Source organism: Lithobates pipiens, unplaced genomic scaffold, assembly GCF_037356315.1.
Source record: "Lithobates pipiens isolate NorthernLeopardFrog02 unplaced genomic scaffold, aLitPip1_a1.2 Scaffold_16, whole genome shotgun sequence".
Lineage (NCBI taxonomy): Eukaryota > Metazoa > Chordata > Amphibia > Anura > Ranidae > Lithobates > Lithobates pipiens.
The window spans coordinates 345,770,499-345,887,940 of NW_027507748.1; the positions used below are offsets into that span (position 1 = coordinate 345,770,499).

The following is a 117,442-nucleotide window of genomic DNA, read 5'->3' on the forward strand; positions in this document are numbered from 1 at the left end:
GTATAGGACAAGCAGAACACCGGCAATTGGGGTAGCTTTAGTTGTACACTGTGCAGGTGGCACAATACACAGATTGTAATTGCTACAGCTGCCTGTGGTATAGGAGCAGCAGAACATCAGCAATTGGGGTAGCTTTAGCTGTACACTGTGCAGGTGGCACAATACACTGACTGTAATTGCTACAGATGCCTCTGGTATAGGACAAGCAGAACACCAGCAATTGGGGTAGCTTTAGCTGTACACTGTGCAGGTGGCATAATACACCGGCTATAATTGCTACGGCTGCCTGTGGTATAGGAGCAGCAGAACACCAGCAATTGGGGTTGCTTTAGCTGTACACTGTGCAGGTGGCACAATACACCGACTGTAATTGCTACAGCTGCCTGTGGTATAGGACAAGCAGAACACCAGCAATTGGGGTAGCTTTAGCTGTACACTGTGCAGGTGGCATAATACACCGGCTATAATTGCTACGGCTGCCTGTGGTATAGGAGCAGCAGAACACCAGCAATTGGGGTTGCTTTAGCTGTACACTGTGCAGGTGGCACAATACACCGACTGTAATTGCTACAGCTGCCTGTGGTATAGGACCAGAAGAACACTAGAAATTGCGGTAGCTTTAGGTGTACACTGTGCAGGTGGCACAATAAACCAACTGTAATTGCTGCAGCTGCCTGTGGTATAGGACCAGCAGAACACCAGCAATTGCGGTAGCTTTAGGTGTACACTGTGCAGGTGGCACAATACACCAACTGTAATTGCTACAGCTACCTGTGGTATAGGACCAGCAGAACACCAGCAATTGCGGTAGCTTTAGGTGTACACTGTGCAGGTGGCACAATACACAAACTGTAATTGCTGCAGCTGCCTGTGGTATAGGACCAGCAGAACACCAGGAATTGCGGTAGCTTTAGGTGTACACTGTGCAGGTGGCACAATACACCAACTGTAATTGCTGCAGCTGCCTGTGGTATAGGACCAGCAGAACACCAGGAATTGCGGTAGCTTTAGGTGTACACTGTGCAGGTGGCACAATACACCAACTGTAATTGCTGCAGCTGCCTGTGGTATAGGACCAGCAGAACACCAGCAATTGTGGTAGCTTTAGGTGTACACTGTGCAGGTGGCACAATACACCGACTGTAATTGCTACAGCTGCCTGTGGTATAGGACCAGCAGAACACCAGCAATTGGGGTAGCTTTAGGTGTACACATTTTTCAGGTGGCACAATACACCGACTGTAACTGCTACAGCTGCCTGTGGTATAGGACCAGAAGAACACCAAACATTGCGGTAGCTTTAGGTGTACATTGTGCAGGAGGCACAATACACTGATTGTAATTGCATCAGCTTCAAAGGAAATTCAGACACTGTCTCTCCATCTCCCCCCCTCTTAGCCAATGCAACACACTACGCAGGTGGCCTTATATAGTGTGGGGCGTGTACTAAACTCCCTGAGCCATAATTGGCCACAGGCATCCTGCCTGTGGCCAATTATGGCTCTCTTCGCTGACGGTGCTGTGATTGGCCAAGCATGCAGGTCATAGTGTATGCCTGGCCAATCATCAGCCAGCAATGCACTGCGATGCCGCAGTGAATTATGGGCCGTGAGCGCTACTCAAATTTGGCACGAACGGCCCATAATGTTCAGATTTCGCTGAACGGGCGAACATACGATGTTCGAGACGAACATGGGTTTGACTCAAACACGCAGCTCATCCCTACTCCCAATCACAGGGAGCAGTAGATCTCTGTCATGACACAAGGCAGAACAGGGAAATGCCTTGTTTACATAGACATCTCCCCGTTCTACCCCTCCACACCACAATCGTGGGCCGCCGATATTTGCGTGCCCGAAAGGCAGCAAATTTAAAGGGACGTACCTGTACGCTCATTTGCCTGCCTGTGCCATTCTGCTGATGTACATCTGTGTGCGGCAGTCGGCAAGAGGTTAATGTTGCCTATGTGCTCATTAAGTCTAAACTGCAATGGACATATAGTGTGCGTCCAATATACTGAAATCCGCAAGGGCAGGTATGAAGATAAACTACGTTAGGGGTAGAACCTTAGCTGTACTATAAGAACCAAACTGAGCAGTCTTCCTATCAGTAATCCCGTTAATTGAGCATACCAAACATTTATTGCACTTATAAAAACCTGTCATGTTGTGAAAAAACATCAGTTTGGTGGTAGGTGGATCGCACACATTAGGAGCCACCATGTCTTGAAGGGATGAGGCTTCACTAAACACCACCTGTGGTTGTGGTTGATCAGGTAAACTTTTTTCCAAAACACTGTTATTTTTGAATATATGCCATTGTTTACGAGCAAACTTTTTGATTGAATAATGTTGATGGGAATAAGATGTAATAAATGGCATAGAGAAATCGGTCCCTGTGCTCCCATTGTTAGGTCTTTCAGACAGGAGTAGATCTCTGTTCATTACTTGGGTATCTGCCACTGCCCATTATAAAGTGGTAGCAGAGTATCCCTTGTTAATAAATCTTTCAGTTAGTACTGTAACCTGTGCTTCGAAATCTGCAGTTCATCTACAGTTTCATCTTAGACGCATATATTGGCTCTTGGGGACTCAGTTCAACCAAGATTGGTGATGACACCTACCTATCCATAGGGATAAAAGAGTTTCGATCCTTAGGTTTGAAATATGTAGAAGTCGAAAGTTGATCTCCCTCTGCCCAAATTTTGAGGTACAAAAAATTTACTGAACATTGATCAGCCTCATATTTAAAATCTATCCCTCAGCTGTGGGACGTAGAGGTTGAGAGGATGTTCTGGTCTCTGGTCTCCCTGCGTCAAGAGTGCAGATGTGATCTCTGTGGCCTGTGCTTCACTGCCTCAGGTGTCTCTGCTGGTCTAGCCTCTCAGCAGTGTGGTCAGCATGCAACAGATGTGCTCTCATCTGTTCCCTTGGTACCCAGAAGAAGAACCTAGCTGGAAAGTCTCAGAAAAGCAGCTCCACTGCTCCTCCTTGCCCCAGTGTATTTTGGGAATTAAAGTGCAAAGCGTCCATAAGTCCCACAATATGGCTTATTTCCTGGACTTCAAATCCCATTATCATCAGCATTCTGCATAGGATCCCCCGGCTTTTCTCCCTATAGTTCTCCTTCTGCTGACTGTAGGGGATAGTGCAACACAACATTTGGCATTACAGCACAAAGTGAAAGTCCATGCTTCTCCATGCTTCTGTAGTCCAACACCTGGCTACAACCCTGGAACTTGAGAAAGTGAGACATTTTAGGTTGAAAAAGACATGCCGCGCCCATAGTGCACTAGGGCAACTCAGCATGGCTACAATGTGTTAAGTACTGGAAATGGCCGAGGCACATGCTTAACCCCCTCAGCTCTGGAAGGTTTTACTCCCTTTATGACCTGGTGAAGTAACTGATCAATTCAATCTAGTATTACTATTATCAGTTATGTATTCCTTTGTCTAGTCCCTATAGTTTAGCTAGTCTATTACGCCAAGCACATGTTATTGTTAATACCACAATGCTACCACCCTTGGCTATGAAATCAATACACGGTCTAATGTCAATTAAATCTCATTTATTTCCCAAGGAAATAAAAAAACGTGCATCACGTATCAATAGAAGTTACAATAATACATAGCATACAATCAAAGTACAATATAAGCCATACTTATCCGACCTTCGCAGCTACGCCTCATGATGGAATAAAGAGACAGAGGGGGACCTCATGGTTGCAAACCTTTTTTGTTAAACATACCTCAGCCATACCACACCCTACTGCCAGTCCCATTTGGTTTGGACCAATCAGTGTTCACATGACAGCCCTCCTAATATTACTGACTGCCCTGCCATACTTGGCTTTTGTGGCCAGTATGCATCTGATGTGCCCTGGGCCGTCTTCGTCATCAATCTCTTTGAAGCTTTGCGTACACCAGGTGGGCTTGAAGATAACTCCTTTGCTATGCAGATTCTGTCACATTCCTTGCTTTTAAACATGTGAAACTGCCTGGCATCAATAGTGCTGAGTTCGGCTGTACAAACAGCTGTGTAGATGTATAATAATAATTCCTGTCTGATTCCAACATATGCCGCTTTGCGCCTAAAAGGCGCATACCACCCTTCTTCAGACACGGCTCCTTTTGAACAGTCCATAACTGTCTTAACGTGTGTGGTTCCCCAACATGTGCTTCCGAACCAGTACCTGTGGCACAGTCCTTAGCTTGTGTAACGCGTGGTTGTTTCCAACGAGCGCTCCAGAGACATCTCTTATGGAACAGTACACAAGTGTCTTACCACGCTGTGTTTTCAACGTGTGCAGAAACAGGTCCTATGGAGCAGTCCATAGTTGTTTTACCATGTGATGTTTCCCAACACGTGCCGCTTTGCCACTGAGTGACACATCTCCACCACTCTTCAGCGACAGCTTCCATGTCACCATTCTGCATCTTGGGTATCTTCAGGACGGCAGTACAGGCAAGGGGTGCCCATTCATTCACCATTCACCAGTACCCATTCAGAGCAACATATCGCCCAGCTTTCAGACCCAGAGTCTTGAGGAGGGCCTTTCTTGCCCATATTACTAGCCTACAATACCCATAGGTCATACTCTACCACAAACATAAATCAACTTATTACCATAATATATACATATATATATGTATTACGCACCCCGCTCCTAACCTCCTATAACCTTTTACTGTAAATACGGGTCGGGATTAGGCAGGCTTGCTCGCAGCGGCGTTGCAGGGCTCTGACTTGGCAGCAACGTCTCCAGTTTGTACACAGAGAGCTCACCGTCAAATCGTCCCTCAACTTGCATAGACAACTGGGAGACCCTTCTAGATAAATATCGCTTAACTACACATATAAGTTTACAACAATTACCAAACCCACACAATTCCACCCCTGTGTCTGGATTTCAGAGATCATGCCCATTGTATACCATGCACCTCTACCTACGGTTAGGTTCAAGGAACCCTCTAGTTCCATGACTAACTCTACACTGGTATTCTTTAGGACAAAGAAACAAACTCGCCTATGTCCTAAATAATACCCGGGTGCCTTCTTCCCAGCAATGATCTCTCCATCCAGAATACAGAGAGAAATAACTTCCCAACATTATTCGTTCCTCCCCATGTATTGACCTGGCCTACAAAGGACATCATGGTCATGCTTCCGACAAAGGGAAATATCAACCTGCCTCCAGCGTTCATCTTCTCTGATCACATGTGTGATATAGCCTCAAATGCAACAAGATAGAGTCCCCAGTCAGTAAGCCCATTGATGCCACCAAATATACAGACCAAGTCTGCACTTCTGTATATGAGAACATACAGCATAACACCTTTCACAATCCAACTTAGTACCACCCATACAGGCATTCGACCACTACTTTGGATTAGTGTAAGCAACGTGTTTTGGCAAAATCTTACTGAGCGGTGACGCTAACTCATCAGGCCACTGCCCCTCATACAGAGACAGTACAATCAGCTTGATGTTTGCTGATATTTCCACCTGCCACAGAGTGCGCGCCAGAGCCAATGACAGGTTTCTGTCCTCCCTACCAACCTCTCAACATGGTTGACAAAATCCGGAGCCACTCTAACCTGAGTGTTTCTGTGACTTCATTGAATGTTATCAAGGATGCCACCAATCTCCCAGGGTAACAAAGTCACGCTCCTTCTCTGAAGCTATGGCTGTGAGTTTGTTCCTCAGGAGGCCGATGTCCCCTCCATTAATAACACCCATCCCAGCTATTGTTCCCCCCCAATATAGTGCTGAATACATCCCTCCTCTTTCGGGTTACTCCTCAGAAATAAGCATCCTGCATGGACTTCATTCTCATCTCTGGGAGTAAGTCACTGGTACAATAACCGCACCTGATTCAGTGTATACTCAGCACATATAGGGTGATAGGTTTTTGTCAACCACCATGAGATGTTGCAGCACCATGTGGTGAAGTCCTACGGTACCCTGGTAGCCAGCGTTTGTTCCCTTTATTTTAACGGAGCATGCTCCTGTGTGTATTTACTGGCATTATCTGTGCAGGGTTTCAACCTCTCAGGTGAGACACCAACCGGGCGTATCTTCCTCATGTCTAGTTCTGGTGTCCCGCATGTCCTGTAACCGAAAGCTTCTCTCTAGGACCGCTAGGATTGAGACACCACCCCTACGAGGAAGTTTTCACCCCATTGATGTATCACCTGGCACCCTTTAGTCTGACCAACAGCCACCTTATTATGCATAAGCGCCAGTATACCTCCTGGGTACCTGCACCATATTGTCTCCGTTACATCAATACATGTAATACATTAAAACCTTTCTTCTTTCAATTCCTCCTTCCAACAAAAAAAACACATATTTTACATTTTCATGTTTTGACGGATTGGATGTGTCATAACTCTTCCCCAACCTCCAACCCATTGCACATGTATAAATAACATGTTTGCATTCATCAGGAGAGACTTCAGCAAAAATATTTCAAGAGTTCTCTTGCTAGGCACAGTCTTTCAGATTCAGCATTAGCACCAAATTGTCCATACGAAAAAACAGGTATTAATCTGAATCTTTCAGTTTTCCTTCTCTCCTGATGTTTATCGGAACTAATTTGTGGTATGGTGTGGCACAGACAAACTGCCAACCAGATGATCATCTGTTATCCATGTTCCAGAAGCCTCTCCAATTCTCGCTCCACTTGGATTCTGGAAATGAAAAACAAGAGCAGTATCAAATTCTTATCCACAATATCTGATTGCTTACCATGTTTACTTATAGTTCCCTCCTTGGAGCTCAGGACCTCAGTATTCCTGGCTTCTGCAACTCTGACCAAACTATCCAAACAACCATAACCTCTTTAGGCTACACCCACTGTAAAATGGATCCCCATGGTATGATCAAAAAACGTTTAAAACTGAACGTCAGTGTTGCTCCTAAAAAACTTAAAATTTTACAAACTAAAAAAAACAATGCATCTATCTGTATCTTTACGATGTATGCACTACCCCTTTTCAGGTGACTGGTTCTAACTGAGGGCATTGTCAATTCCCCCCCTTTCAGGTGGATTAGACCTACTACTTTTCCACCTGAATAAAAATATAACTAAAATAGAGGACTAAACCAATATCAAAAACAAAAAATTTGAGAAAGAAAAACAAAATTAACTAAAAAAAAAAAAAATGTAAAAAAAACTTAAAAATCTGGCCATGATCACACAAATAACATGACAAGACAACCATCATACGACAAGACAACCATCATACAACAATGACAAACACTGAACTTTTAGTTGACAACATCCATGGACTTTTCTCCTGCAGAGAGTGCTTATTCCAATCTGAAATACAATTAGTTAATGGGGAAAACGAAAAACACAACAAAGCATATGTATCATCACAACATTTTAGCTTCATTTGTAACTCTTTTTAGTACTATTATTTTTCATTGTTTGCAAACAATTACTAACTAATGAGCTCATGGTACCATGTGATAATCGATTATGCATTTACAATAACCTAACCCATGTTCTGCTATATTTTACCACTGTTGTTACTTTGAGAGACCTGCAAACAAATGCAAATGTCCGTATACGAACCAGATTAACTTCTTCCTGGTCTCTGGAAAAAGGAACACACAAGTGATTACACACAATTCTTATGTTAATCAGCAGTATTGGATATTACTCAGGAAAAGTTTACAAAGACTGACAATAAGAGAAGAGTAAGGAAACACAAGATTAAAAAAAACTCATAACAGAAACATCTTTTAACCACACAAAAGAAAAACCACAATACCAATTCAGGGGTTTATCCCTAAAAGTACAAAACAAAAAAAATGTATATCTATATCCAGGTCCTCTATCATATTCTGAACTTGAAACTTACATCAAACCTTTTTCATAGCCGGGAAACATTGACCAGAATATTCTTACCATGCTTGCAGCTCACTAAGTTCTGCTAACATTGTTTCCCCCAGTGCTATATTTGAGTAACCATGCGTCTATCTCCATTTTGACTCTAAGCAACTGTCCTACATATTGCTTTTTAGTTTCTAGACCCCGCATTTGCGTTTTACACGGGAAATGGGTTTGATTACTATGGGTTCCATGCTTTGGATGGCTACCCCACCTTGCTGAATAACACACCTGAAGCCTTGGGGTCGTTTTCGGGTATAATTTCCTTTCGATATCATTATTCGCCGCCCGACAATATTTTGAAATGTGACCCCCCCTTTTACACAAAAAACATTTTAGTTCTGGTTTCCCTGCATAGGCCATTTTTTTAGCATATGGCGCTGGAAACCCACATTGCTGGATAATATTACTGCGATTGGAATGCACAGACTTTACACTTTCGTTGTCTGAGGAATCATCCGAAGTGTCAACTCCTGAGTCAATTTCAAGTGCAGTTATCCCACCTTTATTTGCTTCTTCTACATCGATTCCCATCACATTACTATCATTTGCAGTGATAATAGCATACGGGTTTTCTTCATATTTCACTTCTAGCTTTTCTATACACTGAGCATGTGTGGAGGGTACCTCCACTATTGCACACTTGGAGGATAATTCCATTATGGCTGCTTGTGCCTTAAGCCTTGTGATAACCTGCAAATTCTCAGCCTCCCTTTGATTCAAAGAGGCAATGCAACTTTCTCTTAATTTACACGTTTGTTCTAATTCATCTAATCTCTGTTGCAATACACATTTCTCAGCCACTAATTGTTTAATCCGACTACAAGCATCCGCATCAGCCTTTTCAATCCTCATTGATATATCACTTACCTGTTCCATCACTTTTTCTCTATCAGCAAACCATTCTAATTCTTTTTGTTCCGCAATTTCTTTCATTCTCATTAACATGCATAAGGCATTGGCCATTCTCTGTTTCCTGCCTTTTTTTGATTTATTAAATATGCGACTGTTATGTGTATTACATTGTTTTAAAAGTTAATTAAACTGATATGTTAATTTACCTTTGTGAGTAAGTTGAAATCTAATCCCACCATGCTTGCTAATGAAACCTTCAATGGCTTCCATTGATATGCTAATTAGCCTATCCACACCAGGTTGCTCCACCAGTTGCTTAGACAAAAGAAAACAGATAACAAATGGACAACCCCCCCTACTCCTACCAAAAAACGAAAAACAACAAAAAAAAAAAAAACAGATACGAACGTTTAAATCTACAGTGACTTGTGGTTCTACAGCATACAAGACACAAGGCACACTCTTAATCAATGCCTTGGTTTTATTGGACCAGAGCTATTTCACTCTCACGTGTGTAGAAATAAAAACCTATACTTCCCCCACTTTTTCCTCAAAGATGTATGGTAATTCCTGCCACTCTCTACCCAACACTGTGCATTAGCAATACACTAAACAATCAGATACCAAGCACACAAAGACATAGAGGAAGCTGTTTAGAAGCTAGCTTTGACCTGTAGTCCCACTCCAACTACAGACAAAAAAAAACAGCGGGAAGAAAAAAAAAAAAAAAATAATAATAAAAAAAAATAATAAAAATGCAAAAAGCCAAAAAAAAAAAAAAACAAATACAAATTCGTTTACTCACGAATTTCTTTAGGAGAACACACTCTTATTCAATGTCCTTCTACCCGATAGCAGGTCATAGGGAATTTCTTTTGGGACAGAACGCTTTTTCACAATCACGTGGATATTTCCACTTTTCCCTCAAAATTGTATGATTTATCCTGTCAATCTGCGGTTATATCACATAACCAGGGATGATCAGTCCCTTATCTCGCCGGTGCGCCAATTTGCCCTCTGGTTACAGTTTCTGCAGCAAACACAACAATAATGTACATATATATATATATATCAGTCACAATTCTCACCAGGTTTTACGCGTCCGTTCTACCAGTGGAATATCTCACAGAATCCTCCTGCTCATCCAAGCGTGGTTTCAGAATTCGCGAGCCAGCGCTAATCTTGTCCACACTAGAGATGACTTTCAGTTCTGGGTGTCTTTGAGGATCGTCGCGACTTACAGGGACTCAGAAACAAAAATACATTAGATTTTCGTGGATTCTGTGTAAAAATACGTACTACACGCCTTCTGGGGTGCCAAATGAAGTAACTGATCAATTCAATCTAGTATTACTATTATCAGTTATGTATTCCTTTGTCTAGTCCCTATAGTTTAGCTAGTCTATTACGCCAAGCACATGTTATTGTTAATACCACAATGCTACCACCCTTGGCTATGAAATCAATACACGGTCTAATGTCAATTAAATCTCATTTATTTCCCAAGGAAATAAAAAAACGTGCATCACGTATCAATAGAAGTTACAATAATACATAGCATACAATCAAAGTACAATATAAGCCATACTTATCCGACCTTCGCAGCTACGCCTCATGATGGAATAAAGAGACAGAGGGGGACCTCATGGTTGCAAACCTTTTTTGTTAAACATACCTCAGCCATACCACACCCTACTGCCAGTCCCATTTGGTTTGGACCAATCAGTGTTCACATGACAGCCCTCCTAATATTACTGACTGCCCTGCCATACTTGGCTTTTGTGGCCAGTATGCATCTGATGTGCCCTGGGCCGTCTTCGTCATCAATCTCTTTGAAGCTTTGCGTACACCAGGTGGGCTTGAAGATAACTCCTTTGCTATGCAGATTCTGTCACATTCCTTGCTTTTAAACATGTGAAACTGCCTGGCATCAATAGTGCTGAGTTCGGCTGTACAAACAGCTGTGTAGATGTATAATAATAATTCCTGTCTGATTCCAACACCTGGCCATTTTTTTGCTATTTAGCATTGCGTTACTTTAACTGGTAACTGTGTGGTCATGCAACGCTGTATCCAAACAAAATTGATATAATTTCTTTACACAAATAGATTTTTCTTTTGGTACTATTTGATCACCAATGGGTTTTTTATTATTTATTATATAAACGAGAAAAGAGAAAATTTGGGAATAAAAAAATATTTTACACTTTCTTCTATAAAATATATCCAAGAAATAAATTGAAGAAATCAGATTTCTTAATAAATTTTAGCCAAAATGTGAACTGCTACATGTCTCTGGATTTTATTTATTTATTTTAATATACTGCTAATGGAAGTGATCAGTGACTTATAATGGGAATGTGATAGTGTGGCAAGCAATCTGACACTAACTTACACTAGGTGGAAACTCATTAACTGCCACTGACATCACCAGTGACACTAATACAGTGATCAGTGATAATACTATACACTGTCACTGCCCAAATGACACTGGGTGGGAAGAGGTTAACATCTGGGGTAATCAAGGGGTTTATGTGTGCCTAACAAGTGTTAATTTGTGTAATGTGTGCTGCGTTACTAAAGATATATTTGTTTCTTGTCCCTGAAACAGATAGGAAACAGAGAGATGGTTCCCTCTGTAGCAAGCCCTGTGTTGATTGTCATCACAGGGCTCTGGGCTGTGATTGGACACATTTTGTTTCTGACACTTTATTCACTGCAGCTTAACTTACCTTTCCTTAAATGGATGTCTTTGAATATAGGACCTCTAGGTCCTTTAACACCGAAGGTGTCTTTATAGCTAACTCCACTAATACTGAAGTTAGCGGTCTTTTTCTGAGATTGAAAAATGTGATGGTCTCTGAGGTACATCTTCAGTGGGACATCGCATTTTTAAAACAATACATCAAAGAAAAAATGGTCCCACGAGGACTTTGTTGGGAAGTTCACCCACAACAAGGTGAACTGGATTTTGATGTATGGTTTAATTACTTCAATGAGGTTGGGATAAATCTATTAGGTTTCCTGGTAGAAAGGAAACAAGCGAGATTACCTTTCATTGATAAAGAAATTAAAGATCTGAAAGAAAAATTAACCCCTTAATTGGGTACATCAGAATACACCACATTGTCTACTAACTTAAAAAATCATCTTGAAAAAGAGGAGAAGGAACAGCGTAGTAAGAAACAAAAAAATATATAATCGTGATACTAACGATTATAAAACTAATTTTGTTTTTAACTGGCAGAAAAAAATTGCTACCGAATCTGGTTGCAATTTACCGATAGAAAATATCGAGCTTGAGGTTCCTGATACTGAGAGGAGGTTAATTTATGAACCACCTTTATCCCAACCATTGTCTTCAGGTCCAATTAGAGCTAGCGACTACGTTCATACACCACGAAATGAGGCCCAACATTCCAACTACCAAGGAAATGGTCCCAAACCCCGAAATAGAGGCAGAGGGAGAGGCAATCATAATCGTGGCCGGGATAGACACTATGGTGATACCAATAGCGGTTACCATCATGAAGCCTCTCGGGAGACAACTAGACCATGGCGGGATGATAGATCTAACTACAGGAGGGACAACTATTCCCATAGTACCCCCATACGTACACATAACCGTCATTTACCTCTTAGGGATGAGGGTTCATACGATATTTATCGTGACCCTTACCCTTACATGACTCATGGGGGTGAACCGATCCCTAGGACTCCATATAATCACAACTATAATTATCCTGGACCATCACAACACCAGGAAAATATTGCGTAGTGATAAAATCCTTGGAGGTCTAATTCCTGAGAGAGCAGGGGTCATTTATAGGGGGGCTCGCTCTATTCAGAGCGACATTTCCCCCAATGCGATCGACATTCCCAAACCTATTCATTTCTTCCCACAAAGCAAAGGTTTTTTTTCCTTGTAGAAAATGCAATGTCTGTATGCACAATGCGTTGGGTATACGAAAGAGTGATACTTTCACATCTACGGCCACGCAGCGTGTATATTCCATGAAACATTTTACTACCTGTACAACCAGATTTATAGTTTATCTTATCACATGCCCGTGCAAAAAGCAGTACGTTGGCCATACCATCAGAAATTTTTCCATTAGAGTGAATGAACATCTTGCAGAAATAAAAAAAGGCTGTGACAAACACACAGTCCCTCGACATTTTTTGGAACAACATGGTAGAGACCCAATGGGCACGCATTTTCAAGTTATAGATAAATTTGTCCCCAATTGGAGAGGTGATTCGTGTTTGCGGGGTGTGTCGCGCCTCGAAACGTTTTGGATACACGAATTGAGGTGCTACTCCCCCCACGGCATGAACACCGATTGGGATATTAATTGTTTTATTAATCAAGCATAAATCTGCCATTATATATGGCTGAATAACCCTTAATAGACACACTTGGGCACTATTGGATTATTATTATTTTATGATACTTTATGTGGTGTCTACGAAACTTAGATCCGTAGGTCTCTCATTGTTCATGTAACAATGGATTCTAGTTCCCTAAGAAACCAATACGATTCTGCAATAGACACATAGCACAGTGATTGATATTCGACTCCCCATGGCAGCAATTAGGGAGGAGCTTCGTGTTTGAGTCGAACATACGTTCAACTCAAACATCGGCTGTTCGCCCGTTCGGCGAATTCCGAACGTTATGGGCCGTTCGCGCCAAATTCGTGTGGCGCTCACGGCCCACAATGCACTGCGTCATCGCAGTGCATTGCTGGCTCATGATTGGCCAAGCATGCACTGTGACCCCGCATGCTTGGCCAATCACAGCGCCAGCAGCGAGGAGAGCCATGATTGGCCACAGACAGGATGCCTGTGGCCAATCTTAGCTCAGGCTGTGTAGTACATGCCCCACACTATATAAGGCCGCCAGCGCGGCGGCCTTGTGTAGTGTGTTGGCGTCTGAAGCAGTTAGTGGGTGTTCTGTGTACCTTCAACACAGTACACACCAATCGTTATCGGCCGATTTTCGATCTTGCTCTTCTGTAGTGGTTGTTGTCTGCTTGCCCTGACCGCAGTATACACCGCTATATTCACCTCACCTATATAGCTAGTGATCTATCTTTTATAATAGAGCTTGCAGTCAGTAGTGTTAGGAGCTTGTGCGTGCTGTCTGCGTGCTCTGTACCCAGTACACACCGCTATATCCACCTACATAGCTCTTCTCTATTTGAGCCCACTTGCCATCTGCAGGGGTTATTGGAAGTTGTGTGTGCCTCCAGCACAGCACAGTATACATCTGTATATACCCCTTTATCTCTGGTGTTCTATAATAAAGGCATCTGCAGGAGTTAGTGGGTGTTGTGTGCCTCCAGCACAATACACACCTGTATCTACCATTTATTGCTGTTCTCTAATAGAGCCATCTGCAGGGCTTAGTGGGTGTTGTGTGACTCCATTACAGTATACCCCTTTATCTCTGGTGTTCTATAATAAAGGCATCTGCAGGAGTTAGTGGGTGTTGTGTGCCTCCAGCACAATATACACTACCCAACTGCTGTTTTACCCAACTCCCTTCAGGCCATTACCATGTCTGGAAGGCCAGCAAGGAGAGGCAGACAGGCGCGGGCCGATAAAAGAGGGCAAGCAGGCTCTGTGTCTAGAGACAACAGTGCTGGTCGTGGACGCGGTGCATTGTCATCAGCATGTGGCCATGGGATATGCTTGTCCTTCTTTTCGGCAGCTGGACATGTTGAACCGCAACATGCCAACGACTTGGTAGAGTGGATGACCAAGCCCTCTTCATCCTCCTCATCCTCTCTCACCCAGTCTCAGGGCACTAGCAAAGCAGCTGCCAACGCATCGTCTTCCCTCCTCTCAATGTCATCATCAGTGACTCCTTCCCTAGACCCACCACGTCCTCCTGAGGAGTCTCCTGAACTCTTTGAGCACAGTGTTGGGTACATGCTCCAGGAGGATGCCCAGTGTTTTGTAGGCTCTGATGATGACACTCAGCTAGAGGAAGGCAGTAGCGTGAGCGCAGAGAGAGGGGATGCTCAAGAAGGACAGCAATCTGGCAGTCATGTTCCACAAGCTGCAGCATACTGCCAGGTTTGCTACAGCGATGAAGAGGGAGGGGATGATGAGGGCACTGACTCCACGTGGGTGCCTGGTAGGAGAGAGGAGGAGGAGGAGGCACATGTCCAACGAGGCAGGATGCCCTCCGGGGGCCAGCACACCGACTGAATCACACCGCAGAGCTCCGCCTGTGCAGGGCGCTGCCTCTGCGTGTTATTCTAAAAGTTCTTTGGTGTGGGCCTTTTTTGAGACGAGTGCATCAGATCGCACAGCTGCTATTTGCAACATATGTCTCAAGCGTATCTCACGTGGCCAAAACATCAGCCGCTTGGGCACCACATGCTTGACCAGACATATGTTGACCTGCCATGCAGCTCGTTGGCAAGTGTACCTCAAAGACCCACACCAAAGAACAAAGCGGACCTCTCCTTGCTCCTCATCATCTGGCATCTCCAACCCCACTAGACCGTCAGTCCTCTCTGAAACCTGCTCTGAGAGGAATGAAGGTGTAGAATAAGGTGTGTCACAGCCAAGTGCTTCCAGGCACTCTGCTAGCAGTACACCCACGTCCGATTATAGCAGGCAAATGTCCCTGCCCCAGCTGCTGGACCGGCGAAAGAAGTTCACTCCCAGCCATCCACATGCCCAGCATTTGAATGCTAGCTTGGCTAAATTGCTAGCACTTCAACTGCTGCCTTTTCAGTTGATAGACTCGGCCCCCTTCCGTGAGTTTGTACAATGTGCGGTTCCTCAGTGGCAGGTCCCCAAACGCCACTTTTTCTCACGGAAGGCGATTCCGGCTCTCTACCGGCATGTGGAAGGCAATGTCCTTGCCTCGCTGGACAGGGCGGTCAGCGGTAAGGTGCATATTACCGCTGACTCATGGTCCAGCAGGCATGGACAGGGACGTTACCTGTCTTTCACGGCCCATTGGGTCACTCTTCTGGCAGCTGGGAAGGATGCAGGACAAGGTGCAGTAGTTTTGGAGGTTGTTCCGCCACCACGCCTCCAAAATGCTACTATTGGTTGTGACACACCTCTCTCCTCCACCCCTCCTCTTCTTCTTCCTCCATGGCCTCTTCCAGTGCTCTGTCCTCAGAACCAGCTGTGCTCCGTAGGCGTTCCAGGGGCTACGTAAGTACGCAGGCAAAACGATGCCATGCCGTGCGTGCGCTGGTTTGTTTGGGGGACAGGAGCCACACTGGGGCGAATGTTTTGTCAGCTTTGCAGGGGCAGGCCGAGAGGTGGTTGACGCCACGCCAGCTTAAGCCAGGAATGGTGGTTTGCGACAATGGCACCAACCTCCTCTCTGCCCTCCGACAGGGACAACTGACCCATGTGCCCTGTGTACTCCCGTCCTTAACCTGGTGGTGCAGCGGTTCTTGGGCAGGTACCCGGGCTTACAGGATGTCCTGAAGCAGGCCAAGAAAGTCTGTGTGCATTTCCGCCGATCATTTAATGCCTGTGCTCGGCTGGCTGAGCTCCAAAAGGAGTTGAACCTGCCCAAGAACCGCCTTATATGTGACATGCCCACCAGGTGGAACTCAACGTTGGCCATGCTGCAGCGGCTGCACACGCAGCAGAGGGCCATCAATGAGTACATGTGCGACTATGGCACCAGGACAGGGTCAGGGGAGCTTGGTTTTTTTCTCACCACGCCAGTGGGGCATGATCAGGGATGCATGCACTGTCCTGTCACCGTTTGAGGAGGCCACAAGGATGGTGAGCAGTGACAGTGCATGCATCAGTGACACTGTACCTCTTTTCCACCTCTTGGAGAATACGCTGCGTGGAATAATGGACAGGGCACTTGAGGCAGAACAGAGGCAGGAAGAGGAGGACTTCCTTGCCTCTCAAGGCCCCCTTTATCCAGACAGTGTTCCTGCTGTGCCACCCATCACACAGGAAGAGGATGAGGAGGAGGAAGATGATTGTGTCAGCATGGAGGTGGAGGCTGGCACTCAGCATCAGTCTTGTAGGGATGATTTACAGTCCCAAGAAACCCGTGGACTTGTACGTGGCTGGGAGGAGGTAGCTGCGGATCATGTTGTCCTTAGTGACCCAGAGGACTCTGGACCGAATGCCTCAGCTGCATGGCCTCCCTGATCCTGCAAAGCCTGAGGAGGGACCATTACTGGCTGGCCACTCTCCTTGATCCACGGTACAAGGGTAAGGTTGCCGACCTTATCTTGCCATCGCAGAGGGAGCAGAGGACGAGACATCTCCGGGAGGCCTTGCAGAAAGGTCTGTGCAACGCGTTCCCAGAGACTGGGAGGTTACAAACTCCTGGTCCTGGACAACGTGTTGCTGAGGCATCGGTCAGAAGGAGCGGTGGAGAAGGTGGCCGTCTGACTGATGCTTTCAGACAATTTTTTAGTCCGCAGCCCCAAGGTATGATCGGTTCCAGCAACCATCGCCAGCGTCTGATTTACATGGTGCAGGAATACCTAGGGGCAAGGTCAGACTTGGACACCTTTCCCACCGAAAATCCTCTGGCTTACTGGGTCTTGAGGATGGATCACTGGCCAGAGCTTGCACAGTATGCAATTGAGCTACTGGCCTGTCCTGCATCCAGCGTTCTTTCGGAACGCACCTTCAGTGCTGCTGGTGGCTTTGTTACCGATCACAGGGTGCGCCTGTCCACCGAATCAGTTGATCGACTGACCTTCATCAAGATGAATCAGTCTTGGATAACCCACAGCTACCAATCACCTGAAGCTGATGTAACCGAATTTGTTTGGAAATATCACATCCCTTCAAGACTATGCTGATGCGGAGTGACTGTCCTGTTATGTTGATTGTCTATCCTCTTCCTCCTCCGCTGATATGTTGGAAGAACATTTCTGGTTCTAGGTGATGCCATCAGCCCAATTTTTCTGCCCCTGTTTAAGAGGGGCGTTTAATTACAATTTTTGATGCAATGCTTTGCAGCAGGGCTAATTCCTGCAATAAAACTAGAGTATATGGGAGAGGTTGCAGTGTGGTGGCACCAGCACCAATGCCTAATGCCCAATTTTTCTGCCCCTGTTTAACAGGGGCGTTTAATTACAATTTTTGATGCAATGCTTTGCAGCAGAGCTAATTCCTGCAATAAAACTAGAGTATATGGGAGAGGTTGCAGTGTGGTGGCACCAGCACCAGTGCCTAAGGCCCAATTTTTCTGCCCCTGTTTAACAGGGGCGTTTAATTACAATTTTTGATGCAATGCTTTGCAGCAGAGCTAATTCCTGCAATAAAACTAGAGTATATGGGAGAGGTTGCAGTGTGGTGGCACCAGCACCAGTGCCTAAGGCCCAATTTTTCTGCCCCTGTTTAACAAGGGCGTTTAATTACAATTTTTGATGCAATGCTTTGCAGCAGGGCTAATTTCTGCAATAAAACTAGAGTATATGGGAGAGGTTGCAGTGTCGTGGCACCAGCACCAGTGCGTAAGGCCCAATTTTTCTGCCCCTGTTTAACAGGGGCATTTAATTACAATTTTTGATATAATATTTCACAGGAGGGCCCGTTCCTGTGCCCACCCAGAGTAACTGTGAGGACTTATAGTGTTGTGGCACCAGCACCACAACCACCAAAGGTCAATTTTTCTACCACTGTTCAACAATGGCATGTAATTACAATTCTTGATATAATCGTTCACAGCAGGGCGCTCCAGCGCCCACCAAGAGTCACTTTGAGGGCTTACAATGTTGTGGCAAAACCAACACCTTGTTCCGCCATTTCTGCAGAGCATATAGGGCAGGCCCCTACTTTCAAACATCCAACTTACAAACATCTCCTACTTGCAAACGGAAGGAGACAACAGCAAGTGAGATGAAAAAAGATGTACGACAAAACAAATTATACAGGGGTGATAACCCTTCTCTATGTTTTCCAAAAAGCTTAAAAATAGTTTTTTTGACTGGAGCTACACTTTAAAAATGTACCAGTTGAAAATTACAAACAGATTCAACTTAACACAACAAACCTACACAGTCCCTGTCTTGTTTGCACCGCCTGTATACTGCTGTTCTGAGTATATAGGACCTGGGGGCCACACGCATTTCCTTTTTTTAATATGGGTACGGGGTTCCCCTTAATATGCGTACAAGACCCAAAGGGGCTGGTAATGGGCAGGGAGGGCTACCCATGCCATTTTTCTCAATGATTTTCAACCATATTGCAGGAACCAGATATAACATTAAAACCGCAAGCAGTTTTAAATGATGTTATTTCCGTTTAATGTCATTTTGTGCAGGGACTGTTCTAAACACGGGAAACACGTGGCACTTCACAGGCATACTACAGACACCCCCCAGGCCTGATATTTAAAGGAATATTTCACTTTTTTTTTTCACTTTAATCGTCATTAAAATCAGTGCTCCCGCCAAAACGGCCATTTTTAAAAACATTTTAGGCATTGACCCATGTCCCCTGGGGCAGGAGCCAGGTCCCCAAACCCTTTTTAGGACAGTATCTTGCATATTAGCCGTTAAAATTAGCACTTTTAATTTCGAACGTTCAAGTCCCATAGACTTCAATGGGGTTCTAAAGTTCGTACGAATTTGGGGTCCGTTCGAAAGTTCTGGTGCGAACCAAACCGGGGGGTGTTCGGCTCATCCCTAATCACAGGTGATACAACTTGCAGCTCAGTGATTGCAGTATTTTAGTCTGCATCTCCCCAAAGTAATACATAAAACCTGGCCTGTTAGTGGGCCCTGAGGACAGGGTTGATGACCACTGTAGTATAATACTGCTTAGGAAGGAATTACATGAAGCCCAGTCTGCCATGGAGTTGTCCTCCACCCATGCTCAGTGCTTAGCAAAGATAGGGGCTCTGGAACAACATTTAGAAAAACCAAATGCTAGGGTTGCTGCAAGTGATGTTGCTATGGTGGGAATCAATGTTTCAGATTTAAATGAGCAGTATTTAAATAAAAGTGTGCTAACTGCGCTTGAAATTGATTCAGGAGTTGAAACAGTGGAGACTTCTGATGAGTCCATTGCTAGTGACTCCTCAGACAATAAAAATGTAGTTGATTCCGATCATAGTAATGTTATGCAGTAATGCAAGTCTCCATTGCCATATGCTCAGAGAAGGGCCTATGCAGGGAGACCAGCTCTCAGATGCTTTGTTTGTAAAAAGGGGGGTTGCATAGCTAGGTATTGTTTGGTGGCTTACAATGATATGCAAAGGAAATACCCTAAAACTGCACCAAGGCGTTATAGTTTATTCTGCAAGATGGGATAGAAATCCAAGGCATAGTGGCCTTAGTAATCAAACCTGTTTCCCTTTTAAGACCCAAATGCTGAGACTACAAACCGAAAATAGTCAATTAAGACAGGAAAGGCTTCACTCTGTAGAACAGTTGCAAACTCAAAATGGAGGTAGCCGCATGTTCATTCAAATATAGCACTGGGGGAAAAAATGTTAGCAGCCCTTAGTGAGCTGCATGGATGGTAATAATTTTCTGGTTAATGTTTCTTTGCTATGAATAAGGTTTAGATGTGAGTTTCAGAGATATGCCCTTCATGTCTAGAATATTATAGAGGACCTTGATATATTTTTAGTATTTTCAAGATAAGCCTCTGGATTTATTTATTTTCTGTTATTATTATGTTTTTTTCCCTCCTATTTTTAATTTAAAAAAAAGTGTCTTTTTAAAAAAAAAAAAAAATTCATTTTTGTCATTTGTTTATTCATTTATTTTATTTATTCAGGTGGAAAAATTGTTAAGTTTAGTCCACCTGAAAGTAGGGTCATAGGCTATGCCCTCAATTAGCAGCTGAATACATTTTGTTTAAGACAAGAAGCCATTCTAGCCGCTGGAGTTATTTTTTTTGTCAGTTTTTTTCTTTGATTTTATTTTAATTCAGGTGGAAAAAGTTTGAAAAGGTTTAGGCTTTGTCTACCTGAAAGGGGAGTTAGTGCATAGGTCTTAAGGTACAGATAAATGCATTGTTTTCTTTTAGCGTTTTAATTGAGAATTTTTGAGAGGCAACATTCACGTTCATTTTTTTGCTCTTACCACGGGGATCCATTTTAGAGTGGGTTCAGCCTAAAGAAATCATGGTTGTCATGATAATTTGTTTAGAGTTGCAGGAGCCAGGAATACTAAGTTCCTGGGTTCCAAGGAGAGAACTATAAGTAAGCATAGCAAGCAAGCAGATATTGTGGATAAGAACTTGATTCTGCTCTTCTTTTTCACTTCCAGAGTCCTGGTGGAGCGAGATTGGAGAGGTTTCTGGAACAGATATGAAAGATATTCATCTGGTTGGCAGTTTGTCTGTGCCATAACACACCGCAAATTTGTTCTGATAAACAGTCAGGGGAGAAGGGACAAACAAAAAGATTCAGATTAATACTTGCAATATAAGGTTTCTTTTTCTTATGGACAATTTTGTGCTAAGGCTAAATCTGAAAGACTTTGCCCAGCAACAAGAATGGTGAAACATTTTGCCAGGGTCATATGGTAAGGGGCCAATCTGTGATCAGCCAAGTCTCATTGACTCACTGATCACAGGGGTGCGCATGTGGCGCAGTCTCGAGACAGCGTACATGGATGCCCTCCCGGAAATTAAGGCCTGTGCTGTAGCCATCGTTTTTCGGGAGGTGGTTACGTTTATGGAGTGGCCTGGCCAGTTTCCAGACCTTAATCCTATAGAAAATTTATGGAGGGAGCTGAAACTTTGAGTTGCTAAGCAACAGCTAAGAAACCTTAAAGATTTCGAAAAGATCTATAAAGAAGAGTGTACCAAAATCCCTCCTGAGATGTGTGCATCCGTGGTAAGCAACTGCAAGAAACGTGTTACCTCTATGGCAGGGGTATGCAATTAACAGACCTCCAGCTGTTGCAGAACTACAAGTCCCATGAGACAAGACTGACAGCCACAAGCATCATGGGACTTGTAGTTTTGCAACAGCTGGAGGTCCACTAATTGCATATGCTTGCTATGTTTCTCCACCAAGTCATGTTTTGCTTGGAGATCAAATAATTATTTTACTCACTGAACTGCAACTCAAATTATAACTTTTGTATCATGTCTCTCTATATCATTTAAAATACACCCATCATAAAAATAATAGACCCTTAATTTTTTTGTAAGTGGGCAAACTTACAAAATCTGCATAGGATCAAATAATTATTTTCACCACTGTATATATATCCACGTTCACTATCCCTTATTTTTTTGCATCATGTTATTGATGTGGGTGTTGTACCTAACTTACTACCTCCAGGGTTCCTATCAATCACAAGGTGTGTTAGTGAGTCCTAGGGTCAATTTTGGGTTGGTCACCACTGCAGCAAGACAGAAGAATCTGATTAACCCTTCAGAGTTGATCGCTGCATAGTTATTGAAGAGATAAAGTATAATATTTCCTAATTTTTACTTTACACACTATAAATGAACTTAATTAACACGTGAAGCCAATTAGTGAGCTAATAATAATGTCCAACATTATAGAAACTGTATTAAGGTTAGATAATCACTCAGTCACCCTAAAAAAGAACTCCCATTTAAAGAAAAAAAAATAAAATTTTCTTCTAGTTCCCTTGCAAAGTTTGACAAATACCTGTTGAGACTGTCGGTGATACTGTAATTCTAGGGATATCATTCACAGTAACCTCTAAACTAATAACCTGTAAATTCTTTTAAAGCATACAGTTTTGGTTAGCAACATTTTTTTACCATTTCACGGGTGTCAAGGCTTTACATGTTTTGTATCTATCACGTCTATAATACAAGGGGTCTTCAAAAAGTTCCCACACTTTTTTTTATATTTAATAGAGTTTAAAAAAAGTGCAGAAACTGTTTGAAGAATCCTCATATTTTACCAAAAATGGGTGTTATGTTTGTGTGTGCTAAAATTCATTTTAGTATTTTTTTTCCTGAAAACATGCATTTGATAAACAGTTGCAGAAATATTCTGCAACGAAAGGGAGGAACAGTGTTCAGGATAGAGATCAAGGGGTCGGTAAATACAGCAGGCATGTTAATCAACTTTAATAAAGATTTTAGGAGTACAAAAGTCCTATTTTCCTTCATGCGCATTGAGGAACAAAGGAATTTTTAAAACGCAAGGACATTCAGAAAAGGGCCGACTGAGGTGTGGGCAAAAGCCACTAACAGCAATTACTAGCACACCTGATATCAGAGGCAAGCACCAAAGAGGCATTAATGAAATAGCACTCCGCCAAAGAGCAAGGGGTAGGAATCCTACTACTAGGAATATTCACCTGATAAAAGAAAATTTGAGAGATTTCCTCAGAAGACTGCCGCTCAGTCACCGAAGATCTATCTTCCAGTAATCACACAAAGCAGGGTAACAGTATATGCTGCCTGCTGACCCTCCAGGGGAGTGCAGGACCTTCCAGTGATGGATGGAGGGAGCACACACCTGCAAAGCCAATGATCAAAGTGGAGGTAATCAGAGAGATGACCAGGGTTCTGTTCCAGGACATTATTTTGACTCTAGGAATGTCTGTGGTCATATAGACTCTCTTCAGGGAAGAGCTCCTGAGTGTGACACAATGGATGCCACGAAAAAGTACTAGGGTGGACATGGGGGTTTGTACTGTAAACTAGGTTCAGAACTGCTAGGGGACACTGAAGAAACAGGTCTTTACTAGGAAAGGGTACAGTAGAGACTGATTCTTGTCGACCATGTAGGTCAAAAGGTTCCTCAAGGAGAGGAGCTGGGCTGAGGAGAATAAAGTAGGTGCAGTCCTTCATGATGGAAAAAATTTATTTGTGGGGAGGAGTGCAAATTCAAATGGTATAACATTCCCAATAATTGACGCCTTCTAGAGAAGGAATTTTGCGGTTGGAACCAGAACCAGGGAAAAACCTAGTTTGGTGACAACTAGGGATTTCCCTCACTTCCTGCTTAGGCTTTAAGACAAAGTGAAGGGAAGTCTTCCCACTGGAACACAGATTGCAATAAGAAAACAAGAGTTATACCCACCCTTACTCTTATCAAAAATTAAAAGGTTTTGGCTCTAGTCCTACTTTAGACTAATAGAACTATAGGCACAACAGAAAGTGAAAGGAAATCCCTGCTAATTAAGGGAATCTTTTAGTGACCACCAGCTCACCAGAACTAGTGTCCCCATCAATAAGACCCCACATCTCACCTCTAGGCTGGGAAGCCTGAAATAAAAAAACGATTCTGGCTTTGATCGTATTGGTGAGTCGGTAGAATCACCGTAGGGCGGTGGGACGGGATGTCCCCTCTTGCCTCCTGTAAGAACGATCAAGCAGCAGAACAGCCTCTATGATCGTTCGGCGGGCAGTTAGTGGTTAAAATGCTTTTTTTTTTTTTTTTTTAAACACAAAGTTGTCCATTTATACAATATTTCTAACACATAGCATGTACATACCAAAAATGACACCCCAAAAAAAATTCTCCTACTCCTCCTGAGTATGGCAATAACACGTTTAAAAGACTTCCACAGCCTGGCCACATACAGAGGCCGAGTACAGCCAAGCATGGTCGAGATAGCTGGGTATTGCAGGGTATCACAGAGTATGGCTGAGCATGGCCGGGTATAGCAGGGTATCAGTATTGCAGAGTATGGCTGGGTATTGTAATTTATGGCAGAGTATTGCTGGTAGGGGTGCAACGGATCAAAAAAACTCACGGATTGGATCAGCAAATAATTGAATTTTCAAAAACCTGTGAAAATTCCACCACCATATAGTCCCCACTGTAATATTGGCTGAGTATCGCAGAGTATTGGCGGGTTACGGCAGGGTATGTAGGGATGGCTGTCACAGAGCAGCGCTGCTGCCATCCGATTTCTCCCCTCCATTGTACAGATCAGTACAGAGAGGGGAGAGAGGAACCGGCGTCATGAAATTTGTGATCGCTCCATCATTTGATGGCGCAATCTCATTGTAAACCGTCTAGGTGTAGAAAGATGGCCGCCGTTTCAAAGCTAGGCCGAAGCCGCGGTCTTTCCTAAGGCCAAGACCTCAGACCGGTCCGTGCCGATCCGAGCTGGGTGACCCATTCGGAGACGATCCGTTGCACCCCTAATTGCTGGGTATTGCAGATTATTGCCATGGAATTGCGGGGATAATTGTCGGTGAGCAGCGCTGTGGGCACTGCAGATCCAGCCCACAGCGCTGCTGACACCGATCTCTCCCCTGTCACTGTATCAATCGGTACAGAGGGGGGAAGGGAGGAACCGGCGTCATAACATGACGCTGGTTTGTTTACAAGTGATTGCTCCGACATTTGACAGAGCGATCACATGGTAAATGGCCGCAGCAGCTGGTCACGGATGCTCTCGAGTGCGCGAGAGAGCGGAATTCTGGGAGGACGCACTATAAAGTCATTCCAGAGTTAAGCAACTGCCCTGTAGCCATCATTCCGCTATGGGCCGGTTGTTAAGGGGTTAAAAAGAGGTGCATAAAGCGAGCTCAAGAAAAACACGTCATATGCACATGCAATATGCACATCAAACTGTTCTTTGTGTGTGCACTTGGAATAAAAATAAGTACTTCATTCTTTTTTTTTTTTTTTTTTTTTAGGAAGGCAGCAAGAAATTAAGAGGCCTTTTCCAACATGATCAAACTCCCTTATGCGGACTATACAAACCCAAATAAGGGCAATATTATCTTCATGGGACAACAGTGGCTAAGTGGCTTGCACTTCCAGCTAGCAGCACTAGGTGGAAACCCCAACTATGGCACTACCTGTCTGGAGTTTGCATTTTCTCCTTGTGCCTGTCTGTACTCCGGTTTTCTCCCACATTCCAAAGACATACTGGTAGGGTAAATGGCTCCTGTCTAAATTGGCCCTAGTTTATGTATGAATCCGAGTTAGTGACCTTAGATTGTAAGCGCCTTGAGGGCAGGGACTGATGTGAATATTATATACATACACACAGTATCTCACAAAAGTGGAGGAGTACACCCCTCATTTTTTTAAATATTTATTTTATTATATCTTTTCATATGACAACACTGAAGTAATTATACTTTCCTACAATGTAAAAGTAGTGAGTGTACAGCTTGTATGACAGTGTAAATTTGCTGTCCCCTCAAAATAACTCACACAGCCATTAAGGTCTAAACCGCTGGCAACAAAAGTGAGTACACCCATAAGGGAAAATGTCCAAATTGGGCCCAAAGTGTCCCAGACAGGCTGACCCCCCCACCCCTTCGACCTTTGCAGCAATGCTGACAGCACTCACACATTTATTTCTTAAAGACAACCTCTAGACAGGACGCTGAGCAAGGGCACTCAACTTCTTTGGTCAACCATGGCGAGGCCTGTTCTGAGTGGAACCTGTCCTGTTAAACCACTGTATGGTCTTGGTCACTGTGCTGCAGCTCAGTTTCAGGGTCTTGGCAATCTTCTTCTAGCCTAGGCCAGTGATGGAGCACCCTGGCAACTCAGATGTTTTGGAACTACATTTCCCCATGATGCTCAGGCACTCCACAATGTAGTTGAGCACCATGGGAAATGTGGTTTCAAAACATCTGGGGTGCCAAGGTTCGCCATCACTGGTCCATCTTTACGTAGAGCAACATTTTTTTTTTTCTTTTTCCCCAAAGAGTGCGCCATGAGGTGCCATGTTGAACTTCCAGTAACCAGTAGGAGAGCGATAACACCAAACACACCTGCGACCTTATAACACTAATGAGTCACATGACACCAGGGAGGGAATATGGCTAATTGGGCCCAATTTGGACATTTTCACTTAGGGGTGTACTCACTTTTGTTGCCAGCGGTTTAGACATTAATGGCTGTATCTGGAGTTATTTTGTGGGAACAGAAAATTTACACTGTTATACAAGCTGTACACTCACTACAATGTAAAGTGTAATTTCCTCAGTGTTGTCACATGAAAAGATAATAAAATATTTACAAAAATTTGACTTTTGTGAGATACAGTGTAAATATATAAATTATATACATACACACAAATACATTTTTCTATATCATTGCATAAATTGATGGTGCTACACAAATAACTAATAAATAAAATAAAATACTAAAAAAATTTAAATAAACAAACAAAAGCATATACATAAAAGCCATGCGCCAAGTCCATCGTTAGTGGGTAGGTAGGAGATGCACACTCTGCTCAAGCCAGGGAACTAGCGAAGTTGTTCAAAAGAATCCCTTTAACAGTTCAGCTGAGAAGATAAGCTTGTCATTAGCCATATTTGCTGGAAACCCCAGTTTGAGAAAAGGTTTACACATCACGTCCTGATTTGCTCTCGCATCCTTAAATTGGGTAAATAGAGAAAAAGCTGACAACACACATGCCATTATAGTTTAATGTCAGAAGCTGTAGACAACATTGACAAATAAACTGGGGAAACAAAAACACAAATTTTATTTTTATTTTTTTATTTAGAAACATCAATTACAGAATACTACTGAAAAGCATAAACCAAAAATATATAAGAACCACAATTATGAAGATGTGTTATTTTTTTTTGTTTTTTTTTTTTTTGTTTAGGTAACTTGGACCACCACTAGAGGCCACCAACCGTGCATTTGGACAGAATAAAATATATGGTGAAACCATCAATTTATATATTGTTTAAAGGCAATAACGTGATGGTCTGAATAGTTGAAATACATGCTGCTGGGAAGTAGCAGACACTGCCATGGATAAATATGTTTATCGATAATCCTGGTTATACAGAAAATCAAATATAAAATGCATTCTTTCCACTGTGCTTTCACTCAAACATGAATACCCAGTAAATCAGCTGCTCGTCGGGATAACCAACCATGCAGAGTACGAGAGGTTCATACACAGACAGGGCACAGTTTTGCAATTAACCAGCACAAAAGAGCCTTTGGTAGAGCAAGAGGTGCAAAATAGTGGAATAGAATAGCCTTCATATTAACATATCTGTGGATTAAACTATGTGGAACACAGAATTAACCTGGTAATAACAAGTTGCAGCAAGTGCCGACCTTAAAAAAAAAAAAAAAAATCAAAGTCATACTATTTATAAAGGACTGAACTGAAACAAGATAATTCTGCCCAAGATTGAACGCTCGGTGTTGGTAGTAGTTTGTGAGGCAGATTATTATGTACACCTTTAAACAGGTTGTTTACAGAGTATGCAAAAAAAATTAATAAAATAAAAAATTTACTACCATGTAATGCCATGTAGACCATGGCAGTCTATGCTTGGTCAATTTAGGATATGGTTTTAATGCCAGCTTTAGTGGGGAAAATAATGTGCATTTTTAACCCAGGAGATGCGGCTGTTAAAGCAGGCAGAAAACCACCAAATTGTACCAACCAATTCATTTTCAGAGTTTGAGGGAATTATGCTTAAAGTGATTTTAAGCCTAAAACATGAACTATGAACAAAACATATCCCTCTATACTGTGCACTCTCAATCCAGAGCAATGTCAAGTGTAATTTATTTCGGCTGCTTCGTTCCTCTGCTACTACATGAATCACGTCTGACAAGTTTTTCTGACACTAAGAGAAAAAAGGTGACAAGGGAGGGACCTCCAGCTGATTGACAGCCTCAGCTCTGTTCACGTCTCTCCAATAAGCTATCAGAGCTCTCCTCACTAAGCCATATGTACTTTCTGTGCTCTGTCCCCTTTTTCTGACATCTCAGACAAGCTGTATCATTTCTGGCCTTTGAATGGATGTAGAAAAAAACTGTTTATAAAACAGGTATAACTTATGTAGGAGGATTGGTTTCATCTCTATGTATCAGCCTGTCACTTCACTGGGTGTATGTGAGGGTTTACAACCACTTTAATACAAGGATGGTAGTGTTACTGCAGGTGCAAGAACAAAAGGGGAAAAAAATAAGCACACATTATGCATATTCTATTAAAGAACGGTCCCCATACCCCGATATGATCTGTGAAACTTTAAAGTGAACCTGCACTTCCATTAAGGTGGTTGTAAACCTCAGTCATGGAATCTGAGCAAAGCACGTATCTGTAGCGATTACTTATCTCTCCAAAGCTCTAAGTGTCGTTTCTCTCTGGTGCTTACTTCCTCTTATCAATGAGTCACTACTGAGGTTTTCCGACACTAGATAAACTTGTGTCGGAAGTGGGGGGGCTGGGGGAGAGCTCAGCAGACGGCTTCTCTATTCAGAACACAGTCCTTCTGCTGTGTTGAGAGGGGTACTGCAGGCCTTTCCTCCAATCAGCTCTCACACACTAATTTCAGTCTCTCCACCCCTCCTTTGTGTTCCTGACGAAAGATTTTGACACTTTTGAAGGGGTGTAGAGAGGAGAAGACAGCAGATAAACTAAAGCCTATGTAGGAGGATTTGTATCATCTGAGGCGGTTCACTTCACTGGGTATATGTGCCAGTTTACAAGCACTTTATTTTGCTAAACTGCCAATACAGAGGGGGTCTGTATGTACCTTGGATATCTTTCAAAGTAACACAGGTGCATCAAAAACCCTAGACAGTCAGTCAGTTATACAGGGTTTCTAGTGCCCTGTCGCACTTCTGGTAGAGCTGCACGATTCTGGCTAAAATGAGAATCACATTTTTTTGCTTAGAATAAAGATTCTCTCACTATTCTTGCGGCATAAAATCTTTTCACATTATACAAAAAAACTGGGCTAACTTTACCGATTCTTTTTTTTTTTTATTAATTGAAGTGCATTTTTCTCAAAAAATTGCATTTGAAAGATGGCTGCGCAAATAGAGTGTGGCATAAAATATTGCAACAATCGCCATTTTATTCCCTAGGCTCTCTGCTAAAACATATTGGACATACGAATGCAGATTGCGCATACCTATCTGCTCATACAGAATATTACAGGTCAAGCTATCTAGATCTCCTAAGACAAGGAGTTGAAATAATTAGTGTGATTCATTTACCACTTAATATACCTGTACTCCTACCTGGACGTCTTGTAGAAATGACTGAATTACAGTTTCCAAGAATTGGAATTAGAAGCGCTTGTCCATGTCAATGAAAAAGGGGGACTTTTTAAAAACTAGCATTAGCCATTTCTTTTGTTTACTTTTCTTAATGGTGTTTCAGGCCCCGCTCACACCTTTGCATTTACAGTGCGACACGTTAAAAATTAAAAAATTAACAAAATTACATTTCTTTTAATGCTGAAATTCAGGTGTATAATAAAAAAAAAAACACAAATTAATGCAGCTATGTATTACATAGATTTATTTTTAAATGCAGCTAATGTAACTACCTAAATCAGCTTCTCGTAATCTTATGAACAGCAGGACTCAAAAGCAGTACTAGAAACCAAATCAGGGATGCTTCACAATCTTGCGCAGACAGCATTGTAAGCAGAAAGTAAAGTGTAACGCCACTTTTGTTGAGAAGAAAAAACAAATCCCTTCTTTCTGGGTGACCAGTATACATTGCAAGGATTCTAATGGTCACGGATTCCTATTGGTTTCTGCTCTGAAGGAATAGCGGTTTGTCTAATTTTTGTTCCTTTGGAGATGGATTTTGAAAGGGAGGGACCAATTCATTTTTATCAGCCAAATTACTTTTTGTGTTCAGATGAGAAACATTGCAGTGTCAGCATCCTTTGGAAGTGATCAACCCTTAAGTGTACATTCACACAAGTGCTGCTGCAGAATCATGCATTTCAGTGCGTTTTTGTAGCACATTTTTTATTTTTTTTAGGTTGGGATGACGGTGTTCAACACAAAACCCTTGCAAAAAACACCCTGGCTCCATTGCACACTGGGCTTACAAAAAAATACAAAAAAACAAACAGTTCCCCTGGCAAAAAAAAACAAAAAAAAAAACTCATCGATTTTAGGTGAATTTTGCATTTTTTTCTGCCAAAAAACTCCAATCAGAAATGCAAGCCAGTTGTTCCCCCCCCCCCGGTCCTAAACGTCGAGATTAAAATATACCTGTACTCACCCCAATGTGCATGGACACAGGATAACAGATTTTTCTACAGGCAAAACTACTTTAGTAGCAGCGATTTCTAAGCCAGTGTGCATGGAGCCTAAAAATGCATACACGTGCATTTTACACATGCTCATGTTGAAGTCTATGGGGCCAAAAATGCCCCATGCTGCAACAAAGAAGCACCTTTTAAAAAAATCGCACATGTTGCAAATGTTTCATTGATGTGAGTCGGCTCCACAAAGAATGAGACTTCCATTGTCATGCATGACAGCCCGATGGCAGACGCAGGAGAAAACCCACTAGTGATAACAGGGTCTTAGGGACATTTGTGTTGCAGAGGATGCCTAAAACCTGGTTTGTGTCTTTGTGCAGCATTCTTCACACAAGCAGGAAATTACATTTTTGGGTGGCGTTTTGTGCAACAACAGTATACAGGATACCTCCAGGTTTGCTACATTGCATTACATTTTATAGAAAATATTAGCTGCAACTTGAAAGGGAAAGGTATTTTTAAAACATCAAAATTGTAACATGGCTTGTGCAGCAATTGTATACGCTATATAATTTAATTGCTTTATTCTCCCCCCCCCCCCCCAACAAAAGCAGCATTACCCTTAGACCCCATTCACACTTGAGCATTCTGTAGCTTAAATCTACAAAACGCTGGAGGGGAAAAAAAATCGATTCTATATGGAGATGGTTCACATCTCCAGTCTAAAACGCCTGAAGCTCAAATAAGTTTTGAAGCTTTTTTTTTTTTTTTAAGCAGATTACAGGCATTTTTCTTTTGCTATATTGTGACCATTTGACCCATACAAAAATCACATAAATGTGCGACTTTCTGCCTGAAAACAAAATGCTCAGGTGTGAATGCAAACTTGAGGTGCTGCTCCTTTGCCATCCTATCACTCACTGACTGAGGATCTAGCTTTATTGCAGGAGACAAAAGTCAGGTCACCTGTCAGTGCTGTGTAAATCTCACAACTGGGTGCAAAGAAATACAAATCCTATGGCAGCAAAACAGTCCCATATATGCATTTCCCCTGTATATTTTTAGCAGTCTGCCTGGAGTTCAGCTTTAAGATAAGGTGCAGTTGGGTGCCTTGTTTTAAGCTACTCATTTTGTAAACATCCCAAAATATTAAATTACATCACGCTCTCACCACATAGTTCATAGATCAGTGCAGTCAATTAGCAGCTCACACAAAAATTCTCTTGCACCATAGTTTACTTTTATACAGAATTTAACAATTATGCAAATAAATCATTGACATTTTCTTACGGATAGCAAAACTTTCTTCAATCAGCTGTAAAACACTAAATACTCATTCAACACCGTTATGGCACCATTTTGCTTAATGTGCACTTTATCCCACATCAAAGCTTCAATCCCAATTGAAAAATCTAATAAACTTTCTCAATATATATAGGCACCTGCCAAAAAAAGGCATTTGGAATTAAGCAACTTGTAATAGAATCAGAAATGATATATTTGTCAGCTAGAGTAAAAGCTATTCAGTGAAAAACTACTCATTGATATCCCAGCTGTCATCACAAGTGTCTAAAGAAGGGAATGGCGGAGCTTCCCAAGTTGCCTGCAAGTCTTCTGCTTCTTGAATAGCACTTAGAAGCACTGCAGGATAATGCACTTTCCGCCTCTGTGGAGTCACCTGGCGAATGCCAGTCCCGGACATAAAAGATGAGCACTTGTATCCTTTTTTGGAATGTTTTAGGGTCTTAACGAGGCTGTAATGTGCAAAGCTGAATAACCCCAAATGGGGCATTTGCTTTGGCATACTACCACATGTATCTTGTACGATTTAAAAGGCCAACGATGTGCAAATCAGTCAACTATTTACCAGAGAAGATCTGTGCTAGTCAATACATGGTGCAAATTTTTACATGAGTACTGGCTCGGAGATTTGCGATCCAAACCAAAACGGATACATTTCAAATGGCACACAGTTAAACCATTGAAAGAACTAAGCATAAGGGCATGAACCCCAACGCTTCTAGGATGCGGAAAAGAGCATGATGTAAATCTGCAAAGTTTGTTCCATATGTGGTACCCTGTAATTCTTTCACTGGTCTCGCCTTAGGTGACATATTCCATGTGGCGGGCAGTGTTCTTGGGCTACTGGATTTTGAAGTCTGTAAGTTCAGTCTAGACTGTGTTTGCAGGAGTGCCATTGTGAGTTACTGCATTAAGGTTGGGACTGCTAGCTTGATGGCTGAAGGTCCGATGCGTGGCAGCTCCTACCTCAAATACCTCATGGATGGCTTTTCGAAAGCAGTGAAAATTGTAGTCTATTAAACCTATAAAGAAAGGTAAAAATTAAAGAACAATAACGTGCAGAAAACACACAACTATGAGTTTCTAATAGTTTATCTTAAACTTAATACAGATTACACTTTTGCTTGAAATACAGCACTGTGCAGACATTTTAGGCAGGTGGGAAGAAATGCTGTAAAGTAGGAATACTTTCAAAAACATATATTTAACTTTATTTTTTTTATCAATTTACAAATTGATTTACAAATACAAAATTAACTCAATATTTGGTGTGGCTATGCTTTGGCTTCAAATCAGCATTAATTCTTACACTTGCACATAGTCAGGGATTATTTAGGACTAGTCAGGTGTATGATCAATTATACCAAGCAGGTGCAAATGACCATCAATTCCATATGTAGAGTGAAACAGTCTGGACAGCAGTGGTCTTCATGGAAGAATTGCAGCCAAAATCCATACCTCAGATGTGGAAAAGGGGGCTAAGCGACTCAACTAAGAATGAAAACATAGGAACTGGGGGTGCAATAAATGTCAGCAGGTTCTCTGGACTGATGAGTAAAAATGTAAAATATTTGGCTGGGCTGTAGAAGGGGGCAGTTTGTTAATTGAAAGGTCTGGAGAGTGGTATAGAGAGTCTTTGGGCAACAATGAAGCATGGTGGAGGTTCCTTGCAAGTTTGGGGCTGCATTTCTGCAAATGGAGTTGGGGGAATTGTTCAGAATCAATGGTGTCCTTAATGATGGGAAATACAGGCAGATACTTATTCATCATGCCATACTATCGGGGAGGCATGTGAATGATCCCAAATTCCCACAGAGTTCCTCCAAAAAACTGTGTGCAAGTGCACCTAGAAGAACTGATGCTGTGCTGAAGGCAAAGGATCGTCACACCAAATATTGATTTGATTTAGATCGCTCTTATGTTATTTTACTTCTCTTATTAAAAAAAAAAAAAAAACTAACTATTACAGTTGAGAGTAAAGTATACATATATTTTAGACGGAACAATTTTTTTCCATTTGCCCCACTGGGAAGATTCCTGTCTTGACGTGCCAACTAGGCAAGAAGAAAAAATAAATCTTAACAGCGGGAACATGGCAAAAAAAAAAAAAAACGCCTACCTGGAAGTATGGAAAGCATAACCTGTTGAGGCAACATTTCTTGCTTATGTCCTGAAATACTGCCATTTGACGCCAGACATTTATAATACATGTATAAATAATTATAGTACACACAAAGAATTAATCTGATTGCTAAAATAGCTTTCCCCATATTTTATAAATATGCATATTTCAGAGATTCACTGCCTTAAGTTTTAATTTCCCAAAGTCTGCTGTAGTAATGAAAACCCAAAACAAAAAGTTTATTTCCATCACAAAATGGCCCCTATGCTCACCTTTTCGTTCAAAGCTTTCTTCTCTAAGAATGCAGACGAGTGATAGGAACTTTGTAACTTCTTTTAAATAAAGTACTGTTGTGTTGTTCAGCTTGATAATTGCCATGGACTCCTTGTCATACGCAGTGCCATTACATTCAGCATGCAAACTGTAAACAATAACTTGATTAGTTAATTTAGATGAGACAAGCCCTCTGCCTAAAAAAAGTATCTATGGTACCAAACCTGAATTTATTTCACAAATAGAAATTGCTCACCACCACGAGAGGATACCATACCTGTAGCTGAAGGGGTTGCCCTGCCAGTGTAGGTGAAGTGTCCATCTGACAGGGGAGCCAACAATCAGGTATCCCACTGTCTGAAAACCAGCCCAGACAGGTCATGCCTGCTTGTCTGACACAATCTTGGCTAATCAAACTGTTCAAGCACCAGCTACCAATAACCTACAATGCTATTAAACAGAGAAGGCAATGGCAACTTATTCTGGTTTTCCAGCTTAGAAATACATTGATTGGGATATTAGAAACAAAAACAAAAATTGTAAACTGGCTGCATGTTGAAAGCTAAACATCTCCTCAATGATTAGTAGATATAGAAATGTTTAACACAATCCTACAAGTGAAAAGGTAGTTTCCTTATAGCCAAAGTCAAGCTTCCATTCTCACTATCCACTGCAGGTTTGAATATGATTGCAGGTTTGTTGGCAGCTGTTGAACAGCTCAAAGTGGAACTAAACCCTCCCACCTGCCAAGGACAGTGCCATCTTAGCCTCTATTAAGATCTGCAACTGCCATGGCGTGGCACATGTGACCAGCTGAAAGTTGGTTGAGAGTGGACATAAGCAACCAGACAGTTGTCAGCAGAAGAATGCCTTGATTGTAGCAAATGTGCCAGTATGTAAAATGGGAAACACTGCAGAAAACAATGGTATGTTTAAATTAAGGATTTAGAAAAGATTTAAATAAATGTTTTTAACTTGAACATGTTGGGAGGCAGCTAAATTAATGGGTTAAGTTTAGCTTTAAATAAAAGCTTTCATAAGAAAACGAGTGCTTCCACTGCTATACTCTTTATAGAAGGGTATGTTTCCTGGCTATCGCACAACCTCTGGTTTCAGTACATTTGGAACTACTGCAAGCAGTCCTAACCATTCCCTGCTCAACCCAAAACTTTACATACATTTTATGCTAACAGTCAAACAGCTAGCAGTTTCAGAAATGGAAGTTGCACATATCTGTCACAACAGGTTTTCTTTTAAGTGTAAATCCTGCCCACATTTTTTTAGTTTCGGACTGAGTAGGGAAGAGATACAGAACCTTGGGCAGATTTTACCATAGTCATCGTTTTGTGGAGATTTTCCTTCATTTCCTGACAGATGCAAAACAGGAAAATTAAAAAGGAAATATCCCAGAGTATGGAAAAAAAAAACTCATGAATGAAAAAAAAACACAAGTCCCACCTTCCACTATGTCAGACAGACTTGCTGTTTCAATTAACTGATTATGCTGATCAGCACACTCCTAGTTTATTCATTCTTCTCCTAGCTTTGTTATGGAGATATGGGCACAAAGCTAGAGGAAGACTGTGCAGGAGCCTGACATTGAAATGCTCTAAGACCCCTTTCACACTGGGGCGTTTTTCAGGCGTTTTTCCGGCGCTTTAGCGTTAAAAAAAGCACCTGTAAAGCGCTTGAAAGAAGCCTCATCTGCAGTCCCAATGTGAAAGCCCAAGTGCTTTAAGAGCCCTTTCACAATGTCAGCGCCCGAAAAACGCTCGTAAAGCGCCGCTTAAACTAGTAGCGCTTTACCAGCGTTTTTCAAGCGTTATTTGGGCGTTTTTAACCCCTGCTAGTGGGCAAAGGGTTAAAAGCGCCCACAAAACGCTGCTGCCAATAGCGTTTTTCATGCGTTTTACAGGCGCTTCCCATTGATTTCAATAGGAAGGGGCGCTTTAGGAGCGTTGTATTCACCGCTCCAAAAGCGCTGCAAAGAAGCTGCTTGCAGGACTTTTTTTGACGCCCTGCCAGCGCAGCGCCTCAGTGTGAAAGCACTCGGGCTTTTACATTGGGATTGCAGTTGCGGCTTCTTTCAGGCGTTTTTTTTAACGCTAAAGCGCATGAAAAACGCCTGAAAAACGCCCCAGTGTGAAAGGGGTCTAAAAGCTCCCATAAAAAAATAAAACAATCACTTTAACCACTTCAACTCCGGAAAGTTTTATCCCCCTTTATGAACGACCAGGCCATTTTTTGAGATATGGCATTGCGTTACTTTAACTGACAATTGCATGGTCATGCAACACTGTACCAAAATAAAACTTATTTCCTACAAATTATGGGATATATTTATGGAATTTGTATATATTTTTTTATTTGTTACCTGTAATGGTGGCAATCAGCAACTTATAGCGGGATTGCGATATTGCGGCAGACAAATTGGACACCTAACACTTTTTTGGAACCAGCTACACCAATACAGTGATCAGTGGTAATCATATGCACTGTAACTGTACTAATGACACTGGCAGGTAAGGGGTTAACATCTAGGCAGATCAAGGGGTTAAACGTGTGGCCAACATAGGTTACGGTGTACTGTTTTTAACTAAGCATTGTGCTGATTTTTTACTTCCCGCTTTGCAGAAAGAAAATAAAAAACAGCACATTGCTGCTGTCAGAAGAGCGCCCAGAGTTTGTTTACCTCCACAGGGCTCTCTTCGATAATCTCTGGAGCCGATTGGGTGTCGGCAGCCACTGATTGAAGCTGCAGCCAATTGCACAGCCTGCCGCTCTCTACGTGGATCACGTGCTAGGTATGTTATCCAGTGCATAGCAGCCGCCCTACCGCGGTATATCTACAGTGGGCTGTTCGCAAACAGTTAAAAGGAGGAGACGTGTGGCCAAAGTTTTTTTTTGGCTGTACTTTTCCTATCAATCATAATAGTGCAGTTCGTTCTGCACTCCTGTGATCAGTTTTCAGCCGATAGCGGGCAAAAGTCCACTGACATTACGCAGCCGGTCCAGGCACTGGACCAATCCCAACTTTACAGTTAGGATCCACCCAGATGCCTAAAAGCAACAGTTAGCTAAGCCTCTTGGCGAGCCGCTGGGAGACAGAGTGGGCTGCTTCCGTCCCCTTCACAGCCCGACACCGGAGGGGCATAGCCTGTGACTGAGTCATCTAGGGGTGTATAAATATTTTATTTATTTTTTTGGACACCCCATACACTTTAACCTGCAAAATCATGTGCATTTTTTATTTTTTTTTAAAGTGAATTTAATGTTTAATCTACCCACAAGATCAGCAGGAGCATCACAAAGTGGGAAGAGCACACACAGGGTAACATGAGGGGGTTGATTTACTAAAGCTGGAGAGTGCAAAATCTGGTTTCTATTCAGAAATTAGCCTATCAGCCTGTTCAACTAAGCTTTGGCAGTAAAACCTGAAAGCTGATTGGTTTCCATGCAGAAATGAGCCAGATTTTTCACTCTCCAGCTTTAGTAAATAAATCCCCATATCCCCATTTGATGCATATGGTTTACAGAAAAGTCCCCAAAAAAGGGCCATTAGACAGACTGATCAACCGTAAAAAACAAGACTGCTATACTTTTAACCACTTCTGGACCGCCCACCATCATTCTTGTTGGTAGCTGCTAGCTGCCATAAACAGTATCCTTTTCTTCAGCGGGCGGTCCGGTTTAAGATAAAAGTAGTCTCTGCAGCGGATTCGCCGCAAGATCTCTTTATCTAGTGTCCACCGCCACTGCCAACGGCTCCGGTAAGCAGCAGAGGGCGCTGGATTGCGTCTGTCTCCTGCCTGGGTATGGAGACGAGTGAGGGAAGATGGCCCCACCCGTCTCCATATCACTGCAGGGCAGAAGTGACATCACTTCCACCCATAGCTCTTAAAGGGTTTTTTTATTAAATTTTTTTGTAATTTTGCAATTGCATTTTAATGTAAATATGAGATCTTTTTGACCCCAGATCTCATATTTAAGAGGTCCTGTCATGCTTTTCCTATTACAAGGGATGTTTACTTTCCTTGTAATAGGAATAAAAGTAACTTTTTTATTTTTTAAAGCAGTGTACAAATGTGAAGAAAAAGAAAAAAAAAGAAGAAGAAGGAAGAAGGAAGAAGGTAAAATAAAACATACCCTGTCTCAACGAGCTCGCGTACAGAAGCTAACGCATAGGTGACTAGCGCCCTCATATGAAAGCGGGGTTCAAACCACACATGCGAGGTATCGCCACGATCGGTAGAGAGAGCATTAATTCTAGCCGTAGACCTCCTCTATAAAAAACTTAAAACATGCGACCTGTAGAATTTTTTAAACGTCACCTATGGAGATTTTTAAGGGTAAAAGTTTGTCGCCATTCCACGAGCGGGCGCAATTTTGAAGCGCTACATGTCGGGTATCAATTTACTCGGCGTAACATTATCTATCTTTCAGAATATATAAAAAAAAAATAAAAATTGGTCTTACTTTACTGTGGTCTTATTTTTTAATAAAATAAATAAAAAAAAGTGTATTTTTTTCCCCCAAGAAAAGGGCGCTTGCAAGACCGTTGCGCAAATATGGTGTGGCAGAAAGTATTGCAACGACCACCATTTTATTATCTAGGGTGTTAGGAAAAATAAAATAAAATGTATAATGTTTGGAGGTAATTTTCTAGCAAAAAAAAATAAATAAAAAAAAACCTGTTTAACTTGTAAACAACAAATCTCAGAAAGAGGCTCAGTCCTTAAGTGGTTAAAGCATAATCATTTTAAGAAGAAAATATTCCACAAGTCCTTGATTTACCAAAATTATTGCAAATTACGGGACAGAGCACAAAATACAGTACACAGTCTGGCATGCTTAACATGCCAGAGGAAAGACAAAAACAAGTCCACATTTATATAGTTACCTGTATATACAAGAAACATCTATTACTACATCTATCATATCGCAGCACAGTTCATATGACTGCATGTCTACAGGAGAACTGTCTGTGGCAATGTAGATTTTACTGACCACATCAAATAAGAAGGCTTTTTCGATGCCTGAATTCTGAAAGAGAGAAAGATGAAATAGATTAATAATCTGTTGGAATTTTTAATAAACAAGAGAGGAAATACAATCTGTTGTAGTGGAAGTACACACTTCTGTCCCTGCAGGGCATTGATCGAAAGTTCCTGTGGGAAATTCACTTAAATTGAAGACTGACAACAGAATCTGGTGCAGCTGTGCATAGTGACCAACCAGCTTCTATCTTCAGCATGTTTATTTAAGCTTTGAAAATGAAAGATAAAAGCCGATTGGTTGCCATGCACAGCTGTTCCCAATTCCGCCTGCTCCAGTCTAGGTAAATTCCCCTTCCAGTCTTTTCTACCAGCTGCGTTTTCCCCCCTCTCTTTTTGCAATGGTCAAATACTGCAATGAGTGGTTTGCCTTCACAGCAGTTTGTTTTAAAGACATTATTCATGAGGCAAGCTGTATATAGGGTCAGCAGCCTTTTAAACATATTACCAAAGCCGCTTTTTAACCAGTTCCCAACACACAGAAATACTGCAGAAGAAAGGCTCTCCTGGGCAAAATTCTGTATATATATATATATATATATATATATATATATATATATATATATATATATATATATATATATATACACACCTAGAATAACCACTAGAGAGCGTGCGAGCACCCGCTGCACAGCAGGTGACCCAATGCGCGTGGCTGGCAGGCGCGATCGCGTGCAATAGAGTCAGCACGGGGATATTTGTGTGTAAACACACAAATTCCTGTGCTGTCAGAGGAGAGGAGACAGACTGATTTCCTACGAAGTAGGAACAGCGATCTGTCATCTCATCTAATTAGTCACATCCCCTCACAGTTAGATCACAGTGAGGTAACACACAATTAATCTCTTAACCGCTGCCTAGTGTTAACCCCTTCCCTGCCAGTGACATACAGTATAGTGTCTGATCTGTCTGCTGAGGGGGGGGGTTGGATTGTAGATCACCGCCATTATTAGTAAAAAATAAAAAATTTTATTTATATTATACATACATATACACACACACACACATAAAATACTACATATGCCTTTACCATAGTTTGTAAATGCTATAACTTTTGCGCAAACCAATCAATCTACGCTTATTGCGATTTTTTTTGCCAAACATGTGTAGAAGAATATTGGCCTAAAACTGATGAAGAAAATTTTTAGTATAGCAAAAAGTAAAAAGTTTTTTTATTTTTTTTTCAAAATGTTCACCGTTTCATTGTTTATAGCACAAAAAATTAAAACCGCAGAGGTGATCAAATACCAACAAAGGAAAGTTCTATTTGTGAAAAAAAAAAAAAACATGCAAATTTTGTTTGGGTACAGCATTGCATGAACGTTCAATTGTCGGTTGAAGCGATGCAGTGCCAAATTGTAAAAAGTGCTCTGGTCAGGAAGGGGGTAAAATCTTCCGGGGCTGAAGTAGTTAAAGTTCTGCTTATTTCTCACAAGCCAGGTATCACAAGTGATCTTGAAGTCACATGTCTATGAGAGACATTCCAAGTAATGTGCTTCATAAGCAAGCTTTGCAGATGTTGAAACTCAGAACTTCAGCTTTTTTTTTTTATTTAAACATTTCCCTTAAAAGGTCTTAAAATAAACGAAAATCAATGTTACACAAAGGAAAACTCTAGAATACAGACATGCTACCTAAGATTATAACAGCAAAAACAAAAAAACAAAAAAGAAATGTTTCACACTAGGATGACCCTACATATGCCCTTAGCTGTAAATCCTATATTTTTCAGTATTTTAGATTAGGCCTCATTTTTGTGAAGCTATTTCAAAGTTTCTTACATGGAGATTCTGCCAGTACCAGCACTTCCAGGCTGACAATGGTAACCCATTGCCTCGTAATTAGCATCAGGATTGCCAGCTTTAGTTCTATGAGATAGGCAGCCCAAAGGCCAACTTAAGGAGTGCACCTGGTAGCCGGACAAATGGCCTTTAAAACAGAAGAAGTGGTGTTACTGGCAATATACTTTGACAAAAAAGGATTAGCTTAAAGTGAGCTTAAAAAAAAAAAAAAAAAAAAGTGTCAATGGTTTTGCACAGAGATGCCACTATCCTCTTCTTTTTGGGTCCCTTGCCAGCAATCCTGGCCCCTCCCCCCCCTCCCCAAGTGCCCCCCCCCCCATAGCAAGCCTCTTGCTATGGGGGCTTCAGTCATGATTATGTGAATGGACTTAGTCCAGAGTGCAGCTTGGCCCCACCCCCGATCTCTCCTCATTGGCTCACTGGCTGTGATTGACATCAGCAGGAGCCAATGGCTCCCGCTTCTGTGAGCCAATGAGAAAAGAGAACCAGGAGAACCGCTGCTCTCATGCACATCACTGGATCGAGATGGGGCTCGGGTAAGTATAATCATGGGCTGGGGAGGGTGCTATACTCATAAGGTTGTTTACCTTAAAGCATTGAATGCATAAAAAAATAATAATAAAAAAAAAAATAAAAAATAAAAAGTTAGTATGGGTTTGGGGGTTTTTCCAGATTCATACTTACATAGGTGGATGCAGCATCAGTCCGATGCTGCATCTGCCCCCCTGTCGCCTCTACACTGAGAGCCGAGCAATCCAACATCGCCGATGGCTCAAGCAGAGAGCTGCTGACTGTCAATTGGCTCTCTGCTCTGCTCCCTCCTCGTTTACCGGAGCGTTGGGCTGTGGAGGGGCAAAAAATGGCCATCTCAGGCTCTCAGCAGCTCACTGAGTGGCCGAGACAGGTGTCAGTCCAGGCACCTGGCAGATCCAGACTCCCATTGTCAGGATGATGCAGATATCTGTGACGTCAGCAGAGAATGGACTTCAGTCCACTCTCTGCTGAAAACGAGTCAGAGGAGTGCAAAAGGAACAGCGCTCCTGTGATCCATAGTAGAAGCCCAGCCAAGACGAGCTTTCGCTGGACTTCTCCTTTAAAGAAAGGTTAAAAAAAAAAAAAAATAATAAGCACTTCTGCCTTTAGAACCACTAACTATATACAGTGAGTCATGACGCTAAACATACTGAAAAATAGATTTTGGGTCTACAGAACATTTTAAAAGTGGATTGCTACATTATCTTTGTTCATCTTTCTAAGCTTTTGTCCAATAAAACATTATGCATTTCCTTACTGGCTACAGGGTATAGGGCTACCTGTTGTATAAAATATTTACAGTATTCCTTAATGTATTTTATATTTGTTACTACTGCTTTACTACAGAAGTACAAACTGCTCAGCTGGGAATTCCCATGACCTATTAATATCATTGTCAGTGTGGGGAAGGCAACATTTACCACATACGCTAAACACTTGTAATCTATTGTTTTTGCATTTTTCAGTATCATTACTAAAGTATAGCAAATGAAAAACAGTATTTGTCTCTAACATTTATTTAGGATGGTTGATTAAACATGAAACTTAGTTGGCGCAACAAAACGAACATTTGATTATCATTGAATTTACCCATTACTATTCTAGGTTGCCTTTCGCACACAGCTTTTTTCCACATTTATATTTTTAGTGAATGACCAAATAAAATGTAAACACTGTCTACAGCACATATTTAAAGCCAATTATCAGCACACCCATAAGTGTATTTATATTTTGGGTGGTAAAATGCATCCACAAGATGTATTTATGATGAAATCCAAAGCTTTGTGTTTAAAATGACAGTTTCACCTAATATTCTGTACAAGTCAGTAAGGAAAGGTTTGTGGCCGGTGTATAGCTCTGGTGCCCAACCTGCTGCCCTCTGGTATATGTATGGCCCGCAGACCTAGGCAGTCCGTTGTGGGAACACGGATTCGAGTAATAGCAGTGATATCTACTAGACTCATGTAACCTGTTCCCAGTTTCCCCATGGTCTTCTGCAGTCCATCCCAGGCCAAACCATGTCCACAGTTTCTGATAGACTCAAGCATTGCATATATTAAAGCTGCCACGACGCGTCAACGTAATCGACAATTAGTCGACGTGCGTAAATGGCATCGACGCGTCACGCACGTGTCATCTCGCGGGTAAATGGCGGTAATGGCGGCGGCAGCTGCTGCTCCTGCTCCCGGGAATGGGGAAAAAAGTTCCGGTGCAGCACGAAAATCCAGACCACCACTTTCAAAAGGTATGGGAATTCTTTAAACAGAGGCCAGATAAAATGGTCCTTTGTTCCCTCTGCAAAATCGAACTGGTGTACCACGGCAGCACTACTGCGATGCACGAGCACCTCAGAAGGAAACATCCTGGCGCACTACGGCCTCACAACGGACGAACCATCTTTATAAGTACTTACTAGTATTTTGTTCATTTTGGGAGTAATTTGTGGTCAATATTAATATATTTTATATGCTCATGCTGCTACTTCTAGTAAGTAAGATACATCATTATTAGTGCATGCTCAGGGGCCAGGGGTACATATTTGTTGCTGTGCTGCTTTGCTAATTTCTTTTTTTTTTAGTGGCCATCTCATGTTTTTTTTTTAATGTTTCACATTCACAAGGCACTTTTTGCACTGCAGCCCTCTTGCTGATCTGGGGATCCCTCGGGGCATGGTTTGACAACTTCCTGCAATGTATGAGCTAAGAGAAGAGATGCCATGCTTTTCTTCCAATACACAGAGCAGCAACAATATAATATTAATTTAATTGCAGACAGACATTTACTACACTACCCGTACCCTCTTTTAAATACGCAGTACAAGTACATTATTAGCAGCATTGCTTCCATAAAAAGGATGTCGCTGTTTGCTCACCCCAAATGGCCGTTGCATATACCAATAGCATACTCAACATGATTGTAAAAGATATGAGACCAATTTCCATTGTAGACGGTCAAGGATTTCGTGAGATGATCAACACGTTTTACCCAGGATACACACTTCCCTCCAGGTCCCATTTCACTAAGCTGATGGAGAAGAAATATGAGGAGAATTTTGAAAGATTGAAAGCATCTTTCAAAGATGTAAAAACAAAAATAGCTCTCACCACAGACGCATGGACAAGCATTGCCACAGAGGCATACTTGGGTGTCACATGCCACTTCATCAATGAAGACTGGAATCTTACATCGTACAATCTGACCACTATGCCACTTGAAGATCGGCACACAGCTGAAAACATTGCTAACTGGGTGGAAAAAGCAGCTGAAAAGTTTGAGATATCCATGGCCAATGTAAATGTAGTTGTCCATGATAACGCTGCAAATGTTGTCGCTGCTCTGCGCATTTTGGAAGAAAAGCATGGCATCTCTTCTCTCAGGTGTGCTGGTTATACATTGCAGTTAGTTGTCAACCATGCCCTGAGGGATCCCCAGATCAGCAAGACCCTGAGGGCTGCAAAGTGCCTTGTGGAACATTTAAAAAAAGTGAGCTGGCCACTACAAAGCTTAAAGCAAAGCAGCAACAAATGGGTACTCCTGAGAATGCACCAATAAATGATGTATGCGTAAGATGGAACAGTACTTTACACATGATCAGCCGCCTGCTTGAACAGAGGTGGCCGGTGACTGCAACTCTTTCTGATCCTGATGTCACACCACGAGGGAAGCGCTTCCTAGATTTAAAACATGATCAGTGGAGCTTACTTGAGGAAGTGGAACAAGTCCTGAAGCCATTTGAGTGTGCTACTGTTTTCTTGAGTGGAGAGTCCTATGTGACTGCTTCTGCTTTACCTCCTCTGGTAAAGGGCCTCCAGAAATCCATACAGAGCACAATTTGCGAGACAGCAGCAGTCAAGGCTTTCCAAAGTGTTGCTGCACAGGAGATGACATCAAGATGGGAGCGGGAAACTAAATTCAGAGATGATGGTGGAGAAAATATATGTCTTATTGCAGCAGCCCTGGACCCCAGATTCCACAAACTAAAATTCCTGCCAGCAGAGGACAGTTTAAAAGTTCACCTCAAGGTCCAAGCTCTTGCTCTTGAAGTGAAAAGAAGATACAAGGAAGAGCAAACCCAACATCGATGTGAGGAACAGTCAGCCAGTGCAGACATTACATTTTCTGAGAAGAGGCAAGTGTCTCTGTTAGACACTTTGCTCGGTTCTTCAGATTCAGATGACCACCACAGTAATGGCGAGGATGACACTGGTCACATCCAAGATCAAGAAACCCACAGTGAAGTTGTGCGTGATGAGATACACATGTATTTCAGTGAGCAGGCTATTCTAAAGGAAGAAAATCCGCTGAAATGGTGGAAGGAAAATGAAGAGGTTTCCCATCTTGGCCATGCTGGCAAAGAGTTACTTGTCTGTGCCTGCAACATCAACCCCATCTGAAAGGCTTTTCTCAGTTGCTGGCAACATTGTGACTAAAAAAAGAGCAAGCCTAACATCAGAGCATGTCGATATGCTAACCTTCCTCCATTGCAATGCTAAAATATAGCATTGTAATGGAGGAAGTAACACAGGCCCCCAACCTTTTGCACTTGTCATGACTGTGTTGTGTTCTTGTTGGGCTGTATTAGTGTATTTATGTTGAGATGGCTCATGGCTGCCTTCAGTGTTGTATTGGCCATATTTTTGCACAGCCACAGTGTTGAGCAGTGCTTTTGGTGGGCTTGGTTCCTCCTTGCTTCCTTCCTTGAAAACTGTTACCTCCTCAGGTATGTTTTACATTACAATTAAAGTAACACACCACAAAAATACTGCTCAATCAGCACGCTGACTCTATAATAACACTATATATTCAATCATCAATGATTACAATTACATAGTGTTATTGTATGTTGACCAGCATTTTTGTGGTGTTAAACAACAACACTTTAGGTCAAGATGCCTAACACTTTGCAAAAGATGCATACTGAAGGCATTATGTGTGGTTGAGTAGTAAGGTAACACACAATGCCTTCAGAATGCATCTTTTGCAAAGTGTTAGGCAGAATTTATATGGAATTTTCATGCCTCATGCCCTAAAGCATTACCTTTTTATTTTTGGGCACTTTATTTTGGTATATTATGTCTTTCATGTGTTTTGTACACACTACACAGTGTTGAGCAGTGCAGAGCAGCAGTGCTTTTGTAGCATTTTTATATGGCATTTTTTTTAATGCTTCAGGCTCTGAATTAATGGCAATGGCATAACCATTATTCGTGCCTGATGCTAAAGTGTGGTTTACATTTTATTTTTGGCACTTTTTTATACTGTAAAAACTTTACCACATTGAAGTACTTTTTGGAAAAAATTTAATAAAAGTTGAACCTATCATTTAATTGTAAAGTTATCCAAAGGATTATTATCTAATCACAAAAAGAACACACTAGATTCATTTAAAAAATAAAAAAGATTAATCGGATAGTCGTTGACTAATCGAAAAAATAAATTGATAGATTAGTCGACAGACAAATTAATCGTTAGTTGCAGCTCTAGCATATATTGAACATTATGTTAGGCCTTTTAGTGATGTCAGGAACCACATTTGAGCCGCCCCCCCTCAGCTCATAAGTTGACAACCACTGCTGTACAGAAATACCTGCAAGTAAGAATACTACTGCATTCTTTAGCGATTTAGGGGTTAGAGGGAGGAACCAGAGTGTCCAGTGGGAACCAACAGAAATGGTTACTGAAGCTCTACAAGAGAGCAAAAGCTTAAGATGCATCAGCTTGCAGACATCCTGCAATTGATAAATCAAAGGATCCAGGTAGAAATTTTTTGGCTGACCAAGTAGCTGCATCCAATGCAACAGCCCAGCAGGTAGACTCTTCCATCTGTGCTATACAGCGTGGACGGTGGTATCAGTTATATTTTTCCTGTTAGCCCATAGGCTGAATAAAAGAATCAAATGTGCGGGCAGCTTAAGTATAATGATTAATGGAAATTTGAAGCACAAACACAACACTAAAAATCAGCTTACAGTGAGTAATATGCCAAAAGTTCTGGTTTTGACATCCATTTCAATGGACTGCCAAATGTACTTCAACATATTAAAAAGGAGAGCAGGCCAAGTTCCAGCACAGCCAAGAAAACTGACCACTTTGTGCTCTTATTCCTAGTGTGGACAGTTTTTAGTAGGAAAGCAGAGGAACTGACAGGAACACCAGGAATTTCACACAACGGAAGAAATACAAAGATCAGGATACTTTATCATTCAAGTACATGGTACAGGAGGAACATACCAGGAAATATAATATATATATATATATATATATATATATATATATATATATATATATATATATATATATATATATATATATAATATAATATAATATAATATAATATATATATATATATATATATATATATATATATATATATATATTCTAAAAGCACTGAGAAAAGTCCTGCACTAATGGTGTCCCAGAACAAGAGCTGCACCACCCTGCCATCATTTGACAGTGGATGGGCTGCAAGCAGTTAAAAAGTACAAAAGTAGAGGGAGCACCCTTGGCATTTCAGACGTACAAGGAAAGCAACGAGAAATACTAAGCCCTTGTACACACGGTCGGACATTCCGACGGAATGTGTCCGATCGGACCGTTTTGTCGGATATTCCGACTGTGTGTGGTCTACATCGAACTGTTTCCGTCGGAGTATCCAACGGACAAAGTTTTCCAACTTGTTGGTAAAATTTTCCGACAAAATGCTCCGATCGGACATACTCCGATCATGTGTAGAGAATTCCGATCGGACAAAGTGCCACACATGCTCAGATCAAATTCCTAAACCAAAGATATTGGCTACTAGCGTGAACCTAGTCCCGTCATAACGAAATAACGTAATCACGTGGGATTTTCCGACAACTTTGTCCGACCGTGTGTATGCAAAAGTTTCGGACAAAATCAGACGGATTTGGTTGTCGGAATCTCCGACTGTGTGTACAAGGGCTAAGGAGCAGTCAGGTTGGCTAATATAGAGTATGAGAAACACATTGCTACAGCAGGTATAATATAAAAAAAAAAAAAAAAAAAAAAAAAAAATCGCCCTTTTTCCCCCCCAAAATATACCAGTAGTAAAAAGATTACGAAAGCAGACATATGCACAGATCAGTCACACAATTGCAGGAAATAGGCAGATAAAATACAACTTTTTCTCTTCAGTTTTAACGGATGAAAAAAAATGAGCTTGATAGTCTTAGTAGTATTACCAATGTTTCACCAGAGAGGTACCTCTGGTGATCAAATCCCCATGTCCAGATGGTTTACCTCCGTGAGACCTTGGGGAACCCATTTCTAATTTTTCAAAAGACACCACTCCCAACTGGAATGGTACCAACTGATTGCTGTAGAGCAAATGTGGTACCAGTTTAAAAAAAAAAGTGTATACTGGGAGGCTACAAACAAATCAGCCTAAAATCATTATGTAAGGTATCAAAGAATGGTAAAAAACCCTATACAGAAATTTGTCTGCAATAAAACAGAAGTGACAACCAGTATGGAATTATAAAAGACCTACCTTTTGTGATTTTACAAGGAAGCAAGTGAGAAATTGGATGGTGAAAGTACAATGGATGTAGTTTATCTAGATTTTGCATTAGGCATTTCACACTGTATCTCAAATGTTTCATCTATAAAATAAGGTCTGTGGGAGTTGATGGAATTTTATGTTCCTGGATAGCAAACTACCGGTAGTTACATGAACGGGTCCAGAGTAGTGATAAATGACAAAAGTTGTGAGCAATGTGCAGATGATACCAAATAATGCAGGGTATCACTTTGGCATAGGATATACAGTAGCATAACAGCTAATTGGCAGATGAGGTTCAGCACTGAGAAAAATGCCAAGCCACAGCTAACAAAGCTAGGAAAATACGGTCATGTGTTAAAAAGGGCATATATTCAAGAGATAAAATAATTTTATCCCTTTACAACACCCCGATTCGGCCTCATCCTGAATATGCAGTCCAGTATGGGTCACCAATCCTCAAAAAAGTGGTTGAAGAAACAAAATGAAAAAGGGAGATGGATGACCCAAGTCGGGGCTCAACAAATCCCAGGCTCCAGGTCTTCATGGCAGCAAGAATTATCCTGGCGCCTGGGCTGCTGTCCGAATGGTTCCACACCCCCGTGCATGCACCCCGTTATGTATCCTGGGCTTCACTTGCCCTTCTGCAGGCCCGGGACCGGCATAGCCAGTGCTGCCAGGTAGAGGGGAGGGAGAAGAAGAACGGACACGCGTCTGTTCTCCACCCCTTCTTGTTGCTGAATCCTGATGCTCCACCATCCAGGACCGTAGGGCCAGATGTACTTCTAGGACGTGGATGGGCAGGGTCTGCTCTGTCCCTGACCATTTCCCCTGAGCTCATATTATGCTCTTTTCTAGAGCCTGTAATGAGTGATCTCTGAGCAGGAGGTCGTTCAGATACCCAAGCACCAGGCTCCCTTGGGCCCTTAAGTGACCCAGTATTGGTGCTAGGGCCTTCGCGAACACCCGGGGAGCTGTAGGAAGCCCGAAGGGTGGAGCCACAAACTGAAAATGGCATTCCTCTACTGCAAAAAGTAGGAACCGATGAGGAGGCTGAAAGATAGGCATGTGTAAGTATGCACCCTTTATATCGATGGAGGCTAAAAAGACACCCCTCTGGAGTGAGGTTACTACTGAGCGGACAGACGCCATCCGAAAGGACTGTATCAAAAAGATACTTGTTCAGGGATCTTCGGTCCAAAATGGGCCTTGTGTCCCTGTTTGGTTTCTGAACCATAAATGGGTTCGAGTAAAACCCTGTGCCCCTTTAGGATACTGGAACCTCTACAATCCCTCCTTGATGCACTAGATGTAGTGCCTGAAGCAATAAGTTTCTTTTTGGAGGATCTGAAGGAAAGCTGGATCTTAGAAACCTGAGGGGGCACCCCTCTTAGCTCCAGCTTGTAACTGCAAGATATAATTGAGGTGACCCACTAGTCCTGAATTGTTGTTTTCCAAAATGTCCTTAAAAGTGCAGCAGCCTTCCCCCCACCCAATGGAGTGGGGGCATCCCCTCAAAAGGAGGGCTTGATGCTCGCGTTAGAAGAATTTTGGACCCAGGGCCTTTTCTGGCCCTGGCCTTGCAGTCTAGTGCCCTGTTGGCGGTAGAACTGCCCTGATGTTGATAAATTTGGAAGTAAAGAACTCTTCTCTCCAGAAATCTTTTGGATATATTAGTCCAAGTGATCACCGAATAAACGTTCCCACTGAAATGGGACACCGGCCAATAACTTTTTACAAGGAAGCTCGGCTGACCAGTTCTTAAAGGCATAAAAGTCTGCGCATATGTACAGACAAGAGAGCCAGATGAGAAACCTGCTGTTTTGAATCCATTAAAGCATCAATATTAAAACCACAGCGCTCAAGGAATATCTGTCTTACTTTCAGGCAGATCATCCTCCTAGTTAGGCCTATCAGGCCGCTTGACCTGATCCTTTACGAACTGGCAAATACCAATTGCTGCAACAGCTGGCTGAATAGCTGAACTGTCCAAGAAAAAGGAAGCTATTAATAATAATTCCAATTTCTTGTCAACAGGGTCTTACAAGCCCAGCGAGTTATCTACCGGACCAGTCAAGTTCTTGTTTAAGGAAGAGACTGCTGCATCTTTGACTGCTATGCTTCATTTTTTAACAAACTTTTCATACATGGGATTTAAAAAGGCAAAACCTTTTAGGAGGCGAAAAAGTCCCATCAGGACGTTCCCAATCAGCATACACTGCCTGTTCCAACAGGGGGTGTAGCGGGAGAGTCTGTGCGACCTGAAAAAGGTCTCAGATCCCAAAGAGGACCCGGGGGGGGGGGGGGGGGGGGACATGGTCACCTCTACAAGAGGCAACTTAAAAGGCAGAATGAACCATTTCAGTCAGTCGGGATTAAAAACCTCTGAGAGGCAGACATCGAGTGGATATCTTCTTGGCCAGATTGCCCTGGAGCCTCTTGTCTTTCAGGGGATACAACACTAGGGACATGACTAGATTCATCAGGAACTACTGATGACGTAGGTGTGCCCTTCCCTGTGGTGTTAGTCCCGCTCCTCTTTTTGAAAGACATTCAATGCCTGCAAACAAAGTACTTGGTGTAATTAAAAACGCCTCAGAAGGGAGGCCCTTTAACAGGGCTCACCAAGCCCCTATGTAACAATCCTGTTAAGCACCTTTAGCCTGCCAAGCAACACCTGGTGACTCACGTGACCAGAGTAAGGAAAAACGAACAAGTGTTTTTTCAGAGCCTGCTCTATGTCCCACAGCTGCCTTCTCGAAGCGCCACATGCTTGGCCTGTGCAGCTTAAATAAGCTGGGTATGCGCCAAAACACACATGTGCGCGGTCCCGGCCGAGTGGGCGTGACTGTATGCGACAACGTCAATCTTCATGCGCCCAGATAAAGGCTATGGCGCATGTGCGGGCGAAGCCAAGCGTGCCGTGGCCACCAAAACAAAACTTCTGAGCCCAACGTCACTCCTGCGAACGCATGTGCACCATGACAAACCAAAGCGAAATGGAGCACTGTCGTGCACTATCATACAGGTAAAAAAAATAGCCAGACAAAAGCAAAAAGAGAAGGTACACTTTAGAAACAGTCACAGCTAGCTCAGAACTCCCCCATATGTTCAACGCACATTAGGTGTTCAGCCTTTAGCTAGCTTGACGGATTTTAATAAATTACTGGGACATCCCACAATAATAAAATAAAGGGGTTCCACTTACCCGTCCAGGCGCAGGGCCTCTTAGTAGCTAAGGGCACAATCTTCACTGCGGGTTTCTGTCACTTGGACCTTCAAGGACTGGGCACCGTTCATGTTTAGGGTCCACTCCCTTGGACCTGTATGTCACCCTGCAGGAAATGCCTTAGTGCTGTAGTGTCCAGGATTTCCACTAGACAGGGTTCAGCGCCCGGAGGCCAAGTTACAGGCAAAACCTTGCAGGATCTGGAGTCTTCTTTGCGGGGCTCGGGTACCATTTATCCAAGCATAAAAGTCTGTGTCAAATGGATCAATCCCTCAATTCATCTTTGGAACCATTTGTGGGACTAGAGACCTGGAGCTCAGAGAGCTCAAACAAACTGTGCCCTTCAAATTGCAGACACTGGTAAAAACCTAAAGTACTTCCTGTATGGGAGGGGTTATATAGGGCAGGGCTCGACAAATCCCAGGTGCCTAGTCACAATGGCGACTAGAAATTGTGCCCTGGCGCCTGGGTTTTTGTCACTGACAGGTGCCTCTGTTGCTCTGTCTGGTGCCTCCAGACACAGAGCACTGTCTGGTAGTCTGGATGGAGCAGGAAGAGAGCAGCTCAGCAGCCACTGACATCCTCCTCCACACACTGTTGGCAGAGTAGCGCCGCAGTGTGTGAAACGGTGTGTAGAGAGGAGCTGTCAAAATTGAGGCTGAACGTCGGGGTGGGCGGGACCCATCTTTCCAACACCAGCCAATGGGATGGGATCTGGGCGGGCCGATACATGTATGTGGCCCTTCCCCTTTCTTAAGCAGCCAATCATTGGCTGGATAGCTGCCGGGTCCAACCCACCCCGGGTCCTGCCCATCTCTGACATAACGCTAAATGTGTCAACTCCTCTCTCTCCATAAAGGTTCGCACAGTGCAGCACTGCAGGGAGCATTCAGTTTCACAGTTTTCACAGTTACACTATCGGCTGTGAAACTTGCCAGTGCCATCCAGTGCCACCTGCCAATACCAGTTAGTGCCACATGCCAGTGCCACCTGCCAATGACAGTGCCACCTGCCAATGCCAGTTAGCGCCACCTGCCAACGCAATCCAGTGCCACTTGCCAATCAGTGCCAACCTGTGCCACCTGCCAGTGCAATCCAGTGCCACCTGCCAATGCCAGTTAGTGCCACCTGCCAGTGCCAAGCAGTGCTACCTGCCAGTGCAATCCAGTGCCACCTGCAAATGCCACCTGCCAGTGCCATCCAGTGCCAGTTATTGCCACCTGCCAATGCCAGAATATGGTTTTGCAGCAGTCTTGAGCGAAACTGCGCATAAGGAACGGCCTTGAAGGAGGCCACCATCTTTTCTAACAACTTCATGCAAAGCCAAATAGAAGAATTTTTCTTTGTTTTGATAAGCCAAATCAGTTCCCTTATGGAACCGATCCTTTCCTGGGGTAAGAATACCTTCTTCTGAACTGTATCCATGATCAGCTCCAAGTACTGCAATTTCCTTGGTGGTTTTAAGGAGGATTTCTCTAGGTTGAGAATCCAGCCTAGGAACTCTAGGTAACTCACGGCTGAGACTAAACTTTGGTTTAGACAGGTAACTAACTGACTGATCTATTAAGAGCAGATCGCCTAAGCTACAATTGTTACACCCTGAGCCCTTAACCTGGCTAAAGGAGGGGCCAGGATTTTTGCGAATACTCTAGGTACAGTAGCTAGACCGAAAGGCAGAGCTACAAACTGACTATTTTCTACCTTGAAGTGCAGAAATTTCTGATGAGCGGGGAAAATTGGCACATGGAGATTCCTTGATGTCGATCAATGCTAAAAATTCTCCTTGTAGGATGGATACAATCGATCGGATTGACTCCATGCGAAAGGAACGGATATTCAAGTGCCGGTTTAGATCTTTGAGATCTAAAATGGGTCTGACCTCCCCGTTTGGTTTTGGTACTGTGAAGAGGTTTGAATAAAACCCTGATCTCTACTCTTCTGTGGGAACCTCTGATATCACCTTTTGGAGACAAGAGATGATCCAGAGCCAGAAAGACTTCCTCTTCCCTGGGTCTCTGGGAACGTTTGATCTAAGAAAACAAGGAGATGGGAATTCTCGGAATTCTACTTTGTAACCTAGAGAAATTGAGGAAGCCACCCATCTGTCCTGACAATGTTCCTGCCATATCTATGAAAGGTGTAGAACCCCCCCACCTGAGCGAGCGTGGGCCCCCCTTCATTACGAAGGCTTTCATATTTTGCTTTGGAGGGTTTCGTGCACCAGGTCCATTTTTGGCCTCTAGGACTGCCCTTGAGGTTTTCATCCTGAACCAAACAGTGGAGGCCATCGAGACTGCCTGGAAGCAGATACTCCTGGCACTGGAGAAGATGCACGTTTAAAAAGGATATACTTATCCAGATCGTCTTCAAACAATCGTTCACCATGAAATAGGAAACTGGCCATGAGCTTTTTACAATTTTTCAACCATAGGATTCTACGCACATGTACTAGCCCTAGCATAAGCTGCAAGGCTTGGAGAATAGAATCTTTCATGGCATCTACTGTGAAACACAGTGCTTCTGATATGCCAGTCAACTGCTGGGCCTGCTGATCAGGAATAATAACCTCTACAAACTGGTCCTTTATGGACTGAGATACTCCAATCACCGCCAAAACCGGCTGAACCTGCAAGAGAAATGTTTTAAAAAGAAATTCCAACTTCTTATCTGTTGGATCCTTCAACATTTGCGTATTGTCTACAGGACAAGTCAGGTTCTTGTTTACAGAGGATATAGCAGCATCAATTGCTGGAATCAATCCCCCATTTCTTATAGTATTCCTCCTCCATAGGATAAAGTATAGAAAATCTTTTAGGAGGAAAACTTTATCTGGTGCTCCCACTCAGAATACATAAGCTTCTTCAGCCATGAATGGATAGGAAAGGTATCAACAGATTGGGGAGGCTTTAGCGATCCCAAACCAGAGGTGGGCTCATCGACACTGCGTTACAGGCAGCAAAAAAGTTGAGCAGACCAATTTAGTGAGGGAATGTAGCAACAGTCTCTCCTGTGAGGCCGATCCTTCCATATTAGGATCTTCGGAAGAGGTGTCATCGGCCTCTTCCTGATCTTTTGAGAGATTTTTATGATCTCTTGCCCCTTGTTCCTCAGTATGAGTGTCCTGAGCAATGGACGGGGATCTGCTTAACTTAGGTCCACTCCGGAAAGCGAAGAAAGTATCAATCTTCTTTTAGAAACTTGAAATGGTAGAAGGAAAAAAAAACCTCCTCAGTGATTATATATATATATATATATATATATATATACACACATACATACAGGGGCTGTAATGTCCAGAGCTGCTGCAACACCAGCCCCCCCCCCCCCCCCCGATGGCTTATTCTGACCAGCCACATCACTCGCAGAGGAGGATACCATCTTTTTCGATATGGATTTAGGTTGTCGTGAAACAGACCCTCTAGAACCTTTTGAAGTGTTCCTTGTCCCCCTTCCGCTCATGATGCACAAAGCAGAGGCACTACCAGAAGGAATGCATACACTGCTTGGGCTATAGTCCAGCACAATCGTTGCTATTAATGGCCAGCCTGATGCAGCAGTAAAAATGTGTCAAAGGAAATGCCTGTGTCACCAAACCTGTTAACGCCACCTTTTGCTCTTGTGTCCCTCCATAGCCTGCAGTAACACACAAAAGGTGCCTTTAAACTTTGCCTCCTCGTGTTGGGCATCGGAGAACGGCACTGGAAAGCCCCGCCCTTCGAGTTGCCTACAGCTCTTCCCCCTTTCCCTGAAATCAAGCTTTTCCCCGTGTGAGTGGCGGACTACAGGTCCTCTTGGACCTAGAGGTAGAAACAGCATGGCACGGGGGAGGCTGCAAGCCGCCGAGGAGCGCGTTGATCACGCCAGTTTCTCTGCTCTGCTCCCCCCCTCCAAGAGGGGGAGACTGTCCGCACATGGGGGCGATAAGCGGGGAGAAGAACCCCCCCCCCCCCCAAGCTTACCGGAGGTCCTGCTGTCTGTCTGGAGAAAGAAGCATCTCAGCTCTGACACAGTGTGAGCATGAGTGCTCAATACAGCCCCAGTGGTGACACATAGGTATGACAACATTTTGCAGATCTTTAAAAGGAGACATTCATAAGAAAATTAAAAAAAATTCTTAGAAAACTCTACTTCCCTTTCCCGCCGCAGGGCTTTCTGTGGTAAACCAACAGACCCAATCTTTACCCTTCACGGTGGGTTCTGATAAAACGTCAGAAGATGGGGATCCTCAGGAAACCCACTATCCTGGACCTGCAACAGCACCCCAGGCAAAACCTCTCTTCTTCAGATACGAGGCCCAGGTACCATTCACTTTGTCCAGAAGAAACACTTTGAATGGATCCAGTCAGCATGGCTAGACCCAGCAAGGACTGCTCCAGTGGACCTCAGCACAGCACATCTTTATTCGTGACCAACACCTTAGATATTGGCAAGAAAAAACTGGAGGCATTTCTAGTATTGGGAGGGGTTATATAGGAAGAGCACTTTTTGTCTCAGGGCGTGACAGTGTCCATCACCTGAAGGTGGCCTATAACCCACATAGTAACTACTATGGCTCGGTGTCCCGTGATGTAAAAACTGTTTATGCTAAGGTCCCTAAAGAAGACACCTGGCTACGATTTGTAGCTAGGGGCAGGGTTTGACCCCAAATTAGAGAACAATTTCTCTGGTAAGTGCTAAAGGACAGGATGGCCTAATCACACTCCAAATTCAAATAGGTCATCCAACGACACCTCTGGGAGATGTAACAACCCCCCTTTTGAGTGAGGACATTTGCCCTCTATATAAAAAATAAATAAATCAGAGTGCAAACTGAAGTGTCACTGACACCATAAGAGACTGTTGGGGGCTACTTTCAGGCTAAAAATAGCACCTATAAAGTGCCTGAAAAACACCTCCCCTGCAGCCCAGAGCAAAAGCCAGAGTTCTTTCATACTGCAGCAGTGTGCTTTCAGGAAGTTATAAAAAGTCCTGCAAGCAGCATCTTTTGGGCGGTGCGGGAGCGGTGAATACACCATACTCCACCGCCCCTGCTATTGGAATCAATGTGCACCGCTCCCAAAAAGCGCCATTGTTACACTTAGCAGTGCTTTACTGCTAGCGCCCTCCTGCCCTAGTGTGAAAGTAGCCCAATTCTATTTATATGGTGGATGACAGTGAAAGAAGGCAGCCAATGCTTTATCTACTACTCTCAGGTTAAACACAGTTTCAACATTTATCTTCCACACCACACAATGGCAAACAATGTTTCATTGGGAGAACAAGCAACTCGCTTTCATTTTCAAAAGACTGCTTTGTAGTAAAACACACAATTTACCATACATTACAGCAATGCAGGTGAACATGTGCTTCGTGGTGGACTGACATTCACTTTGAATGGCATCCCAAAACACAAAGTAAACAAAAAAATCCACCTATGCTATAGCGTGGTGCACTACATTGACATAAAGTAGTGTAGGCATTTTTTCCCCATGCGCTGAAGTAAATTAAAAACGCACTCAAAATGAATGGGTTGCTTTACTGCAATGCATGAAGAAACGCATGTTAACAAACCTTAACAGTGTGAATGGCCTCTAAAAGGTTTTTCTGCTCATATGTAAAACAAAGCTTTAATCCTCAATGGAAACAAAGTACAGTAGCAGACCAGAAATAGAATACTTACGGATATAAAAATATTTAGCAAGTTTTCTAAAGTCGGCAACTGTGGGATAAGTTTCTGCACAACTTTACTAAATGCCTCAAATATAGAGTGGTCATAAATACTTGTCAAGTAGAAGCTGCAAGAAAAAGAAAACATGTATAAAGTAAAAATGTTCAACGAAAGTAGCATAAAAGTATTATTCCGCATACAGTATCCAGTACATACTAGTTTATATACAATCAATTGTGACAAATGCTGGAGAAGACTAAGCACATACAAATCCTAACAATGAACTTCTCTTATTTGGTCTGTTCTAAGCGCCACTGAAAGCGTTTTGTTACAAAAAAAAAAAAAAAAGAAGAAACGTTGATTTACTCAAAAGTCTTGTGAGCCGATAACTTCCAGTGTTATTTGACTGCCTGATTGGTATGAATTATATTAGTTTCTGAGGAATACAGAACCACTTACCTCTATGTTATGGACAAGAGGGGTAGAGTTCCATAGTCCCATCTAGTTTCTCTTGTCCTGATGCAGCAAGGCAAGTATTGTAAACTAGAACATGCCTTGTGTTACTGACAAACTCACCAGGTGAAAATAGAAAAAAAAAAGCCAGAAAAAAAGTACACAAACAAAAGCTGCCATATCTTAAGACTGGCACACTGCAAAATTTAACATTTTTGGTTCTGCGTTCAAAGAAGAGAGAGAGAGAGAGAGAGAGAGAGAGAGAGAAACAATGGACGGAGGTGAAAAGGGGGGCAAGAGCGAAGAAAAAAAATATATATTTTATATATTATGACACTTAATTGAACAAGTAAAATATATGAAGGGGTATTTCTTGGGAGATGGGTCTAAATCTGGTTGTTGGTGTATGTGTGTTGGGGGGGGGGGGGGGGCAGAAAAGAACTGTATTTATTGGCAGTAAAGGGGCACAAGGAAAAGCATATATATCAGATGAAAGCTGACTTGGCTACTGGATATAAAAATTTTGGCGACAATTTGTCCAGGGCCTACCTAAACGATGCCAGTTCTGTAAACATGGTTTTAGCAGTCATGAAGTGAGAATAAAGGGTAACAAAAGGATAAAAAGCAAAAGGTGCGAGTAGAGAATATATTGCTTGCCATGATATATAGATAACCATGCAAGTAATAGCAGATGTTTAATAAAATATAGCAAGAATCAAACCTGTATTATGGAAAAATAAAACACTTTTTGATTTTGATCATTTGATCTGAAATTTTAATAGCCATGAGACTACTCCAATATCTCATTCACATAGGCCTGCTTCTGTGCACTGTACTAACACTGAAAACTGTATCATTTCAATCACCAAGAGGATGTTACATACTGTACATGTAGTAAAAATTCAACGTGCTTTCAAAAATTTCAAGCATGCAACATTTATGGATCACTGAAAAGAATGTCATTACCTGTCGTCAAAACATAAAAGAGGTTTTAAAATGCATGGTTATCATCTGAACAAGGCCTAAGGCATGGATAAGGAAACCCAATAAATCTTTACTGTAAAATGTCGGGGTTCCTACCTTAGGTGAAGTTTTTCTAGTCCAACATCTGCAAGATCATCGTTGGCTCTCTGGTGAATGTCTCTCTGAGTTTCTATCTTATGGTCATCTGACAAACCATCTACTTTATGAATAAAAACTTCAAAATTCATATCAGGATTTGCTTTGTAGGCTTTGGTAACTGTCACATGAAGTCTTGCTAGCGCTTCCATATAGTCATCCTGCAAAAATAACAGGCCAAATGTCAACTACACGTACTTGTTTAACCACCTCAATACAGTGTACTTACACCCCCTTCCTGACCAGACCAATTTTCAGCTTTCAGCGCTCTCACGGTTTGAATGACAATTACTCAGTCATCCAACACTGTACCCATATGAAACTTGCGTCCTTTTTTTCCACACAAATAGAGCTTTCTTTTAGTGGTATTTAATCACTAGTGGGTTTTTTATTTTTTGTGCTATAAATAAAACGTAAATTTTGTGAAAAAAAAATGCCTTTTTCTTTGTTTCTGTCATAAATTTTTGCTAATTATTAATTTTTTCTTCATAAATTTTGGCCAAAATTTATACTGTTACCTATCTTTGGTAAAAATAACCCACATTAGTATATATTATTTGGTCTTTGTGAAAGTTATAGAGTCTACAAACTATGGTGCCAATCGCTGAAAATTGATCACATCTGACCAGGTCTTCAGTACATCAGGTGAGTCATTTCTTGAGACACTAACAAGTCAGGAAAGTACAAATACCCCCCAAATGACCCCTTTTTACAAAGTAGACATTCCAAGGTATTAAGTAAGTAGCATGGTGAGGTTTTTTAAGTTGTCATTTTTTCCCACAATTCTTTGCAAAATTAAGATTTTTTTTTACAAAATTGTCATTATTAGGTTATTTCTCACACACAGCATATGCATACAACAAATGACACCCCAAAATACATTCTGCTACTCTTCTCGAGTACGGTGATACCACATGTGTGAGACTTTTACACAGCCTGGCCACATACAGAGCACCAACATTGATGTAGTACCTTCAGACGTTCTACGAGCAAAAAAAGGCGCATCTCATTTCTCAACCACCTATTACATTTTTGAAGGCCCTGGAGTACCAGGACAATGGAATTTCCATTAAAATGACCCAATTTTGGAAAGTAAACACCCCAACGTATAATCTGTGAGGCATAATGAGTCTTTCGAACGGTTAATTTTTTTCCAGAAGTTTTTGGAATGTGTGGAAAAAAATTAAAACGCATTTTATTTTACACAAAATTGTCAATTTATAAGATATTTCTAACACATAGCATGTATATAGCAAAAATGACACCCAAAAATACATTCTGCTACTCTTCCCGAGTATAGCGATACCACATGTGTAGGACTTTTACACAGCCTGGCCACATAGAGAGGCTGAACATTGAAGTAGTACGTTCAGGCGTTCTAGGAGCATAAATGACACATCTCATTTCATTCCTACCTATCACTTTTGAAGGTCCTGGAGCACCAGGACAGTGAAATAACCCACAAAATGACCCCATTTTGGAAAGCAAACACCCCAACGTATATTCTATGAGGCATGGGCTGCAAATAGGTACTCAGGTACTCTGATGGCCTGGTGACGGGCACCCCGACGGGCCGTGACAGGTACTCGGGCACCCCGACGGGCCGTGGCAGGTACTCGGGCACCCCGACGGGCCGTGGCAGGTACTCTGATTGACAGGTACTATGAGGGGTGGTGACAGGTCCTCTTTATTGGGGGGGGGGGGGGGGAATCAGTGTGCTTGATGTGTACTGTAGGCGGTAACGAGATGTTACCGCAATCTCCTCTTCACACACGATCGGTGTGTGAGGAGGAGAACCCGGTAACATCTCGTTACCGCGGTTTGTTTACATTTTAGTGATCGGCTGTGAACGGATTACAGCCAATCACGTGGGTAAACAACCGGCCAATGGCTGTTTACCAGCATCGGTGACGTGCACGCGCAGCGCGCTTACGATCGCGCGCATGCGGCGTACACAGTCGGGGTGTAACCATCTGTGATCGGTCGTGACTTCATCACGGCCAATCACGTGGTAAACAGCCATAACCAATGGCTGTTCACCCCCTTCGGTGGCGAGCAGTGTCTCCGTGACACGCCGCCTCCGAAGAAACAGGGGTGCGCGCGCACGATCGCGCACATTCCCTGTTTAAACGGGAGGCCGTCATATGACGGCCTCCCGCCGCAATAGGTGCGCAGCCTGGCCGTCATTGGACGGCCGGCGGTCAGGAACTAGTTAATAAAATAAAGACTTTTATATAAATGTAATCAGTCTACGGCCACATGCCAGAAAATTGGCAAAAAAATAATAATAATAAAAAAAAAAAAAATAAATAAATAAAAAAAAAAAAAATAAATAAATAAATCGGTAAAATATATAATCAACTAAATCAGGGCTCGACAAAACCCAGGCGCCAGGTCGCATTGGCGACTAGAATTAGCGACCCGGTGCCTGGGGCAGCACAGCTGGGGGTCTCCCGTCTCCGTGGACCCCCCCCCGGCATGACTGCGTCGGGCCGCGCCGCCGGTAATTGAGCCCCCGGCTTTGAGGCCTTCTGTAATCTGGCGCCCTCTTGTGGTGGCCGTTGGAATTACAACCAGCAATGCTAATAGGGATATCTCCTTCCATTTACTTAGAACACCTAAACACATATACACACACATACATATAATATATATATATATATATATATATATTATATTATATATATATATATATATATATATACATACATACATACATATACACACACACATATATATATACATACATACATACATATATATATATATATATATATATACATACATATATATATATATATATATATATATATATATATATATACATATATACACACATACATATATATATATATATATATATACATATATATATATATATATATACATATATATATATACATACACTTTTTTTTTTTTTTATTCTAACACCCTAGAGAGTAAAATAGTGGTCGTTGCAATAATGTCTGTCACACCATATTTGCACAGCGGACTTACAAGCGCACTTTTTGGGGGAAAAAAAAAAATTTATTTAATAAAAAAAAGACGACAACAGTAAAGTCAGCGGCGGGACAGGACGCGTTTAAAAAAATTTTTTTTTTCTTTATTTTAACTTTTATTTTTTTCACTGTTCTTTTAAAAAAAAGTGTGTCACTTTTATTCCTATTACAAGGAATGTAAAAATCCCTTGTAATAGAAAAAAGCATGACAGGTCCTCTTATATATGAGATCTGGGGTCAGAGAGACCTCACATCTCATATTTACACTAAAATTCAATTTAAAAAAAAATCGTCATTTGAAAAAAATAAAACAAATAAAATGTCCCTCTAAGGCCGCGTACACACGGGCGGACTGTTCGCCCAACTTTGTCCGCTGAACAGTGTTTCAGCGGACAGTCCGCTCGTGTGTGGGCTTCAGCGGACAGTTTCAGCGGACAGTCTGACGAACAAAGTTTTTCGGAATTTCCGTAAGACTGTCAGCTGAAACTTGGTTTGAGCGGACAGTCCGCTCGTGTGTAGGCTTGTTCGGCAAACTAAGTCTCGCGCATGCTCAGAAAGAATTTACACGGCGAAGGTTGCATTGCAGTGTATCAGACATCGAATTTCTCGTCCCGTCGTACGTGCAGTTCACGTCATCGCGCAAGTTTACAGCGGACTGTTCGTTCGTCGTGTGTGGTCAAGTCTGTTCATGCTAATTTTGAACGGACTGTTTGTCAAACTGTTTGACGAACCTAGTTGGGCGGACAGTCCGCCCGTGTGTACGCGGCCTAAGAGCTATGGGCAATGACTTGGAGACAGGTGGGGGGCTGGGGGCTATCTTCCCCTCACTCGTCTCCATGTCAGGCCAGGGACAGGTCCAGATCGCCGTCACGGACCTGGCTCCTAAGTTTTTTAGCTGGCTCCTAGATTCCAAGCAAATTTGTCAACCCCAATACTGGCGCCAACACTAAGCATTTGCACAAGTATCGGTACTTGAGTTTATGTAGCTGAAATGATCACACTGGTATTCCAATACTCTCTGCACCACACTGCTTTTGGTCTTAGATTTGTTTATACTGTTCTTCCCCCTTCCTGTTTGAGGAGGAAGGTGAATACCTTTGTTTTGTTACTGCTCTGTTCTATTATCAGTTTTAACAACAGGATTCTGGTTTGTGGCAGGAAGCAATGCAACTATAGGAAAATGGGAATCGGCTGGTGGTTTAATGGTCTATTCTACATCCCGTTTCCCCTAAAAGCCATAGGAAATGCCAAATTTAAAAAGTTATACCTAAAAAAGAAGAAAAAAAATAAACAAATAAAAACCTTACATCATAAAAGGTAAATCCACAGAACAGGGAGTGGAGGGGAAATCTCCATAACAAGACATTGATGGCAGTATTAACCACTTAAGCCCTGGACCATTTTGCTGGCCAAAGACCAGAGCACTTTTTGCGATACGGCACTGCTTCGCTTTAACTGACAATTGCGCAGTCGTGCGACGTGGCTCCCAGACAAAATTGACATCCCTCCCCCCCCCCCCCCACAAATAGAGCTTTTTGGTGGTATTTGATCACCCCGCGGTTATTTTTTGCGCAATAAATAAAAAAATAGCAACAGTTTTGAAAAAAAAGAAAAAGCATTGTTTTTTAAATTTTGCTATAATAACTATACCCCCCCCCAAAATATAAATATAAATTCTCAGCGACTGAGCTGCCGCGTGTGTCGGCTCCCGTACGCATGCGCGGTAGTGACGTCATCGCGGCTTCGCCGAATGACAGCGGCGGAGCTGCGAGACCCCACCAACAAGATGGATGCGGCGGACTACAGGGGACAGCGGCGACTTCGCTGGCTCCTGTGTCAGGTAAGTGACACATAATGGGCTACTATGTGATGCATAGTAGTCCATTATGCTTTGCCTTTGCAGGGAATGAAAGAGGAAGTAAACTCATCAGGGTTTGGCCATAAGGCCATAAGATGTTAAAGTCCAACAAAGTGCGATAGAACCGGTGTATAAATGAAAAAACACAAAACTGTACACCAAGGGTGTCAAACTCAAATTTCATAGTGGGCCACATCAATATTATGTATGCAGGGTTCGGGGAGTGCGATGTAAACAGAGTGCAGGGTACGAGGAGTGAGCTGCGAAAAGAGTGCAGGGTTTAGCCCTCTTTCATAGGCTGTCCACATCAGACTTCCACCCCTCCTCTGATCCCTGCACCACTGCCCCCCCCCCCCCCCCCAGAGTCCCACCACATTCCAGAGCTTTTTTTCAGCCGGTGTGAGGGCCACATAAAATGGCCTAGCGGGCCGGGTTCATCCCACGGGCCTTGTGTTTGACATGGGTGCTGTACACCATATATTCTTCACCACAGTCTTTAGTATAGGCTCCGCTCCCTTAGGAATTATGTTCACTAGGAGTGCAACTGATCTCCCCCAATGTAATTTTGGCTGAGCATGGATGGGTATGGCTGGGTATTGGCAGGGTATTGGCAGGATAAAGTATTTCAGATTATTGTTGGGTATTGCAGAGTATTGGCAGGGTATTGCTCGGATGGCTGTGGCTCCCATCCGATTTCTCCCCTCCACTGTACAGAGAGGGGAGAGAGGAACCGGCGTCATCATGACGCCGGCTTATTTACAGGTGATCGCTCCGCGACAGAGCAATCACATTGTAAACGCCGATGGGTGTACCAAGATGGCTGCCGCTTCGGAACTAGGCCAAAGCCACGGCCTTTCCTCAGGCCGAGACAGCGTGGCGTGTGCCGATCTGAGCAGGGTGGCCCGTTCGGATCGTGGATCGGTGTCGATCCGTTGCTCCCCTAACGTTCACCAAATTGTATTGCCATTCACACTTGTCTTTGGCTAACACTTATGCTGATCTAGAGCAGCTCAAAATCACCAAACTCCATCCAGATATTGCAATCTCCACATGTGGGGAAAGAAAACAAAGCCTCCAATAGTGTAAAACCTTAAAGGTACCCACTTTATTATAAAAGTACTGCACTTACATCAAAGACATATAAAAATATCATCATGGAAAAATTACTGAAATATCAGGTGCCTCAGTGCTGCGGTCTCACCATCCGAAGTCGTATGACGAAACATGCTGGGGCGTGGCTACATGGTATCCGGATCGGATATCAGGACGGTGACCCAGGAAGATTGAGCAGCTGTTACAATGCAGATTCAGCGCAAAATCTAGATGAAGTTTGTTGATTTTGAGCATCTCTAGATCAGCAAGAGCCTTATAAACCAGACACAAGAGTGAAAGGCAATATTTGGCAAGCATAATTCTCAAGGGAGTGGAACCTGCACTGAACACCATAGTGGAGGATATATGGTGTATAGCTTTGTGCGTTTCATTTATATACCAATGCGATCACACTTTGTTGGACTTTAACATCTTATGGACTTTTTTCATCCACATTTGCTATGTTTTTTCTTTATTTCACATGGTTTTGATGCGATTTGAGTGAAGTTGGTGCGCGGCTGTGAAATATCTGTTGTATTTAATTTCACCTTTATTTTTTGATTTATGTTTATGTAAAGCCGAAGCACAGAGCACATATAAAAAATAAAAAAAAAGGAAGAAGGGCACAGTGGTTTTAAAGCCTGCAAGACAGACATGAAAAGAGCAACTGAAAGCAAGCAAGAGACTACTCATACAGCTGCATTTTAGACCCTGATTAGGATCATAACAGGGAAAATTGCAATGGTTATAATATATTTTATATATATATATATATATATATATATATATATATATATATATATATATATATATATATATATATATATATATTACACACATATATATTAATTACACATTATATATATTTATATATTACACATATACATACACACAATTATTTTGTATAAGGCTCAAGATAAAGCCACCAATGACAGCTAAGGGAAGGAGGAGTCGGTAACCATAAAGCTTCATCTGACATTTCAAATGGGTAAATAAGTGTGTCTGCAGAGCATTGTACAACACTGAAAAATTATGTCCAGGCATTACCAAAAACCGCACTCTTAACAAATGAGAGTACCTGTACGTCCCCTTTAATTTGCGGGATAGTCGGCGCACGTCCGCCCGCCGCGTGATCCTAACACAGAGAGGCAGAGCAGGGAGATGCAAACAAGGCATTTCTACTGCTCCCTGTCATCAGGAGCAATGATCTGTAATTTTCTAGTGAGCCCATCCCCCCTACAGTTAGAACACAGTTAAACCCTTGATCGCCCCCTAGTGTACGTACCAGCCGCCCCTGGATCAGGCGGGGCGTATCGTGGCCAACCCAGCGCGTAGCTAGGGCCTGCTCACACTCAATGGGTAGGCTGGGGAGACAAAGATATATTATTCAGCCTGTCACCCAGTCCGGCTGTTGATTGTAGATCACAGGAATCAAAAATGCAGAAAAAAAAAAAAAAAAAATCCCAGGACTCGACAAACCCCAGGCGTCAGGTCGCCAATGCGACCAGAAGTCGCAACCTGGCGCCTAAGCTGCCACCAGCCCACTCACTATTGATGCCCCAGACATGCAGAGCATTAACACTGACTGCCGTCCTCCTCCCTCCTCCACACTCAGCGGTGCCGCGCTAAGAAGGTGAAACTGACAAGCAACGGAGAGGGGAGGATCTGGCAGATTTCAGCCTGATGTCGGGGTGGGATAGACCCAGCAGCTATCAAAACACCAGCCAATGGGATCTGGGCGGGCCGCTACGTGTATGTGGCCCGCCCCTTTTGTTAAGCAGCCCAATCGTTGCCTGGTGTTTGATAGCTGCCGGGCCCCACCCACCCCGACATCAGGCTGAAATCTGACATATCTGCCTCTGTTACTTGTCAGTTTCACACCCCGGCTGGGTCCCGCCCATTCCGACATTAAGCTAAATTCTGACAGCTCCTCTGTTACATTTCAGTAACAGAGTGCTCCGTGTGAAACCTGCCAGCGCCAACCAGTGCCATCTGCCAGTGCCAATCAGTGCCACCTGCCAGTGTCAGTGCCACTTCCCACCACCAGTACCACCTGCTAGTGCCAACCAGTTCCACCTCCAATAAATACCACCTGCCACCGCCAACCAGTGCCACCTGCCACCGCCAACCAGTGCCAGCGCCAACCAGTGCCACCTGCCAGTGTCAGAGCCACCACCAATCAGTGCCACCTGCTAGTGCCAACCAGTGCCGCCAATCAATACCACCTGCAACCACCCAGTGCCACCTGCCACCACCCAGTGCCACCACCAATCAGTGCCACCTGCCACCGGCAATCAGTGCCATCTGCCAGTGCCACCAATCAGTGCCACCTGCCACCACAAATTAGTGCCAACCAGTGCCACCGCCAATCAATACCACCTGCAACCACCAACCAGTGCCACCACCCAGTGCCACCTGCCAGTGCCGAGTGTCACCGTCAATCAGTGCCACCTGCTAGTGACATCTGCCACCGCCAATCAGTGCCACCTGCCACCGCCTACCAGTGCCACCTGCCACCACCTACCAGTGCCACCTGCCACCACCTACCAGTGCCACCTGCCACCACCTACCAGTGCCACCTGCCACAACCAGTGCCACCTGCCACAACCAGTGCCACCTGCCACAACCAGTGCCACCTGCCACTACCAACCAGTGCCACCTGCCACTACCAACCAGTGCCACCTGCCACTACCAACCAGTGCCACCTGCCACTACCAACCAGTGCCACCTGCCACTACCAACCAGTGCCACCTGCCAGTGCAACCGCCAATCAGTGCCAACTAGTGCCACTGCCAACCAGTGCCACCTGCCAACACCAACCAGTGCCATCTGCCAGTGACAACTAGTGCCACCTGCCACTTCCAAACCAGTGCCACCGCCAGTGCCACCTGCCAGTGACAATAGTGCCACCTGCTAGTTCCAAACCAGTGTCACCTGCCAGTGCCAACCAGTGTCACCTGCCAGTGCCATCTGGCAGTTCCACGTGCCTGCCAGTGGCACCTGCCAGTGCCAGCCAGTTCCATCTGTTGCCAGTCTTACTCTTTCTGATCAGCCCATAACCCTGATGTAACAGCGTTTCAATGGAGTTATTGACTGGGTGCTCCATTGTGAGTTAGGGATAGGGGGTGAAAATGAGTGGCCTTACCCCGGGAGCTGAAAAAAAAAAAAATCCGGCTCCTAACTTTTTTAACTGGCTCCTAAATTCAAAGGAAATTTGTCAACCCCTGCCAGGACCAATGGTCCCACTAGGAGCCAGGTCCTTCTCCACTAGGCAGGAAAAAACAGAGCTGCTGGAAGCAGTGTGAGGTGTTATAGCCAGTAGGACCGCCCCCCTGTGCAAGTGTTGCTGTTTTTAACACTTTCTGCCTAGTCCTCTCCTAAAGGGGCGATATAACCCTAAGGTCAAGATGAAGATGCTGTGTCCGTCAATGAACGAAAGAAAAAACATTTTAAACGGGTAAATATGACAAACTTTCCTATCTATTTACAAATACTAGCAGCATGAGGATTAAAAATAAATCAATGATGATTAGGAGTGCAAGTTTCACTTTAAGAACATTCCAGCATTATTCTTATTTTACTTTGTTCCTGTTGCAAGAAATAGTGCTTATTACTCTCTCCAACATCACTAGGCTTTTACAATTTAGGGCTGAAACGATTAATCGACATTATCGATAATAATCTAAATGAAAATCGTTGACGATTTTCATTATCGATTAGTTGGTCCGCACCATGTGATCCGCAGAGCGGTCCGTAGCCGCGGCCTTAGGAAAGGCCACGGCTTCGGCCTTTCCTCCGCAGCTGGCGGCCATCTTGGCACACCCGTCGGCGGTGTTGTAAATTGTAAACCTGTCACTTCCGGTGCAGCTCAGTCACTGAAACAGCTGCTATGCAAGGGCCCCGCCCCCCTCTCCAAGCTCTGCTTTCTCTCTCCCAGCAAGTCTACGCCCGCTTGCATCCATAATTTTTCTCGACCAGTAAACAAATATCCTGCGCATGTGTGATTCGGGGGCATGTTAGTGGAGTAGGCGGGGCTGCTGCTGATGTTCTAACCATCTGTCCAGCTCCGCCCGCCCGCCAGTCTCCGCCGGCTTGAGTCCATAATATTTCTCCACTGCTAAAGAAATATCATGCGCATGTGATGTTAATAGCATTTTAGTGGTGCATGCGCGGTAAAGGGCCGCCGTCAGCTGTTTCAGTGACTGAGCTGCACCGGAAGTGATGGGGTTAGTTTTTTTCTAACCTAATAACTACTATCGATTAGATAGGCTTAGATAGGATTAGATAATAACTAACTACTATCTAAGCCTTTCCACTTACTCGGCACAGCCACATTGTTTATTTAAATAAAAGGTATAACACTATCTCTCCCCAATAAAATGCAGCTATTACAAGCATATCACTGATGCTTTGCGCCAATAGGCGTCATCCCGGCGGTCTGTTTGGAGGAACTTTGATCGGTGGCGAGCTTGGCGCAAAACATCAGTGATATGCTGACTATGTTTTTATGCTTGTAATAAGCTGCATTTTATTGGGGCTGGGGGGGGGGGGTGAATAGTGTTACTCCATCATTGGTGTTTTACATTGTTAGGTTATCTAAAATTCTGGGTAATAAGCCCCGGTTCGCACAGGAAAGCACTGCGCGGTCCTGTTCGATACCCATTTCATTCAGTGTGGTGCAATTTAAGCCCATTCATTTTAAATGGGTTCAAGTAGCACTGCATCGCACCAAAAGTAGTGCATGTACTAGCTTTGGCAACACTGTCAGCCGAATGCATTTTGTACCATGTGAGCCCTTGCAGAAAAATGCACTTTGTGTACGAGCTGTATGTGGGGGCACATTAACACCTGCTGTGGATTGCAACCGCAGGGTGTTTTTAACACAGCGTGGGAAACGCACACAGAACGTGGGTTTAATGCACTGGGTTTCTGTGAACCTGGGACTATCATGCAGCAAGACTTCACGATCTTACGATCACAGCAAAACAGTCTAGCTGTATGTACGTAAATAAATCCCTTTCTAAAGATTTGTGAAGATACAAAAAAATATATACATTTATTATTAATAATAATAATTATTACAACTGAACACTCAACATTTTACTCATGTTTAAGGTTAAAAAACACATTTACCTGGGCATCAATGACATAGATTAATGCTCCTGTCCCTCTGAAGATCATTTCATAATCAAAGGTGGAGTCAAAAAAGTCCACTTGTCCTGGAAAGTCCCAGATTTGAAAATTGACAAAAGAACTATTCGAAATGTCATCTTTGTAGATTTTGTTGGTGCTCTCCAAGAATAATGTTTCATTTGGTGACATCTTGTGAAACACAACCTACAGTATAATGAAAGATAGTTAAATTAAGCATATAAAAACAAATGACAAAGCTAAAATAGCATTGTTTTTGGTTGTCAAATGACACCAATAAGCCCATTAAAGAGAAGGAATCATGTTTTTTCCCTAACCCCTCTTATCTCTAATGCAGGGTTCTCAATAGAAAACATTCACCTGCCCAGTGAATCCAGCTTTTCCCTACTGTGGTGCACTGCCGCAGGCCAGGTCCCACACTACCATCTTTCCTTTCGCTATCACCACAAGTCAGCTGTCTTTTCCTTGTTCTTGCAACTGGCCCCTAATGACATGCTGTCAAGCCAGCCCTCTGGTCCCTGCATGTCCCTACTCCTGAAGCCCCCCGAGATATGCCATGGAGATAACCCAGGAGGCTATAAGAACAGGCATACATCACTGTCGCCTAGGCGTAAATGGTGGGGCATGGCCAACACTTTTTTTTAAAAAGGGGTGGGCGAGTGTAAATATTATATATATATATATATATATATATATTTTGAGAAAGGGAGGGGGATTTGCAAATATGAATAGGGTGGGTAAAAAAACGGATTTCCTTCCAGAGATGTATGGCAGTAAAATATATGAAGACTTCATCAGTTGCACTGCCAATAGTCTATAAAGCTGACAACAACATATCTACATAAATCAATTGCTGCTTAAATAAGCAAATCATGTAGTCTGTAAAATCTACTAAAGACAATATGCAGCCCAAGCCTATTAAACTGATGCAAGATTGTTTTCAGTCTAAAGCTAAAAAAAAAAAATCCAAATACGTTGATTCCATTTCATAGTACAAACTCTCTGCTAAAATGCAATGATTAGGAATTTAAAGTGAAACAAAAAAAAAGGGTACCTAAAGCCAAAAAAAAGTTATATATTTATGCTTTCCAGTCATTATATGGCTGCATTATTTTGGCAATATTTCCTTTATTTGTATTAGGGCCAAAACAACTAATCGATTAATCGACAACTAAGCCATTATGAAATTAATCGATTACTATTTTCATAATCGATCGGCCACTAACATAATGGGGTAAAAAAATTAAAAATAAAATACTAAAATGAGCCCTTTATAGTACAAAAAGAGCAAATCGCTACTGTAAATATTACTTTCACTGTCCCATAGTAAAAAATGAACCCCTTACAGTAGCAATTTGCTCTTTTTTTACTCATTTTAGTTTTTTTAACCCCATTATGTTACTAAACATCTCAGGCCTGGGTCACACCTCTGTTTTTTGGTGCTTTTTGAAGAAACGCTCTACAGTTCATTTACATGGTTTCCTATGGGACAAGTTCACATCCTTGATTTTTTTCAGCTGCTGTGTATTTGGAAAAGACGAGGACTTTTTTAATGAAAAAACTGTGCTATTTAGTTTTTTTTGGTTCAATATACTTCAATGGAGACGCTGCAGAAAAGCATGTAATAATGCGTTATTGCGGCAATTTGTGTTTTTTAATCTGCCCAACAACAAATTGGCCAACAAAAATATGTAAAAATGCAAATCGCAGCAAAATTACCTTTTTTATTTTTATTTTAAGGTTATTAACCGATTAATCAAAACAATAATGGGCCAACTAATCGATTATGAAAATAATCATTAGTTGCAGCCCTAATTTGTATCCTCTAAAAATTTTCTTCCTGTCCTAAAGTGACAGCTTACTCAGCATTCTTAATCTTTGGAGGAGCAGCATTGTCATCCTAGACAAATTGCTCATGATTTGGAACAAAGAACACCTTCACATATCTCCATGAAATAGGAAGATGTTCTGTAGTCCACAGGGGTGGGGTGGGAAGTAGGGATGCACCGATGCCCATTTTTGTACCGGCGATTACCGATACTTGTGCTCAAGTACTCGCAGATACCAATTACTGATACAAAATGAATGGGCTCAAGTCACACTGCAAAAAAATCACATGTGATTTGATTCCTGTCTGAATCACGTGGTTTCTCGCACTGCAAGAAAGGAGAGGGAAGGGGTGAGAGAGGAACCAATAGTGTAGTAATGTTTATTCAATAAAAAGGTTATAATGAAACAGTATTGCACTCACAGGCATTGCTAGTGATAAAGGCATAAAACAAGCTCAGTGTGGAGCCCCCAGTCCAAACTTCAGTCCCCATTAGAGCCCCTGCAGAAAGTGCTGTGAAGCTGAAGCAGGAATCCATGCAAGCTACGGGGAAATGCCACGGGAGACTCAATCTGTCAAAAGGTGCCGTCAGAGGACCATGATGGCTCCACGTTTGAGGCCAAACCACGCCCCTATCAGTCTTCTGATTGGCCTCCGCATTCCTGTTCAAAATCACATGCAAGTCTTTGCAGTGTGATTTGAGTCCATTCATTTTGTATGGGTTCAAATTGAACCACTAAAAAGGTATTTGTTTTAGGTATCCAAGCACAAGTACACATGCAAAAGCTTAGTATCGGCAACGATACCAGCATTAGTACAACCCTACTGGGAAGGGCCGATGGCAGCAAGCTTTCAGTGCAGCAGATCCAGAGTGTTAACGGAAGTTACAAGCTCACTGGATTTCCAGTTTGTAATGTCTGCTTTTAACATGGGAAATGTGTATGTACTAGACAGATAACTAACTGCCCAATGTTCAATAACAAATCTATGGCAATGATTTTGCTTGGATGGATAAACAGAGCGTTAACTTTAGAACTGACACACTTGAGGGCTCTTTCACACATGCGGACTGTTCAGGTCTGCCTGTCAGTTCTTCAGGCAGACCTGAGCAAACGCGCCATGCACCTCTATGGAGCAACAGATGCCAGCAGGACATGTGCACAGACATCCAATCCGCTAAATGCAGACAGATGGAAACCCTATTTTCCATCCGTCTGGTGGATCAGATGAAAACGGACAGGCGGTCTTCACCCGATCCCCCATAGAGGAGAGCGGGGCAGTGAGCAGAGATGGACCTTTCATCCGCCGGCTCAGTGGGGATCAATGGATCGATCCCTGCTGAGCAAGCGGAGTTCGTCAAACTGGACAGCTCCATGTTAAAGGGGCCCCAAGTCTTATGCACAATGTAGCATTAAATGCAGAAAGTCTGAATTCAGAGAACACGTCTGTAAGCTTTATGTGGGTGTACAACAAAACTGGCATATACCCACGTACAGTAATTTCCATGTGCATGCGGATCTGACTGAGTTGCTAATCAGTGTGTCTCTAAAGTGTTCATAATTTTTGATCAATAAAACAGTATTCAAATGACCAAACTCCAATGTCAAATGTCAATAAGGGTCAAACAAGTTATGACTCAGCTGTATATTTGTTAGGCTCGGTTCACACAGGGGCGACTGCGATCCGACTTCAGGTCGCCCCTAGTCGCCTCAGGTCGGACATTTAAAAATCAATGTAAGTGAATGAGAGCCGTCTTAATGCACGCTACTGAAGTCGCCTCCGACTTCAAAAGAAGTTCCTGTACTACTTCAATCCGACTTGTAGGCGACTTGTACCCATTGATTTCAATGGAGGTCGCCTCCAAGTCGGATCTCTGTCTATACGGCGGAGACTTTGACAGAATTATTAGCTCTGAAGGGGGAACTCCACGCCAAATTTCTGAAAAAAAATTTGGCGTGGGTTCCCCCTCCGAGAGCATACCAGGCCCTTAGGTCTGGTATGGATTCCAAGGGGAACCCCCTACGCCGAAAAAACGGTGTGGGCCCCCCCCCAGATCCACACCAGACCCTTATCCGAGCACGCTACCCGGCTGGCCAGGAAAGGGGGTGGGGACGAGCGAGCGCCCCCCCCCCTCCTGAGCCGCACCAGGCCGCGTGCCCTCAACATGGGGGGGTGCCTTGGGGGAGGGGGGGCGTGCGGCCCCCCCACCCCAAAGCACCTTGTCCCCATGTTGATGAGGACAAGGGCCTCTTCCCGACAACCCTGGCCATTGGTTGTCGGGGTCTGCGGGCGGGGGGGCTTATCAGAATCCGGGAGCCCCCTTTAATAAGGGGGCCCCCGGATACAGGCCCCCCACCCTATGTGAATGAGTATGGGGTACAATGTACCCCTACCCATTCACCTGTAAAATAAAGTACAAAAAAAAAAAAACAACACACAAGATAAAATACTTTATTGCACAGCTCCGGGGGTCTTCCGTCTTCGGGGGTCTTCTCGCTGGACTCCTCCGCTATCTTCTTGTAGCTCTTTTACTAGCGGAGGAGCCCGGCATTCTTCTTCGTCGCGGCCTCTTCTTCCGACTTCGGGGGTCTTGTCCCCCTCTTCGGTTCTTCTGCCGGGCCACCGCGCCTTCATATAGCTCGCCGCCGCCGCCTTCCGTTCTTCTTCTCCTGGAGATGTTGACTCGACGTTCTCTCCGGCCGCAATGCCAGGGACGCGCTGCGCTGCCACTTATATAGGGGCAGTGTCACATGGGTTGATGTCACATGGGTTGATGTCACATGGGTTGATGTCACATGGCGACAGTCCCAGCATCCTCCGGGACTGTGACATCGTAAGGGGGCAGGGTCACCATGTGACATCAACCCATGTGACATCAACCGATGACCCCGCCCCTTGTCCCTATATAAGTAGCCGCGCAGCGCGTCCCTGGCATTGCGGCCGGAGAGAACGTCGAGTCAACATCTCCAGGAGAAGAACGGAAGGCGGCGGCGGCGACAGAAGACCGGAAGAGGGGACAAGACCCCCGAAGTCGGAAGAAGAGGCCGCGGCGACTAAGAAGAATGCCGGGCTCCTCCGCTAGTAAAAGAGCTACAAGAAGATAGCGGAGGAGTCCGGCGAGAAGACCCCCGAAGACGGAAGACCCCCGGAGCTGTGCAATAAATTATTTTATCTTGCGTGTTGTGTTTTTTTTGTACTTTATTTTACAGGTGAATGGGTAGGGGTACATTGTACCCCATACTCATTCACATAGGGTGGGGGGCCCCCTTATTAAAGGGGGCTCCCGGATTCCGATAAGCCCCCCGCCCGCAGACCCCGACAACCAACGGCCAGGGTTGTCGGGAAGAGGCCCTTGTCCTCATCAACATGGGGACAAGGTGCTTTGGGGTGGGGGGGCCGCACGCCCCCCCTCCCCCAAGGCACCCCCTCATGTTGAGGGCACGCGGCCTGGTACGGCTCAGGAGGGGTGGGGACGCCTGCTCGTCCCCACCCCCTTTCCTGGCCGGCCGGGTAGCGTGCTCGGATAAGGGTCTGGTGTGGATCTGGGGGGGACCCCCACGCCGTTTTTTTTCGGCGTAGGGGGTTCCCCTTGGAATCCATGCCAAAAAAATTTTCAGAAATTTGGCGTGGAGTACCCCCTTCAGAGCTCATTCTCTGATTGGCCACGGCAAAAGTCGCCTGGCCTGGGGCGACTTCGTGTCTAAAAGTCGTGTTCAAGTCGTCTCCAAGTTGCCTCACAAAGTCGTCCTGAAGTCGTGTCGCCCCTGTGTGAACCGAACCTTACACTCATTCGCAAGGCATCTGAAATTTGTTCAGCTCTGCAGTGTATGAAACAGACATGTGCACATAGTTGCGTCCTCAAAAGAAAAAAAAATTGAAAGAATGCAGGTAAAAAAAAAAAAACACGAGACTGGGTGCAAAAAAAATAAAAATAAAATAAAAAAAAATTTAAAAAAATAAAAACACAGAAAAAAAACCCACAATGATACTTAGGTGCTAGTGTACAAATATTTCATAAATACAGATTTACTCCCAACACCCCTAAGGGAACACACAGTATTTCAAAAGTGACCCTTACTATTCATTTTTTCTATGCAACTTAATACTCAGATTTAACAACCACACACACACACACACTTTTTTGTGATACGGCACTGCCTTATTTTAACAATTTCACAAAATTGTTCAGTCTTGTGATGCTATACTTAAATAAAATGTATGTCATTCACCCCCCAACAAATAGAGCTTTCGTTTTGCTGGTATTTGAACACCTCTGCGGGTTTTATTTTTTGCGCTATAAACTAAAAAAAGCCTTTCTGCAATAAAAACGAAATTAAAGCATATCTAAACTCCAGAACAAAAATTGACAGTGTTGCAGCCTAACGGTGGCTAGAGATGAAAGGGCCTGAAAAAAAGAAAAATAAATAAAAGCCTTATTTCTGGAAAAATTTAAATAAAAGGGAGAGGAAAAAAATGGGAAGGAGGAGTGTGAAACGTGTTCTTTTACATTGATAAACAATATATCCATGACATGGTATTCAAACTATACAACACGAAGACCTTAATGAAGTCCATCCCAATGCTAAAATCCCTGTATCTACAGACATCGACAATCTAACACTAACCCTGTAAAGAAATCAGTATATATAATTTTTTTTAAGTGGAGGTGCAGAGGAGGCAGCTGAGAACAGAAGCCCCATATTAAGGCTATGGGTGACGTCACTACCCATTTATTGCCGGCTGTGTCCTCTGCAGAGCTTCTGCTGCTGGAGACCAGATCGGATCGGCTTGGAAAAAAAAAAAAAAGTATGTATTCGTATTTCTTCTTTGCAGGGATAGATAGGTTAGTGTTCGATCGTGGATGTCTGTAGATGCAGGGATTTTAGTGTTAAGCTGGACAAAGTTTAAATATTTCAAGTTCTCTCAGCTGAAGAAAATCCTGGAATACAGTTCAAGTAACGCTGTAACACTGTACTTCTCAATGCTGTTCTCAAACAAGAGAAGTATGCATTTCTGCCACTGGGGGGCACTGCAGGGAAAAGGCTCCAGTTTAGTTTGCTTGTGGGCCCCATCTTGTACCTCCGACAGTTGGGCGATTGTTTGGATACAGTAGATGATAGTTTGGCCTCTCAGGCCTTAATTGACAGGTAAGAGGGTGCAAACAGAGTTCAGTGCTTCTACCCATATAATCCACCATCAACAGAGCTCACAGGTGCCTGATCCACAGTCCGCTCATCTAAAAGTAATAATGACAGCTGATCACGTGATGTAAACAGTCGGTAATCGGCCATTTTATTTTTATATAAATCACACCGACAGTGGGAGGAGAAAAAAAAAAAAAAAAAGAAAACACCTGATTGCCGGCTTCTGTCAGAGGGACATCGGTTCTGAACATGGAGAGCCGCCACTGCTGACTCATCTATGCCCACCAGTGCCACCCACCAGTGCAGGATAAAAAAAAATTACCTGTTTGCAAAATTTTATGAAAATATACATTTTTTTTTTTCTTCCAAATTATTGGTCTTGGTTTGTTTAGAAAAAAATAAAAACTCCAGTAGTGATTAAATACCACCAAAAGAAAGCTCTATTTGTGTGAAAAAAGAAAAATTTTGTTTGGGTAGTGTTCCATGACTGCGCAATTGTCAAAGTGTGACAGCACTGAAAGCTGAAAATTGGCATGGGCAAGAAGGGGGTTTAAGTGCCCGGTAGGCAAGTGGTTAATCATAACTTTAATCATGAAGCTGTTTAGGCTGAAACGTGTCAACTGTACACTGTTGAGTTGAGAAGCTTTGGCAAAAATAAATAAAATAAAAACACAAAAGCTCCTAGAAACTCAAGTTTAGGAGCTGCCAGTGTACATGAAAACTTACATTTGTGGTCATTGTGAAGAATGAACCCCCTTACAGACGGATAAAAAGATCAATAAAGCCTGTGGGAACTTATTTAAAGAGAAATTGCTCAAGGAAACCCTAGCAACCTCTGGAGGAAACTTGGGGTTCCATGGAGCCCTGGATGAGAAATCCTGATCTAGAGTTTGGAAACATTTCCATGGTGAAAATTGCTGCAATTTTCAAATATTGTGATAATAGTCTTTTCCAAATGCAACAAGGATGAGAAAACATACCCCGGCTTGTCAGAGGTGCCCTAAAGACAATAAAAAATACTTTATAGAATGGAATGATGAAGACCATAATGAAAGGGCAAGTAGCTTTTCCCTGCACAGTTTTCAATCTAAGCAACTTTAGTTTACTGAATAAGTTGGACTTCCAATCAGAATACTTATATACACTGCATTTCACCTTCCCAGTGAAACAAAACCTCTTTCAATTTGTAAAACTACTCCGCACTGAATTTTATTTTTCAACTTTACCAGAGAAAAAAAAAAAAAAAAAAAAAACAACAACAACATCTCCCCCCCCCCCCCTCATTAGCATCAACATTTTTCAAAAATGTTACATCTCTAGTGATGGATGTGTTCATTTTGGGTTTATTTTATTTTTTAACACTCGCTTTTTTTAAGCCACTAAAGACATACTGCAGTTATGATCCTGAGCTGTCTTATCACTTTTATAGGGCACGGTAGCCCCCCACCCCACACCTTCCCAGGCTCTCCTATTCCTCCAGCGAGCCCAAGACCATCACACACAGTGAGGCCAGCTGAGCACAGAGCAGAAGGGGGAACACCTGTTCCTTGCCTTGTTCTGTGACAAATGATCCTTGAAGAGATGATTTCATCACTTCCGGTTTTGGTTTGTTGATTACCGTATATACTCGAGTATAAGCCGAGATTTTCAGCCTCTTTTTTGAGGCTGAAAGTGCCCCCCTCGGCTTATACTCGAGTCATCGCCGTCTGACTGCTCGATCAGCGTATCGAGCAGACAGACGGCGGACATACTACAATTTGAAAGCCGCGCCTCCTTCTCCGCCTCCGCCTGTGATAGGCGGAACACTGAATTTCCCAGCAGCCTGTGTTCCGCCTATCACGGACATAGTCTCATCCTCGTCCGTAGTACGAGGATGAGACGATATCGGTGATAGGCGGAACACAGGCTGCTGGGAAATTCAGTGTTCCGCCTATCACAGGCGGAGGCGGAGGCGGGGCTTTTGAATGGCCGCCGAGGCGATCCTGGCAAGGCACGGGACGGAGGCAAGGCAAGGCACGGCACGGGACGGGACGGAGGCAAGGCACGACACGACACGGGACGGAGGCAAGGCACGGCACGGGACGGAGGCAAGGAGGCAAGGCACGGCACGGGACGGAGGCAAGGAGGCAAGGCACGGCACGGGACGGAGGCAAGGAGGCAAGGCACGGCACGGGACGGAGGCAAGGAGGCAAGGCACGGGACGGAGGCTCGGGACACAGGTAGGCTGGACACACACACACACACACACACACACACAGGGATGGATGGATGGAGACACACACACACAGGGATGGATGGATGGATGGAGACACACACACACAGGGATGGATGGATGGATGGAGACACACACACACAGGGATGGATGGATGGATGGAGACACACACACACAGGGATGGATGGATGGATGGACACACACACACACAGGGATGGATGGATGGATGGACACACACACACACAGGGATGGATGGACACACAGGGACGGACACACACACAGGGATGGACAGGCATGTCTCACCCTCGGCTTATACACGAGTCAATAAGTTTGCCAGTTTTTTTGGGGGTAAATTGGGGGCCTCGGCTTATATTCGGGTCGGCCTATACTCGAGTATATACGGTATATGCCATTACTGGCCAGACAAGCATCTGATCAAAACAATCTCGGTCTGATCAAATGCTTTGGAGAGCAGAGGAGGGATCTGGGTCTTATAGAGCCTTGATCTCTCAATAAAAAGAGTACCTGGCACTGCCCATGCTATGACAAGGAGGTTGCTTATCTCTTGTAAAAAACAGTAACGTTAAAATAAAAAAAATAAAAATAATAAGCTCTCCTGTCCTCATGTGTATGTTCACAGATGTCGCTGCTTGCATATTTAAACTGTGATTACACCACACGTGAGGTATCGCCATGAACGTCAGATTGGGAGGTATAACGCTAGCACCAGAGCTTATGTTTAAAGTGATGTTAAGCCTGGGTTCACACGGATGCGAATTTACAGCAGGTTTGATGCTTTTAGGAACACAGATTTGCAGGTCATGTAAAAAGCATCGTTTTCCATGACTTTGGTTCACATCTATCAGTGTCGAATTTGGTGCGAGGAAAAAACAAAATAAATAAATAAAAAGGGTCCTCCTGTGCGTGTTGACTGGGAGTGCGATGCAAAATCCTATGGTGCAGTGCGACTTTTATCTTTATAGGCTTCAATTAAGCTTGCAGTAAACTTGCAGCACACAGTTCATATCTCTGCAAATTGTTCACGGTCTGCCTCCTGAAATCTGCGGTAAATTTGCACCTGTCCACCTCAAAACGAAACGTCACACAGGACAAACAAACAAAAATGGATCAAATTTGCAGTACATCTCATTGCAGTAATGTGAACCTAGGCTCACTACAAATATGTACTGACCTGCTCTGTGCAATGGTTTTACAAGCATAAAAGCAAAAAAAATACACAGAACAAAGCTTGGTCCTGCCCCCTCCTCACTGGCTGCGATTGACAAAAGTGGGAGCCAATAGCACCCACTGCTGTCTCAGCCAATGAGATGGAGCTATGGGAGGGAGCTATGGGAGGGAGCTACATACTGAAGGAGTTTTACCTTCATGCATATGCTTGAAGGTAAAAAAAATAAAAATACAGCCTTTAGCATCACTAAATTGGTAAACGAATTGCTTTTAAAGCATTGCCTGAGGGAAAAAAAAAAAAAAAAAAAAAAAAAAAAAAAAAAAGGTACACTTTAAAGCATCTCCAAAAATAAATCTAAAAATAAAATACATACACACACACACACACACACACACACACGTGATCAGTACGAAAGCTTTTCCAAAATGGTGCCCTTAGGAGTTGATCATACATGTTAAATTTTTGTACACTTTTCCTTTAGATTTAGCCTAAACCATGTAGTGCAAGGGCCTGCCTAATTGGATATAAATGAAAGTTAAAGCGGGAGTCCGCCGGGACTCCGCGTTTTTTTTTTTTTTTTTTTTTAAGTCAGCAGCTACAAATACTGCAGCTGCTGACTTTTAAAATAGTGACACTTACCTGTCAAGCGCGCCCGCGATGTCGGCACCCGAAGCCGATCTCTAGATCGACACTCGAGTGCTGCTGCCGCCGCCATCTTGGGTATGGGAATCAGGAAATGGAGCCTTTCGGCTTCATTTCCCGGTTCCCTACTGCGCATGCACGAGCCGCGCTGCGCAATGAGGACGGTCCCCGCTGCCTCTGGGATCTGTGCGTTTCCCAGCAGGCAGCGGGGCACTTGCGGAAGGGGGCGGGCACTTGCGGAAAGGGGCGTAATGTACGCCCCTTTGCGCAGAGAGCTAGCACGGAAGTGGGTGCAGTTACCTGGATTATCCAGGTAACTGCACCCCCCTCCCCCCTGAAAGGTGCCAATTGTGGCGCCGGAGGGGGGGGGGGGAATCCGATGAGCGGAAGGTCCATTTTAGGGTGGACCTCCGCTTTAAGTTTTACCCTCATATTAGTTGGGATTGTAGCCGTATTAGTGCAATTGTGACAGAGAAAATTGAGTACTGTCCGTGATACTTTTTTTTTTCACACTAACATACAATTTTTCAGGACAAGCTTTCGGGGTATGTCCCCTTCTTCAAGGTCCAGTCTGCCTGCATGCTAAATGCTCTGTTTCAGTGTGTGGGCAGATGTTAGTTTTTAGCCATGATAAAGGGCTGATGTGCTGGGCATTTCAACTCATCACACCGTTTACCTTTATTTGAAGTGCAAAAATTGACATAGTTTATGTCTTCACGCAGCTACACTACTGTGTCGCGATATGCAGTGCCTTCTTTTGCGCTGTGCCATAACACCAGGTTGTGTCAATTCTGAAATGGGCCCCAAGGGTGCATCCAAACTTGCAAAGGCATCCTGTCCGATTACATGCAAGAACCCCAGTGGGGGTTCCTATGATTAGCTGAGAGAGGCACCCCTAGTGAAAGCTTGAACAGACATGCTGACTGAGCCTCAGTGATCCCCGAGCTCCAGGAAGATAGGCTGTGGTGTTCAGCAGACTCCTGATCGGCTAAAGCATGTCCACGAGTCGCCGTAGATCTGTACTTCTGCACGGTGGTGGTGGAAAGAGCCAGGCTAACGGGCATAGAGCCCACCTCTTGGTGCAGAGTGCGGACCCTGGTAGCGCAAATAGAAGAACCCCCGGTCCAGGAGGCAAGGTAGTTCAGCTCCCCTGATCTGAGGGGGGGGGGGACTGGGGAGGGTCGGATGCGATCCCCCAGTACAGGGCCGACGCAGGACAAACTTTGGAAGGGGTGCTGCAGCACATGGCAACCCTTTGTATGTGGATCCTAATAATGAACTAAGTGCATCTCAATCAGAGTTAATAGTGGATTGAGAACATATGAGAGCGCTTCCTTCAAAAACAAGACATTCAATTACTTATAACCACTGTTGAATCATCCTGCAAACAGGCTGTGGAGGGGTTAAGGGAGGAAATAGGGGCACTGGGACAGTAGTGCCCCTATGGGAGTAGAGGAAATGGAGATGGGCCAAGATATTAGACAAGGAGTGGCTGATATCCAGGATATGACAAAACATCATGAGGAAGCATTGAATTCACTGTTAGATGAAATGGATAATCAAGAAAATAGAGATCGTAGGCAAAATATACGTATAAAAGGGCCTGCCTGAAATAAAACATTTTGAATTGCTTCCAAAAGGTGATCAGTCTGTTCCAGTAAATTCTGGGGCCATCCGCACCGGATAAGATTGAAATAGACAGAGTCCATCATGCCCTTGCCCCTACCCCCCAAAATGCCGAAAAACCAAACAGATGTCATTTGTTAACTACATAGATATCCAGTGAAAAAAGCCATCATGAAAAGCAGCCCGCAATAAATCCACAGTTGATTTTGAATAGCCCTATTTCCAGATTAATGATAGCGAACGCTTATGGAACGCAGAATGATTAAACCCTTGTTGGAAATTACAAGCAGCTGATATTAAATATTGCTGGTGATATCCTTTTAAAGTTTCAGCAACCCGGAATGGGAAAACAGCAACATTTAAAACGAAAGATTACTTGCAGCACTTCATAGAGGTGCTGGAGCTCCTCCTGGTGGGCTTTCTGGATTGGAGCTTGAATAACTGCAAACCATCACTACAACAACCATAACAATGGCAACAAATGGCAGTTAAAGCTTGACGGAAAATGTATGTGGATAGGACAGGACTATAATCCGGTCGTAGAAAGATGACTGAGTAGTGGTGTAAAGTGAAAAAGGCTAAGAGAAAAGGAGCAGATTGCCTAGAATTGACTGTTCTCTCTTTAATCTCTCCCCTCCACCCCCTCCTTTTTTTCCTCCCTTTTGGTGGGAATCTTTGAAGCAATACGCTGAAGTACCAGAAAAAATGTAGGAAAATAAATGGAATCCCGGGGGCTCACGAGGTACGCTGTTCATGTTTTTATTTCTCTTTCCCCCAATAGGTCAGTCCCGAGACAAGGGACTTTGTTTTCTGCCAAAAGGCAGATCGGGGGGTGACGACTCCGGGCATAGGTGGTGCACCTCTATCCGGATCCACACTCCCTTTAGGGGGATGCGCCACAGACAGTGGCATAGTAGGTTACGGTTTTAAGATGGCTGTGTTTTTTTTCCTTCTTCTCTTCAGCAGATGCATCCAAGGCGAGAGAGCTCAGAAGGCTGGGCGCAGACACTGTTCAGGCAAAACAGTACAATAAGAGACTCATGGGAGTAATGAGAGAATGGCAGGTAGAATGAAGATTGTATCGTATAATGTGAGAGGGCTTTGTTCGATTGGTAAGAGGGGCCGCCTCTGGCATGAACTGCTTCAGATGAAGGAATAGATCGTTTTTTTGCAAGAGGTGCACTTTGTGGCAGGGTCGACCCCTTGTATGCCTCTTTTTTCATATAAGCAATGGTTTCATGCGCCTTCACCCATTCCTAGGGCTAGAGGAGTTATAATAGCTATACACAAACAATGTCCTCTAGTACCCACAGAAATAAAGAGTAGATCCTGAGGGCCACTTTCTTTTTGTTAAAGGAAAGATCCAGGGCCAGTGTTATACCCTAGCTACAATATATGCCCCCCAATAGCCATACCGTTAAATTTCTAAAACTTTGGATATCCTGGGAAAGTTTTGGGAAGGTCTATTGATAATGGGAGGGTATTTTAATATTACCTTGGACCCTAGTCTAGACACCTCTTTGGGGAAAATCTTTGTGTCTCATAAGGCATTAATATATGTTAAACAGCGCCTTTGCAGTTGCAGGGTGCTGCATGAGCGGCACAGGGATTTCAGTTATTACTCCAAAACACACAATGTATATTCAAGGATCGATATGTTGTTGATCGATCAACATTATCTAAAATTATGTAAATCCATTAACTATTGAGTCAATCACCATTTCACACCATGCTCCAATAAGTTTAACGATATGTCCGGCATCGACTGGGAGCCTGGAAAGAACATGGCAATTAAACTAATCTATTTTGGATGATAAACAGAATGTGGAATCCTTGGATTAGCACTATACTTTGAGACCAATATATCAGAGGTGGTGTCTGACCAAGTAGTATGGGAAGCCCACAAGGCGGTCATCAGAGGGGAGTTAATTTTAATGGGTTTGCGTATTAAAAAAAAAAAAAAAAAAAAAAAAGAAGAGAGACAGAAGGAAATGGTCGGGCTCATAGAGGAAATACATAAACTTCAAATAAAACATAAGGCCCATTTAAAATCTGGGAACATGCAGAGGTTGGAGAAACTGCGAGCAGACTTAAAACAGCTTCTCGATCAAAAAGTTCAAAATAAACAGATACTTTGTCCACCGATTCTATGAACAGGGGAATAAGGGTGGGAGACTATTGGCTAGACAACTCAAGAAACAGGATTCACGCCATATTTACACTATAAAGACAGGCGATAAGCAGATAGTAGACTTCCAAGCAATAGCAGCCGAGTTTCATTGCTTTTATGAGTCTCTACATAACAGACTAAGTTCCTGTGGGAGAGGAGGAGAGTGGACAAATTCGGGAATATCTTGAGGCCTCAGAGCTACAGGCCATTCAATCTGCGGCCTAGGAGGAAACAGAAAAAAAACAAACAATCTCCACTGAACTACTAGGCGGAGCGATTGCAGCTTTGCCATTAGGTAACAGCCCGGGATCTGATGGTTTCACAAATATGCATTATAAAAATGTTTCCTTAATCCTGTTGGTTCCTCTTTGCAGATACCTTAACTATCTCAATCTCTAACCCATAGCCTCCAGAGGCACTATTGACTTATGTGACGGTTCGTCCGATGGCTGTACCAATGGCTGTATGGAAATGCCTCAAACTGGCAGACTTGTTCAATAAGTGGAAGCACCAGATCAGGCCAGCGAACCCGCTTACTACTTTTGAGAAATGGTGTGTTAACTTATCAGAACCGGGTCATATGTTGTCTCGAATGTATTAGGCCAAAGCGCCTGAGAGCCAAAATATGACAACTTTCTATTTCATTTGAGAATGGGAAAGAACTCTGCTATAATTTTACATCAGAGCCAATTAAAAGGCCGATGGTAGCAACACTACAGTTCCATAAGTTCCCATATATAGGAGATGTCCTACAACAGTGATGCTGAACCTTGGCACCCCAGATGTTTTGGAACTACATTTCCCATGATGCTCATGCACAGTGTAGTTGAGCATCATGGGAAATGTAGTTCCAAAACATCTGGGGTGCCAAAGTTCTCCATCACTGTCCTACAAGTTCCTGGCAAGATGGTATCATACACCGGCTCGATTGGCTCAGATATATCCATTGGCTGATATTAACTGCTGGAGGGGATGTAACCAAAAAGGGGCTCATTTCTGCATTTATGGTGGCATTGCCCAAAGATTAAAGTTTTCTGGGAGGAGATAGCCCCTTGGATTAAGAAAATGACACAGGGGCAGGCAGGCGTCGGCGGTAAAGTGGTGAGATTTTTAGCGTCACTTAACCGTCATTTTAGCGGCGCCTCGCTAGCGGCCAAAATAAGGGTTAAAACCGCCCGCAAAGTGCCACTGCCCCATTGTTTTCAATGGGCACGGGCGCTTTAGGAGCACTGTATACAACGTTCCTACAGCACTACAAAGATGCCGCTTGCAGAAACTTTTTTTACCGTCCTGCAAGCGCACCACTCCAGTGTGAAAGCCCTCGGGCTTTCACACTGGAGAAACAGGAGAGGCTCTTTAGCGGTGCTATTTTTAGAGCTGTAGCGCCTGTAAAGCACCTCAGTGTGAAATGGGTCTCAGACCTAAAGAATTCTCTCCATTAAATTTTCTTTTTCAAGGGATGCCACCATCTGCTAGGTTTTATAAGAGAAGCGTTACTGCCTATTTGCTAAATGCGGCCAAAATATTGATATTTCGATTTTGGAAACAGTCTGGATGACCCACTATAATGGATTGGAAAAGGGAGGTAATAAAAAAAAAAATGGAAGCAGAGAGATGGATACATATGGTTAAAGAATAACAGAATAAATTTAAACATACATGGGCAGGATGGTTGCATTACTCCTTAGAAGTGGATTAAACCCTTTTGGGGGGCAATGCTGCGTTATGCATTGGATAGTCTGTGGGATGCATCTGATGGAGGGAAATTAGTAGGAGGTGGGGGGGGGGTTCCCCCTTTTTTTCTCTCCTCTGAGAGGCACAGTGGAGAGATGATTGATGTCATTAAAGGAAGAGGATAAGGCACGGGATGGGTAACACGTAATGCAATCACAAAGAAAGGTAGAATGAAAAGAAAGAATGGGGAAGAGGTATAAAAATGAAACAGTAGCGTGAGATTATATTGAATTAAAACACCAAACATAGTTAGACACAAAATAATAATTTGAAATTATACACTTTTTTTTATTGTATTGTTGGTTGTTTGACACGCATAATAGGGCGCTGTAAAGCCCCCTTCTTAATTATACTTTGAATAATGTTTTGCACAAATTGAGTTTTGGTTTTGGGTAGGTAAGTGGGTGGGCTTTTTTTACCCTTTTCTTTCTTTTGAGGAGGACATGATCAAGGACCCAGTGTGTTTTCTCGGGGTGGGGGAGTTAGTGTGGTGTATGTTGATGAAAAGATTTATATAGATATATTGTGCAATTTGTATTTCTATGTTGCAATTTGTCTTAAAGCGGGAGTCCGCCGTTTTTTTTTTTTTTAAAAGCCAGCAGCTACAAATACTGCAGCTGCTGACTTTTAAAATAATGACACTTACCCGCCCAGAGCGCCCGCGATGTCGGCACCCGAAGCCGATCTCTCGATCGTCTCTCGGGTGCTGCCGCCGCCATCTTGGGTATGGGAATCAGGAAGTGGAGCTTTGCAGCTTCATTTCCCGGTTCCCTACTGAACATGCGCGAGTCACGCTGCGCAATAAGGATGGTCCCCGCTGTTTCTGGGATCCGTGTGTTTCCCAGCAGGCAGCGGGGGACCTTCGGAAAAGGGGCGTCGATTCTGCGGAAAGGGGCGTAGCTTCTGCAGAATCTACGCCGGAAGTGGGTGCAGATACCTGTACTGTACAGGTACCTGCACCCCCCTCCCCCCTGAAAGGTGCCAATTGTGGCGCCGGAGGGAGGGGGAGGGTTCCAATGAGCGGAAGGTCCACTTTAGGGTGGGCCTCCGCTTTAATAAAGAAAAAGCAATTGGGGCTAATCCTGGGAACCTCATCATATCGCAGGCAGGGAGCATTTGCATGTGTGAATAGTCCCTAAAGCCAGCCATAGATAATGCAATTAGCTTTCCTTCTCCCTCTTGTGGAGCTACACTGCTGGGAGAACACAGTCATTATTACTAGCGGCTTGAACTGCTGGCAATATTTGCATTAAAAATCCAATAAGCTGGTTGTACCCAAGTCAATTAATGGATTGACTTGAGTGCAATCAGCCTGCTCATAGAGGATTTGAATCTTGGCCGGTTCCTGCCGAGTTGGCTGAGATTTGAACCCTCTATGGTCGGCTTAAAGGATAAGGATAAGATGATCGCTGTACCAAGTGTGCTGGTGAAGATCTGATTGTATGGTGGGGACTAGAGGTCGACCGATATGGATTTTTCTCTGCCCGCCTATATGTAAAAGATACGTATAGGAGGCATTCCAATTTCACAACGCCGACCAATTAGAACCCGCATAGCCCTTCCTGTCAGTGGGGGAGAAGAGAGAAAGCTGTGGGGATTTCAAATCCCTCAGGTCTGTAAAGCAGCTATACGATGCATCACAGGGGGCGATTGTGAGACTCAAAGAAAGAGGGGGTCCACTAAGTTCACCTTACAGATTACTGTAAAAGCGAACTTACACTTTAAAGTGTTTGTATACCACTGGACTTTTTGTTGTTACCCTGCAAGGTAAAGTCATAATGTGCTAGTATGCATTGCACATTCACACATTATGTGAAACTTACCTTAAAACCAAGCTGTTTCAGCGTCACAATGTCAGCCGCTTCCATCTTCACCCGTCTTGCTTCCGGGTTTCAGTTCTGACTGGCTGGAGCCGCGATGTCATGCCCGTGCATGTGCCGCTGTTCACGGTTCTGAAGGAATGGCAGAGCGATGTCCAGTGATGTCAAGCTTTATTATAGACTTGCCTATAGGTAAATGTCAATAAAGGAAGTTTACGGCCTCTTTAAAGCGAAGTTCCACCCAAAAGTGGAACTTCCGCTCATTGGTCTCCTCTCCCCCTCTGGTGCCACAACTGACACCTTTCAGGGGGGAGAGGAGGGACAGAATACTTGTCTTTGACAGGTATCCTTTTCCCACTTCTGGGAGTCCGGGCCATGGCCTGTGACATGACCCTCGGGGCTCCCTCCTCCTCTCCCTGTTGTGGGGCCAGTAAGAGAGAGGAGCAGGGCCTAGCACATGCGCAGCAGGGTTCCCTTACCCGCAATGGCAGCACCTGACAGCTGATGGAAACATCAGCTGCAGTGCGGACATCGCTGGACTTCAGGACAGGCAAGTGTGCAGTAAGTTTAGGGTGGAACACCGCTTTAAGGGTTGGATTAAGGATATTGATTTTTATTAGATAAGAGAGAGCTAGCGAGCGCGAGACTGAATTAATAAAATTTTTCAAAATCTTAAACTTAAGACAGGTGACAGACATTGAACATTTCCCAGGACTAAGGATGAGCTCCGGCGTGTTCGCACACTCCGCGTGCAGTGCTCGCCAGGAAGTCGGCGCATCGCTAATCACAGGCAGTGAGACATTTCCCATCTCTGCAGCCGCACATCGGGATAATGTCTCACTGCCTGTGATTAGCGCAGCCCTGCACTGACTTCTTGGCGGGCTCTACACGTGGAATGTGCAAACACGCCAAAGCTCATCCTTACCCAGGACCAATGACGGCCCGCTTCTTAGGGTGTTAATAGTACTACTAATACAGGGCTCGACAAACCCCGGTCGCCAGGTCGCATTTGCGCCTAGATTTCGTGTCCTGGCGACTGGGGCAACGCTGCTGGGGTATCCCGTCTCCATTTGGACCCCGAACTCCGCCGCGCAATTCCATCGGGCCGCGCCGGCCAGTAATTGAGGCCGCGGCTTTGCGGCCTACTAAAATCTTTCGGTAGTCTGGCGCCATCTTGTGGTGGATGTAGAAATTACACCCTATTCCAATAATGATAATTCCTAATGGAGTGAAGCTCCCTGACTGTTTTTCACTGCCTGCCCATTTCCTTCCCCTAATTAAAATAATTTTTTTTACTTTTTACAAAAAAAAAAATATATATTATATATATATATATATATATATATATATATATATATATATATATATATATATATATATATATATATAATTTAATTATTATTTTTTTGTAAAAAGTAAAAAAAATTATTTTAATTAAGGGGAAAAAAAAAATATTATTTGTAATCCTCCCTGCTTGACCCCTTTCACAAGGGCTGTCTGATCAGGTTCACCTGTCAGTTTTTCAGGCGGACCTGATCTAACCCTTAGCGGGGATATGACGTTAAGAAGCGGGAACATGGCGGAAATAAAAGTCACATTCTTTTGTTAACCACTTCGTGCCCGCGCTATAGACAAAAGAAGTCTACAGCACGGACACCAATTGCCGGGAGGGCGTCCCTGGACATCCTCCTGTTTACTTCCCCTCTGAACGCCGCCATGGGCGCACATCGGGGAAGTTCTGTGTTGGCCGTGTCCCTTGGATACAGCAAATCACAGATCATGCTAAATGGCCAATCACAGCGGCCATTTAGCACTCAAGCGGTGTGTCCAATGAGAGGTGATCTCATATGTGGGGGGCTGGAGGCTATCTTCCCCTCACTTGTCTCCATGTCAGGCCAGGGACAGGTCCAGATCGCCGTCACGGACCTGGCTCCTAACTTTTTTAGCTGGCTCCTAGATTCCAAACAAATTTGTCAACCCCTGTACTAATAAATGAATAATAATCAAATAAAATTACTACTAAGAATAAATAATCCCCACCCCTTAAAAATTATAATAATATTATTAATACAAACACTAAATACAATAATATATTTTTTGGGAGTTTGGGTGTTTATTAATAATTTACTATAGTTAGACCCCTTTCACACTGGGGCGTTTTTCAAGTGCTTTAACGTTAAAAAAAAAGTGCCTGTGAAGTGCTTGAATGAAGCCTCATTTGCAATCCCAATGTGAAAGCCCAAGTGCTTTAACACCCCTTTCACACCAGGGCATTTTGCAGGCGCTATAGCGTTAGAAATAGCGCCTGAAATCCGCCCTAAAGAGGCTGCACCATTGTCTGTAGCGTGAAAGCCTGAGGGCTTTCACACTACAGTGGTGCGCTGGCAGGACGTCAGGAAAAGTCCTGCCAGCAGCTCCTTTGGAGCGGTGTGTTTATCGCTCCTCCACCACTGTTCCCCATTGAAATCAATGGGGCAGCACTGTAATACCGCCAGCAAAACACCACTATTGCGGCGTATTGCCGGCAGTTTTAACCCTTTCGCAGCCGCTAGCGGGGTAAAAGCGCCCCGCTAGCGGCCGAAATGCGCGGCAAATCCGGCAGTATAACGCCGCTAAAAATAGACGCAATGGGCGGTGTGGTGTGAAAGGGGTCTAAAAGCCTTTTACAATGTCAGCGCCCGAAAAATGCACGTAAAGCGTCACTTATACTAGCAGCGCTTCACCAGCGTTTTGCGAGTGCCATTGGATCGCTTTTAACCCCGGCTAGTGGCCAAATAAAGAGTTAAAAGCGCTCCCAAACACTGCTGCCAAAAGCATTTTTCAGGCGCTTTCCGTTGATTTCAATGGGAAGGGGCGCTTTAGGAGCGTTGTATTCACCGCTCCAAAAGCGCTGCAAAGAAGCTGCTTGCAGGACTTTCTTTGACGCCCTGCCAGTGCAGCGCCTCAGTGTGAAAGCACTCAGGGTTTTACATTGGGATTGCAGTTGCGGCTTCTTTCAAGCGCTTTACAGGCGCTTTTTTTAACACTAAAGCGCCTGAAAAATGCCCCAGTGTGAAAGGGGGTCTTAAGATTAGGGGTCATTTCATAATTTATTGAATTTTAATTGTGTATTTAGTGTACATTTATTCATATTTTACTCCCCCACCCATTTGTCCAGAAATATGCGCAAACAAAACTCATGACAAAACACACCAAAACCGCATTAATTGTGCGTTTCCATTCACTTCTATGGGAATAAAAAAGCACAAATCTACCTATTTTGAGCTACAAAAAAAAAAAGCTCCAGAACTTGTTTGATCTTCAGAAGACTTGGAGTGGAGATGTGAACGTTCTCCATAGAAAACAATGGGCCTGACAGGGGCAGGTAGCAGAGGCCCGGCTATGAGATCTGAGAACTGGGAGCGATCCATAGAGTGGGTAATGGAGGCCTCACCTTCTGGATAGAAGACTTCCCGCTGCGCCTCATCCCCATGAGAAGGATCCGGGGTTTACTGTCTGACGTGTTGGAGCTCTCGTCCATCTCGGACTCATCAGCCCCATAGCCGAAGTCCTTAGGGAAGGAGTCGGCCACCCCATAGCTCAGCTCTTCCTCCCCAGGGTACTGTATAGACATGTCGTCTGATGGTCACTAGCACCGCCGCTGCGATCTCCCAGTCACCATAATCCGGCTGCCGCTGTGTCACGTGACTCCCCGATACACCCTCAGGTCAGTCCTGGTCTACCAACACCCGACCTCTTCCTGTAAAGGTTCCCGCTCGTTCTCCCGGGAGCTCCACTACACAGCGCCTGATTTTTTTTTTTTTCTCCCTACTTCTTTTTTTTTTTCTGGTAGCTACCGAATCCTTCCTGCAGTGCCAGCCTTGTTTCTGCGTAGCGCCTCCTCATTGGTGAGACGGCCGAATGCTGCTGCTTTCTGATTGGTTAAGAGGCGAGTTCGCCAAACAAACACGCCCAGCAAGGTCGGTTGTACCACAGTCATGTGGGGAGCAGTCACCTGACGGAGTAGAGGAGGGGGTGTGACCTTTAACCCACAGCTGTGTCCTGACTGAGGGATAAAGCTTTCCTGACTCGGCGGAAATAGATGTCCATTATACAATGATATGGCCGTATATTAGAGCTAGGCACTGTGCCTGCAATTTTATAAGCTGTAGGAAAAATGACTGAGAGAGATTCTTAAAGGCTTGTACAAACAATCAGAAACTCAGGAGTAAAATTTCATCCAATAAACGATTGGACGATTTTTAGATCGTTAGTACTGTGCTTTCTACAGCCGATTCTGAATTATTGGACGACAAAAGCTGGATGTGCAGGCTATACAATTTTTGTCTTATGGGAACACAATTTCTGGTTTTCGTTTCATTAGTACAGTTTTCGTCTGAAAAAAAATCATAAGAGCAAGACTACGCATGCTCAGGAATGAAAGAACACATACAAAACAATTTAACATAATCACTTCTGAAGTTAAATTCAGTCGGACGAGAATTTTCATATGTTGAGTAACCTCTTCACTTTCCATATAAGACTAGCATGCCCAGGGCCGCTGATAGAAATCATGGGGCCCCGTACAGCCTACCTGATGGGGCCCCCTTCAGCTCCACCCTGGCCCGCCCCTGGTCCCTCCTTCAGCCCCACCCCTGGCCCCACCCATTGCCCCTCCCCAGACCCTGCCTTGAAACAATTGGCGGGGTATGTATTGTAGAGTATTGGCGGGGTATGTATTGCAGAGTATTGGCGGGGTAAGTATTGCAGAGTATTGGTAGGGTAAGTATTGCAGAGTATTGGCAGGGTATTGGCAGGGTAAGTATTGCAGAGTATTGGCGGGGTATGTATTGCAGAGTATTGGCGGGGTATGTATTGCAGAGTATTGGCAGGGTATTAGCAGGGTAAGTATTGCAGAGTATTGGCAGGGTATTGGCAGGGTAAGTATTGCAGAGTATTGGCGGGGTAAGTATTGCAGAGTATTGGCAGGGTAAGTATTGCAGAGTATTGGCGGGATATGTATTGGCAGAGTATTGGCAGGGTAAGTATTGCAGAGTATTGGCGGGGTATGTATTGCAGAGTATTGGCAGGGTATTGGCAGGGTAAGTATTACAGAGTATTGGCAGGGTATTGGCAGGGTAAGTATTGCAGAGTATTGGCAGGGTATGTATTGCAGAGTATTGGCAGGGTATTGGCAGGGTATGTATTGCAGAGTATTGGCAGGGTATGTATTGCAGAGTATTGGCAGGGTATTGGCAGGGTATGTATTGCAGAGTATTGGGTATTGGCAGGGTATGTATTGCAGAACATTGGGTATTGGCAGGGTATGTATTGCAGAGTATTGGCCGGGTAAGTATTGCAGAGTATTGACAGGGTATTGGCAGGGTAAGTATTGCAGAGTATTGGCGGGGTATGTATTGCAGAGTATTGGCAGGGTAACTATTGCAGAGTATTGGCAGGGTATTTATTGCAGAGTATTGGCGGGGTAAGTATTGCAGAGTATTGGCGGGGTATGTATTGCAGAGTATTGGCGGGGTATGTATTGCAGAGTATTGGCGGGGTAAGTATTGCAGAGTATTGGCAGGGTAAGTATTGCAGAGTATTGGCGGGGTAAGTATTGCAGAGTATTGGCGGGGTAAGTATTGCAGAGTATTGGCGGGGTAAGTATTGCAGAGTATTGGCGGGGTATGTATTGCAGAGTATTGGCAGGGTAAGTATTGCAGAGTATTGGCAGGGTATTGGCAGGGTATGTATTGCAGAGTATTGGCAGGGTATGTATTGGCAGAGTATTGGCAGAGTATTGGCAGAGTATTGGCAGAGTATTGGCAGGGTATTGGCAGGGTATGTATTGCAGAGTATTGGGTATTGGCAGGGTATGTATTGCAGAACATTGGGTATTGGCAGGGTATGTATTGCAGAGTATTGGGTGGGTATTGGCAGGGTATGTATTGCAGATGTTGAACTTCAAGCCCCCCTGCCCCCCCCCCAAAGCAAGCATTCACCTCACCTTAAATTGTCCATAAGATCTCGACTCGATCGCCCGGTCCCTGCTCTCTCTGCTCGCCTGAGTCGCCTCTCACTCTGCTACTAAGTTCTTGTCACGCAGAGAGAGAGAGGATTGGGAATATCACTCCGCAACAGCATAACATTATATGCTGGCCGGGACTTGTGCGGTGTGCGGAGCATTAGGAGCGGGTGCAGAAGAAGTATTCTTCCGCGCCCGAAATACAGGAAAGAGTCCCTCCCCTGCAGCCGCATACTGCAACGAATACAGCACATCACACATTAAAAAAAAAAAAAAAAAAAGTTTACCGAACAGGGGGGCGGGGATGTGGTGGCGGACACTGATCGGTGGAGGAGGAACTTTTTTTTTTTTTTTTTTATACATAACATTTTGCAGTTCAGCTTGCCCGGGCCCCCCTGCTGGTCAGGCCCGGTACAGCAGGGCCAGTTGTACTGGCCTATCAGCGGCCCTGAGCATGCCACAAAAAAACTGACGAAAATGTGTCTGATAATCTTAACGTGTGTACCCGGCTTTACAACCGAGGTGAGGAATTTCCATACCAGGCCAATTCCAACATTCCTTTCCTACATGGAAAAATCATCATTTATTGCTAGAAAATTACACAGAACTCCCAAACATTTTATATAGTAATAACAATACAAATTTACAAAGCCATCCATAATTCTGCCCCCAGCTACATCACTAACCTAGTCCCAAAATACCAACCAAGACGCTCTCTTCAGTCCTCCTGCTCTCTAGCTCCCTTGTCGCCTCCTCCCATGCTCGCCTCCAGAGCTTCTCCCATCCTTTGGAACTCCCTACCCCAATCTGTCCGACTGTCCCCTAATCTATCCATCTTTAGGCGATCCCTGAAAACCCTTCTCTTCAAAGAAGCCCATTATGCTTCTAACTAACACTATTTTACTTCCTCCACCAGCTTGTGAGAATATCATAGCAGGTACATCACTTCCTGAGGAATGCTCTCTGGACATAACAACAACGGAAGGGGCATGATATGTCAAATTGCCATTACATTTAATGCCTATTAAGGCGTGTTATATGGATACTATATAAATACAGTACCCTATCTGAATATCCAGTATACTTGGGATTACTACTCGGGACAGTGACGTTACCAGTATTAAAATACAAGCCTATAAGGAATCAGAATATTGATCATTACCCAGATTCTCATACACCCATATTTAGTACCGCTATATGCTTGATCTTGGAAATATTATCAACAAGTACATCATGGCCGTTACAAACTGACATATTGTTGCCAGTACATTTGGGGAATATATCAACGGACATATATACATATGATATTTTTTCCGGATTAGAGGCTATTACAGTCAGCTCATCCCCAGCCTTATTTGCACCCCCCCCCCCATCCCTCTCGGAACTCCAAAGGCTCGAGTCTTCCGGGGACCTTTGTGAGGATGCCCCTGCCTATTTAACATATTTAAGTTCTACCTAATTACGTCAATTTGACGTGGCAGGGACACCCACACATAGACCCTCGGCTTCCGGATGCTTTGTTTCATGTTATGTGTAATATGTTCTATGTCATTTTATCTTTCATTTTGCAATACTCTGAGATTACATTGCATTGATATCTCTCTAGAGACTATTTGCTTGTAGTTGATTGCACTTTTCTCTCAATTTGCATACAATGTGTATCTCCTTTTAAATTTAAATATAATACATTTTATATACTGTTTTATCTTCACATTGCATGTTGTGAATTTGGTCATTTGGTCATCTGGTTCCTGCCAGTCTTGACAGGAACAAACCAGGTTTTGTTGATAAACATATAGCATATTTGACCAGAGTGTCACTGCCCACACTGGGTTATCAATGTTTTGAAGAAATTTTCATATAAATGTTCATGCTCTCTTATTTTTTACTTTGGTATACCTTTTGTATCAATTGACCCTTCCTTTTTAGATTGTAAGCTCTAAGGAGCAGGGCCCTCTGGTTCCTCTTGTACCAAATTGTAATGTAACTGTAATGTCTGCCCTCATGTTGTAAAGCGCTGCGCAAACTGTCGGGCTATATAAAAGCTGTATAATAATAATAATTATATATATACAGCTGTGCTCATAAGTTTACATATCCTGGCAGAATTTATGATTGCTTGCCCATTTTTCAGAGAATATGAATGATAACACAAAAACTTTTCTTTCACTCATGGTTAGTGTCTGGCTGAAACCATGTATTATCAATCAACTGTGAATACTCTTTTTAAATCATAAACACAGAAACTACCCAAAATGACCCTGATCAAAAGTTTACATACCCCAGTTCTTAATACCATGTATTGCCCTCTTTAACATCAGTGATAGCTTGAAGTCTTTTGTGGAAGAGGCTCTTTATCTTCTCAGATGGTAAAGCTGCCCATTCCTCTTGGCTAAAAGCCTCCAGTTCCTGTAAATTCTTTGGCTGTCTTTCATGAACCGCACGTTTAAGATCTCCCCAGAGTGGCTCAAAGATATTGAGGTCAGGAGACTGAGATGGCCACTCCAGAACCTTCACTTTATTCTGCTGTAGCCAATGATAGGTTGACTTGGCCTTGTGTTTTGGATCATTGTCATGTTGGAATGCCCAAGTACGTTCCATGTGCAGCTTCCTGGCTGAAGAATGCAATGTTCCTCCTGTATTTTTTGATAACATACTGCATTCATCTTGTCATCAATTTTGAGCAAATTTCCTGTGCCTTTGTAGCCCACACATCCCCAAAACATCAGTGATCCACCTCCGTTTTTCACAGAAGGAATGGTGTACCTTTCATCATAGGCCTTGTTGACTCCTCTCCAAATGTTGCATTTATGGTTGTAGCCAAAAAGCTACATTTTGGTCTTATCACTCCAAGTGACTTTGCCAGAAGGTTTGAGGCTTGTCTCTGTGCTGTTTGGCATATTGTAAGCGGGATATTTTGTAGCATTTGCATAGTAATGGCTTTCTTCTGGCGACTCGACCATGCAGCCCATCTTTCTTCAAGTGTCTCCTTATTATACATCTTGAAATAGCCACACAACGTATTTTCAGAGTCCTGTATTTCACCTGAAATTTTTGTGGGTTTTTCTTTGCATCCCAAACAATTTTCCTGGCAGTTGTGGCTGAAATTTTAGTTGGTCTACCTGACCGTGGTTTGGTATCAACAGAACCCTTCATTTAACACTTCTTGATTAGAGTTTCAACACTGCTGATTGCCATTCTCAATTCTTTGGATATCTTTTTATATCCTTTTCCTGTTTTATGCAGTTCAACTACCTTTTCCCGCAGATCCTTTGACAATTATTTTGCTTTCCCCATGATTTAGAATCCAGAAACCTGAGCGCAGCACCAGATGAAAGATGCACGGGTCTGTCAGGAGTCCAGAAACTGATTGACCTTTTATACACACACACACACACACACACACACACCAATTACAAGCAAACAGATCACAGATGAGGATGGTTACCTTTAATAGCCATTCAGACCCTTTTGTGTCAACTTGTGTGCATGTGTGGTGAAAATGCCATTTACATATGCGAGGGCGATGCACATATGCATTCGCTTCTGCCTGCCAGCACAAGGGGACTGGGGGGTGCTTTAAAAAAAATAAATAATAATAATTATTTCTTTTTTTTTCTTATCACTTGTAATCAGCCCTTGTAATAGGAATAAGGCACGACAGGTCCTCTTTAAGGAGACATCTGGGGCAAATGAGATCCCAGATATCTCCTCTACCCTGAAAAGCATGAGATCAAAAAACCCATCAATCTCTGCTTTCCAGGTAAAAAAAAAAAAAAAAAAAAACTGGCAGTGTTTACATACATGAAGTATAACATCATGACATCGCTGTCAGCCTCCCAGGCTCATAGAGCTGGTCTATGACCAGCTCTATAGTAATCCAGCTTCCCAATCGCATGGGAGAGCCCAGAAAGGCACTGGTGGGAGGGCAGGGATGTCCCATCCCAATGCCTGTAAAAGCAATCCAAATGCTGAATAGCCACTAGGATGGCTTTTACATTACAGAGAAACACCAGCTGAAAAGAAAGATATCTGAATTAATGCCTGTAGCTGCAGGCATCATTCAGATATTAGCACTTCAACCTAAGGACCTCATATGACATCCTACAGGCAGGAAGTGGTTAATGACAACTGCAATCAAGCTACACACTGCGTGGGTCACGTGTACTGTATATTGGTTGCAGAAACAAAACAAACCTGCTGGAAATTCCTAAGGGCTCAGAAAAATAAATACTTGTGGAGCAATTGTAGCATAGGTGTGAACTGTCCTCATCAGTCACTGGCAACAGCCCCAGATCTAGCCGTGCCCCATACCAATATCGAAACAGAATGTTTTCCTGGGACGTGCCTTCAAGTAGAATTGAACCCTCAGTGTTTTTGTTTTTTTTAACCTTAAAAAAGCACAATAAAATAGCATTCCCCAGTAAACTTGTAAGGGGGAGGCGAGTGACACTTCTTCCTGTTGGGCGCCAAGTATGGGTCACATCAGAGGCCTACCCTATGGTGGGTTCTTTTGGCTATACCAGATGAACAGAATCACCAGGGTAACACCTTGCCTAAAGGTGTGCTCACCAATGTGAGAGCGCCGGTCATGTGAAAGTTAAATATTAAAGGTAGCGCACCCCCCAACTCAGAGATGAGCCACGTGTGTAGTGTTATATGCATGATTCTTCCAAAGATACTGTGCCTTGTTTCAAATGATTGAACAGGTGTAGGTGTTGCATTAGGAGGGAAATGCATAGCCCTCGTCCACTCCACCAGACCTCTGTTACCTCACTCCCAATAACAGAATGGGGACAAGCACATAGTGTGGACCTCATGTGTGTTCTGTACCAATTGACAAGATATTACAGTAAGGGACAAATATTATTTGATCCCCTGCTGATTTTTACATTTGCCCACTGACAAAGAAATGATCAGTCTATATTTTAATGGTAGGTTTACAGTGAAGGACAGAATAACAACAAAAATTGCTAGACAAACACATTTAAAAAAATTTATACATTGATTTGCATTTTAATGAGGGGAATAAGCATTTGACCCCTTTGCAAAATATTACTTAGTACTTGGTGGCAAAACCCTTGTTGGCAATCACAGAGGTCAAACGTTTCTTGTAGTTCCACCAGGTTTGTACACATCTCAAGAGGGATTTTGTCTCACTCCTTTTTGCAGATCTTCTAAAAGTCATTAAAGTGGTTGTATACCCACATTTTTAACTTTTACCTACAGGAAAGCCTATAATAAGGCTTACCTGTAGGTAAAAAAAATATCTCCTAAACCTGTACGGTTTAGGAGATATTCCCCTCGGTATGCGCCGCTGACTGCAGCGGCGCATGCGCACAAGGGGTTTCTCGCCGTCAAAATCCGGCAGCAGCCAAGCGGCCGGACTCAAATCTCCCGCGCGCATGCGCGGGAGTGACGATATCGCGGCTCCGGCCACTCACAGCGCCGGAGCCGCGATACCCGGAAGAAACGCAGAGGGAGCATGTCAGCTCCCTCGGCGTGGATCGGGCCAGATGTCGGGGCCTCGTTCTAAGGTAAGTATTTCATAATGAGCTAGTATGCGGTGCATACTAGCTCATTATGCCTTTTGCTTTGCAGGTTTAAAAAATAAAAAATAAAAAATGTGCGGGTTTACTACCGCTTTAAGGTTTCAAAGCTGACGTTTGGTAACTCGAACCTTCCGCTCCCTCCACATATTTTCTGTGGGATTAAGGTCTGGAGATTGGCTAGACCGCCGTCAAATCTTGAGGGGGGGGGGGGACCTCCTTCACCTCAGCCAGGGCATTGGATGTGTATTCCACCATAACAATGACCCAAAACACACGGCCAAGGCAACAAAAAAAGTGTCTCAAGAAGAAGCACATTAAGATCTTGGAGTGGCCTAGCTAGTCTCCAGACCTTAATCCCATAGAAAAAATTTGGAGGAAGCTGAAGGTTCGAGTTACCAAATGTCAGCCTCAAAACCTTAATGACTTGGAGAGGATCTGCAAAGAGGAGTAAGACAAAATTCCTCTTGAGATGTGTACAAACCTGGTGGCCAACTACAAGAAATGTCTGACCTCTGTGATTGCCAGTACGGAGTCATGTTTCACTCATTAAAATGCAAATCAATTTATAACTTTTTTTAAATTTGTTTTTAAAAACGTCAATACACCTTTTGTGGCTATCACAGCTCCAAGTTTCAGGAACCGATTTAGATTACGTAGATCTAGACTTGGTCTGATATCCCCATTTGGCTTTGGCACCGTAATTAGGTTTGAGTAAAACCTCAAACCTTGCTCTTGCTTGGGAAGCTGTCTGATCACTAGTGATGGACGAACTTCCGACGGGACGTTTCGCGAACGCGAAATGCGAACGGACCCAAACGTTCGCGAAACCGACCGTTCGCCGCGGGCCCCATTGACTTCAATGGGAGGCGAACTTTGCAAACCTTCATGTCGAATTTGCGGCCACGTGGTAATTATTAGGGGGTAAAACGTAGTCCCACCATCTGGACAATGACATAATACATGTATGAGGTGAATTTGGGATCGATAACTACAAGCATTTTTATTTTATTTGGGAAATTGTTCTAACAATTCAGGACTATGGAGCTAATGAAGGCAATGGAGGAGAGGGAAGGTCAGGGACCAGGGTAGGCAAAGAAGAGGGTGCAGGAGATGATCACCAGCAGCGTGACATACCGGAATGACACATGCACCGTGATAGAGGCATCTGACAGCAGCACCGTAATACAGAGCACTGACAGCAGCACCGTGACATACAGCGCTGACAGCAGCACCGTGACATACAGCGCTGACAGCAGCACCGTGACATACAGCGCTGACAGCAGCACCGTGACATACAGCGCTGACAGCAGCACCGTGACATACAGCGCTGACAGCAGCACCGTGACATACAGCGCTGACAGCAGCACCGTGACATACAGCGCTGACAGCAGCACCGTGACATACAGCGCTGACAGCAGCACCGTGACATACAGCGCTGACAGCAGCACCGTGACATACAGCGCTGACAGCAGCACCGTGACATACAGCACTGACAGCAGCACCGTAAGCAGCCCCAGGAGGAAGTCAGCACAGCACAGGGATGGTGTGATCCCCTCATAATAAGAACCCCCAGGAGGAAGTCAGCACAGCACAGGGATAGTGTGATCCCTTCATAATAAGAACCCCCAGGAGGAAGTCAGCACAGCACAGGGATATCATAAGCAGCCCCAGTAGAAATATGACACCGCTCAACCTCTTCAAAGAGGAGGGTAGGGGCATATAGTACGGTGTGCTTTTTTGGGTCAAGGAAGTGAGCCAAATGAATTAAGAAGGTCTGTGTGCTTGATTAAAAAAATAGTTTATAGACATATACATGGTCTACTGGTCACATGTGTTGAATTCCTCCGAGATCCATGCCTCATTCATTTTTAGAAATGTGAGGTAGTTAACACTGTGGTGAGCTAGGCGAGTACGCTTATCGGTCACAATCCCCCCTGCTGCGCTGAACGTCCTTTCGGACAGGACACTGGATGAGGGGCAAGCCAACAGTTCGATTGCAAATTGGGCAAGCTCTGGCCAGAGGTCAAGCCTGCCCACCCAGTAGTCTAGGGGTTCATCACTCCTCAGAGCGTCCACATCGGCCGTTAACCCAATGTAGTCGGACACCTGACGGTCTAGGCGTTCCCTGATGCTGGATCCGGATGACACCTGTCGATGGGTCGGCTGAAAGAATGACCTCATATCCGAAGTCACCAACACATCTTCAAACCGGCCTCTTCTTGCAGGCGCTGTTGGATTGGTACCCGCAAATCCTTCTCTGGGAGTGGGAATTGCTCCTCTGCCAGCGCACGCAAAAGCAGAATGCAGCATTTCTCGAAGCAAGGCCTGGAAGTGCTGCATTCTGACAGCCCTCTGCGACGGCGGTAACATTTCCGCCATTTTGTGTTTGTACCGGGGGTCTAAGTACGTTGCCACCCAGTACTGGTCCTTGACCCTCATGCTTTTTATACGGGGGTCCCTATTAAAACACTGGAGCATGAAGGCCCCCATTTGCACTAAAGTGGAAGCGGTGTGGTGGCCTGGCTCCTGCTCATCATCCAGGATAATGTCGTCCTCTTCATTCTCCTCTCCCCATCCTCGCACAACAGGGATCCCAGAAAGGTTTAAAGCATGCTCTTCTTGCTCCTGCTCATCCGCCCCGGCACCATCCTCCTCTGACTCCTCATCAGACTCCTGTTGTTGACTTGTCTCAGATAGAGTAGCCCCCCCTGGGAATTCATCCAGCATTGCGACTTCCTCATCTTCCCGCTCCTGCTCCTCCACAGCCTGATCAATGACACGACGCAATGCACGCTCCAGAAAGAAGGCATAAGGTACCATGTCACTGATGGCGCCATGGCTGCGACTGACCAGTTTGGTGATCTCCTCAAATGGCCGCAGAAGTCTGCATGTGTCGCGCATGAGCAGCCACTGGCGCGGTGAAAAAAAACCCAGCTCCCCAGAACCGTTTCTTTCGCAGAGTTCATACAGGTAGACGTTAACTGCACGTTTCTGCTGGAGCAGCCTATCAAGCATATAGAAGGTTGAGTTCCATCGCGTCGGGCAATCGCAAATAAGACGTCTGACCGGCAGATGGTGTCGCCGCTGAATGTCAGCAAGGCGAGCCATGGCCGTGTAAGATCTTCTGAAATGGGCCGAGATTTTCCTTGCCTGCCGCAAGATGTCCTGGACCCCAGGGTATTTGACAAGGAATCGCTGCACGACCAAGTTTAAGACGTGTGCCATGCACGGCACGTGCGTGATTTTGCCCTGTTTCAATGCGCTAAGCAGATTGGCACCGTTGTCACACACCACTTTACCAACTGTCAAATTGAGCGGTGTTAGCCACTCATCTGCCTGTGAACGCAAAGCTGAAAGGAGTGCCGGGCCAGTGTGGCTCTTTGCTTCCAGGCACAACAGACGCAGCACGGCATGGCAACGTCTCACCTGGCATGTGGAATAGGTTCTGGGGAGCTTGGGCGGTGCAGTGGAAGAGACGCTAGCAGCGGAAAAGGAGGAGGCAGCTGAGGAGGAGAGGGAGGAGGATGGAGTAGGAGGAGGAGAAGAAGAGTCAGGCCTGCATGCAATCCGTGGCGGTAAAACCAAATCTACACGGGTGCCACGGGTTACATGCTTGACGGCCGTCAGAAGGTTCACCCAGTGGGCAGTAAAACTGATATACCTTCCCTGCCCGTGTTTGCTAGACCACGTGTCTGTGGTCAGATGTATCTTGGCACCGACACTGTGTGCCAGAGATACATTCACTTGCCGCTGAACATGGCCATATAGCTCTGGGATGCCCTTCTCTGAGAAATACTTCCTTCCTGGGACCTTCCATTGTGGTGTTCCAATGGCCACAAATTTGCGAAAGGCCTCCGAGTCCACCAGTTTATATGGCAGTAGTTGGCGGGCTATGAGTTCTGACAAGCCAGCCGCCAACCGTTGGGCAAGAGGGTTATCCGGCATCATCATTTTTTTACGCTCAAACATTAGGCCCACGGAAGCCTGCCTTTTTGCAGAAAAATGTGAGCTTGGCGTGATGGAAGGTGGAGTGGAGGACAATTGTGAGGAGAGAGGAGAAGGAGAAGTAGAAGACGAGGCTGGACGGTGAGAGCCTGCAGTGTGGCTTTGTGTGTTCCGTTGCTCCCACTGGGCTCGGTGATGGCTGCTCATGTGCCTTCTTAAGGCGGTCGTCCCTAGGTGAGTATTGGGCTTACCGCGACTAACGCGTTGACTGCAAAGATTGCAGATGGCAACGCTATTGTCAGCAGCGGACACGTTAAAAAAAGCCCACACTGCGGAGCCATGTGCCGGTGTCCTGGGAGCGCCAGATGTGACCGTACATGGTCGATGACTCGCTCCTGATACATTTGCAGTCTGCTTTGTCCCTGCTGTGCAATGTAAGTCATTGCTGCTTCTCCTCCCTATCTGCTGGTCCATATCTCCCTCTGAACTCCCCTCCTCTTCCTCTCTTGTGGGCACCCACGTGACATCACTAGACACGTCATCATCAACGTCACCTTCCCCACCGCTATAAGTAGAGATCTCGGAGTAGGCAGCAACACCGGGGACCAACCTCCTCCTTGGGCTGATCTGGGTACTGGCGTCAGACTGCTGAGTAGCGCTTGTTGCTACCTCCTCTTCCTGATCCAATACCAAGAGTGGCTGCGCATCAGAAATGTCCTCTTGATATGGATCGGAAAATAATTCCAGTGACTCAAGCGGAAGGTATGTGGTGGTGGTGGTGGTGGTCGTGTTGTTGGTGGTAGTGTCTTTGGGGGTGCACATAGCAGAGAGTGAAGAAGAGGGTGCAGATCGAGAGGATGAGGAGGGTGCAGAAGAGTAAGGCTGAGCGAGCCACTCAACCAAGTCTGGTGCATCCTTTAAAGTAATTGAACGCACCTTCTGCAACTTCCCACTTTGGCTCAAGCCTGTTGCTCCTGCCCTACCCCTACCACCCCTGCGGAAGGGCCTGCCTCTTCCTCTGCATGTCATTTTTTAAATGACCCTGTGACAAAACTCTTAGTCCCTATACCGCTGAAGGACTGCTGCAGTATAGGTGAGCGGTCAGCAGTGGTGCACGTCAACCCTATCTATTGTGGACCTATAGCGGTCCTTACAGAACAGCAGACTGTACCGCACTCAAGCCTATGTACCGTAGCACCCTATACCAAGTTACCAGTCCTTATAAGAACTTTTGTGGACCAAGCAGGTTGTGTATTAGTGTTTAGCAGACTGTACGTCAGTCCCTATACCGCTGAAGGACTGCTGCAGTATAGGTGAGCGGTCAGCAGTGGTGCACGTCAACCCTATCTATTGTGGACCGATAGCGGTCCTTACAGAACAGCAGACTGTACCGCACTCAAGCCTATGTACCGTAGCACCCTATACCAAGTTACCAGTCCTTATAAGAACTTTTGTGGAACAAGCAGGTTGTGTGTTAGTGATTAGCAGACTGTACGTCAGTCCCTATACCGCTGAAGGACTGCTGCAGTATAGGGCAGCGGTCAGCAGTGGTGCACGTCAACCCTATCTATTGTGGACCGATAGCGGTCCTTACAGAACAGCAGACTGTACCGCACTCAAGCCTATGTACCGTAGCACCCTATACCAAGTTACCAGTCCTTATAAGAACTTTTGTGGAACAAGCAGGTTGTGTGTTAGTGATTAGCAGACTGTACGTCAGTCCCTATACCGCTGAAGGACTGCTGCAGTATAGGTGAGCGGTCAGCAGTGGTGCACGTCAACCCTATCTATTGTGGACCGATAGCGGTCCTTACAGAACAGCAGACTGTACCGCACTCAAGCCTATGTACCGTAGCACCCTATACCAAGTTACCAGTCCTTATAAGAACTTTTGTGGACCAAGCAGGTTGTGTATTAGTGTTTAGCAGACTGTACGTCAGTCCCTATACCGCTGAAGGACTGCTGCAGTATAGGGCAGCGGTCAGCAGTGGTGCACGTCAACCCTATCTATTGTGGACCGATAGCGGTCCTTACAGAACAGCAGACTGTACCGCACTCAAGCCTATGTACCGTAGCACCCTATACCAAGTTACCAGTCCTTATAAGAACTTTTGTGGACCAAGCAGGTTGTGTATTAGTGTTTAGCAGACTGTACGTCAGTCCCTATACCGCTGAAGGACTGCTGCAGTATAGGGCAGCGGTCAGCAGTGGTGCACGTCAACCCTATCTATTGTGGACCGATAGCGGTCCTTACAGAACAGCAGACTGTACCGCACTCAAGCCTATGTACCGTAGCACCCTATACCAAGTTACCAGTCCTTATAAGAACTTTTGTGGAACAAGCAGGTTGTGTGTTAGTGATTAGCAGACTGTACGTCAGTCCCTATACCGCTGAAGGACTGCTGCAGTATAGGGCAGCGGTCAGCAGTGGTGCACGTCAACCCTATCTATTGTGGACCGATAGCGGTCCTTACAGAACAGCAGACTGTACCGCACTCAAGCCTATGTACCGTAGCACCCTATACCAAGTTACCAGTCCTTATAAGAACTTTTGTGGAACAAGTGAGTTGTGAATGTTTAGCAGACTGCAGCAGAAGGGCAGCAGTCAAGTATAATATCCTTTCTATATTTGGAAGAAAGAATATTATACATGTACAAGCCTATTACTGTACCACTGATACCAGTCCTGAAAAGAACCTTTGTGGAACTAATAATAACAGCAAGTCTTTAAAATTACCCTCACTGCCTGACAACACTGCTTCCTTCCTGTCCCTATACAAATTGGCAAAAAAAGAGAACGATTAGTGGTTACTGGAACAGCTCTTTTGTGGACCTTGATAGTAACAGCTAATGATGATGATGATGATGATGATGATGAAAGACTAATCTGGCTGTCCCTGTAGCATACACCGTCCTTTCCCTTTCTCTAAACTAACAAAAGACACTCAGGCTGCTGCAAGAATCAGCAGCACAGCAAACCTATCAACACCTAACACCTATACCAGTCCTGAAAAGAACTTTTGTGTACCAAATAGCTAGTGGTTTATCTCTCCCTACTCCACACAGGAACCTGTCCCTATCTTAACAGAAGAAAGAATGTAAAATGGCCACCGGATCGGGTGTATTTATAGGTTAGGGGGAATGTACAAGTGTCCATGTGCTGTCATGTCTCAATTGGCTGTCCTGTATCACATGATAAACGTGTCACCAAAGGTTAAAGTTCTTGTATACATTAAACACGTAAGTCCGCCGCGGCGAACGACGGAAAAAGGCGTTCGAACGTGCGGACCGCGAATGTCGGAAATTCGCCGCGAAACGACCGCCGGGCGAACCGTTCGGCCATCACTACTGATCACCCCTTGAGCCAATAATCGGTCTAATGCTTGCAACAGGGATTGCCTTTTCCCTGGATCTTTGGGAACGTTTGGATCTCTGAAAACAAGATGGTGGAAACTCTCAAAGCTCTAGCTTGTATCCTAGAGACACTGTGGAGAGAGTCCTGAATCTCCCTTTGCCAGACTTCTGAGTACATCAGAAGTCTTCCCCCCACCTTGGTGAGGGGAGATGCCTCTTCATAAGGAAGTCTTGTATTTTGCTTTGCAGACTTGTAGCCCCAGGTCTTCCTTTATGCCTGGTCTGATGGCAGAGGCCAAACAGTTTAAATAGTTTGAATGTATTTATCCAAACTATCGCCAAATAATCGTTCTCCCTTAAAGGGGAAACTAGTTAGAAGGTTCTTACAAGGCGTCTCAGCTGACCAACCCTTTAACCAAAGGGTCCTTTGCATATGTACAAGTACAAACTTAAGGCGTGATGCCTGGTGAATAGAATCCTTCATAGCGTCTACAGCAAAGCATAATGCTTTAGGTAGCTCGGCCAGTTCCTGTGCTTGTTGTGCAGGGAGCTCATCTGAGAGCATCTGTGAACTGGTCCTTTTAGGACTGACAGATGCCTATAGCTGCCATTGCAGGCTGAGCAACAGTACCAGCCTGAATTTCTGCAATCAGGTTTTTGTAACCGCTCTTAATTTTACAAATTCTTTTTTTTTTTTTTTTTTTTTTTTTTTTAAACAGCACAAGTTTATTGAACAACTCAGTTATAACAAGATATTACAGTAGGTAAACATTAGCCTCTTCATAGGTGACGGACAGAAATACATCGTACATTAAGGAAAATTCCTGACAATGATAATATATAATCCAATATAGCTCACTCCACACACGTATGCAGATTTTCCACCCACCTATCCCATATTTTGTGGTATTTGGCTGGACACCCACGATTTCTATACACCAGTTTAATCAAGGGTAGCTTATTATTAATGCCCATTACCCATTCCCGCATAGTAGGCATGGTTGGACGCATCCAGTATTTAGCCACAAGCTTTCGTGCGGTAAACAGCGTAGAGTGCAAAAATGTAGCCAAGTTTTGATCAACAGAGGTATCAGGAAATATACTAAGTAGGCAACTCTTAGGGTCAAGTTGAAGGGGTGAACCCATGTGGTCATGTAGAAACCTGACAATCTGCCCCCAATACTCCTGGACCAATGGGCATTGCCAGAGAAGATGGTAGAAAGTACCAGTCGTACAAGAGCAACGGGGACACTTCGGGTTATAGTCAGGATGATACTTAGCTATCCGGACAGGGGTGAGATAGGACCTGTATATCACATAGTACTGCGTTAGTCGGTCAGGTAGGCTAAGCGAAGCCTGTTTAACGTTCTCAAGGGCATCCTCCCATTCCTCCCCATCAAAGGGACCTATGTCCTCTTCCCATCTCATCCTGGCCCGTTCAGTGGTTTGCGCCACCAAGCGGGCCCGGAGTAGGCCGTATAGAGTCGAGATCAATTTAGCCGGTTCGTCTCCCATAATTACATCTGTCAAAGCTAGCGACTGTACATTTGGGAAGTCCTGAGCAAATTGCACACGGAGCGCGTGTCGCAATTGCAAGTAACGAAAGTGCATATGAGGGGGTATGTTAAATTCCACTTGTAGGGAGGGAAAATCCCTTACGCCCATAAGAGTCACCACCTGATACAGAAAAAGTATCCCTCTAGAAGCCCACAAGTCTACATCTGGTAAGCCAGACAACTCACGAAGCAGGGGGTTGCGCCATAGCGGTGTATGTGAGTGGTAATAGTCAGCTCCCAGTAATCTAAGGGCTAGTTTCCAAATACTCCGGTGGTGTGGCAGGATCCGGGACCGGGCATCCCTAACCCCACCACCCCGAAAAATCATCTGAAGGGGAGTATCAACAAGGGATTCAGCCCTCCCGCCCACCAAGGCCTGATATCTGTGACTATCCGCTCTATGGAGGTGATAAAAATGGGAGATCTGGGCTGCTTTGTAGTATGTGTGGAAATCAGGGAGAGCCAGTCCCCCCATAGATGTCGGGTTTTTAAGTGTGTTCCATGCCAACTTATGTCTAGATGGGCCCCAGATAAAGGTGTTTAAGACACCGTCTAATGTTTTAAAGAACGCCACGGGGACCATGACAGGGGAATGCCAAAGTACATAAAGGAGTTTCGGCAGGAGGATCATTTTAGTAATATTGATCCGTCCCATAACCCCAATGGGGAGACTGGACCATGCCTTAGTCTTCTCCCGCACATACAGAAGCAGTGGTTCAAGATTAAGATGAATATACTCCCCGGGGAGAACAAGTCAATGGGTAGAACCTGCGACTTGGTCCAATTAATACGCAGACCGGAATGACCACCAAACTCCTCTATGACCCCCAGGGCAGCCTCCAACGACCGACCCGAGTCCTCTAAATACAGTAAGGTATCATCCGCATACATACTTACCGATTCCACCAGAGAACCGCGTTGAAGGCCTACTACAGCCGGGTGTGCCCGAAGTGCAGCAGCCAACGGTTCTGCCGCCAAAGCATATAACATAGGAGAGAGCGGACAACCCTGACGTGCGCCACGGCCCAACTGAAAGGGGTCCGACACCCATCCGTTAACCGTTACTCTAGCCATTGGGCGATAGTATAGGAGAGTAATCCATTTAACAAAATTGGGGCCAAACCCAAATTTACCCAAGCATTCCCAAAGATAATTCCACTCAATGGAATCAAACGCCTTAGCGGCATCCAGTGACACCACCACCCTCGAGCCCACGCTGTCATGCTCAGCCTGGATATTCATATATAACCGGCGGATATTAATGGCCGTGTTTTTCCCGGGCATAAATCCCGTTTGATCCGGGTGAACAAGTGATAGGATGACTCCACTCAGACGGGTGGCAAGTACTTAAGCCAAAATTTTTATATCTGCTTGGAGCAGCGAGATGGGGCGATAGGAATCCGGGGAGTGGGGATCCTTTCCTGGCTTGGGTAACACTATAATAACTGCCTGCCGTAGAGTATCAGGTAGGGACCCGGAGTCAAATATGTGTGTATATAATCTCAACAATTCTGGCACTAGTGTCTCAGAGTAGTGGCCATAGAAATCCAGGGGAATACCATTCAGTCCAGGGGCCTTAGCTGTTGCAAGGGATGCCACCGCTAGCCTAAGCTCAATTTTACAAATTCTTTAAAAAAATAATGCAATATTGGATGCCCATGGCACTGCAGTAAAAAAAATAAAATGCACGATTCTGTGATGGAAATCACTGCATGGGCTCAGGAATACTAATACTTCTAAAAATAACTGTCTGAACACAGCAAGGTAAAGCTCTATCATGCAAAGAAGAAGCCATACGATTCAGAAATGCCACCATCTTCTATGGGCCAAAGCTCATTTAAAATGGTCTGATGCAAAGCAAAAAGCCATTCTGTGGTCTTTTACATTCTTTTTGGCAACCATGGGTGCCGTGTCCTTTGGACTAAAGAGGAGAGGGACCGTCCTGCTTCTTATCAGCCCTCACTTTAAAAGCCTGCATATCTAATGGTATAGGGGTGCATTAGCAAGTATGGAATGGGCAGCTTGCACATCGGGAAAGGCACCATCAATTCTGAAAGATATATCCAGGTTTTAGAGCAGCATATTCTTTTTTTCAGGGAAGGCCTTGCATATTTCAGCAGGACAATGGCAAACTGCATACTGTATCTATGACAATAGCATGGTGGTGTAGTAGAAGAGTCCAGGTGCTTAACTGGTCTGCATCTCCAGAATTTTCACCAACTGAAAATATTTGGCACATCGTGAATCGAAAAACATGACAAAGACGACTCAGGACTGTTGAGCAGTAAGAATCCTATATCAGGCAAGAATGGGATAACATTCCTCCCACAAAACTACAACTTGTTTTCCTCAGTTCCCACATGTTTGGAGTGCTGTTAAAAGAAGAGGGGATGCTACAACTATGGTAAGCATGGACCCGTCCCAACTTTTTTTGAGATTTTTTTTTTCCTGTCACCAATTTCAAATTTAGCTATCTTTTTTAAATTTTCTCAGTTTAAACAAATTGGTATGTCTTCTACTTTCTAGTGTAAATAAAATAGGAGTTTGAGATTTGCAAATCATTGCATTCCATTTTTATGTAGATCCCAACTTAATTGGAATTGAGGTTGCACTAGGGCCAGTTTAGACAGTAGGCAATTAACCTACCATAATGTCTTTGGAGTGTGGAAGGAAACCCATGCAGGCATAGGGAGAACATGAAAAATCCATGCAGGTAGTGCCGTGGTTGGGATTCAAATGGAAAACCCTAGTGCTGCTAGACAGAAGTGACAACCACTTAGCCACTAAAATATAAACATATTTACAAAAACATTTTTAAATGTATCTAAATCAGATTAAACTCAAACTACCTCCTTCAGCAGAACCCAGGCCCTCAAACCTGACAAACACTGAAGGGAACCAAGAACAGCATTTTCTCCAGGAAATATAAGAATGTCAGCCATGCTCAATTCAACTTAGGAGAAGAGGACTTTTATGCCGCGTACACACGACCGGACTTTTTGACAGCAAAGGTCCAACGGAACGAGTACGTCGGACAAATCGATCTTGTGAGGGCTCCATCGGACCTTTGCTTGCCAAAAATCTGGCGGACTTTAGAAATAGAACATGTTTTAAATTTTTCCGCCGGACCGAGAAATCCGTTCGTGTGTATGCTAGTCCGACGGACAAAAACTGCCGCTAGGGCAGCTATTGGCTATGAACTTCCTTATTCTAGTCCAGTCGTACGTCATCACGTTCGAATCCGTCGGACTTTGGTGTGATTGTGTGTGGCCAAGTCCGTTCATTTGGAAAGTCAGTCGGAACTCTGCCGAAAGTCCGTCGGAAAGAGCGTCGGACCTAGTCCCTCAAAAAGTCCCGTCGCGTGTACGTGGCATTAGGCATACTGGTGATCACTAATTCAGAGTGCAGACTCTCTTAGCACCTAGTCATTAAACCAGGTGCCTCGAACTGGCGGCCCTCCAGCTGTTGTGAAACTACAAGTCCCATGAGGCATTGCAAGGCTGATGGGACTTGTAGTTTTGCAACAGCTGGAGGGCCGGCAGTTTGTGACCCCTGCATTAAACCCAGTGACCAAGTAGAATGGTGACATATTGGGTCTGAGATGTCTGGATGAATAGGTGGTAGCCACAGGATTTCTGTAACCAGATAAACCAGGTAAAAGTGTCAGGCTTTTCAAAACCCGTCCAGAGTTATAAGAAAGGTGGAAATTCCTTCTGATTCAAGTTGAGGTTTAGGTATAAGCTTCAGCAGTTAGTTCATACAACATGTACGTGCTCTGGCATGGAGCAGTCAGAGCATTAAAGGAGTCCAACCTGTAGGTTTTCTTGTTCATCTTGCAATTTTGACAGAACGCCATCAGATCCTGCATTCTCCACTGCTGACAAATCTGAAAAAAAAAATAGGATTTTTATAACAGCTTACCTGTAAAATCCTTTTCTTGGAGTAATAACTTTTAATGGGTTATGGGCCATCTTCAGGTGATGGACACTGGTATACCCAATACAGGAAGTTCACTCCCCTATATAATCCCTCCTCCTTCCAGGAGTGCCTCAGTTTTTGTAGCAAAGCAATATAGTTAAACCCCATAAAGAGGGGAGGGACCTCTGTGTCCCATGATGTACTCCAAGAAAAGTATTTTACATGTAAGCGATTATAAAAATCCTATTTTCTTTATTGTACATCATGGGACACAAAGCCTAAGTAATAACTTAATGGGACGTCCCATAGCAATATTATTTGAGGGGAGGCAGAAAACCCGTAGGGCACCCCCAGACTTGGACGTATATTGCTGCCTGCAGCACACTGCGCCCGAAGGCGATATCCTCATACCTCCTTACATCCACGTGATAACATTTTGTGAATGTATGTACTGAAGACCAAGTTGCGGCCTTACAGATCTGAGCCTAGGAGGCCTGGTGACGCACTGCCCAAGAAGCACTAACCGACCTGATAGAGAGTGCTCTTTGACTTGAAAAGGAGGAATCTTTCCTGTTAAATAATAAGTCTGAATTAAAACTTGCCGAATCCATTTAGCGACAGTGGATTTTGATGCTGCCCGTCCATTCTTAGGCCCCTCTAGCAGAATAAAGACATCAGTCTTTCTAATCAGAGCAGTTGTCTTTAAAATATATTTTCACTGCTCACCACATCAAGACATTGTAGTGACTTTTCTTCTCTGGAATATGGTTTTTGAAAAAAAACTATGCCAGGACAAAATCTTGGCTCAGGTGAAACCCCGAAACCACTTTTGGTAAAAAGTCTGGACGAGGGCTTAACACCACTCTGTCCTCATGAATAATCAAATATTGCTCTTTACACGAAAGAGCAGCCAATTCCGAAACCCTCCTTGCTGAGGATCTGGTAACCAAGAACACCAGCTTCCTTGTCAGAAGGACTAAAGGGAATATGCTGTATCAGTTCAAATGGCTGTTTTTGTAACACTGCCAAAACTAAGTTCAAGTCCCAAGGGCTGAAAGGTGATTTAACTGGCGGATCAACCCTTGCATAAAACCCCGGACAAAAGAATGCATAGCAAGCAGTCTTAGAAATAAGATCGATAAGGCTGAGACTAGGCCCTTAATAGTACTCAAGGCCGATTTCAACTCTATGCCTAATTGTAGAAAGGCAAGAATTCTGCCTAAGATATAGCTTCAGACCAGGAAACATAAGCCCTCCAGACTCTATAATATATAGTTCTGGAAGCTAGCTTCCTTGCATTAACACCCAGAAAGCCCACATTTCTTCAGAATGTGGGTTTTAATAGCCAGGCCATAAAATTTTGCGTTCGTAAAGTAGTATGGAATATCGGCCCCTCTGAAAGCAGGTCTGGCCTTAGTGGAAGGGATCATAGATCCTCCACTGCCATCTTTACGATTTCTGCATACCATGACTTTCTGGGCCATGCTGGTGCTACCAGGATTACCGGCTTTCTTTCCAGCTTGATCCTGCAAAGAAGTTGTGGCAGCATCTGAATAGGGGGGAATGCATAGATCAGTGGGAATTGATCCCATGGGGTCACCAACGCATCTGTTCCACATGCGAGTGGATCCCTTGTCCTGGACACAAAGTTGACTAACTTAATGTTAAAGCTGGACACTAGGAGAACTAGCACCCGAGTCCCCCATCTTTGGCAAACAGCTCGAAAAATGTCGGGGTGAAGAGACCATTCCCCCAGGAATAACTGCTGGTGACTCAAGTAGTCCACCTGCCAATTCTCTACTCCCGGGAAAGATGACTGCCAATAGGCACGGAACATTCCTTTCTGCCCAAGTTAGAATATGGTTCACCTCTCTGTGTGGAGGTGACTCTTATTGCCCCCTTGGTGATTGATATAGTCCACAGCTGTGGCATTGTCAGATTGAGAATTTCTTTGGAGGGAGAAAATGCTTATCCGGGTGGTCCCATTCAGCATAAATAAGCCTTTCTAGTAATGCATGCACCGAAAACTCATGAAAAGGCTGTAAAGGTTTTAAAGAACCCAAGGAAGAAACCAAAATTTCAGCTGACTCGGTTAGGGGTAGCATGAAAAGTGGAACGAACCATCTCCGTAAGAGTTTGTGCCAGCAATCTCTCAGACTGTGAAGTTGAAAAAGGTTAATCAGCCGTTGTTTCCCGCAGAGGGATAAATCGGCTTGTTTTTCCCTCATGATCGCCTGAACCCACATCCTGTACCCACTGTTCCCTTGGTAAAGGGTTTGAGGTGGGGGGGACCATCACGATTCCTATAAATGTGAATGGAGGATGTGATTAAAGCCGCTAATCTTCCCTCTAGGCCCTACAGGGCAGAGTAAAATGTATCTTCAGTCAGGTATACAGGGGCTGAAGTGTGAGAAGCAATTGCACCACCAATTGGTTCCAATGACTCACCCTGGCTTGCCATATCTGGCATCTCCGGAGAGTATGGCAATGTGGAGGCATGACTGGAGTTCCCTGCGTCTGGGGGGGGGGGGGGGTGGAACTTTTGGTACCTTTGTGGCAACTCCAGAAGCCACAATGCTAAGCACGAAAATAGAGGCACTCTACTGAAATGTACTACTTGCTAAAGCAATAGTCTTGGCAAAACAATGCCACCATAAAGATCAGCTTGATGCTAAGTAACATATTTCCTGTACTGGAAATGCCCAGTACTCCTTTGCCCTGTGTGACAGACTTCTTCTCTTCAGTTGCTCTGAGAGATCTCCGACGATGAGAGCGTCCGTTTTATAACACAACTTCAGGTGTGAGCCTGATTGGCGTTCTCAGCTTTGTGCCGTGTGCTCCACATGGATACAGAGTCCTGCACATGGCACCGCCTGCCTTAAGCCATGCCCCTTCCAGTGCCCATCCCCCTAATAGTTTAAAAATATGAACCCCCTTCTGCTGCTGGGACACACACGCACGCTGATTATAGTTCGACACAGAGCTGCTGTTTTTCATATGGAAGAAAAAGGCATAGGTGGACTTCTTACAGTTCCAACACTTCTTCCCTTACTTTTTCCTCCCTGCAGGATACTGCTGAAAACAGACAGATCCAAACTTCACCCATCACGGCAGGCTGCGTTAGTAAACCTTCAAAGACCGGGTCCCTATTATAGGGGTTCCACTCCTTTGGACCTGTATAGCACCCCTCAGGATCAGCTTTAGGTAATGTAGCATGACCAAAAAGAGTCCTGTGGTCCAGCCCTAAAAAGAGGCTTACAGGCAAAACCTCGTTCTTCTGTGCGAGGCCCAGGTACCATCCTGTGGCCTCAGTGGCTTGGATGGTTCCGGTCTGTGGAGGTAATTTAAATCCAGCATGGATCCCTCCAGTGGAGCTCCTCAGAGCACATCTTCACTCGAGACCAACACCTTAGACACTAGCGAAAAACGGAGGTACTCCTGGAAGGAGGGGGTTATATAGGGGAGTGAACTTCCTGTATTGAGTATACCAGTGTCCATCACCTGAAGGTGACCCATAACCCATTAAGTTATTACTTAGGCTCGGTGTCCCATGATGCACAATAAATAAATATTTCTAGTGGAGAGAGTCAGGATGTATACCACTCCTGGTATATGGTCTACCAAGATGGCCAGGATCTTGGTCTGTGGCCCATCTCTTGAATTGCAGCCAGGCCTTTTGTACCAACCTGATCATTTCTATACACCCACTGATATTCATCAGCAGGGTGCAGAGACATCTTCACAGCCAAATATGTTAACATCATGAGAATCTTCCAGCAGAGGCAGAAGGGATCTGGCCCAAGACACCGTCTGGACAGAAGTCACAATAGCAAGGACACTTTGGTCTGTAGTTAAGGTAAATCCCTGTGCAAATAAGAGGAAAGGTGTCTGCTTCAGGGGAAGGGAAGGATGAAAACAATGAGACTTAGTATTTGTATGCATAAGTGCAAAGGTTAAAAGCAGTGGCGGCTGGTGCTAAAGCGCCTGATCTTTCCTCACTCTATCCAAAGCTAAAAAAAAAACTAGTTTTGGTGTTAAAATACATTAAAGCGCCAATATACTTTTTTCGGTGCATTTACACAAGTGCATTATGTCATACTTCAATACACAGTATGTTAAGACAAAATTAATGAGCTGCCAATGCACGCCAATGTGCCTAAAATTGTGCATGACCCTTTTTTTGTAATGCAACACAACCCACTAACCTACTTTGCGGCACGCTATAGCACAGGTGCGTTGCCTTGCTATTCAAAATGTGTTAATGCAAAAGAGGATTGCGAATCCAGCCATAAAGCGGAGTTCCGCTTAAAAAAAAAAAAAAATCCCCCCCCCCCAAAATAAATAAATAAATCAACAGCTACAATTACTGCAGCTGCTGACTTTTAATAATCAAACACTTACCTGTCCCCAGGGTCCAGCGATAAAGGAATCAAAGCCCCACTCGTCTCC

At 44.0% G+C, this 117,442-nt stretch overlaps 1 protein-coding gene across 1 annotated transcript; it reads right to left on the bottom strand.

Moving 5' to 3' along the window:
- Positions 1-30,616: 30,616 nt before the first annotated feature.
- RRAGC (Ras related GTP binding C) lies at positions 30,617-92,521 on the bottom strand. The gene is made up of 7 exons (XM_077481824.1): positions 92,098-92,521; positions 70,282-70,485; positions 59,161-59,360; positions 57,640-57,754; positions 39,244-39,386; positions 34,343-34,491; positions 30,617-32,970 (listed from the first exon to the last, which is right to left on the bottom strand). Exons 1-7 carry the CDS (start codon positions 92,275-92,277, stop codon positions 32,819-32,821), a joined length of 1,143 nt encoding a protein of 380 aa, XP_077337950.1. The 5' UTR covers positions 92,278-92,521; the 3' UTR covers positions 30,617-32,818.
- Between the last annotated feature and the right edge of the window lie 24,921 nt (positions 92,522-117,442).

Excerpts from the sequence above, each read along its gene's own strand:
- RRAGC (XM_077481824.1), bottom strand. The coding sequence starts at position 92,277 with ATGTCTATACAGTACCCTGGGGAGGAAGAGCTGAGCTATGGGGTGGCC. Across the intron at positions 70,486-92,097 it reads GGAAGTCTTCTATCCAGAAG|GTTGTGTTTCACAAGATGTC; the intron begins GTGAGGCCTCCA and ends ATTATACTGTAG. Across the intron at positions 57,755-59,160 it reads CTAGAAAAACTTCACCTAAG|CTTCTACTTGACAAGTATTT; the intron begins GTAGGAACCCCG and ends TTTTTCTTGCAG.